Source organism: Labeo rohita, chromosome 20, assembly GCF_022985175.1.
Source record: "Labeo rohita strain BAU-BD-2019 chromosome 20, IGBB_LRoh.1.0, whole genome shotgun sequence".
Taxonomy (NCBI): domain Eukaryota; kingdom Metazoa; phylum Chordata; class Actinopteri; order Cypriniformes; family Cyprinidae; genus Labeo; species Labeo rohita.
In genome coordinates, this window is record NC_066888.1 from 32,002,787 (window position 1) to 32,111,847 (window position 109,061).

The window sequence follows — 109,061 nt, forward strand, 5'->3', positions numbered from 1 at the left end:
TATTGCAGGAACATAGTATTGGGGTTGTTTTTGTTCAGACCAAAGCGAAAAGCGACCCATGTTTTTACCCTGTAAACATGCAGAGCTGTAAATGTGAACTGGTGGATCATTAAGAAACACTAACATGTATTTGTATGTTTTTTTTTAATTAATATAATAATTTATTAATGATAATTGTTTCAATTAATATAAGTAAAGTTTTGACTCTTCTTAAAAATTGATACTTTAAAGAAATGTGAAGTGTATCACTTTATACAACTTTTTGTTTTTGTGAAAAATCTGAACTGTAAATCAGTTTTCACAGTAGTTTAGTCATTTTACAGTTTAATATTTAACCATAGACATTGCCTTACCCTGCTCATATGGTATTAATTTTATTTGTGCAGGTCTTAAAAAAGGTCTTAAAAAGTCTTAAATTTGAGCTTAAAAATCCTAGCAACCCTGAAATAAATAAGTGTTCTGTTTTTCAATAAGCACATATCTTTTCACGCAAAATTAATGATATTGACCTTATGTTGCCTCAAACATAATGCTCCTGATAACTTTCAAATATTTATTACAATATATACTGATAAATGTTAGAATTAAGTGGTATGAGATGACTGGATGCTTTTAACTGAACTGTAGTCAACTGTATATTTTAAATATAGTAAAATACATCATAATGCACAATGTTTCCATCTAACATATATTTTGTTAAATATTTGGAATGGAAATATGGATATTTTATTTGTAAACATAATACTTTTTTTTCCCTTTTTCCAGTTAAATGTTATAAAACTAGCTGGCTAAGCTAGTAGTAGTACTGACTGTGTCGTGTAAACATGGCTGAACCGCTTCGATTGATTCAAACGCGTGACTTAATACAGTCAGTTCAAGCAATTCACTAGCTACAACGTCAAATTCATTTTCGAATTTCGACATGGCTTGTTATTTTAAAAAGCACATATAGTTAAGTGAAACAGAGCTTTTCTAAACTCACAAATGACTCCGTTTCGAAGCGCTCAGGGTTTTGCGATTCATTTTAGTCTGGAACTGGAACTTCGCGTATCCCGAATCATTTGATTCAGATCGGGGCTTCGATGCGGGTTCGTGAATCATTTGATTTTGATCGGGACTTTGGAGCAGGTTCACAAATCATTTGATTCAGATCGGGGCTTCGGTGCGGGTTCGCGAATCATTTGATTTCGATCGGGGCTTCGGTGCGGGTTTGCGAATCATTTGATTCAGATCGGGGCTTTGGTGCGGGTTTGCGAATCATTTGATTCAGATCGGGGCTTCGGTGCGGGTTCGCGAATCATTTGATTCAGATCGAGACTTCGGAGCGGGTTTACAAATCATTTGATTCAGATCGGGGCTTCGGTGCGGATTTGCGAATCATTTGATTCCGATCGGGACTTTGGAGCGGGTTCGCGAATCATTTGATTTGGATCGAGACTTCGGTGCGGGTTCGCGAATCATTTGATTCAGATCGAGACTTCGGAGCGGGTTCACAAATCATTTGATTCAGATCGGGGCTTCGGTGCGGGTTCGCGAATCATTTGATTCAGATCGAGACTTCGGAGCGGGTTCGCGAATCATTTGATTTGGATCGAGGCTTCGGAGCGGGTTCACAAATCATTTGATTCAGATCGGGGCTTCGGTGCGGGTTCGCGAATCATTTGATTCCGATCGGGACTTTGGAGCGGGTTCGCGAATCATTTGATTCGGATCGAGGCTTCGGTGCGGGTCCGCGAATCATTTGATTCAGATCGGGGCCTCGGCGCGGGTTCACAAATCATTTGTGAGGGGATTTGTGAATCATCTTAGATTGGAACCTCGCGTATTTGTGAATCATTTGATTTAGATCGGAACTTCGGAGTGCGGATTGTGAATCATTTGATTCAGATTGGACAGTATAAATACTAGAAAACATCAAACCATTAAGACAGTACAGTTATAAAAACAAAACAAAGAAAAAATAAAGTATACACATAGTCAAATCCCTTAAGAAAATTAAACATGGTTTTACTATAGTGTACATTTTTTGTAATACAATTTTTTTTTTTTTACTACAAATATCATAGTTTCCAAAGTCGGACATCGCTTGTTATGATTCAATAAAATTGAATAAATCTATATATAATTTAAATATAATTTAAATAATATAATTAAATTGCTAAATTGACCCTAGCAATAATTTTGATCAAACAATTACATGTCTGTTGTCTGCATGTCATGCCAAAATCAAACCTACACCCTTGTTTTTAATGTATGCAATTAATATATATATATATATATTCAGATTGGATAGGCTATATATTCAAAAGCATAGCTATTAAGATTTACAGCTGTTGCTATTTACATTGATTCATGTGTGCTGATTTCTTTATTTTGAGACTGATGCTTTAAAGGAATCATTTAACATTTTAAAAACTCATGTGGGGAGCAACATTATGATGTGAATCGTACTGAAGTTTCTTTCTTTCAACCTACATTTACATTAGCACGTTACAGTACTTTATTATTGCCCTACAATCTAAATGTCTGTTGTATTAATTTTGTCCAAGAATGGACAGGAAAGAGTTAAACTGCAGGATGTGGAATCAGTTTCACTCAGCGGGAGTGACTGTCAGGATTCTCGTCTCTATTTGATTCAAATGAACGAATCAATTAAAAGAACAACTCAAATCGTTACGAAATATGCGTTGTGTTTTTGTGCCTTAAGATTGCCTTGATAATGTTCAAACAAGAGTATTATTTAAACAGGATACCGCGTTTTAAATCACACGCGAACTCCATCGGGATTCATTCGGGAGTCGTGATTCCCGAGTCAGCAAAAGAGTCGTTCAGACATTCAGCATCTGCTCGCTGCGATCGTGCTGTTCTGCCGCTTGAGATCTCCGCTGCTCCAGGTGTGTTTTTAAGTGAAATCATTTATTGATCAAATACACAGAGATGATTTTAAATCTTCCTTTGTGGCCCGTTTTGCTGTATTGTTTGTCGATGTTTACGGTTTTCTTTATGCTGTGCGAATCATTTCATGAGTGCAACTGTAATGTATATACTGTAGCTTTGTAATGCAATGTAACAAAAGTATGTATATTTAAGCTGTGTTTTTGATTACTCAATTATTTGTGTCCTAAACTGTTTGCACGACTTTTAAAGAGTCAGATCTGTGTTTGCATGACTAATACACATATATAATGTCTATATGAGTGTTTGTGTGCTGTTAGAGGAGGATGATGACTGTCTGCTTCATGTCTGGGCTTGACATCAGCTCGACCCCCAAACCCGCAGCAGTTTTATGGAGCTCTTTGTCTGAACTCTGTTGTTCCCTTTGAAGTGTGTTTTATGGGCTCCTAAGACTCTGCTGTGCTTCATTTGTTCAGATGTTTGATGGTTCTGGTGTCTCAGATTGTGAATGAATGATGTTCTTCTGCAGGATGTCAGTCAGGCGGTGTCTGTCGGTGTTTCTCATGTTGTTTGTGGCTCTCAGCGCTGAACAAGAGGAGAATGAAGTTCTGAAATACAGCGACACACAGCACACCACAGACCAGGTCAGATTTAGGGTGGATTTCACCTCTTTTATATGCATTACACTGTTTATTTTTACAACATTCACCTAAAAAAATAATGCATTATTGACCTTTTATACACAATTTTTATTGATTTCATGACAATTAACCATATATATATATCTGTAGTTCTCTATTATTACAGTAGTTAAAAGGTCCTGACACAAAGATCTTGTTTTTATATTCAAATTAGAATTAATTAAATTCAGAACTATAAATACGACTGTTATGCATACTTAAAATATAATTATTTTTAATATTTTATTATTTCAGTTTTTTTAAATATTTTATTTATTAACAATTAAAATATTTATTAATAATTTATTTTCCATAACAGTAATGACAATTTGGGAATACATTTCATGGTTTTGTTATTTTAGTATGATTGAGGTAGTATTATAGTTTTAATTAATATTGTGAATGTTTATTTTTATATTTTGATTTTAATTTTAGGTCAATTTTTAATAATTCTGTTGTCTGTTTTTGACATTTTTGTTAGTTTTTATGTCTATGTAGATTTTATTATTATTTTTATTATTAATTATAATTATTAATTTTTAGTATTTTTAATGTTTTAGTTATTTTAGTAAACCAAATGAAAATGCAAAATGTGGCCTTGGCGGATAGCTGAATTAAAATGTTTTTTAATATGTATTTTATTTTAGTTTAATTATTGTTTATTTCAAGTAACAAAAATTGTTTTATGCTTTTAGTTTTTCTTTAATTAATGTCCTTGAATGTGTCTTTGCATTTAGATTGAAGTTACATTCTCTACTGGCAACTTGAGCGATACGACATACAAACCTCCATTACCAGGTCAAACACACACACACACACACACTTATGAGAAGGTCTTCTCACTTTATTAGTAAGGATATTTGACCCTGACAAGAACAGACAAATCTGTAAATAAAGTCTGTAATTAAAGTTTGAGATCTTAAAAGTAAGAATATTCATTAGTAAATAATAAACTGTTATATTAAATGTACTTTTGCCATCTTTCAGATGTTGACGAGTGTCATCAGGGCGACCCGGGACCTTGCGGTTACCATGCCAACTGCACAAACACACCTGGATCTTACCTGTGCAGCTGTTTCCGTGGTTACCTTATGAGTGCGGAAGGATGTACAGGTGTGCAAAAAAAACTCAACAAAAGTACATGTAAACATGTTAGCTGGCTTTAAATTTCTCAGCTTGATTCTTCAAATAAAAGTGAAAATGAACTATGAACAGCAGATATGGTACAAATATTAGTAATATTTATTTATTAATAATATTAGTAATAATTTTAGTAAAAAAATTTGCTAAAATATGCTCACCCTCAGGTCATCCAAGATGTAGATGAGTTTGTTTGTTCATCAGATTTGGAGAAATGTAGCTTTCCATCACTTGCTCACCAATGGATCCTCTACAGTGAATGGGTGCCGTCAGAATGAGAGTCCAAACAGCTGATAAATCCACACCAGTCCAGACCATCAGTTAACATCTTGAGAGGACAAAAGCTGTGTGTTTGTAAGAAACAAATCCAATATTAAGATGTTTTTTTTAACTAAAATAGGAGTCCATAATCCATATTAACCCTTCCTCCACTAAAAAAGTGGTCTGGTCTGAATCAGGAGAGAAATCTTCACAGATCAAGCACCAAGCCAAAACAGCTCTAAACAAATATGTGGCTGGATTTTGATGTTAAAAACAACAGGAGATGGAATTATTATGGATTCAATGTATTTTAGTTAAAAACATCTTAATGATGGATTTGTTTCAGCTTTTGTCTTCTCAAGATGTTAACTGACAGACTGGAGTGGTGTGGATTACTTGTGGATTATTGTTTTTATCAGCTGTTTGGACTCTCATTCTGACGGCACCCATTCGCTGCAGAGGATCCATTGGTGAGCAAGTGATGCAATGACTCATTTCTCCAAATTTGATGAACAAACAATCTCATCTGTAGTTTTCAGCTAGGTTTATGAGTTGTAAACACTGTGGATGTGCTAATTGTCTTGTGTTGTTGTTATTGTGTGTTGTAGATGTAGATGAGTGTGCGTTAGCTGCAGTGACGGGTCTGCAGGCGTGTGGAAGTGGAGCCGTGTGTACAAACACACCTGGATCTTTCACCTGCTCGTGTCCGCCGGGATTCGTGCTGGCGCTCGATTTACACAACTGTGTCGGTGCGTTCAGCATGTGTATGTTTCTTTGTGTGTGTTACATTTAGGGATGGCCAAATTAATTAAAGGAGAAGTCCACTTCCAAAACAAAGATACTCAAAAAACATAATTTCTTTACAACTGAAGAAAGAGGGACATGAACATCTTGGATGACAAGGGGGTGAGTACATTATATGTGCATCTTTGTTTTGGAAGTGGACTTCTCCTTTAATTAGCCGTCCAGCCAGGATTATTTTACTATAATTTTTTTAGTAATTTTTTGAATTAGTTTTATATTTTCTGTATTATTATTCATCAGTGCACGTTTAGATTTTTTAATTTTTATTTTATTAATAATTAATTTTTTTATTTTCTGTTTTCATTTTAGTTGATTTTTCTCTTATTTTAATGTATCTTTAATATATATTTATTTATTTAAGGTTTTGTTTTCATTGTTTTATTATATTTTATATTTTTGTTTTGATTTTAAAGTTGGCATGAAATGAAAATTCACACAATTGTCACAATCTTCATCATTATTTTTCATCTGTGCATATGTTTCAATTGTTTAAATAAACAGCTTTTATAATGTTTAATCTAAATATAGAAAATGCAAAAGAAATAATCTGTTACTATTTCTTTACATTAAAGTGTTCATTGTCTTTTTTATTAGGTTTTTAAGTTCTTCAGGAGACACTGCAGGCAAAAACACATTTTTCATGCACCTGTCAAGTTTGAGATTTTGAGCTTTTTGGTTTTTCATAAAGTGTTTTTTTTTTCAGATTTCATAAAGTGTTTTTTCTTTCAGTGGAAAGAAAACATCTAGAAGACACTGTTAAGTGTTTCTTTTATAGCACTTTATCTGTTTGTGTCAATAGATTTCAATTACACTGCATGTTTTTAAAGGCCGTTTTTCCTCCTACACTGAGCCATAAATCTCCACTTCAGCAGCACTTACACACACCAAACTTACATTTTTATTCCTGTCTATATCCTGAAGGTTTTTACAGAGGGATTAGTTCACATATAATTTGCTTGATTTTATACAACATTTTATTCCCCCAAAAAACTGTAAAAATATATTGTTTCCTGCCTGCTCTAACAAAGTGACAACAATGAGATACCCAAAATTCCCTTTGTAAAAACATTTACCTCTAATATGTCCAAAAAATTCAACAAGAAATTAAAGACTTCATCTACTGTTTAGATTTTTTTTTACTAGAAATGTATGGAAATTAGCACATATTTAATTAAATAATTCCCCTAATTTGCATAATTAAACCAAAAAAATTTGGCAAACTTGTAATACAAAAAATATTCGCAATTATCAATGTAACCAATCAACTGGGCTAGTAAGTCGATAACTATTAGTTGTTTTTTTTTTATTTATTTTTTTTTTACCCTATTCACTTGCAGTGTCTCGCCTTATTAAATATCTATGACAGTCTTGGTAACTAGTGTAAAGTGTTTTTTAAATATTTTATTGTATTTTAAATGATGTTTTATTTTATTTCAAGTAACACATTTTTCTTTTACATTTTTAATTGTAGTTAACTATAATAACCATGCATACAACGACCAACTAGTCAATTAGCATGTACAGATATTATTTTGTTGAATATCTGTCAGTTCCTAACGAGTGAGTTGATTATGGAAAAGTTCAGTGGTGGTGTGAATATCAGCTGAATGTTTAAACACTGTTCTGTGTCTCCGCAGACGTGGATGAGTGTAATTTCGAGGAGAGCTGCCGGAGGGAACTGGGTAATGTGTGTGTGAATACAGACGGCAGCTACACGTGTGTGTGTCAGACTGGATTCAGAGAGGACAGAGCTGCTTGTCTCGGTACGAGTCTGTCTGTCTGTGATCTTTGCAATCTGTATATTCAGACGTTATGGTTAAGAGAAATCTTTTACGAATCTTAAAGTTTAAATGCATGTGTTAAGCAGGGTTATTTTAGTTTTTATTAATATATAATTAATTTATAATTAAGTTTTTATCAATAATTTTTCTTTTAATTTTTCAAAAAAAAAAAAATATATATATATATATTTTTTAATTGAGTTAAAATGATTTGTTGTGTCATTTTATTAGATTTTCTAAAAGCCTATATGGTTTTTATTTAAGTTTTTAGTTTTAGTTATTTTAGTGCATCTAGTTAATCTATGAAAATGAGTTTCTTTGGCAGCCTTTGAAAAGAAATAATTAATTTTTAAAATATTTTATTTCAGTTAAAGTTTCAGTTAAATTGTTTTTTTGGTAGTTTTGGTTTCAGTTAACTTTTGTTAGAAATATTTTGAAATGTTTTTGTGTTTTTTTTTTTTTGTTAATTTGTGTGTTTTAAAAAACATTTAAAAACATTTTTAAAAACATTTATTATTTTATGCCTGTGATACATATTAATCACAAGTTTAAAAAATCAATACATTTTTATAAGTGTTATTTATTTATTTTGACAAACACTTTGATGAATGAATTCTTTATAGTACAATACAGTAACTTTATAACTTATATTTCAGTCTATTAGTGAGATTTTTCTTAATTCTCAGAATTTTGTTGACATGTTTTATTTTTTACAGCAAAATTGTATATTAAAAATATTTAAAATTTAAAATATGGAAAGTTTGAATGCCACTTTGAATGCATTTTTGATTAATTGAACATAAAGAAGTTAAAGCCTGTCATATCATAGAGTCAGTTGCATGTTGTTGTTCATGTGCATCTGCTGACTGCATTGTAAAGCTTTGGCTGTTGTTAACCAGCGGCTTGATTATATTCACAGCCTGTCTGTCTGTCTATCTGTCTTTAACCTGTCTGTGTGTTTCTCAGGTGCTCAGTGTCCAGGTTTTCTTATATGTAAAGGTAGTTGCTGAACTCTCCTCCCCTCGCTGAAAGCTCACTTATGTTTCCTCATGACTTGCTACTGCATGCTAAATTTACCTGCATTACTTGATAGATGTAATGTGTGTTGTAAAAACTTTCAGAGTGTGTCATTTAACTAAAGAGAGATATAATGAACAGATGATAATGTTGTTGTCAGACGTGGACGAGTGTGTGGAGGAGCAGCACGTGTGTGCCGGTCGAGGCGAGTGTGAAAACACACTGGGCAGCTACAGGTGTGTGTGTAGGCGTGGTTACCGTGGCAATGGCACACACTGCACAGGTGAGAGAAACACACACACTTCCATCTAATGCAGAGTTTCCAAACTTTTATGAGGGTTTTTGTTTATATAATATATGTGTGTGTATCCAAGCATTTTTTTTATCCTTTGCATGCATGCATTTTTTTTTTATTATTGTTTGTGTGCATGCATTTTCTATCATTTGCATGCATGCATTTTCTATTTTTTGCATGCATGCCTTTTTATCCTTTGCGTGCATGCATTTTCTGTCCTTTGCACGGATGTACTTTCTATCTTTTGCATGCATTTTCTATCCTTTGCATGAATGCACTTTCTATTTTTTGCTTGCATGCATTTTCTGTCATTTGCATGCATGCATTTTTTATTATTATTGTTTGCATGCACACTTTTTGTGTATGTTTATTATATATATGTACAGACACACACATACAGTATACATTTTGAACATATTTACATGTATTTACATGCATATATTTATATTCATATAATTTATATTATATATAAATGTATTATATATATAAATGAAACATATTTTTCTTAAATATATACATGCATGCGTGTGCATTTATATATACATAATTAATATACAGCACACACATAAATTATGTACACAAAATCTTAATTTTGGATGTGATTAATTGATTTATTAAAATTAATATATAAAATGTATGATAATATTATAAAACATCAATCTTGAAATTATTATTTTTATTATTAAATTATAAATTATATAAATAATATCTATCTACAACTAAAATTACAATTTAAAAAATTGTTTCTTGCAATAAAATAAATGTTAACTGAAATGAAACTAAAATAAAAATTAAGAAAATCTTGAAAAGCTACTAAAAATAACAAAAACACAGCAAAATTTTAACAAAAATTAAAATGAAAATGGAAAATAAATCAATAAAAACTAATTCAGACTATTCATAAAAGCTAAAAGCTACACTAACTCTGAATCTATTACTAATGTATTCACAAGACATAAATGAGTGTTTGTCCGGTGATCACGGCTGTGACGTTAACGCTCGCTGTGGGAACATCATTGGCTCGTATTTCTGCCAGTGTCTTCAGGGATACAGCGGAGATGGACACTCCTGCTACGGTCAGTCTGAGATCTGGATCCTTACAGTCTGAATGATGTTGTGATGATGATGATGATTATGATGATGTTCATGTCTGTGGTTTGCTCAGATGTGGATGAATGCGCTCAAGACAATGGAATCTGTGAACACGAATGCATGAACCAGCCAGGGAAGTACAGCTGCGTCTGCAGCACTGGATACACAATCACTGCAGATCTGCACAACTGCACAGGTGTGAGACCTCAGTGTGATTCCCCTCAGCACCGTTTAGTTCAGTCAGACTTGCTTTCAAATCCACTCAGTTGAATTTACTTCAATGCGATTCTTTTTAAATGAATTAATTTTATTTGAGGTTCATTCAGTTTTATTGGTTGCACATGTTTGTGTGTGTTTGTGTAGATGTGGACGAGTGTGTCAGCAGTAATGACACGTGTGAACAGACCTGCACAAACACAGCGGGTTCGTTTCTCTGCTCGTGTCGAGGCGGGTATCAGCTGCACATCGATGGACGCAGCTGTGTGGGTCAGTGTGCTTTCAGCTCAAATTATGGCCAGTTAAAGAGTCTGTTTTCTGTTGTAGTGGATTTTTTTCTCATTCACAGCTCTGTGTGTGTTTTGTAGACATAGATGAGTGTAAACTGCAGAATGGAGGCTGCTCTCATGAGTGCACAAACACACCAGGAGGTCACGAATGTCACTGTCCCTTCCCTCTGCTGCTGGACCACCGCAACACCACCTGCGTCAGTACGTAATGTGTGTGTGTGTGTGTGTAAAAATATTTTTATTGTTTTGCATTAATAATTTTAATAAGTAACTCTTTCATTCTTTTATTTGAAAATCCTGTTTTTTTAATCCATTGCATGCATTTTCCTTTAAATGCAATTCCTTGGATGCATGCATTTTCTATCCTTTGCATGGATGCATTTTCTATCTTTTCCTTGTATGGATTTTCTATCTTTTGCATGCATGCATTTTTTTTAAAATCATTTGCATGCATGCATTTTATATCTTTTACATGCATGCACTTTTTATCTTTTGCTTGCATGCATTTTCTAATTTTTATGCATGCATTTTCTATCTTTTGCACGCATTCATTTTTTACCATTTGCATGGATGCATTTTTTATCTTTTACATGCATGCACTTTCTATCTTTTGCTTGCATGCATTTTATCCTTTGTGTGCATGCATTTTTATATCTTGCATGCATGTATTTTCTATCCTTTGCATGGATGCATTTTCTATCTTTTGCTTACATGGACCTTCTATTCTTTGCATGCATGCATTTTCTATTATTTGCACGCATGCATTTTTTACCATTTGCATGCATGCATTTTCTATCTTTTGCATGCATGCCTGCCATTTTATCCTTTGTGTACATGCTTTTTTATATTTTGCATGTATGCTTTTTCTATCATTTGCGTGCATGCGTTTTTTATCCTTTGCATGCATTTTCTGTCTTTTACATACACGCATTTAATATCTTTTAAATGCATGCACTTTCTGTCTTTTGCTTACATGCATTTTCTATCTTTTTCATGCATGCCTTTTTTATCCTTGTTGTACATGCATTTTCTATCTTTTGCATCCATGCATTTTCTATCCTTGGCATGCATAAGTTTTGTATGCAGGCATTGTCCATTGGTCTAATGCATGCATTTTATATCAGTTTAATGCATACATTTTTCGTGATAACGCATGCATGTGTGTGCACCTCTGTTTTGGTAGATGTGACCTCATGTGCCTTGAGGAACGGTGGATGTGATCATATCTGTTCACTGGGTGCTGAAGGTCGCATCCACTGCACCTGCAGAGCAGGGTGGGAGCTCAGCACAGACCAAAGAACCTGTATCGGTAAAACACAAAAAAAACTATTGACTGGTTCTTATTATCCAATACCACACACAGAGTTTTTTAGAAATGTGATCCACATGAATTGCCCAAATCTGAGAAATATGGTTTTGTGTGATTGTATATCAACTGATTATCAACGAAAGTGTTAATATGAAAAGTAATTAGTATTATTATTAAACATTAAGTAACTTCTTCCTCATTCCCTCTCTGCAGATGTGGACGAATGTGTGAGTTTTAACGGCGGCTGTGAGCAGGTGTGTGTGAATCACGCTGGCGGATTTAATTGCAGCTGTCGCTCGGGCTTTGAGTCGCGTAAAGACGACCCATCAAAATGCCAACGTGAGTCACGGCTGTTCATACACACTGACACAATGACACATAAATGACCAGAACACCTTCCTTCACAACCATACGTTATTTTCCAGCACTGTGTGATCCTGCCTGTCTGAACTCTGGAGTGTGTGTCGCTCCGAACACCTGCGATTGTCCGGCGGGATATCCTGGACCTGGATGCTCGGGTAATATGTTATGTGATTGAGTTTAAAGCAGAATGCGACAGAGTGTGGTTTTTCCACTTTTTATTATTATTATATTGCTAATATCATATAATTATTAGAAAAAAATGCATTTTTTGGAATAGAAATCTGTTGTAACATTTTTTGTCTTTAATGTCACTTTTGATCAATTTAATGCATCCTCGCTGAATAAAAGTATACATTTTTGAATGCTGTTTTTCATTCATGCATGCATGTGTTTTTTGATTGTACTGTGGTGTGTGTCTCAGCCATGTGTTCTCCACCCTGCGCTCATGGAGGATCCTGTATGAGGTGGAACGTCTGTCTGTGTCGTCCGGGCTGGACGGGTGAAGGCTGCCACACAGGTAATGACTGACTGCATCTGACACTCACACAAACACACACAAACACACACATGATTATGATGTGTGTGTTTCAGCCGTGTGTGAGCTGCCATGTGCAAATGGCGGACGTTGTGTCGCTCCAAACACCTGCCAGTGTCCCTCCGACTACAGCGGACCGCAGTGTCTCATCCGTGAGTTTGTGTGTTTGTTGCATTTAAAGCATTCTTTTCTGTAGATGTGTGTGTGTGTACTGAAGGTGTGTGTGTGTGTGTCTGCAGCGCTGTGTTCTCCTCCATGTGTGAATGGAGGGAAGTGTGTGGACATCAACACCTGCAGCTGCTCAGACGGATGGACAGGAGCTCGCTGTCAGATAGGTGAACAAATATACGCGCACACGTATTTACACTGCTATTTAAGTGTTCTTAAATTATGCTAACCTTAATGACTAAATTCAATTTTTTGAAAGAAGCTAATACTTTTATTCATCAAGAATGCTTTGAATTTAACGAAAGTGACTATAAAACATTTATAATGTTATAAAAGATTTCTATTTCAAATATATTCTGTTCTTTTGAACTTTCTATTCATCTGCGAATCCTGAAAAATAAAATGCATCACAGATTCCACAAAAGCATTAATGGTTTTCAACATTGCTAATAATCAGAAATGTTTCTTGAGCAGCAAATCAGCATATTAGAATGATTTCTGAAGGATCATGTGAGACTAAAGACTGGAGTAATGATGCTGAAAATTCAGCTTTGATTACAGGAATAAATTACATTTTAACAGATATTTACATAGAAAACAGCTGTTTTTAATTGTAATAATATTTCACAATTTTTACAGTATTTTTGATCAAATAAATGCAGCCTTGGTGAGCAGAAGAAACTCTTTTCCAAAATATTTAAAATTCTTGTGTGTGTTTTGTGTGTGTTTTCCTCTTCAGAGCCCGTCAGGTGTGTGTCAGCGTGTAGAAACGGTGGTGTGTGTGTGGGACTCAACAGATGCCAGTGTGTGGGTGGATTTACTGGAAGCCTCTGTGAAACAGGCACGTGACATCATTCAGTATTTAAGTCACTTTGACATCATCATCATCATCATCATCCATTATCATGACATCAACAATAAGTCATTTGCAAAATTATTATTCAACATAGCGACAAGCAACATCATTAATTTACATTTATGACATTAATTTATTAATAATTCATTTCTTTATGATATTTCTTTGATTATTCACTCATTAATGCTCATCATCCATTATAATGTCATAACTGATTATGCATCTATGACATTTAAAATTATTCATAATTGTACATGATTATACATGATATTACTCCCGTTATCGTGTCATTAATTATTCCGATATTTATTTGAGCACATTAATTTATTCCTGATATCATTATTTATTAATTCTTTCAAGTTCATCACCCGTTATCATGATATCATCCTCTTTTAACGTCATTGATTATTCACATGTGTCTCTGGAGCACAAAACCAATCATAAGTATCATGGGTATATTTGTAGCAATAGCCAATAATACATTGTATGCATCAAAATGATCGATTTTTCTTTTATGCCAAAAATCATTAGGGTATCAAGTAAAGATCATGTTCCATGAAGATATTTTGTCAATTTCCTACATTGCTAACAACTTCATTTGGACAACTTTAAATGCAATTTTCTCAATATTTAGATTTTTTTTGCTCAGATTCCACATTTTTTTAAATAGTTGTATCTCGGCCAAATATTGTCTTAACAAACCTGTATCAATGGAAAGCTTATTTATTCAGCTTTCAAAAGATGTATATGTCTCCGTTTTGAAAAATTGACCCTTATGATTATTTTTTTGTGGTTTTGTGGTTCAGGGTCACATATATGATGTCAGAAGTTTTTTTTTTTTTTTTTTTTTTTTTTAAGTTCCTTTTATTTTTTTTTTATTTTGTAGTGGAGTTCAGTTGTTTCAGTTCATTGATTCTTCTTCTGTTAATTTCAGTTTGCACTGATTCTTCTGTTTAGTTTATGGTGATTCTTCAGAGTAGTTCAGATTCTATTCAGTTCATTTTCTATTGCTTGCATGCATACATTTTGGCATCCAAGCATTTTCGGTCCTTTGCATGCATGTATTTTTTGTCTTTTGCTTGGATGTATTATTTTATCCTTTGCATGCATGTGTTTTCTATATTTTGCATGCATGCATTTTTATTGTTTGCATGCATGCATTTTCTATAATTTGCATGCATGCATGTTAGAATATGTCCTTTGCATGCAAAATAGCTTTTGTAGATTCCTTTGTTTCAGTTCAGTCTGCACTGATTCTTCTGTTTATTTTATGGTGATTCTTCAGTGCAGTTCAGATTCTGTTCAGTTTAGATTCTATTAAGTTCATTTCCTATTCCTTGCATGCATGCGTTTTCTGTACTTTGCGTGTGTAAATTCTGGGTTATTTGCATCCAAGCATTTTTGGTCCTTTGCATGCATGTATTTTCTATCTTTTGCTTGCATGTGTTTTCTATCTTTTGCATGCATGCATTTTTATTGTTTACATGCATGCATTTTTTATAATTTGCATGCATGCATTTTATGCCCTTTGCATGCAAAATATCTTTTGTAGATTTCCTTTGTTTTGGTTCAGTCTGCAATGATTCTTCTGTTCAGTTTGCAGTGGATCTTTTGCTTCTGTTCAGTTCAGTCTGGAGTGATTCTTCTGTTCAGTTCAGTTTACAGTGATTCTTCTGCTCAACCTGTGTTGTGTTTCTGTTCAGTGATGTGTGTTTGTGTTCATGTAATTGTGTGTGTTTGTATGTAGCTGTCACTACGCCGTGTGTTCCTCCCTGTCAGCATGGCAGCATCTGCGGGCCTCTGAACACCTGTGTGTGTCCGACGGGGACGAGCGGCATACGCTGTGAGAAACTGTAAGAGAACACACACACACACACACACACACACACACACACACTCACACACACACACTCCTCCTGTTGATGAATTAAAGAACACATTCTTGTCCTCCTCTCTTTTAGCACGTGTCCTGTCGTGACTACAGTGGTCAGTATGGCCCGTGCCGTGCGGAAAGGCTTTCGAGAGAGTTACGTGGACCGCTGCGGACCGCTAGGAGTCCAGCTGTGTACTAAATACAGGTCAAAAATACACACAAATCAGCAGAATCTGACAGAGGTTGAGTAATGTTAAATCACGGCAGTGGCAGAAATGAGCTTTTACATTATGTCTGCAAAAGAATTTTTTACACCGTGTGATCAATAATGCTCAAAACTGCAAAAACATGTAAAAAATAATCTTTGATGCAATGTGAGCAAATCTAAATGTAGTTCTGCAAACAACACTTTTCATACATGTTCATGTTTTACTTCGTATTTAGCTTTCGGAAATTATGAAATGAGTGCAAGACTAAACTTTGGGGAAAGTGATCTTTTAAAAATAAAAAAAAATTTGCTCGCCAAAGCTGCATTTATTTGATTTAAAATATAGTAAAAACAGTAAAATTCTGAAATATTATTACAATTTAAAGTAACTGTTGTTTACTTTAGTATATTGTAAAATGCAATTGATTTCTGTGATCAGCATCACTTCAGCATCATCACTTCACATCAGAAATTATTCTAATATGCTGATTTTATGCTCAAGAAACATTTCTGATTATTATTAATGTGGAAAACAGTTGTGCTGCTCAATATTTTTTGTGGGAACCATCATACTTTTTATTTTTCAGGATTCACAGATGAACAGAAAGTTCAAAAGAACAGCATTTATTCAAAACAGAAATGTCTTTACTGTCATCTTTGATGAATTTGATGTGTTTTCTGTGTTTGTAGGATAAATCAGGCACGTGTGTATCTGCAGGCGTACAGAGTGGGCTACAAGATCCAGTGTCCTGACAAAACTAGATGAACAACATCAAGGCTATAGTAAAACTCCCAGACACTTAACAGGGAGTTAAACACACAGATATGTGCATATGATTTTGTATATTGGCTTTTGCACATTGTGCATGTGTATTTTTACTGACTAATAAAGGTATTTTTATGTGACTTATTTACATGATTGTGTGATCCTCTTTGAGCTGCTGTGCAAATGTTTAACTGAGTAAATCCAGGTAACCTGAAACTACCAAAGGAAGATGAAAACGGTGCATCGTGCATCACTTCGGCTTACAGTGCATTGTGTGAAACATGTCTGAGAGTTACAGGGACTGAACTCAAGAACCGCAGTGAGTTAATGCAGTTATATTAAATGAAAGGAGAGACACAGAGCTGTTTACTGACCGGACAGGGACAGAAGACGTCTAGAGACATGTCTGATCTAAAGAAAATAACCGGACGACCTTCAGCCGAGGAAGAGCAGGTAAAATAATACACACTAAATATTTTCATTTAAACTAAAAAGAAAAATGCAGAAAAAAAACAGTAAGTAAGATGCAGTGAAAGTGTTTTGTGAAATACTGTAAAGAAAAGCTTTTTTAAGGAAAATCTGCTTTTTATTTAATACTATTTTAAATAACACTTTGCATATAACTAGCATTTTGGCTGTTTATTTGTACTTCTAAACCACATATTAATGCCTTATTCTGCATAACCATCCTAACCAATCCTAACCTCAATTTAACAACTACCCTGTTAACTATTAATAAACAGCAAATTATTGAGGCAAAGGTCATATTTAATAGTTAGATAGTTGTGAGAAGTTGACCTTAAAATAAAGTGACCCAATTTTAATTGTTTCTAGCATGCATTTTAAGTCAAATATTTTATAATGTTAATTTAATACATTTGTAATTATTCCTGTCCTACATTTACAGTAAAATATTTGAAAATATTTTTTAAATGTTTTTAAATAATATAATTTACAGTAAAATACTAAAAAAGTTATAATTTTTGAATAATAGTTTCCTCATTTAATATTAGTTTTGTGCATATGAGTGTTTATATTTCATACTATATGGATTATAATGTATCAAGGCTGAAATGTGGACAGATATTATTATTTTATACTTCTGATGACTTAAAGGTATAATCAGTATTAACTTTTAGGTGTTCATTCTAAATTTTTCATCCTAGTATTTAATAATAATAATAATAATAATAGTTATTAATTTATTTTATTTATTATTTATAACTTTAGTTAGTAAAATTACATACAAATGAGTGTAAAAAAAATGATTTTTAGAAGTTGTAAATAAAGATTTCTATGTATTTATGTATTCAGCTCAGATCAGTTGTTTATGTAAAAATGCATTTGTTAAGAATTATATTTTGTGGAAACTTCATTAACACCACATCTCTTCTTTCGCAGAGGCTGAATATGAGCGAGTCCTTCAGGAAGATTCTGGATTTGAGTTCTGGAGACTCTCAGAATGCTGGAATCAAGCCAATAACCTTTGTTAGACAGGTCTGACAAGTTGTTAATTGTTGCTTAAATAAGTGATATATTTAAAAAATATGATCACTGACCGAATTGCACATGAGCAAAACCTGACCTGTATTTTGATTTCGTGGAACAGGACGTCCAACTTTATTGACTTTCTTAATGCACGTTGCTGGGTTTATTGTGAATGATTCAACATTGATCATTAATATAATGAACACAGTGTTTCTTCTCATGATCTTTTAGTAATATGTAACATGCTCTGCCTCAAAAACAACTTTTGCTTTTCACATTGATATTTTCCTCGCTGATTATCCTGTAACGTGTCACATTAGAGAAGTGAACGGTGTTTGGTGTTGACTTGTGTCTGTCAGGTTATAGCTGGGTGCACGTATCCCAGAATGCTGCAGGGCGATGCTCTTCCTCCTGACGCTCGTCTCAGAGCTCAGAAACTCCTCAGTCACTTTGATGGAGGAAGTATCGGTGAGATTCTCTGTGCATTTTTTTTTCATAACATATAAAATACATTTTTCCTAGTATATAAAACATATTTGTTTTATTATTTTTTTGTTAATAAATTTAGTGTGTCATTAATTTTTTTTAATTCAATTATTTATTGATTTTAAAAAATAAATTAGTTTTAATGTGCATGGTTTTACTAATACTGTCATGTGACCTGTGAGGCTCATAATCTGATTGGCTATCTTTTTAGGTTCATACACTGAGTCCTGTGGAGTGATGTATGTAAGAAACACTATAGCAAAGTCCATTTCTTTGCGGGACGGAGGCGTCCTATGTAGTCCAGAACAAATCTTCATCACTGCTGACACCCAAAGAGCTTTGATGGTACAAACCAAAATAATTTATAAATATGGGGCCAAGCACTAGGCAAGCAAGCATCAGAGCAACTGAAGCAATGAGTAATTGAAGCCACTTTAAGAGGATTTTAGTCAAAAGGGTGAAAAAAAATAAAAACAACCACTAGTAATGTGATTAGTTAAACGAAAACCATCCTGTGTATCGACACGAAATCCAAAACTTTTTGCCACCATGGTCTGAAGATGATCCGAGTCAAATTTGGTGAACATTGGACCAACAGTCTAGGTGGAGTTAGAAAAAGTAGCTTTTCAACATTAATCAAAATGGCCAATTTTGGCATAATTGGTATCGACGATCTCGGCATGATCCAAGGAATCTATTAACATCAGTCTCATTACAATAGGCTTAACAATAACAAAAGTTATTAGCATTTTTAGAAATTTCATTATAACTTCGCTGCCCTGAAACATCAGGGCATGGTGCCGAAGACACATAACGAGTTTCGTAACGATACATCAAAGTGTTCGTAAAATATAGCATTTTATGGCAAAATCCAAAATAGCCGATGCCCAAATTTGCTGACATGGGATAGTTGGGTATGGTTCGACTTGGCATGCTCCTCCAAATCTAACGAGACCAGTTTTGTGATTTTTGGCCAAACCATTCAGAAGCTATAAGCAAAAATTGCTATTTTTCATATCTCCTGACCACTAGGTGGCACTGCACCGAAACTGTGCAGGTAGCCTCAGGCTATGATTGTTATAACACACACCAATTTTAGTCTCAATACGGCAAACCGTGGCGGAGATATAGCCTCACAACCATTTGTGTGCTTTTCGTAGAATTTGTTTGCGCGTTATTCGAGAACGGTTTGACTAATCAACTTCAATTCTGTAACTTTTTGCAAACATGGTCTGAAGATGATCTGAGCCAATTTTGGTGAAAATCAGACAAACTGTCTAGGACGAGTTTGAAAAAGTGGACTTTTTGAACTATTAAAACCTTACGATTTTTGAATTTTTGAAATTATTCGACTCGCTATGAGCCAAGAAATCAGAGAGTTTGAGTTAGAGACTTCAAATTTGCTGTGGTTAATGTAGAGACTGTCCTCTATCAGTGTGCCAAATTTTACAACTTTCCCGCAAGCGGTTCTATGGGCTGCCATAGACTTCCAGAGCGGAAGAAGAAAAAGAACTCCAGATCTGCTCATCATGCTCAATGATAAAGTTAATCAAGCTCATGTCATTACCACACTAAAGCAGCTTTTGTTCTCAGAGGATGCTGCAAGTCCTGTGTCAATCAGAGGGCGTGTCTGCGGTTATGGTCCCAGACCCCGCCCCTCACACTCTGGCACGCCTCCTGGAGAGGATGGGTGTGGTTCCAGTGACCTATCAGCTGCGAGAACAGAGTGGGTGGAGTGTGGAGAGGGCGGAGCTAAACAGAGCCATCCAGGCGTCGAGGGGGCGGTGCTTTCCTAGGACGATTTACATCAGTAATCCTGGCAACCCTACAGGTATGAGACAATACATACACAGTATATTAATGATGATTTAATATGACTTAATTTCAATTTCATTTTCATTTCATTTTAATTTGAATTATTTAAAATTAATGATTTAATATCACTTAATTTTTTTCTGGAATTAAAAAAAAATAATAAATAAATGCTAAAAAAAAAAAATCCAAAACATAATTTCAACTTTTTATCTCACGATTCTTCCTTTTTTCTTAAAATTGTGTGTTTATATCTCACAATTCTGACTTTTTGTTGCAATTGAGAGATGTAAATCGGAAGAAAAAATCACATGACATCAAAATTATGAAATGTAAAATCAAAATGGTCCATTTCAATCAATCAAGTCTTGAACCAAAACTCTCAAAAACATTTGTGCATAGAATAAAATGTAAAAAAAATAAAATGAATAAATATAAAAATGTGAAATCTTTCTTGTGTTTACATGCAATTAAATGTAAGTTTACAAAATTGTATATATATGTATATATAAATTACTTTCTTTTTTTTATAATTAAAATTGCTATAAAAAACTATATATATATGTCATTAAATGATTAAACAGACAACTTCTTATGTTCATGAGTAAAACAGTCTGGCTATTTTTTATTTATTTTAATTAAATACATTAATTCCTACATTAACTATTTTGCATTAACAACAATGCACTAGTCAACAGTGACTGTTTGGTTGAAAAATTAAAATTAGTTTGAACTTGTAAATTAGAGAAACACATAAATTATGTATCCAATACTATCAAAAGGCTGAAATATATTGAGAGTCATTTTTAATGTATATTGTTTAACCCTAAAAGAGTTACACACAGAGAATAAAGCTTAATTAGCCATCTAAAATTAAATTATTAATTACAGGTGTTAATCCACTGATTAAAGGTTTGATCCAAATGTTAAAATGTCTTCAAATGAATACAGTGTATGATACCTAATGTGAAGTGTATGATACTCCAAGGCAGAATATTATAGTGTCAGCATAGTAATGAAGAGCTATAATGAAACCGGTATAGTTTTTGTAAGTGAAATGATAAATTGTCATATAAATATTTTGGTTTTCCAGGTCACGTTCAGAGCAGAGAGTCCATTCAGGATGTGATTCGCTTTGCTGCCAATGAAGAACTTTTCTTGTTGGTTGATGAGGAAAGTATTTAGGATTTAATCTTCATTATTTGAAATGATTTTTTGGTCATGTTTTTGTTTTGTTAATAATGTTTTTTTCTGTCTCAGGTTTATCAGGACACAGTTTTTGCAGACGGCTCAGAGTTCGTGTCATATAAGCGTGTTCTGGCTGAGATGGGCGAACCGTATTCTGGTAGAGTTCAACTGGCCTCGATGCATTCGCTCTCCAACGGCATCATGGGAGAGTCAGTTTTTCCAAATCAGTCTTTTGTTATATCAGAGCCAATAAAACCAAACTGAAACTGTTTGTGTCTGATGCAGGTGTGGTTTCAGGACGGGTTATATGGAGATGGTGAACGTTGATGAAGCTGTGATGTTATACATTGAGATCCTTCTGACGGGGGATCTGTGCCCTCCTGTGATTGGTCAGATCGCTCTGGATGTCATGGCTGATCCGCCCTGTCCTGGAGAACCTTCCTACAGTTTATACACACGGGTACATGACAAAACTATGCAAGCTTATTTCTGCCATGGGATAAAACACTTTAAAAAAAAGTTATTGTGACTTTGTATCTGACTTTTTTTCTCTCAGTTTAGATTTTTATGACACAATTCAAACCTTTTTATATCTTTTTCAAGAGTGATTTTTTTTCTTGCAAATCTGTTTTTTATCTCTTTTTTCTTGTTAATTTCCGTTTATATCTCACAATTCAGACTTTTTGTTGTAAATGTGAGTTTATATCTCACAAACTAAGAATCGTTTATCGTAAATCTCAGTATATATTTCACAATTTATTAACTTTTTTTGTAAACGTAACTTTATAACAGTTATATATTGTGAGTTTATATCTCACAATTCTGAGTTTTTCATGCAAATCTAGGTTTATATCTTATAATTAAGAGTTTTTTTCTTGTGAATCTCAGTTTATATCTCACAGTTCTGAGCTTATATCTCTTAATTTTTACTTATTTCTCAGAATTCTGTCATAGAAGTCATAGAAAGTTAAATTTTTTTTCATAGCAGAAACAAGCTTCCATAAAAACTCACATTATAAAACATAAAATCGTATTGATTGAGCTCTTTTGGAAGATCCTGCAGAAGCAGTGTTTAATAATATGATTCATTTTTAAGCATTGTTTTGTAATATGATTTTTATGTGATTTTTTATTATTTAATATAGTTTTTATAAGCCAGAGTTTAGAATGGAATACACTCTGTATTCCCACACAACTTCAAAAGCAACGTTATTTTATGTGAACAATATATGTTTTTTTTGGTTTGTTTTTTTAAATGTCTATGTGTGTGTGTGTGTGTGTGTTCAGGAAGTGGCGTCTCGGCTGATGACTCTGAAGTGTAACGTGTCCAGGGCTGTTGAGTTCATTAATGATCTCCCAGGATTCAGCTGTCAGTCAGTTCAGAGTGGAATCTTCATCTATCCACACCTCACTCTTCCTCACACAGCCCTGACGCACTCACAGGTGCAAACACACACACAAACATCTCAAAGGATTCAACTTTATGTCATTCCAAAATTCGTAAGACTTCCTGTCTTTTAAGGAACACAAAAGATCTTAGACAAAATGTGCAAGCTGCTTTTTTACATTTAGTGAAAAATATGTGCAAAAAAGAGAAAAAAAAGAGTATAAAAATAGAATTTAATGTATAGAATATAAGTTTACAAGTTTATTTATTTTCTATTGTCATTTTATTTTTAGATAAAGTAATTTTTGTTTATTTTTAAATACTTCTATATACTTTTTATCCATTTTATTTCATTTTTAATTATTTTAATATATCAACTTAAAAACGTTTTTTGTATTTATATTAAATAAGTCTGTTTTTATATTTTCTTTCAGTTAACATTTATTGTAATAAAATATTTAATGTAATTTTATTTGTGATCATTTTTTTATGTTTTTTGTTTTAGTTAACTATAGTCACCCTTGTCTAATATGCTGCAAAACTATTTTATTTTTAAATGTTTATGTTTCATCTGAACGTCAGACAATGCCTCATTCCTGTAGCTTAAATAGAACAATGGCGCTTACAACACCAAGATCATGGGTTCGACTCCCAGTGAATGCATGAACTGATGAAAAAACATATTTTATGTTTATATTTTGAATGCAATGTGAGTTGACAAATGCATAAATGTAAATCATGACCATTATATTACAATGGGATATATTGTAATTTTTATTCCGAAGGCAAACATTCAGAGACAGTGTTAATGTGTGTATTTGTGTGTGTTTGTTTATGTGTGTGTGTAGTCTGTGGGATTGTTGTACAGCAGGAGGTTGTTGGAGGATCAGGGTGTGTATGTTGGGTTCAGTGAAGATCACACACATTCAGGGAGCTGCTGCCACTTGAGGTACTGTGACCTTTTCAGACATGCATTACACACACAAACACACGCACACTCACAAATACTCAACACCATGTCGCTGTGTGCGTATGTGTGTTTTAGGTTGTGTGTGCTGATGCCATCAGACGAACTGGAGGAAGCTCTCCGTCGCCTTCAAAGTTTTCACTTTCAGTTCCTTAAAGAATACTGTGATACTGGAGAAACATTCAGTGAACCACAACAGAGTGTTAAATAAGTTTAATGAATGCACAAATTCACAAACAGATGAAACTATACTCGTTTTGTTCCTACTTTTAGGTTGCTTGACCAAATTACACAAATCAGCTTCATAATATTAACATTCAATATACTGATATTAACATGAGTATTTGTCATTTATAATCAATAAAGGTGAACTGAGTATGTATCTGAAAGTCTGTTAAATGCTTTTATAGAAATATGTAACTTAATTACAACACAAGTGAATACATTTTTAAAAAAGAACCCCAACAAGCGCCATTGGCTGATACAGCGCTGTTGTTTAGAAATAAATGAGTCGCTTAAAACAAATCAGCGAATTTTTGCAATTTTATCTCTGGAGAAGTTACATATTTAAGCTTTATGCTTATAAAGGGTTCAAGCACGTAGCACTGAAACCCTATTGTAATTGTTGGAATGGTCACTGATCAGCGATCTCAGTGTAAAACTGATTGTACAGACCAAACCGTAAGTCAGAACCAAACCAGAAAGATTCTCTGGAGAGTGAATATCAATAATTATCAAAAAAAAGTTTTTTGACTCAAACTCGCAAAAGGGGCGCCAAAATGTTTGAAAGGAGAAGGGCCACTTTTAGTAAAATGCCTGTAACTCCTGAAGGCAACGAGATATCTCCGTCAAACTCAGAACATTTATGTAAGAGCTCAATTTGAGGTCACAGGAAAAGCAATTGTGGAGCTTGACCACTTGGTGGCGTTATAAGAGGGAAAGAAACATAAAAATGGCTATAACTATGCAACCATTCGTCCTGTCAGCATGAAAATTGGTGTGCAGAGTCTTGGTCCAAAGTGCCACAAGTGTGTATAAGGACATTTGCGTATCTCAAAAAACATGGACAGTATTGGCTGATGAATTTTGAGCACCTGTTAGATGGAAGCTGATCGGAACAAAACTTGGTGGGCCTGTTCGACTCACGGCCCCAAAGGTCTGAGAGAAATTTGAAAGAAATCGGCCACTGGGGGGGGGCCATATCGCATTCTTCAAGGGCGTAAACGATTGTATGTCGTGCTGTCAATCAAATCATTTGTTAAATGATTGAAAAGATGTCAAAACCTACTTTTGCAAGCTAGTCCTAGATTTTTTTGCTCAATCTGGAAAAAACACTGCAGTACAATTCTCTGGACTCTGTAGGTCAATAATTATCAAAAATAATAATAATAATAATAAATTAAATTTACCCTTTGCAAGGCTATAACGGGGTCGTGTAGAAACGGAGCCTGTCCAAATTTACCCAACATCTTAGCACATTTGACAGATGATTCCAAACAAGCATGCAAAATTTTAAGGAGATCGGACCAGAGCTGCTGATATAACGGTGCATTCACACGGGCTGTCAGCGTCAATGCTTCTCATTTACTTTGAATGGGTGACATCATGCGTTGCCGAACTGAATTGTGGATACACTGCGTTGAAAAACTTTTTCAAAAAATGTCAACTTTTTGAGCACCAGCGCAGGTGTCAATCAGTCAGATTTATGCAAATACCCTAGCGCAGATGCTAGCTATTCATGTTCATGCAACACTAGACAAGTAATGTGATTGGCTGACAATTGCTTCAACACCAAGCTTCCGTGTGAATGCAAAAAGGACTCAAAAACACTATTTCTATGGCAAATGACCTGGATTTGCCAAAAATGCTTTTTTAATCGATTTAGGTGGGTACAGCCTTGCTAAATAATATGTAATGTCTTTTTCTTATATGCTTAAAGGAGAAGTTCACTTCCAGAACAAAAATTTACAGATAATTTACTCACCCCCTTGTCATCCAAAATGTTCATGTCTTTCTTTCTTCAGTCGATTAGAAGTTTCTTGAGGAAAAAAAATCAAGAATGTTCTCCATATAGTGGACCTCAGTGGTGCTCCAAAGTTTGAACTTCCAAAATGCAGTTCAAATGGCTCTAAACGGTCCCAGCCAAGGAAGAAGTGATTAGTCTAGTGATTAGTCATTTTCAAAACAAATTAACATTTCTTTAAACGTTTAATTTTGCCCTTTATTATGATAGGACAGATTATACAGGATAGGAAGCAAAGTGGGAGAGAGAGGAGGGGGTGGGATCGGGAAAGTTCCTCCAGCCGGGATTCGAACTCGGGACGACTCTAGCGCTGGCGAATCAGCGCCGACAACAAACTGACAATTTATATAAATGCTCATCTCTTGTCGTCTCTGCGATACGCATGCGTAGTCTGTGGGTCAATACAGTTAGGGTATGTCGAAAAACTCCCGTCTCGTTTTCTTCATCGATGTCAAAATCATCCTACGTCGTTGTTTTACCTTTTTTTGATCTTCTTTGCATGTTCACTTTGTAAACACTGGGTCGGTATTTCTGCAGCAATGTAGGACGATTTTGAAGTTGGGGAAGAAACGAGATGGGAGTTTTCTGACATACCCTAACTGTATTGACCGTGTTGACCGTAAAAAAACAGAGTTCACGGAGATTTAGACAAGACCAGCGTTTCAAATTAAAAAGTATATCAAATTTTAAAAAATGACAGATTGTTTTGCTACATAAGACCCTTCTTCCTCAGCTGGGATCGTTTAGAGGCATTTGAAGCTGCATTTAAACTGCATTTTATAAGTTCAAACGTGATGGCACCATTTAAGTCCATTATATGGAGATAATTCCAAAATGTTGTTCCTCAAGAAATATTATTTCTTATCAGCTGAAGAAAGAAAGACATGAACATCTTAAATGACAAGGGGTGAGTAAATTATCTGTAAATTTTTGTTCTGGAAGTGTTCTTCTCATTGAAATGCCTTAACGCTTGAACCCCAGTAATTTTTTTAATCATATAATCATCTTAATTACCAAGGTACTTAATATTTTTTCGAATTATTTTATACAATTTGTTAAAAGCACACTGAAATAAAATTAATAGCCATGCAAACTAGGAATAGTGTAAAAATGTAAACACGCAAAGGGTATTTTTGCACTTTCTTTTTTATTTACATTTTCATTTTGCTTTTTTGCATTTTATTTCAGCATGCGTTTAAGTTTGCTGATTTTATGTTTGCACATTTCTATATTCCAGTTCGCAATGGTAAACCGTGTGAATTTGAGTCAGCTTCTATTGTATGGTTCTGGTTGAGTATGAGAGTATGAGTAGACAGGTGAAGAGCTCCGGATCATCAATGATCAGCGCCGATGATGTCACAGCTGCACGGAGATCGGTGCCGTTTTTCCCGGTGTTTACTACATCTACATGCGTGTGTCGTGAGATGCGGCGTGTGTAACGCGTGAGGGACGCGCGCGCGGAACGTTCGCTCTCCGCCGCATCGGTGCAGATTCTCCGTGCCGAACACGTCATCCCGGTTAGTAACGGTAGTAGGATTCCACGCGCTCTGGATGTTTCCGTTCATCCGTGTGCTGCATCAGGGCGGGATGCGACTGACGGTCTGCGCGCTGCTGTTTCGCGTGTGTCGTGTCGGTTGATCGGTTAACGGAGTGAGGAGGAGTCTCCATCCCTCCCCCTTCCGCGACTCTGCCGTGACTGTCCCTCGCCGTTAACCGGGGCTGCACCGGGGGTCCCGCGGCTCTGATGGCGGCGGCGGCGCCCGAGCAGGAGGATGTGGACCGGCGGCCCATCAGAAGAGCCCGATCCAAGAGCGACACACCGTACCTGACCGAAACCAGGCTGTCCTACACACTACAAACAGGTGAGTGTGTGGGTTCACTGCTGTAATGTGGTTTTACCATGCTACTGTCATATATACCGTGGTGCTGAATGATTATTGGACGGTAGCAGCATGGCACTCCAAGTAAAGTGCACCGTGATTTTTTCACTGGCACCAAATGTCTAAACACACGTGCTTAGTGTCCAAAATATTAATACTAAGTGATTAACGTGACCGAATATCACAGTACTTAAACAGTACCATGGTATATATGCAGTACTAAATGACCATATGGCATTATGCACATATAAGCTATTTAAAAAATATGATACATCTGTAAAAAAATGGTGCATTATATACCATATTATTTAAGAGTATTTACTCCAAAGTACTTAAGAGAATTCCAATATTACCATGGTACATGTCTAAAAAACATGGTTTTGCCATATCCATATGGTACTAATTACATACTACTCTAAAGTACTTTGAAGAATACCATCTTACAGTGTCCAAATCAATCACAGTACTTAAGGAAAACCATGGTATATGTAGTTTAATAGTCTCCAAGCTACTTCAGAAATACCATGGTGAATTGACATATACCATATTATTTACTCCAAGCTTCTTCAAAGACTTCCAGTATTACCATGGTAAATGTCCAAAAACACGGCAATACCATTGTACTGGATAATTACTGTGGTTTACTATATATGCATGTGCTATTATATATACATAGTACTCCAAGCTACTTAAAAATACCATGGTAAATGGACATATACCATGCTATTTACAGTATTTATTTCAAGGTACTTTAAAGAATCCCAATATTACCATGGTACATATCTGAAAGACATGGTATTACCATGGTACTAGATGATTTTCATATCCAAAGTACTTTGAAGAATATCATGGTAAAGTGTGCTAAAAAGAAGTACCATGGTATATGTGTGTTTTAATGTGGTAACATTAAATTATATTTACATAAAACACCATGCTACTTCAAAAATACCAGGGTGTAGTGACATATACCATGTTATTTACTGTATTTACTTCAAACTACTTTGAAGAATCTTGAGTATTCCATGGTAAATGTCCAATAACATGGTATTTTATGGTAATTTATGATTACCATATTCATATGGTACTATTTATATGGTGTTCCAAAATACTAAAAGAATACCATGGTAATGTGCCAAAAAAATCACTTTACTTAAAGAATACCATGTTGTATGTACTTTAATATGGTACCAAATACACACATGACTTTATATTTACATCCAAGCTATTTTTAAAATACCATGGTGAATTGACATATACCATATTATTTACAGTATTTACTCCGATCTACTTTAAAGAATTCCAATATTACCATGGTAAATGCCCAAAAACATGATATCTATGAAGTTCTACAGAGAATACTGTGATGTTACCATGGTATAATGATTAAAACATATAGAAAATATTTCAGTACTCAAAGAATACTATAGTAAATGCACTTTGTAAAGTACCAAACATGGTATTACCATGACACTGGGTGATTACCAAACCCATATACTACAGTATTTACATGGTACTTCAAAGTACTGTAAAAATGACCATGGTTTTATAAGTGCTAAAGCAGCTCCAGAGGTGTATTGTGAAGATGCAGATGTTTGTTTGTGAAGGGAAAGCACACACACACTGGTGAAATGCAGTGAGTCATGCGGTTCAATGCGTTCATCTTAAGGAGGTTGAGGATCTCAGGACGTGACCTCACTAGTTCATCTGCTGGATCTTTATATTAGCGGCATTATGTTTCAGATCTTCAGTTCTGTCGCATTCATCTCAGTCCAAGCCTGTTTTACTGTATTAATACACTAAAGGAGATGTTTAGGCAGAATGCATGAGCGTTATATTCTCTGCAGTGAACGTAGTTGGTGATTTATACTGTATTTGAGCTTTATAACTCGCCTGTAGGACTCATGCATTATATAGTGTCAGGAACTGAGCAGAATTCGACTGCTGAACATCTCATCCATCACAGATCTCAAATTCAGTTGCTATTTAAAGAAAAAGTTACCAGGTTAATCCAAGATGCAGATGAGTTTGTTTCTTTATCAGATTTAGAGAAATGTAGCATATTGCTTCTTCTGGTGAAAAAGATGTGTGGTCTGAATCAGGAGAGAAATAGACACAGTTTCAGTCATTTTAGTACTTTAACTGTTAGTAAGTGCGTGTTTTTCTACTGTGTTATTATGACTGATATGATACACTTACTCCGGTGTGGGTGTGATGAGATCATAGTGAAGCAGTGATGGATGGCACTGTGACCTACAGGCTGGTTTTCCTGTCACAATGAATCTTTCCAGCACTGGAAGTGTAAAGTGTGTGTGTGTGTGTGTTTTATAGCCGCTGGAAGCTGTTTCATCTTATTAGTGTTTTCAGGGCAGATCAGTGCTGATGCTCCTTAAACATTCAGACCTTCTGACCGTTCGATTAAACTTCAAACCATTTTATAGATCATTTGTTGTAGATGTGCTGTTTATGTTTACATTTTACAAACTTTAAGTTAACCTTTAAATCCCATGATCGTGTTCAGTCGCTCAATGTTTTTAGTAAAGTAGTATTATATTTTTTTATATTAAAAATTAAATTTAAGTTTAATTTTTTTTGTGTCTCTTTTTAATGTACATTCGTATTTAGCTTTAATTCATTTTTATTTCAGTTTTAGTTTTAGTGATTTTAGGAGTTCAGTTTCAACTTGTTTTATTTTAACTTTTTTAATTTTCTTAAATGTACGTTTTTCATTTAATATTATATTATATTTTATTTCAGCTTGACTTCAATTTAACTATATATATATATATATATATATATATTAGTCACCCAATATTGTTTAGTAAAGTATTATTTCCTATATTTATTTTGAATTTTATTTTGAATTTTCATTTTTTTTACATTATTTACAGTTTAATTTTAGTTTTAATTTCATTATTTAATTTTATTTAAATTATTTTTTTTTGTTTTTCTATAACTAATTGACCAGTGCTGTTATTGTCAACTAAAACTATCAAAAATGTTTTGTTTTTTTTGTAAAACTGAAATAAAATAAAATATTAGATGAAAAATATGCATTTAAGAAACTTAAAACTACAACTGAAATAAACAAATTAAAAGTAGAAATGTATTTTTAAAAGCACACAAGTTTTTTAAGGTTTAAGGTTTTCATCTAACATTTTAATTTTTTCAACTTTGTCAATAAAAAATGTTTTTAGTTGCAGTTAAAATAACAGCCCTGCTGAAGTGTTACTAGTATATTTTGCTGTGTTGTTCTTGTGGTTGAATGATCTGATGGATCAATATGCTGTGAGACTATTTCCCTGAGACCAGACACAACACACACTCATCTGATACTCACACACACACGCACACACACCGCCTGCAGCCTCGTCCCCACATCCATGTGTGTGTGTGTGAGTGTGTATCATTGTGTGTTCAGCTCAGAATGAGCCAATCACTGAACCATGTGTTAGAATGTCAGATGTATTACTGCTGTATGTGTGTGTGCGATACAGAGATACAGTTGCATAACATCATGGATTAAACTATTTGTCTATGCGTCAAGCTGACTTCTGTAGCTGAAGGATGAATTACAAAACACTGGTTCTGCTGCATGACTGTTCAGATCATCCTGAATCTGAATAGTGAACCATCATTCGCTTTGTGCTTTAGTCAAATTGGTGTTCATTTGTAGTCACTTAGTAAATGAAGCTTGAAGTAAATGTGTAAATACCCATCCAGGCTGCATTTTAGCCCAAAAAAGATCATATATGGTTTTGCATAATAGAAATTGTCTATTTTTAGCATATACCCACCAGATGTGTCCAGATGTTGTGCTTTTTTTGCAATACTTATTAGTGATTCTGTAATGAAATACGGTTTTATTTTACACTGAGTAACATTATTTATTTATTTAATCCTATTTTAATTTTTTGGTATTTTTTTTATTATAATTCTTCAATTGGAAAAATCACATTACATATAGTACAATACAATTTTACATTCATCATTGCTTTTCCCTGATTTTTTCCATACATTCATGACATTCACCTGATTTACACACACGTTAAAAGCATGCATTGTTAGTTTGTGCAATGTAAACACTGATGCAGGAGAAAGTAATTAAATTCACATACTTAAAATGAGCACAATTAGTCATGTGAGGGTTAAATTTCTCACAAACACAGAATTAGTGCCAGAGATTGCCATCTGCTGGAGATTTTAGGACAGAAAGCATGAGAAAGAATATTCATTCCAGCATATGAGTCACGGTTCAGTTTATCCAGGATAATATTTCATCTGCACATGTTCCTCAGAGACGCGGCTGTTCTGGGGCCAGTTTAGTGAAGCAACCGCAAAATCTAAAGATCTTAAAACAGAAGTGATCAAACAACTGCACTGATTTTAAATTAAAGTGAGCATGTGTCGTTTTGTGCATTTAACTATAAATATTTCTCTTTATTAGGAGCTTTTAAGGCATTTTGTTTATTTTATTAGGCTTAAATCAAGTACCAGAATATTCCCATACAGCAACAATATATTTTAAATTAATGCTATATATGTTTTAAACAGTGAAGCTGAATGAAATACATTTTTGAAATTGGAAATATATTTAGTTTCAACTTTAAAATATCAAAATCTACTTCAAAATCAATATATATATATATATTTGAACATTGTAAGATTTTTCACATTGCATTGTGTTTACCCATATTAAACAAATTTAGTTTTTTTTTTTTTCAAATCTATTTTCTTGGATTAAAATATACATATTTTAATGCATTTAAAACATAATTTAATTTTTAAAATATATTTAAAAAAATATAAATATATTTAAAAATATATTGCCAAAAATATATTTGTATATATATATATATATATATATATATATATATATATAGTTTTATGAAGAGTTCATCTGCAAAAACAAATAATTCAGTTTTTTATATTTTTTAAAAAATAATGTTTTTGTATGTGATCATGTTTAAACAAATTTAGTTTTTTTTTTTTTTTTCAAATCTATTTTCTTGGATTACAATATACATATTTTAATGCATTTAAAACATAATTAAATTTTTAAAATATATTTAAAAAAATATAAATATATTTAAAAATATAATGCCAAAAATATATTTGCTAAATATATAAAATAAAAATATATATATATATATATATATATATATATATAGTTTTATGAAAAGTTTATCTGCAAAAACAAATAATTCTGTTTTTTATATATTTTTTAAAAATAATGTTTTTTTATGTTATCATGTTTAATGCTGTAGTTTTTTAGTTATTTTTACTTAATCAAAGTAATCCAGCTGCATTTTGATTGAGATATTGCAATTGAATTGGAATGCACAATAAAAAAACATTATTTCTGAAAACTGTTAAAATCTTTTTATATATTGTTTTTTATAATTTTTATAATTTAATATATATTATTGATATTATTGTATATGAATCAGATCTGTGGCGAATAGATAGTTAAATAATCTGTCAAAAGATAACATAACCTGTCTATTAATCTCTACATGCTATTTATGGTAGGAATTTATAAAGATGTGCACTGATATATGTTAAATACACAATTTTTCTGTGGCCTACAGATATTAGACCAGCATTTCCCAATAGGTCTGGACACATGCGGTCATAGGGAAAATGGTTACCGTTATTATTTTTATTTTAGTACAGGTTTCAGTAACCGCAGCCTCTAGCGGTGCGACACCATTCGAAATACGGTGACGTAGGCGGGGTTTCTCGGTAGATCCGGTCTGGATCTGGACTGTGTGGCCAGCGAAAATAATACGATGGTGAAAGCTTAGTGCAAACGCTGCTTGTTAAACAAAAAACTGTTATAGAAAAAATAAAACGTAAATAAATATCTTAGAAATAAGAATACAAATATAATAAAATAAAACCGTGGATATTAAAGCCTGTTTAAACTGGTGAACGTCACACTACGTCATTAATATTTATAAGCGTAGCCTCAGCGTAAAACAGCGCCTTCCAATCTTGCGTCATTAATATTTATGAGCCAAGCCTTCAGCGCTGTAGCGCAGCTTCCAATCGGTTGAGCCTGCGGGCCGAACGTCACGATGCGTTATTAATATTCATAAGACAAGCTCTCACAGAAGTAGGATCGGGAATTTGCTCCCGTTAACGGTCGATTCCGGTCCGCGTATTTTTACGTGGACTTCACGGCATTGCGTCACGTTGATGAATTTGAAGAGATGCTACCGAGAGGCGCATCCGTCCGCTTATGATAAACAAATCTGCGCCAGTCACTTCAATTTGCGCGACCGTTGCTGAAGAAGTACCGTTGACGGGGGGTTTGAAGACGCGATATATTAAAGAAAACACCGATCAGCGAGTGTGTGTGTGTATGTAAATGTACACACAGTTATACTCAGGTGGGCCAAACGTTTTGCGCGTGGCGTCGGTGGTCTCGCGCACAGCACGGTGATATAAACCCGGTTCGCGCGGCTCGGGATGAACGGTGAGGCTCATGAACGCGCTCTTCCGTTCGATATCCGCACCATCCCGGGGTGTGACAGATAGACACGGGTCCGCCGTCGCCGCTGCGCCCATGGCGGGTCCCGCATTCCCGGGAGCGCACGGAACCTGGATCACATCTCGGTTACGGGAGGACGCGTCATCCTCTTCATCGTTATCATCGTCGTCGTCCGCAGAGAAACCGCGCAAACGGAGAGCCTTTAACCTGGTCAAACTGCGGCAGCCCACCGCCCCCGGTAACAACAACACGCCGTTTGTGATCTCCGGTCATATCAAGCACATCTGCAGTAACTGCAGCCGCGGGAATGACATCCGGGACGGTGAGTGATAGCGATGATGATGCTGCTGCTGCCGCGGCGCAGAACGGGCCCGGTGCTCGGGAATAAAATAGGCATTTTTATCTTCTTGTCTGTCTTGGCCTATTTAATTCTTAAACAGGAAACACTTGACATTACAGTGCCCATGATACTGGTTAAAAATATAAATATATTGTTTACTTTCCAAAATATAACGTATTATAACCATGTACAGTGAAAATTATAATTATATATGGATTATAATGAATTTAACATCTAATAAGTTTACTGTAAAATACTGTACAGGTTTTGGAAATATAAAGTAAATTGTTTACGTTCCAAAATATAACATGTTTATATAAAATATGTAAATATAACGTCCAAATAAAATGGATTATGCAATATATTGTTTTTTTTATTTATTTATTTATTTTTTTTTTTGAACTGGCAATATTTCCAGAAATAGCCTTACATTTTATAGCTAATCATGAACATGTATGTTTATAATTAATATTTAGCTTAATCTGTGTCAGATTCACTGTAAAAAAAAAAAAAAAAAAAAATGTTGAAAAATATTGTAAAAATACAGTGAAAAATTATAATATATTTAACATCTAAGTTTACTGTAAAATACTGTACGGGTTTTGGAAATATAAAGTATATTGTTTACGTTCCAAAATATAACATGTTTACATAAAATATGTAAATATAACATCCAAATAAAATGGATTATGCAATATATTGTTTTTTTATTTATTTTTTGAACTGACAACACTTCCAGAAATAGCCTTAAATTTTATAGCTAATCATGAACATGTATGTTTATAATTAATATTTAGCTTTACATTTTTTATTTATTGCACTAATCTGTTAACAAGCCATTGTAGATACTATAACCTTACCTTGGTGTCAGATTCACTGTAAAAAAAAAATGTTGAAAAATATTGTAAAAATACAGTGAAAAGTTATAATATATATCTAACATCTGAGTTTACTGTAAAATACTGTATGGGTTTTGGAAATATAAAGTATGTTGTTTACTTTATATTTACCAAAATATTAAATATATTAAAATTTGATAGCTAATCATGAACATTTATGTTTCTAATTAATATTTAGATTTTATTTTTTCTTTTGCATTTTTTGTTGTTGCATTAATTGTTAACAAGCCAATTAGATACTGTAACCTTACCTTGGTGTCATATTCACTGTAAAAAATGTTGAAAAATAATGTAAAAATGTTAAATATCTGTTAAATACCTCGCCTTATACAGTGAAATGTATTGATGTAATCAATTCTGTATGGGTTTTGAAAGTAAATACATGTGTAATACATGTACTTTTAAAATAAAATATTGTTATGTATTTGTAGGTAGAAAATATGAGTGACAGATTAATTTGCAGTGAACAACAGAATGTAATGCATCATATTAAAGAAATATAAATAACTTTATATATAAAAATTATGTAAAAAAAATAATTTAAATAAAAAATAAATATATACATAATTATATTTACAAACATAATTATATATAAGTATATTAAATATTTTATATTTGTAATTAACAAATATTAATTATACACACCAACAAATGAATTTAATTATTAGTTAAGTACAGTTTTTTGTGTTTAATTTATGTTTATTGCATTATTTATTTGCTGTGATTTATAGAATTTTTGCTCACTAGTATTGTTGATTTCTTATGTCATGAAACCTAATGTCAAGTGTGATCTAATATGATGTTGGCATTGAACTTTTGGTAAATCCGCATTTTGCATTCTGCATCCCGGTTGTTAGTTTTACCCGATGACCTATATTCATCGGTCAGATGTAGAACTAAAGTGAACGTTCAGCCTCCTTCAGCAGAAAAGCCCTTATGGAAAAGCAAGCTTCATTCTTTCCTTTACCTGCTGACCTGTTTTAATGCACCAGCCTATTTTTACACCACGGCCACTGACATTCGGGTGGCAAATGGATCCAGAAAGCTTCCAGTTTTCCCAGAGGAGGTTTCCAGTGATGTCAGAGCAGCTGTTGTGCTGTTTAGACCAGACAGATACAGTTAGAGTTATTATATAGTCATTAAATTTAGCTTTGTGTTCAATCTTATGCGTTGATTTAAAGGAATAGTTTACTCAAAAATGAATATTTCCTGAAAATGTACTCACCCTCAGGTCATTTAAGATGTAGAGGTGTTTGTTTCTTCATCAGATTTGAAGAAATGTAGCATTCCTTCACTTGCTCACCAGTGGATCCTCTGCAGTGAATGGGTGCCGTCGGAATGAGAGTCCAAACAGCTCATAAAAACATCACAATTATCCACAAGTAATCCACACCACCCCAGAGGTGGTGAATTTTATCAGCTATTTAGACTCTCATTCTGACGGCACCCATTCACTGCAGAGGGTCCCTTGGTGAGCAAGTGATTGAATGTTACATTTCTTCGAATCTGATGAAGAAACAAACTCCTCTACATCTTGAATTATACATGTATTTACTCCCAGAGGAGGTTTCCGGTGATGTCAGAGCAGCTGTTGTGCTTTTTAGACCAGACAGATACAGTTAGGGTTATTATATAGTCATTAAATTTAGCTTTGTGTTCAATCTTATGCGTTGATTTAAAGGAATAGTTCGCTCAAAAATTTGCTGAAAACTGTACTCACCCTCAGGTCATTCAAGATGTAGAGGTGTTTGTTTCTTCATCAGATTCGAAGAAATGTAGCATTCAATCACTTGCAGTGAATGGGTGCCGTCAGAATGAGAGTCTAAACAGCTGATAAAAACATCACAATTATCCAAAAGTAATCCACACCACCACAGTGGTGATGTTTTTGTCAGCTGTTTAGACTTTCATTCTGACGGCACCTATTCACTGCAGAGAATCCATTGGCGAGCAAGTGATGGAATGCTACGTTTCTCCAAATCTAATGAAGAAACAAACTGATCTCATCATGAGGGTGAGCACATTTTCAGCAAACTTTCCTTTTTGGGTAACATTACCTTTCATTTTCTTATTAGTAAAAAAATCAATAAACATAGAAGTGAGTGTCCAGAATATAGTTCCTGCTGACTCAGATGTAATGCATCACTTGGACTTGCTTTTTCCACACTTTATAGTCAGTAAGGGAGCATATTAGTCACTCTGTGAAATGAATAGTGGATTATTAGAGAGCAGATGTGAGCAAAAAGCTCTGCTGATGTGAAGTGCGTCTGAAGATTATTCTCCTGGGGTGAGAAGACGGGATTAGAAATGTACACTTTATACATGTGACAGTCATCTTCCCCCATCTGAGTTATTAATTTAAGAGAATGAATGTTAAAAGACATCATGCACCATTTTATGTGAGTTACCAAATGGAAAATGTAATTAAAAAGGTCTGAAAACTCGTGATCTGAGACAAAAAAGGACTGTTTTAGTAATTTCTCCTGAAGATTATTGAATTAGTTGCATTAGTTTTTCCAATTACTTGATCCTAAAGGTATGCGGTCTCTGCTGTGACATTTCTAATGCTTAGTTTCTTCACTTTCAAAACCATTGAAATTCTTTTGGCTCATTTCCTCAATTAATGACTGTTTGGTTTCATTTAAGACCTTGACTTTATAAAGCACCTCTTATTGCAGCTGATGGAAATTTGTACATTTTTGGTTGGATTTACTAGTTTGTGAAAGGAATGATTCAGCCAGAAGTGAAAGTTGTCATCATTTACTCGTCCTCATGTTGTTTCCCTTTCAGTCAACACAAAATGTTTTGATGAACGTTTGAGGTCTGTTTTCATGCAACGGAAATGGATAATGAGTTTTACTTTTAAAAGGCACTCCTATAAACCCTATAAAGCCATATTTCCAAGGTCTCTACATAATCAGCATGATCAAAACTGTGTGGTTGCACACAGTCCAATCCTTCTGTCATCTGAGTTTTTTTAGTGTAATTGTACAAACGTCCTTCAGCTGGTGCTTCATGTCTTTTTGCTGTCAAATCTTCCCAAGCCTCCAAATCATCTCACTTCTTTTGAGAAACGTTTATGTGTTCATCTCTCAATTATCATTGGATTGCATTGCATTTTATGTTTGGATCATTTCAGTGCCATCTTACTAAGACATTATTGGAGATAAAACGTTTCTAAAAATGAGATTTTTTTGGCTCATTTTTTCATTCATATGCAAGGCTTTACAGGGTTGTGTGTTTTCGTGTGTTCAGCAGAGGGTGCCGAGCGTCTGGCGGCGATGCGCTCCGATTCGCTGGTTCCCGGGACGCACACGCCGCCGATCCGCAGACGCAGCAAACTGGCCAGTCTGGGACGACTCTTCAAACCGTGGAAATGGAGAAAGAAAAAGAGCGACAAGTTCAAGCAGACGTCTGCAGGTATGTCACATGCATAACAAGCCGCCTGCGGATGCACGGCTGAGTGTTTTGATTTCTAAGCCGTTTCATTGATGATCCGCAGTGCTGGAGAGGAAGATGTCGACCCGTCAGAGCAGAGAAGAGCTCATCAAGAGAGGCGTGCTCAAGGAAGTGTATGAGAAAGGTAGGACATAAGGTTTTGGTCTTTGTCCGTTCAAGCAGACAGGAACTGAATGTGCTTTATTGAAAATTCTGTCTTTCTTTCTTCTTTTTTGTATTTTAAACTAAAAATAGTATGAAACAAAATATACAGATGCAATAAATGTGCTGCAACATAGCAAAGGACAAGAAACAGTAATTACAAAATGTCTGAAAAGGAGCGGGATGTTTGCAAAAGCATATTTTCTCACCCCTTATACAATTCTAAATATCTGTATCACCATATATTACATATTCCTTACAAGATAGCAAATATATAGTATTTTAAACGCCAATCAAGTTGACATTTTACCCCGAACACCCTATAATCACACATCCCAATGCAATTAGCATTATAACCCACATTCACCATCATCTGTTTATCCACATATCTGTTTAATAAGGTGTTTTTAAACTGTTTAATATTTGTTCAATGTTTTAACATGAGATGCCCTTATATTAAACTTTTTACAATTTAATTCTTCTCTCAAGTTATATGAACCCTGCCTTTCCATATTTTTTGTAAATTTCCCTGAAGCAGATTTTTTCTTGCTTTGAACGCTTCCAAATTAATGAGCTTCAGTGTATGTGACTTTAAGAATAATGAATGTGTCTGTTCCAAATATCCAATTTGGTGATTATTGATGATTCTGATTGCTCTCTTTTGTAATATGCATATTGGTTATAAGTTAGTTTTGTAGGTGTTTCCCCAGATTTCCACACAGTAACTCAAATACAGTATTATAAGTAAATTATACAAAATATGCATTGATAGATTATTCACAATATGTCTTGATATAGTCAGTATTGCTGTGGTCTTTGCAAATTTTGCTTTGATTTGTTTTGATAATTGGATGTATTTGCGGATGTATTTTGTGGTCTAAACACACCAAGAAACTTATATTGCCAATTTTCAATTTTACTTCAATTTTATGTTTTCTAAATAACATAATCTTTGTTTTGCTCATATGTAATGACAATTTGTTTACATCAGACCACTGTTTTTTTTAAATTTATTAATTTCTGTTGTGATAACCTCCAAATGCATGTCATTGATATAGATTGTAAACAATTTTGGACCCAAGACCGATCCCTGTGGTACACCACAGGTTATGTTCATGTATGTAGATTTATGTTCACCAATTTACAAATTGTTGCCAATTTCTTAAATGACTCCTAACCCAGTCCAGTCCAACCCCTCTCATACACTACCAGTCAAAAGTTTTTAAACTGTAAGATTTTTAATGTTTTTTTTTTTAAAGAAGTCTCTTCTGCTCACCAAGCCTGCATTTATTTGATCCAAAGTACAGCAAAAGCAGTAATATTGTGAAATATTTTTACTATTTAAAATAACTGCTTTCCATTTGAATATATTTTTAAATGTAATTTATTTCTGTGATCAAAGCTGAATTTTCGGCATCATTACTCCAGTCCTCAGTGACACATGATCCTTCAGAAATCATTTTAAAATGCTGATTTGCTTCTTAAGAAACATTTATTATTATTATTATTATTATTATCAATATTTAAAAGGATGAGAACATTTTTTTAGGATTCTTCGATGAATAGAAAGATCCAAAGATCAGCATTTATCTGAAATAAAAAGCTTTTGTAACATTATACACTATGCTATTCCAAAGCTTGGAGTCAGTATAATTTTTTATTTTTTTGGGAAAGAAATTATAGAAATTAATACTTTAATATTTAGCAAGGATGCTTTATATTGATCAAAAGTGATGATAAAGAAATTTATAATGTTACAAAAGATTTCTATTTTAGATAAATGCTGTTCTTCTGAACTTTCTATTTATCAAAGAAACCTGAAAAAATTCTACTCAGCTGTTTTCGACATAATAATAATAAATGTTAAAATATATTAAAATAGAAAACAGCCATTTTAAAAAGTAAAAATATTTCAAAATTGTACTGTTTTTTTTTCTGTATTTTGGATCAAATAAAAGCAGGCTTGGTGAGCAGAAGCGACTTCTTTAAAAAAAAAACATAAAAATCTTACTTAGTGTACCATACCTCTTTAGTTTATGTAATAAAATGTCATGTTTTACAGTGTCAAATGCTAAATGAAGTAAGTGAGTATGAAACATCTTGATCTGTGTGTCAGTAGACGAGGTCAGTGTTGACACTGGCCACGTGTGTGTGAGTGACCTGGATAGACAGACGGTCATCAGTCCAGTATCAGAGTCTGCAGACACCAGCGTCACAGCGACAGGTGTGTTACAGTCCACATTTCAGATTCTACACAGTTTAACTTGGTTTAGTCTTTCATGATCATTTTCAACCCCTCTATGTAAGGTTTTTTCTGTTACTGTACCTTTAAGACATTTCATACTGATGTTTATTGGTATCAAGTTATTGAATGCAAATGAGCAATAGATTTTGATATGCAAATGAGATGGTCATATGTTAATGACAGTCGTTTATGCTGTTTTGTTTTAATAAATATTCTAGATGCACTTGGAGGGATGTGAGATTTATTTATTACAAAAGAGCAGGAAATATTAATTTATATTGTGTTATATATTGTTCTATTGTATATATAAAGGGAAAGGGACAGAAATCAATAATTTATTTAGCAAGGAAGCATTTATTAATTAAAATTGACTGTAAAGACATTTATAATGTGTGATAAGTTTTTTATATCAAATAAATGCTGTTCTTTTGAACATCAAATTCATCAAAGAATCTTGAAAAATAAAATGTATCACCATTTCCACAAAATTATTGGGCAGCACAACTATTTTCAACATTGCTAATTATTAGAAATATTTCTTGAACAGCAAATCAGCAAATTAGAATGAATTGTGAAGAATCATGTGACACTGAAGACAAGTAATGATGCTGAAAATTCAGCTTTGATCTCAGAAATCAATTATATTTTACTATATAATCACATAGAAAACTTATTTTAAATTCTAATAATGTCTCAGAATTTTTACTGTATTTTTCATCAAATAAATGCAGCATATACACACAGTTTTTGTCAAAAGTTTGGAAATATTATGATTTTTAAAGGTTCTGCTCACCAAGGCTGCATTTACTTGATCAAAAATACAGTAAAAACAGTAAAATAGTATTAAAATTTAAAATAACTCTTTTCTATGTGAATATATAGTAAAATATAATTTATTTCTGTGATCAAAGCTGAATTTTCAGCATCATTACTTTCGTCTTCAGTGTCACATGAATCTTCAGAAATCATTCTAATATGCTGACAATGCTCTCTCTCTGCTTTAGTGTCGTTCTCAGAGGTCCAGTCGTCTGGAGAAACAATGGCGTGTCTCTCGGATCTCGTCCCAAAGCCATCTCAAGCCCCGCCCTCTGTGAAGCCCGTGCCGTTGCCTAGCGACAGCGCTGACATCACTCACGTGAGGCCGTCGTCGCTGAAACAGCCTCCTGCCTTACCGCCGAAGCCATACAGCAGAATACCCAACCATCTCACAGGTGACGCGCCGCTGCGCTCTTCATCCGTTTCTTACGAAAACCATTGTGAAAAACTAAACTCTTTTTCGTCTTCTCTTCAGAGACGCTGGCTCGACTGTCGCCGCCTCTCCCTCCAAAGAAAGTGATGATATGTGAGCCGCCCTCGTTTCCCCTCAAATGCCTGCCGTCCCAGGGCTCGCACGCGCACGCACACACGCTCACACACGCGCACCCGCAGCAGTACGCCACGCTGCCGCTGTCACTGCACCCGCCCAGCCGCATCATCGAGGAGCTTAATAAAACTCTCGCACTCACCATGCAGAGACTTGAAAGGTGAGGACACGCACTCTCACGTTTGGAATCTGCAAAATGTTAATTATCATGTTAATAATTGTAGAATTAAGATGTTTACATATAGTCCACAAGAGAAAATAATAGTTGAATTTATAAAAATGACCCTGTTCAAAAGTTTACATACGCTTGATTCTTAATACTGTGTTGTTACCTGAAAGATCCACAGCCACAGTGTTTTTTTGTTTAGTGATAGTTGTTCATGAGTCCCTTGTTTGTCCTGAACAGTTAAACTGCCCGCTGTTCTTCAGGTCTCACAAATTCTTTGGTTTTTCAGCATTTTTGTGTATTTCCAACAATGACTATGATTTTGAGATCTAGTTTTTCACATTGAGGACAACTGAGGGACTCATATGCAACTATTACAGAAGGTTCTAACACTCACTGATGCTCCAGAAGGGAAAACCATGCATTAAGAGACAGGGGGTGAAAACTTTTAAACAGAATGAAAATGTGTAGGGTACAACAGTAAAAGGCGCCTTTGATATTATTTTCATCTAAACCACTAGTTGGCACAAAAACGTGGCGTAGCACTTTCCAAAACATCCGCTTTTTAAGATGCACGAGTGTATTTGTTTGATCCTTGACGCGATCGTGGACTGCAGCGCAAGTTGATTCTGTGCTTACTTGATCTAATATTTTGTTTTTTAAAATGTTGTAGATTTAGGTAACAAATGAGAATCGCTAAAATGCATATATTTTGACACAAAGGTCTTCTATGATTTTCAGTTTTGTTTAAGATAATTAAAGCAACAGTTTTTAAATAACGAAAGAATATGTAAAAGCGCCTCTGCTGTTGGAGCTAAAGGCGCACAGTAATTAACATGATGACTTTTCCATTTGTTGACATGACATGGTTAGATTCAGATGGTTAATATCATATATTGTGTTGGGTGTCCATCTTAGAAATAATCACCATGTTTAGAATGAAACCATCATATTTAAATGCTAATAATCATATCATATAATAAAATATCATTTGTTGTTACTACTGTAAATCTATATTAAATTATTATGTGATCTCCTTCGATGCTTTCAGAATTTTTACATTTTGCAATGATTTTGTTTTTGTATTTTAAAATATGTTTTATATTATCATATTTTAATGACAGTATATTAATTGAACAAAAAATAATTTTATTTATGAAAATAAGCAGAAAATAGTACAGACTTTGCTAAAGTGTGTTGCTGTAAGTATGAACTTAAACATTATAAAAAAACATTATTTTAGTTAAAGTATTTGTATCAATACTGTGTGCCTTTTACCCCGTGTGTGGGGTAAAAGGCCCCCCTTGCCACCTCATACATTTATGAGATTTTTTTAACAAAATAAACAACTTGTATGATTTATTTTCACACAAAATATATTGCTCCATAAATGTTCAATACAAACATATGTATTTTTCTGCAATCATATTCTTCAGGGCACAGTGAAAAGCACTTTTTTTTCTTTAGCCCTGTTGTATCCTACATTTTTCTTATTTTGTCTAAATATCATATTTTTAATTTAGTACTGCCCTTCAGAGGCTACAGAAGATACTTACATGTTTCCCAGAAGACAAAAGTTAAATTTACCCTGATTTTCAGATTCAAAAAGTTTTTATGTGAAGTATCTTCCGTACTAAATAAACAATATCATGCATTTTGTATCATCCCTCTTATTTTGGTCAAATAATTAACATTTTGCAGATTCTGAATTATATATAACTATTATTCACTCTAGCTGTATACTGTTTTTACAAATGAGAACATCCATAAATGGAGGTTTTGTCTGTTTTTTTTTCTCAGTTCTGGATACAAATGTGTCCTTAAAATTAAAAAAATTAGGTAGTTGACAACATTAGGATTGTCAAAAAACAAAAAATATAACTCATGATTAATTATTATTATTATTTTTTTTGAAAGTTGACTTTTCTGAAATTAGTGTTTAAGTAAAATTTTACTTTCAAAATAGCATTAATTTAGTTTCAGTGTGTTTAGATGATTTTTTTTAAATAGGTCTGTATATATATATATTTTTATTCCTTTTTATTTATTAGTTTTTGTTTAGTTTCTGTGTTTTACCACTTAAAATGAAATGAAAATGGGAAATGTTGTCTTTGCAACTGCCTAAAGTAAAACCTTTTTATTATATTTAATTTATTTAACCTAAACATTTTTAATTAAAATAATGCTGAAATGAATCAAAATATAAATATTATTAGAAAACGAAGGCTACATTTAGATAGTTGACAACACTAGTTGAATTTTCTGAAATAGTATTTAAGTAAAATTTTACTTTCAAAATAGCATTAATTTAGTTTCAGTGTGTTTAGATCATTTTTAAAGAGATTTTCATTTTCATATCGATGTTTCAGTATCACTATTTCTAGTTCTGTCACAGTGTTATAGTTTTTGTTAATATTTTGAAGTTGATTTTGTATATTTTTTTGTTAGTAAAGGTTCTAGTAATGTTATTACTGTCATATTTGTTAGTTTTTAAATAGGTCTGTATAGTTGTTATTCCTTTTTATTTATTAGTTTTGTTTAGTTTACCTAATTTTTTTTTTATAATATTTGATTTATTTAACAAACATTTTGATAATTAAAATAAAGCTGAAATAAAATTAAAATGTGAATATTATTAGAAAACTAAGGCAACATTTCTAATTTTCATCTAGTTTAATTTGAAGCACTAAAATTACTAAAAACTAAACTAAAACTGAAATAAAAATGAATAAAACCTAAAGAGTAATTTGAAAACATAATGAAAACAACAAAAGCACATAACAAAATGACTAAAAATGTAACTAAAATGAAAATTAAAATTAAAAACATAAAAATACAAGCTAATTCAAAATACTAATAAGAACTATAATAGTATATAAATAACATTGAGATAACTGTGTGTGTGTGTGTGTGTGTGTGTGTGTGTAGCTCTGTACTGCAGGCGGTGCCATCTGTCCTGATGGAGACGGAAGAGGAGAAGGAGAACAGAGATTCAATGCACCAAACTCCCGCCAACACACACACACTCATCACACACACCTTCAGCACGCATGAGGAAGAGGACGAGGAAGAGGAGGATGACGACGACTCACTGTTTACAAGTACGAGAGCTTTGGTGGGGAAATACAGCATGTGACACGAGTGTGTGTGTTTATGTGAACTCAATCTGTATGTGTGTGTGTGTGCAGGTACACTCGCTTTAAGGATCTTACGAAAAGATTCGCTGGCGATCAAATTGAGCAATCGCCCGTCGAAGAGAGAACTGGAGGATAAAAACATTCTACCCATGATGACCGACCAGGAGCGGCTGGAGTCCAGACAGCAGATCGGCACCAAACTCACCCGGTGAGGAGACACACACATGTTTGTTTTTGTGAATTGTGGGGACTTTCCATAGACTTCTATAGTTTTTATACTGACCAAACAATATTGTCTGTCCCCTAACCCAACCCTAACCCTAAACCTACCCCCTTACAGAAAACATGTTTGCATTGTTACATTTTCAGATAAACATCAGTTACTATTTTTAATCTTTTTTTTACATTGTGAAGACCACAGGCTGGTCCCCACCATGTCCAAAATTTCAGGTTTTACTATTCTGGTGAGGACATTTGGTCCCCACAATGTAGCAAGAACAAGTACACACACACACACACACGTTGTGTTTCCATGTTTTATGGGGACATTCCATAGGTGTAATGGTTTTTATACTGTACAAAACCGTATTTTCTGTCGCCCTACACCTAAACCTAGCCCTCACAGGAGACTGTGCACACTTTTACTTTCTCAAAAAAACTCATTCTGCATGATTTATAAGTCTGTTTCCTCATGGGAACCTAAAAAATATCACCACAAGGTGAAAATTTACTATCTTTGTCGGGACATTCGGTCCCCATGACGTGATAAATACCAGGTATTCACATACAGACTATCACAATTGCACACATGGGTTATTATAGTAAACAAAAACTAAAAGTAAAACTAAAACCATATGGAAAACATTTTCATTGCATGAAATAAAATAAACATTGACTGAAAAAATGTATATGTGACCCTGGACCACAAGAACATTCTTAAGTAGCACGGGTATATTCATAGGAAAAACAGCCAAAAACATCGGTCAAAATGATCTTTTTTTTCTTTTATGCCAAAAAATCATTAGGTTATTAAGTAAAGATCATATTCCATGAAGATATTTTGAACATTTCCTACCGTAAATATATCCAAAATTAATTTTTTAATTAGTAATATGCATTGCTAAGAACTTCGTTTGGACAACTTTAAAGACGATTTTCACAATATTTATGCATTTATGCAATATATGCACCCTCAGATGGCAGATTTTCAAATAGTTGTATTTTGGGCCAAATTTTGTCCTATTCTAACAAACTATACATCAGTGAAAAGCTTATTTATTCAGAAAAATGACCATTATGACTGGTTTTGTGGTCCAGGGTCACATATAGAAAAAAACATTACATTATGAAAAAAAATAATTACAAAATAATTCAAATGAAAACTAAAAAAAAAAAAAAAATGTGCAAAATATTTTTTTTTTACTACTTAAATGAAAAACTTGAATGAAAACAATATTAAATTAAATATTGAAATGCAGATCTCTTTTTTTGCTATAGTTCATAGAAATTTGAACTGGAGAGTCTTTTATATCTGAAAATAGGTTAATCATTTTTTTTAATAGAATTTTTCACAATATTTACATTTTTTGCACCCTCAGAAGCCAGATTTTCAAATAGTTGTATTTTGGGCCAAATTTTGTCCTATTCTAATAAACTATACATCAATGGAAAGCTTATTTATTTAGAAAAATGACCATTATGACTGGTTTTGTGGTCCAGGGTCACATATAGAAAAAACAATACACTGTTTTATTTGAATTAACTTGATGTACTAAAATAATTCAAATGAAAACTAAAAAAAAAAAAAATATATATATATATATATATATATATATATATATTTTTTTTTTTTTTTACCACTTTAACAAAAACCAAAATGTAAACAATATTAAAGTAAATATTGAAATTAATATTTATGCTTTTTTAATCTTTAATCATTTTTTTTATAAATTTATACATATTAGTACATAGAAATAAATTAACAATTAATTAATTAAATATGTTAAAGTAGATTAAGGCTTGATGAGTAAGATTATGGATGTAAATATGTGCTTGCACAGTTATTTGATTCTGAATCTTAATTATATGTTTTAGTGAAATCTGAAATTAAATTATAATTTATTTTATGCAGATCTCTTTTTTGGCTATAATTTATATAAATTTGAACTGGAGAGGCTTTTATATCTGAAAATAGGTTAATCATTTTTTTTTTGGATATGAATGCATTATGCACAGGTATTTTGTTATTGTAATCGATTGTTAAATTCCATAATCAGTGCATTAATGTACATTGGATTATATTGGTTGGAAGAACATAAAAAAGAGGTGTTTCTATATGTAGTCACATTAGTAAATGTTTTAATGTTAATGCAAAATTTCCATGAACTCAAGATTCTTGTTATACTGTGGTTTTGTTAACTGAGTAGAAATTATATGTAAAATTATGGTTTGCATAATTGTGTTAAATTTAATTAATATATTATTAACCTTACTTTAAATTGCGGTTTTATATTGTAATAGCTTAAGATAGTCTTTTATTGTTTTCTAATATTTTTGTAATTTGCCTTTATTCCTTTGATTTCTTAAATATCTTTAAAAGGAAAAATTCATTTAAATATTTATCAAACATCTTCAAAATATTTCCACATTATTGCAGTTTTTACATTTTTAAAAATGTATACTCTTAACTAAGAATATAACTTATAACAGCCGATCAGAACATACCTGATTTTAATATGCAGCTGTGGAGGCAAATTTTGGGCCAATGAGATTTGACTATGGGTGGAGCTACAGTTCTGCAAAATTAAAGGCAAACTGACCAGGAAAATGTCTTAGTATTTCAGTCAGATTGTGATTAAGTTGTGATTAAATCTGTTTATTATCAGGTCAGGGTGTTTATGTGGTTTTTAAACGATCTAAACCAAGTGTTTTGCGTCTGTCTCCAGTCGTCTGAGCCAGAGACCGTCAGCAGAAGAACTGGAGCAGAGAAACATCCTCAAACGTACGTCAACACAAACACCATCTTAAGTATCATGAGGAAAAGCTTCATATTCTGAGTACGTGTGTTTTATTGTCTCTCGTTCAGCGCGTAACGAGCAGGAGGAGCTGGAGGAGAAGCGCGAGCTGAAGAAACGGCTCTCAAGGAAGGTGAGAGCAAGAGATTTTCCCAAATCGGGAGGTTTTTTGGCTTTTCCCGGACTCTGTTCCTATAGCAACAAACTATTCTGGGTCACGGCACACATTAGATCAGAGTTACGCAACATCTTCAGGAGTGTGTTTGTTTCTGTGTGTGTGTTTAGTTGAGTCAGAGACCCACCGTAGAGGAGCTCAGAGAGGCCAAAATTCTCATCCGCTTCAGCGATTACGTGGAAGTGGCGGAAGCTCAGGATTACGACCGGCGCGCGGACAAACCCTGGACCAGACTCACTGCTGCTGATAAGGTTCATCCATCACCTTCATAACCTTGCGCTTTACAAAACAAAAGCTTGATGGTGTCACTTTTGAAAATTAAGGCATAAATATTGTATTTTAAATAGAAGTTTATATTAAAGGAGAAGTCCACTTACAGAACAACAATTTACAAATCATTTACTCACCCCCTTGTCATCCAAGATGTTCATGTCTTTCTGTCTTCAGTCGTTAAGAAATTATGGTTTTTGAGGAAAACATTTCAGGATTTTTCCCCATATAATGGACTTGGGTGCCCCGAAATGTAGTTTAAATGCAGCTTCAAAGGCTCTAAACGATCCCAGCCGAGGAAGAAGGGTCTTATCTAGCGAAACAATCGGTCATTTTTTTTGGAAAATAAATTTTTTAATACTTTTTAAGCACACAGTGTAGCACAGGCTCTGAGATGCGCGTCCACGATGCTATGAATTAGTGATGGGTCGTTCTTGAATGATTCTTTCATTTTGAAAGATTCTTCAATGTGACTCGGGGAGTGATTTGTTCAGTCGCGCATGCGCAACATCCTATTAGGTTCTGTACTGGAATTAGTTCACCTGTTTCGAGTCTTCGGGTTTTTCGAGTGGTTCGTTCATCTTATGGGGCTGTCACATGATGAACGAACGACTCAAACCCGAAAACTTGTCAGATCAGAGGTGAGGTGAGCGAATCATAGACTAAAGACCCAGGTAAACAATGAATGAATCTTTTCTGTTTCTTATAGCATTATAGTTTTGTCTTGTTTGTAGTGTGATCAATGTTTGTGTAAGCAGTAGATGTGTTAGGGAAGTAACACGTAACATTTTAATTATATTTTGCTAAAATGAATGAAATAACTCAAAAGATTCATTCGTTTTGCTGAATGAGACTCAAAGGTCCGAGTCTGTAAAATGATCCGAACTTCCCATCACTACTACGAATCACGTCTAAGTTCATCATCTGTGTACTGAGTATGGTGAAAAACTTCATCTTATTTTCTCCTACAACTTGAGAGGACATCGTTGTACCTTTTTGTTGTAAACAGCGTTTGACTTACTTGTACTTTCTTAGTCTTTGCGCGTTTGCTTTGTAAACACTGGGTCTGTAGTTCCGCCTACGTTCTGTGTGACCTTTCGACGTGATTCAGTAGTACATAGCGTCATGGACGCACATCCCAGAGCCTGTGCTACACAAGCTTTTGTGCTAAAAAAGTATAAACAATTTTATTTTCCGAAAACAATTACCGATTGTTTCACTAGATAAGACCCTTCCTCCTCGGCTGGGATCGTTTAGAGCCTTTGAAGCTGCATTTAAACTACATTTTGGAAGTTCAAAATCGGGGCACCAACTAAGTCCATTATATGAAGAAAAATCCTGAAATGTTTTCCTCAAAAAACAATTTATTCACGACTGAAAACAGAAAGACGTGAACATCTTGGATGACATGGGGGTGAGTAAATTATTTGTGAATTGTTGAATAATATCTGTTGCAATTGTTCAAACATTAAGAATGTTGTGTACACATAAAATCGTATTAAAATTTAAAATTAAGTGATTATATACATTACTATATATATCAGAGGCTGTGCTACACTTTAACATTGTTGGTCATTTTGACAGACAGGGTCGTAAAAATTCTGTCATAATGTATTATTACCTGTCATTTTAATTTTCGTATTTCAATCAGAATGACACATATAATTGCTTTTATTTTTATTCACATTTTCATTTTTAATCATGAACCTACAGGATGACAGTGCAGTGTTTAAAAACAACAAAATACGCTAGGGCTGGGTAAACAAAAAAAAATAGATTTCTCGATTTTAATACATTCTCATTTTAATGAACTAATATCGATCTTTTGGTCTATGCTGTTTTCAGTTGATGAATGAACAGTACATTTACTTTCAGGAGAGATTTTGCTTAAATAAAATGCTTCTAGTTTAAGGATGAAATGTTTTTACTGGAAAACAAGAGCAGGATACTAGTTATGAATATGATGTGTGCAGTGTAAAAGCCTTTGGTCCTGTTTAAACATGGACAGACGGCTCAGATAATCAGTTTCTGAGGTCTGCAGGACTGATTTTAATGGGTTTTGAGTTTTGTGTGATTTGTGTCTCTCACAGGCTGCCATACGCAAAGAACTCAACGAGTTCAAAAGCACAGAGATGGAGGTGCACGAGTCCAGTCGACATCTAACCAGGTGAAAACAAACACAAACACACACATCATATCTGACATGGGTCATCCATTAGAACAACACTTTTGTGTCCTTCATTATGTGTAAATAATGAATTCAATATTATTAGCTGATATATAATAATAATAATAATAATACAGGCATTTTTTGCTTCAGAAGAAATTGAGTTACTTTATTTCATTTTTATGCTTTTTTGCATATAAACTATCAACTGAATATAAAAGCACGAAAACTGCCAATCTGGGACATTTATCCATCATAGAAAACACTCCGCATGACATTTGGTCGCACCACATGGCATTTCAAATTCAGTCAAAATTTACAAGCACAGAATTGGCAACCTAAATGAAACAAGCCAGCTTCCGACAAAAGGTCACTATGAAATTTATAATGAAAATAAATACTTGTAGATGAAAATAAATACTTTTTTTTGCGGTCATACCACTTGATATCCAAATGTGGTAGCTATATACAGGTACCAGCTGTTAAAAAGTTTTTTTTCTCCAGATTTGAACGAATTACAAACCTGTTTGATGCTTCCAGGAGTCATTGGCAAATTGGTATATGATGCAAAGTCGTATCTATGAATGGATTTCAACATAAAAGTCCCAAAATGGTAGTTTCTTGATGGTCGCACCACAGGAATATTTCATTTGTATATTATGATGAAAATATAAAAACAAATGTTTTGCAATTTTATACAGGATTACAGCCAATTCCTATTTCCAGCCAATTTTTTTGCACATTAAATTGTACAAATATACAAAAAATAAGTTACTATTACTACTATTGTTAAATTTTTTTATGTGTTTAACTTTCTAATGAACATCTTGTATTTTCATATATATATCATATATATATAAAAAATCTAAAATTATATTTCTTGTAATAATATTTTTATATTTATTTTATTGATTTTTGTGTATTATTTAGCTTTTAAATTAATACATTATTTAACACAGTATAAAAGTGACACAAATATTTTGCAACATTATAAAAGACTACATTTTTATGTAAATGCTGTTCTTTTGAACTTTCTATCAATCTGTGAATCTTGAAAAATAATATGTATGACAATTAATAATAATCAGAAATGTTTCTTGAGCAGCAAATCAGCATATTAGAATGATTTCTGAAGGATGATGTGACACTGAAGACTGGAGTAATGATGCTGAAAATTCAGCTTTGATCACAGAAATAAATTAGTTTAATATATATTCACATAGACAACACTTATTGTAATTTCTAATTATATTTTAAAATTTTTACTGCATTTTTGCTTGCTTAAATGCAGCCTTGATCATAAATTGCTTTCAAAAACTTTTGATAAAAATCCTTTTAAACAGTAATGTACATTTAGCATAGACATATTCAGTATATATATGTATGTATATATATATATATATATATATATATTATATGATTTAAGTAAAATAATAACACATTTGAATATTTTTAAAAATATGTTGAATACATATTTATACTTCAAATTGTACAGAAATTTGCATTCATATATACTACCAATCAAAAAAAAGATTTTTAATTTTTTTTTTTTTAAAGAAGTTTCTCCTGCTTACCAAGCCTGCATTTATTTGATTAAAATTACAGCAAAAGCACTAAAATCTGAGATATTTTCACTATTTAAATGAACTGTTTTCTATTTAAATAGACTTAAAAATGTAATTTATTCCTGTGATTTCAAAGCTGAATTTTAAGCATCATTACTCCAGTCTCATGATCCTTCAGAAATCATTCTAATATTCTGATTTGAAGGTCAAAAAAAATCTATTATTATTATTATGTTGAAAACAGCGGAGTAGAATTTTTTTCAGGTTTCTTTGATAAATGGAAAGTTCAGAACAACAGCATTTAACTGAAATAAAAATCTTTTGTGACATTATTATAAATGTCTATATCATCACTTTTGATTAATTTAAAGCATCCTTGCTAAATAAAACTATTAATCTCTTAATTAATTAATACCGACTCCAGGCTTTTGTATGGTATAGTGTATAATGTTACAAAAGATTTTTTATTTCAGATAAATGCTGATCTTTGGATCTTTCTATTCTTCAAAGAATATTGAAAATTGATAATGATAATTTAAAAAAATGTTATTTGAACAGCAAGTCAGCATTAGAATGATTTCTGAAGGATCATGTGACACTGAAGACTGGAGTAATGATGCTGAAAATTCAGCTGCACATCACAGAAATAAATTACATTTTAAAATATATTCAAATAGAAAACAGCTATTTTAAATAGTAAAAATATTCACAATATTACTGCTTTTGCTGTATTTCAGATCAAATACTGTAAATGCAGACTTGGTGAGCAGAAGAGACTTTTTTAAAAAACATTAAAAATCTTACTGTTCAAAAACTTTTGACTGGTAGTGCATTATGGGATGTGCATCATGCCTATAGTCCATGCATACGGTGTTGACATTGTGAGCTGGTCTTGTGTTCTCTGCAGGTTTCATCGGCCATAGTGCCGCTACAGTCGGTCAGTGAACTCTCGATCTCTCTCTCTCTGCTTTGGAGCCGTTCATCTTTAATGGACCCTGAACAGACTCTCTGCTGCTCGTTTTGATCAGGAATCACACGCAGGAACGAGCAGCAGATCCCGAGCCGACCCCGCTGGACTCTCGCCGGCGGCGCGTCGACGGCCCGGTGGATACGGAAGAGCTGACGATCTGTCTGTGTGCGGATATTTGTGTATATTTTGACAAAACTGATATATTACGTGCTCTTCGCCATGAAATTTCTCTTTTTTGTTTTTTCCAGGCGATGGTTTTTAATGCAGCAGACGATGTAGTTGATTTTCTACTTGTAACTGAAAAATTCCAGTCCTTTTAGTTTTCAAAAACGGAAAACACAAGGGAAACGACTTTTCTAATGAGCGCAAACCATATTATTACTCGCTAAATATAACTGTCTTTAAAGGAACGGTTTGCCCAAAAATATACATTTGCTGGAAATGTTCATCCAAGATGTAGATGAGTTTGTTTCTTCATCAGATTTTTGCATAACTTGCACGCTGCAGTGAATGGGTGCCGTCAGAATGAGAGTCCAAGCAGCTGATAAAAACATCACCACTGGAGTGGTGTGGATTATTTGTGAATTATTTTGATGTTTTTATCAGCTGTTTGGACTCTCATTCTGACGGCACCCATTCACTGCAGTGTGCAAGTGATGCAATATCTCCAAAAACACATCTACATCTTGGATGGACATTTTCAGCAACTGTTCATTTTTGGCTGAACTACTCTTCTAGTTTCCACATTTCTGCCTTTGATTTTAAACTTTTATTGCATCTGCCAGATGCTTTTATTTGTTGCATTTAAATATTTATTTTTATCAGTTCATTCATTCCTTGGAAATGTTGGCGTTACTATTTGTGCTACATGATTTTTTTAAAAAGTCAAAACCCCCAAAACATCTTTAACCAATAACATAAAAGCAACGTTTGCCACGCCCACACTACTGCCCAATCACAGGAGGCGATCTTGACGGGCTCATGCTGCAGTTGAGTGACGGGACAGAGCAATAACGTGTTGAAGAGTGATTGTTTGTTCACGAGTCCTGTTGAGTGTTTTCAAACCAGGTTTTTGTTCCACCTTTGTCTCGTTATGCGCTCACTGGTGCTCAGCGGTCATGTGATCGAGCGTAGGGCGACCCTTTAAACTCCGCCCACTTTACAGGGCGTCGCGTTGCCAAAATAAAACCAAAACAGGCAAGAGAAACAATAATCAGTGTTACATTCGTTTAATTTTTGTATTTTATTTACAGTGATCATACAGGAATTTTAACATTTACAGTAAGGTCTCATTTGTTAACATTTGTTTTATTTAATGTTAGTTAATAGTAATGCAATATTCATGTTACTTCACAGTGCATTATTTAATGCGAACAAATACAATTTTTAATTTTAAAAATGTATTAGTAAATCTTGAAGTTAACATAATTCCTACAAGAAATTTAATGGTAAATTTTATTAATTTTAATTATTAATTTTATTTTATTTATTTTTTTTAGAAATTTCTTATTTTAATAATAATATTACCTAAATGTTAAATACAACTTTTATTTTAAAAATTTCATAAATGTTAAAATTAACATTAAAACTAATACATGTTGTAGAATTATTAGTTCATGAAGTTAACTATAATAAGGTTAAATTTGGTAACTAGTCAACTACATTAGTTAACATTTTTACAGCATATATTAATTTTATTTTGTAAATTATAAAATTCACTAGTAAAAAGTTGTATATAACATTTAAAATTTTTATTTTAATAACTGTATTAATGTTAACAAATGCAACTTTTAATTTTATAAATTATTAGTTATAGAAATTATAGTATTAGTAAATGTGCATAAGAAATTGTTTAATAATTTATTACTATTGTTATTATTATTAAATTAACTTTTTAAAATTAAATTTTTTTAATAAAATTATTCAAATTTTAACCAACTAAAAAACTTGTTCTTCAGTAAAAAAAAACAAACAAACAATAGGTCATTTAGTAGTAATAATAATAAAAATAATAAAATATAAATTATAAAATAATTTTTTGAAATGCACTTACAAGGTTAGATTTTTTAGATTTTTATGTATGTTTTTTTATATTTTAATAATATTAACTAAATGTAATATTATTAAATAATATAACCTAAATATTAACAAATACAACTTTATTTATTTTATGGTTTACTAATACATTTTTAAAAATTGTATCTGTTAACATTATTTAATACATTGCGAAGTACTTTAATTGTATTTTTATTAACCAACACTGAAAAAGATTATTAAATGTTGTACAAAATCATTGTTAGTTCTTAAATGAACAAATGAGACCTTATTGTAAAGCGTTACCACTGTAACAATGTGTGCTGAGATGTTTTTATGTTAATATATTATTTATAAATATTTTTAACGGACTTTGATACTGAACACATTGGCAGGGCATTAAAGGAAAACTTCACCAAAAAAAAAAAAAATTATATATATATTTCTGACTTTATTTATTCACCCTCTTTTGTTCCAAACCTACATGTTTGTTTTTTTATTTCTGTGGCTCATTAAAGGGATTTTAGAGACTTTTAAGCACTTTTCCAGGTCAAACAAATCATATGAATTCATAAAGGTTTGGAACAACATGAGGGTGTAAAAACAACTGTATTTTTGGCCGATCGGTGACACACACACACAAACACACACAGTCTCATCTCACAGAAGAGCAGACGTCATGTTTTGAATGATTGATGTGTTTTCTGTTTCCAGTCGTTAGCGTTTCTCTCTTCCGCTGCTGCTATTCGCTCAGAGAGCGCAGGAAGAGAGCGGACGGCATGTCATGTACCGTACTGTCACTCCTGAATGATGTATGCAGATTCTCATGTAAAGGAACCTAATAAAAGACCAACCACACACAGCTGATGCATGTCGAGTTCCTCTCGTCCACATCTGAGTGCTTTCAGTCTGTTTCAGTCACATAAAACTCAGAAATTATGATTTATACAGAGTGCATGGGCGTCCCGCAGTATTTGTGCCATAGATCGATGGCTTTACTGACGATGGCGTCCGTGTTCTCCTGCGGCATCTGTACAGAGAGAAGAAGAGAGCAGAAGCTTCAGCAACATTTGTATGTTCATGTAGGTACATAAAAACATTAGTGAAAGGTAATTTTTTTTCTGGGTTTAATATTCTATTGAACATCATTTGTGTTTTGATCATTTGTATTAATAAAATAAATTAATAAAACAATACATTTAATTAATTGTTTCTCAATTAAAAACTAGTTCATATAATAATATGAATAAATAATGTCATGCAATAAATTAATAAAAATAAAATAAAAATAATACATTGTTTGTTACTCAAAAAAAAAAAAAAAATGGTTGTCCCACTACCTTAATTTAAAAAACAGTAGTTCCTGTAATAATAATAATAATATTAATAAATTATGGAATATATTAATATAATAAAAATAATCATTTTTGTCCCCCCCCCAAAAAAACAAACAGTCCACGTAGTAGTAATAATATTATTTGAATTAATAAAATAAAATAAAAAAAACAAAATATATTTGTTGTCCCTTAATGAAAAAAAAAACAGTAGCTCACGTAATAATACTAATAAATAATGTTATGTAATATATTAATATAATAAAATAAAAATAATACATTTTTGTTCCTCAATATAAAAAAACAGCCTATGTAATAGTGTTAATTGAATTAATAAAATAAAATAATAAAACAAATAAAAAATATTTGTTGTCCCTTAATAAAAAAATTAGTAGTTCATGTAATAATAATTAATAACTAATGTTATGTAATATATTAATATAAAATATTTTTGTTCCTCTACAAAAAACACGCAGTCACTGTAATAATAATGTTAATTAAATTAATAAAATAAAACAATAAAACAAATAAAAATGTTTATTGTCCTTTAATTAAAAAAACAGTAGTTCTTGTAATAATAATATTAATAATGTTATGTAATATATTGATATAATTAAATAAAATACAAATAATATTTTTGTTCCTCAAAAAACAAACACAAAGTCCATGTAATAATAATAATAATGTTAACTGAATTAATAAAATAAAATAATAAAACAAATAAAAATCTTTGTTGTCCCTTAATTAAAAAACAGCGATTAATATAACAATAATAATATTAATAAATAATGTTATGTAACATATTAATATAACATAAAATAAAAACAAGATTTTTGGTTCTTCAAAACAAACAAACAAAAAACACACACAGTCCATGTAATAATAATAATAATAATAATGTTAACTGAATTAATAAAATATAAAACAAATAAAAAATATTTGTTGTACCCTAAGTAAAAAAAACTGTAGTTCATGTAATAATACTATTAATAAATAATGTTATGTAATATATTAATATAATAAAAAATGTTCCTCTATAAAAAAAACACTATATGTAATAAAAAAGATCAATTTGTTGTTCCTCAATTAAAAAAAAATACACAGTCTATGTAGTAATAATAATAACAACAATAATAATAATAATAATAATAATAATAAATAATAATAATGTTAATTGAATTAATAAAATAAAATAATAAAACACATAAAAAATATTTGTTGTCCCCTAATTAAAAAAAAAAACAGTAGTTCACATAATAATAATAGTAATAAAATAATGTTATTTTATTTTATATAATGAATGTGACAAAACATAATAAATAATAAAATAAAAATAAAATAATTTTGTGTTTCTCAAAAACAGTAGTTGAAATAATAATAATAACAACAACAACATTATAAAATAATTAATGAAAGTCTATGAAACAAGGGTACTGGAGGATTTAAAAGATTAAAAAAATTATTTTAAAAATAACTTTTTGAAAAGGGACATAATGTAAAGGTTAAGTACATTAATTAACATACTGAACTCAGAACATTTCTTTAAACAAGCCCGTTTTTGCACATTATATGTCAATGGATGAATTATGTTTGCGGCTCACGTTAGACAGGAAGTTGTAAACTCCATCCGGGTCACTCATTCCCATCAGCATGATCTTATAGCTGAGCAGAATCTCCACGGCAACAAACACTAGAATCTTACAGGAGCCACTGATAACCTTATCCCACACCCTGTTGACCAATCACAGCACAGCATAGTCCATCAGTCAACCAATCACACAACAGCACAGTCCCCAATGTATCAAGGTTTCAACTCATGTCAACATTGATAATATTCATAAATATTTGTTGAGCAGCAAATCAGCACATTAGAATGATTTCTGAAGGATCATGTGACACTGAAGACTGGAGTAATGATGCTGAAAATTCAGCTGCGCATCACAGAAATAAATTACATTTTCACAGATATTCACAGGGAAAACAGTTATTTTAAATTGTAAAAATATTTCATAATTTTTCCTGTTTTTACTTTATTTTTGAGAGAAATGAGTGAGTGAACATGACGTGTGAATGGGATGACTGTGGTCTGACCTCTGTAGGCTAGACTCTGGTAAACAGCCAGCAAAGCAGCGTCTGAACCAGAGACAGTACGGCAGTGAATTCAGAGCTCCAGACGTCTTCAGATGAGCCAGTAGAGCAGCATCCTCCTGAGACAGGAAGTGCTCCAAACTCTTTGGCTGAAACACAGAAACAGTGGTTTTAATTAAAAACAAATGGGAGAAACTTTACGTCAGTGAGCTGTTGCACAACACAGAACAAGAACGAAACACAGACTAAACATAGTCTAAACACAGACTATTTTTGTCATACATTAATGGAGTTTGGAAAACTGTGAGGGGGCATAAATAAATTAATAAAAAAAAAAAAATAATAACAACTTATTTTTCATTAAAAAGCCAAAAAAGAGGGGAAAAAAGGATGGTTACTGAACCAAAATGAAAACTGCATAAAATGAATTAAATAATAATTTTAAATAAATAAATAAATAGAATAAAATTGTAATAATAAATTTGTTATTATTTATTATGGTGTTAAAAGGGAAAAAAAATACAATTACTGAACACTTAAACATAAAAAAAATAAAAACAAACACTTAAACCAATATAAATAAATAAAATAATAATTAAAATTAATAATAATAATAATAATAATAAATAAAATAATAATAAAAACACCATTAATACTAATAACTGTTTTTATTTATTATAGCGCTAAATTATTGAACCTTTTAAGCCAATGTTACAAATCATAAAAAAACCCGAATAATAATAATAATAATAATAATAATAATAATAATAATAATAATAATTAATAATAACAACACTTTAATAACACTACATAATTACACTATATAAGTGTTATTTTTTAAACAACAAAAGCACAAATCTGTTCTTAGTGGTTACTGAACATTTAAACCAACATAAAAAAAAATAATAATATGATAATAATAATAACAACAACATAAAAATAATAATAATAAAGTAACAATAATAATAACAACTGAAATTATTACAGTTAAAAAAAATGTTCTGGATGGTTATTAACTCCTAAACCCAAAAAAAGCATAAAAATAATAAAAATATTTTTTATTATTAATAATAATAATAACAACACTACACAATAACACTTTATAGTGTTATTTTTTTACACTATTTACACTATTATTTTTTAAAACATAAAAATAATAATATAGTAATAATAATAATAATAAATAATAATAAAGTAACAATAACAATAACAACTTAGGTAATAATAACTCCTAAACCAAAACTTTAAAAAAAGCATAAAAATTAATAAATAATAATAGTAATAATATTAATAATAATAATAATAACTGTTAATATTTATTACAGTAACAAAAAGAATTTCTGTAAAAAATCTGTTCTATATGTTTATAATAAAAGTAACACAGTGTAAACATGTGTTATCATTAATAAATACATTTTTAAACAATAACTTTTGATAGCTATTGCTTTAACAGGTCAACATGTACCAGGTGAGGGATGGAGTCTCCAAACTTGTGCTTGAACTGGTTGACGAAACATCTAATGAGCCAATAGCAGTCGACCGGGTCATCGACGATCTCCTCCATCGCTCTGGCGATAGCCAGGAAGTTTTCATCCTCTGCATCCTGCAAGATCAAAGACATGAGCAAACACACCTGATCACCCACAAACCCACAATCGCACGGGGAGCTCCTCACCGGAGGCCTGAGTTCGCTCCTGCGGGGAAGCTGTCGGCTCTCCAGCTGGTACACGCGCAGATAGAGCTCCGTCGGCGGGGTGGACGCGTGGACGAATCGCATGGCCGTCAGAGCGCCGCTGACGTCCTCAAACTGCTCGACACGATACCGGGACACCAGAGCGTGAGAATCGCTGTGGGGCGGCAGGATACCTGCAGACGGCGGGACACACAGATTCACCAGACTGATTTACAGACACAGTGTGTTATATTACATATGTGAATGATCATTCATGTTCTCACCCAGCAGGACCTTCCACACGTGTATCCGGTACATGGAGGGCAGAGGAAACCTCTGACTAAACGTGCTCAACTTCTCCACATCTGAAAACATCAGCAACAAACACTGATCGTTCATATCTTCATATGACAGAGTGAGAGAGACACAGCATTTTACAGCTAGACATAAACTGGAAAAAAAAAAAAAAAAAAAACTACTGCATATAAAATTTATATTATTAATTACTGTGCTAAAATGTATGGTTATTGAACATTTAAACCAATATTTAAATACATAAAAATAAAGAAATAAATGCACAATAAATATTATTACTTATTACTGTGTTTAATGTGATTAATAAACACTTAATCCAACATTAAACATAGCTATTATTATATAAATGTATTAATAATGACAACAACAACAACAACAACAATAATAATATAGTGTCAAAAAAAATCCTTCACGGAACATCAACATTAAAAATAAAAAAAACGAATTATTATTTAATGCTGTGTCTAGATGTTATAAATTATTATTATTTACCAAGTTGAAAAAAAAAATATTCTGCATAATTAAATATTAATTTAAATAAATAAATACATGCAATAATAATAATTGTCTATTAAATTATTATTATTATTTATTAAATTATTATATTATTATTGTTAAATTATTCTTATTGTTATTATTATTATAAGACAAAAATAAACAACCCTGTTATTATTATTTATTATACTACAAAAAGAACAACAAATAAAAAGCTGGTTTGAATGGTAATTGAACTTTTTAAACCAACATTAAAAATTCATAAAAATTTAAATCATAGTAATAATTATAATAACAGCTCTTATTATTATAGGTTCGGAAGGAAAAATCTGTTATTATCTGTTATAAATCTGTCATTAAAAATTAAAAATGCATAAAAAATAAATAATAATAATAATAATTATTATTATTATTTACTGTGTTGGAAAAACAAAACAAATCTATTTTGCATGATTAAATATTAATAAATAAATAAATAAATAAATAAATAAATACTATAGAATATTAATTTATTATTATTGTTGTTGTTATTATTAATATTTAAAAAAATAAAACAAAGTTATTATTATTTATTATACTATAAAAAACAAAAAAAATAAAAAGCCATTTTCAATGGTAAACTTCTAAACCAACATTAAAAATTAAAATTAAATTATAATAACAGCAATTATAATTATTATTTACTGTATTGCTAAAAATCTATTCTGCATGATTAAATATCAATAAAAATAAATTAATTAACATTATACAATTTTATATTAATTTAGTATTGTTATTCTTCTTATTATTATTATAAGATTAAAATAAAACAAACCTGTTATTATTATTTATTATACTATTAAAAAAATAAAAAGTTGTTTTGAATGGTAATTGAACTCTTAAACCAATAATAATAATAAATAATAATAACAATGATGAATGAGTATAGGTTCACAAGAAAAAAATCAGTTCTGTCTGGCTACTAAACACTTAAACCAACATTAAAATGTAACATAAAATCATTTAAAAAATATAACACCTGTCATTTTCATTGATAAATAAATACATACATACATACATACATTCATACTTACATAATTAATTAATTAATTAATTGTGGAAAACAAAGCAATAACAACAATGGTGAGTCCACAGAAGGAATATCTGAACACATCTGAATAAACCTCTGTAATGTCTCTTACCCAGTGGATTGTCCTTCAGCAGGATCTCAAGTGATTTCTTCTCCTCCACTCCTCTGAAACCCACTTTTTCATAATATGCAGAGCGGAAGTTTCTCTGAGGATCATCAGCCATGATCACTGATGTGAAGCTGCAACTCAAAAACAATATCAACACATTTACCTGCACTGGTAATGACACTTTACCATATTAACCCCATCTTAAGACTACACTGTGTGCAGAATTATTAGGCATGTTGATATTCTGGTCATATTTTTTTTCCAAACACATTTTACCAATTCCAAACCACATCAGTCTTAATAACTACTGTTAATTTTGTATTTAATCATTTATATGTGATATATAACTTGTCCGTGAAGGCTGGAAGTGAAAAACTCCTTATATTCAGGTGTGCATAATTATTAGGCATGTTTTCTTTTACAGATAAAATGAGCCAAAAAAGATATTTAACCCAGACTGAAAAGTCCAGATTATTATGAGAAGAATGCAATACTAATGCATTACAAGAATTTGCAAAGTTAAGGCTTGACCATTGGACAGCGAAATGCTGGTTGAGTCTGCATGGTCAGAAAAACAGGTGGAGAAGAAAAGATGCATGTTAACTGCAAAAGAATTAGGAATTAAGGTGAAGAATTAGGTGTGACACCATCAGGAACCGTTTAGTCTCCAGCGCCACCGTTTTCCAGAACTGCAACCTACCTGGAGTCTTCAGAAGTGCAATGTGTCAGGTTCTCAGAGACTTCACTTGGTAAAAAATCCTAAAAAATGCCCCTGACTTAATAAGAATAACAAGCTGACGTGTTGTGAAATACATGAAGACTGTTTTTTTTTTTTTTATAGGTTTATAGACAGATAAGTTGAGAGTGACTCTTGAAGGACAAGCATCACATTCTCTTGTACCTCTGATTCAAGAATTTATCTTCCAAAATCTGGCAGTACATTTTTGGAGTTCATGTTTAGACTCCTATCCTGAAAGGTCTGACTTGCAGAGATGGACTAAAATGAACTCCCAAAACTTACTGCCAGATTTTGGAAGATAAATTCTTGAATCAGAGGTACAAGAGGATGTGATGCTTGTCCTTCAAGAGTCACTCTCAACTTATCTGTCTATAAAGCCTGTAAAAGAAAAAAAACTGTCTTCATGTACTTCACAACACGTCAGCTTGTTATTCTTGACACATTGCACTTCTGAAGACTCCAGGTAGGTTGCAGTTCTGGAAAACGGTGGCGCTGGAGACTAAACGGTTCCTGATGGTGTCACAGCTAATTCTTAACATGCATCTTTTCTTCTCCACCTGTTTTTTCTGACCATGCAGACTCAACAAGCATTTCGCCGTCCAATGGTCAAGCCTTAACTTTGCAAATTCTTGTAATGCATTAGTATTGCATTCTTCTCATAATAATCTGGACTTTTCAGTCTGGGTTAAATCTCTTTTTTGGCTCATTTTATCTGTAAAAGAAAACATGCCTAATAATTATGCACACCTGAATATAAGGAGTTTTTCACTTCCAGCCTTCACGGACAGTTATATATCACATATAAATGATTAAATACAAAATTAACAGTAGTTATTAAGACTGATGTGGTTTGGAAAATGTGTTTGGAAAAAAAATATGACCAGAATATCAACATGCCTAATAATTCTGCACACAGTGTACAGTAAATGACACCTCAATGATGTTAGATCACATCATAGTATTTATAAAAACAATAATAGCATCAAATAGTCACCTGCAGCACTGACACAGCCATGGGTGTGAATGATTAATATATTCATATACCACGGTATTTTCATGGCCCAAAACGATATAATACTATAGTATTTCTGTTTCAGCTATAATAAATAATAATAAAGTAGAATCTAACAGACTATTTTCAAAATACAAGTTCAAACAGTAAGTATTACAACTGAAAAAACTCGTTAAGTTTACCTCAGACATACCTGCTATGTTCATTATATTGAAAAGCAGCATTTATTCACCTCAGACGGCAGATCTCAGCGGTTTTCCTCAGCCGACAGCTTCTTCAAACAATTTATCAGTCAAACATCTGACTGAACTTTACATTCAATTCATAAATGCCGAATTATCATCTTTAAATCTTCAATAAAAGCCTGCAAATGTGCACGTCTGGAAATGCAGCTAGCTGCAGCCCTGTGACCCCGGATGTAATTTACGTCCTCGTATTGTTGTACTTTCGCGCGTGCCCAGCAAGTGGCGCGCTCACGGCTCAACTCCAACAAGATTGGACAAACACGCCCTTATATCTTTTTTTTTTTTTTTTTTTTTTTTTTGGCGAAATGCACTTGATTTTATTGTTGGCAGCGTTTTAATGTTACTTTACTGTGGAAACGTTCTTTTAGGCATTATTGAAAACTCTAGAGATAAACAGACACACACTTTTTAAAATTATTTTCTTTTTTTTTTATTATTTTAATGGCCAAATTAAAATATTATTCATAAATGGAATATTCATATATGTACCTTTTCAGGTGGAAAAAAAACGTTTTATAGCGTTTAAAAATGAAGTGAAGCATAATATTGAGTCCATATTGCCTTCAAAATAACAAAATGCAATTATTTTGTATTTGTTGGAATTTAATTGTATTGTGTTGACATTCTGTTCAGTAAAAAAGTACAAATACTTGCTTTCATAACCCCTCGTAATGCATTCAAATCTTAGATAATTAAATTCCTTTGACTTTATAACTCATGATTGTTAAAAACAGCCCGACAGACCTACTTATTTATTTGTAACAGTACAACATCAAAACAACATAAATACTAGTCTGAAATGTTTTCAGCACAAAATTAATTTTACTTGCAGTAACTTTCACTTTCTGACGATAGCAAAAAAAAAAAAAAAAAAAAAAAAGTGAGAAATGAAGGGGAAAAAACACTAATATAACGTTGTAAACCATTTTACAAAAGTATTTTTGACACCTAATGCTACTCCATCCATAGCCAAAAATTACCTATGTATGTATGCATATTTTTATTTATTTATTACATTTTAAAAAAGTGTTAAAAAATAATATTTTGAATGTCTTAATGCACTTGCAATTAAAAAAAAAAAAACTAAATTTACTTCACTATATACACTACCGTTCAAAAGTTTGGGGTCAGTAAGACTTGCAATAGTCTTGAAAGAAGTCTCTTATGCTCATCAAGGCTGCATTTATTTGATTAAAAATATAGAAAAAAAAAATGTTTTTTATTTTAACATACTTTAAAATAGAATTTATTCCTGTGATGAAAAGCTGAATTTTTATCAGCTGTTACTCCAGTCTTAAGTGTCACATGATCCTTCAGAAATCATTCCAATATGCAGATTTATTATTAGAATGATCAATGTTGGATAATATCAACAGTTGTGCTGCTAAACATTTTTTGGAACCTGTGATTTTATTATTTTTTTCAGGATTCTTTCATGAATAACAAGTTTAAAAAGTACAGTGTTTATTCAAAATATGAATATTTTATAACAATGTAAATTATTTATTATTAACTTTTAATAAACTTTTCATTATTAACTTAATACATCCTTGGTGAATAAAAGTATTAATTTCTTAAAAAAAAGAAAAAAAAAAAGAAAAAAAAGAAAAAGAAACAATAAAAATGTACTGACCCCAAACTTTTGAACGGTAGTGTATATATATATATATATATATATTTTTTTTTTTTGTAATATAAGTTCTTATGTATCTCTTCCAGGTCAAAACAGACCTGAATGCGTTATGAGGGAATTAATAAATTGAGATTTTAAAGTCACCTAAATGTTAATGTTTTTTATACTCTTTATTTATTTATTTATTTATTTTCAATAAATATTAGCAACAGCAGCATTCCAAAAATGTTAAGTTGAATAAGACTAGTTATTTATCTGCACTGTTTGTAAACATTCTTCTCCTAAGCTGATTAGCCATGAATCAGGCTGCTAGTAATCATTTATCTTCAATAATAAACATATTTTCATGTATATGATAATACTTGTGAATTAATCTTCATATCTTCAGAATATAAGATCCTTTAACACGCATTTAAGAACAGATCTTTCTTTGGTTGTAACCATTAATAAAACAATTGAATTAAATGTTTTAACGTTAAGTTTTTAAGTTTAATAGTAAATATTGTGAGGTCAGGCCTGGATTAGGTTGTTGTAAGCATGAAATAACTTATGAGCCATAAATTTAATGAGGTCTTTCTTTATTTGAGCATTAAAACCGTAAGAAAAATGTCAGACATTCTGTTAGAAAGTAACTTTCACAAGGTAATTCAGGCTAGTACAAAGGTAAAGTGAAGGCACTGAAACTTTCAGGAAAAAATACAGCAATTCAAGTATTAGTGTAAAAACAGAAACAGGAAAGTGAAATCTTTACCCATCTAGTGTTAAAAACAGCTTTAATATCAGTTTAATAAAATTCAAAAGCAGAATTTTCAAAACCCCCAGAATGTAAGTAAGCAGGCAAAATTAAGTGTATTTTTGTATTAATACATTCAATATAGATTTAAGAAACTTTAAATGCTATTGGTTCTTCTTTAGTTTTACAAACAAGGTGGTAAAAAAAAAATGCTGATTCATTTAGAACACCATCCTCATATTCATTAATAAACGTTACAGATTTTCTCATAACGTTATTCTAAAATACTCTGATGGATAATTGTGTTTTAGAACACTGCACAGTGCAAAATGATCGTTTAGGAAAGTGATCTGGAGCTGAAAGAGGTTTTGCTGTAGCTGAAGCTGCTGTATCTAGAAGACGAAGAGGGGGATAAGGCGTAATCTACGCTGCCCCTACGGGATCCGCTACGAGAGCCCGAGGCCGATCCAGGATTCGAGAGGTTGTAGGGGCTGCTGATTCCACGTGATGAAACTGTGGCGGCTGGAAGCATGCGGATGGCTGTGTTTTCCTCAGTCATGCAACCTTCCAGAGCCTCTTTGTAGGATATCCTCAGCTTGGTCTTGGGGCAGGTGAGGGTCTTGGGGTGGTGGCGCGTATCCTGGAGCCTTTGAGCCGCTCTCATGTCCAGCCATCCGAGCTGCAATGCATCCTCGAGCGAACGTCTGCACCCATGTTCTGGGTCGAAGAGCCCGCCGGTTAAATACTGGAATTCGAGGAAGCGCTGGCCTGCTTCGTACGGCAGCCATTTTTCTTTGACAGCCTCGGCGGCTGACATCTTACGCTTTGTTTTCACCTCTTCGAAACCAATATACGCCTTCTGGGCAGGTTTTATCCTGTTAGCCATGTCGTCATCAAGGATTCCAAGTCGGGTTGCTTCCTGAATAGATATACGGCGACCGTTTTCAGGGTTCACAACCCCTCCGGTGCAAGCTTGAGCCTCCATGAGTCGCTGCGCGGTGATGGAATCGATGATTCCTCGCTTCAGAGCATCACATATGCTGATCTTCTCCAGCTTCTCGGTGTCGAAAATGGCTCCAACTGGATTCTGTTCCTCAATCGTTTCTACTAATGGGGTCAGTTTGATTGACATGCTGGAAACATGTTTGGTGGAGTTTGTTGAGAGTGGATCGTATTCACTGGAGATGCGCTCCGTTTTAATGGTTTCAGTTTTGATTATCTGGCTTTTCGTTGTCATCTGGGATGTGAAAGACGATGAGGCGACAGAAGAGCTGAGGGGTTTGCCTAGGATCTTCGTCTTGTTGGTGATCATATCTGCAAGTTCTGTAAGGGTGAGATTTCCTGAACGATACTTATCAAGGACATTTTGGTCAATCACTCCCTTAACAAGCAGGTCTTTCAAGTCGTATTGAATGCCTGTTTGCTTGTCCATTATAGCCGTACTGGTCGAGCCATCTGGGGCAGTGATGATGGTTTCTTCCCATTCACACTCTTGCTGAGACAATTCCAAAAAGGTTTCGTAGTCTATGAGTTTCTTCTCATAGGCTTCACGCACCGTCATCTCTTTATTACTTTCGGGATCAACAATCAGTACCCGTCTCTTTCTTGTAGAGTTCTTCTGCTGCATCTTTCTCTTATCGTAAAGGGGGAGAAGCACCAGTCCTGTCTTCTTATCTGCAATGCAACGGCTCTTTAGCTGCAAGTAGGTCAAATTGTCCTCTGTGTTCGGGTCAAAGAAACCCTTCGTGTCATCTCCTTCATCTTTCAGAATCTGGTTCATCTCTTCACCAAAGTAGCCCTTTTGGTACGCCACATCAACATCAATTCGATGACTGTGTTTAGGGTCAATGATGCCACCACTTGCAATCTGAGCCTCCAGAAGACGGATGCCATGCCCTTTTTCAATAAGACCACGCTCGATGGCTTCAAAAAGAGAGATCATCTTGTTGGTGCCTGGGTCTTTGTAGCCAGTTACTGCTCTCTCGGCAGCCAGAAGCTTGTCTTTGAACTCCACACCCACCAGTCCTTTCTTACAAGCCTCCTCGACTGTGTAGTACTCGTTGAGGATGGGATCAATCATGAAGCCTGAGGCGGCCTGGGCCTCCAGAAGCTCCAAGGTAGTGCCTGGTCGCAGAAGCCCATCCTTCATGGCCTGGTAGATGGGCAAGGTACAGTCCTTGGTCTCGTCATAAATCCCAGCAATGCAGGTTGACCCTCGGAGATACGCCCGAAGCCTGTGTTCAATATCTTGGCTGGTGATCTTGCCCTCTCTCAGATTATCTACGTCCGAAGTTTGCAGCAATTTTGCATCCACCAGATCTGATACACTAACTTCATGACGCAGTCCCTTTACAGTCATGGGTTTCTCTGGAGCTGGAAGCAGGAGCAAGCTATTGCTGAGGTCAGCCTTGCATCGCTTCTTGAGGGTAACATAGCTGGCATGTAGACCAGTGTCGGGATCAATATAGCAATCAGGTTTGGCATTTAGAGCTTGATAAAGATCCCCATCAACAAGGTCACGGTCCATGGCAGTATCTTTGGAAAGATAGACACTAAGGGTGGGATCGATGATGCCTCCCGCCGCCTCTTGTGCCTGCAGGAGTCGCAGAGCTGTTTCTCGGTTAACTATTCCTTTCTTCATGGCTTGGCTAACTGGCAGGAGTTTCCCAGTTTTGGGATCCCTGAACCCAATGCAGGCAGCCTCTGCAATCAATAGCTGCTTCTTGTCAGCTTCATTCACAAGTCCGTTCAGACAAGCCTCCTCAACAGTCATCCTCACATTGGCTCTGGGATCTATGATGTACCCTGTGGCAGCTTGAGCCTCCAGCAACATGTTTCCACTCTCGTCTGAAATCAGATTTTGGTTTTTGGCCTCGGTAAAGGTCATTTTGCCTTTAGGTCCTCCTGCCAGCCCTGCAATGGCTCCGGTGCCTTTAAGATTGAGCCTGATATCGACAGATACATCTTCGACAGTCCGCTGGCCATTCATCAACTGCTCAAATGTCACCTTGTCAAGCACACCACAGTCATGCAGCTGCTGCGCAGTGACCTTCTTGCGGACACCTTCGAAGACCAGTGAGGAGGAGTCCGTTAGGTCTGTCTGGGTGTATTTGGTGGCACCATCCGGTTTCCGCTGCAGTCTCAGCAGCTCATTCTGCTGTGACTCTCGAAGTGACTGCATCTCTGCCCTCTCTCGTTCCAAGTTCTGCAAGAGCAGCCTGTAGCGTTCCTCAGTCTCCTTCAGTTGCATCCTCAGCCTCTCCATCTCAGCCTGGACCGAGTTAAATTGCCTCTCCATGCCAGAGCGCTCCGAGTTGTGCTGTCGAATTTGCTCCTCATGCGTCGCACATTTGGTCTTCCATTGGGTAAAATCCTTCTTGATCCTCTCATTCTCCTCCTGCATCTGTGATTTGAGTCGCAGTTCCGATTCCAGTGAGAGTTTGATACGGGCTAGCTCGTCCTCAAGCTTTTTCAAGCGCATTATATCCTGTTCCATTGTGCCCATTTTCTTGATGAGGCCATCCCGCTCTTGCTCCAGGCTGCTGCACTGATACTGGGATGTTTGGATCACAGTTGAAGTCTGCAACAAAAGGACCAAAGAGAAGATTATTGTTTTATCGTTTAAAATATATTTGACAGTATTTAAGGTGATAATTCTGTATATGATTTTTCAGGACAGGAGTAGAACCGCAGTCCTGCAAAGTTCAGCTTCAACTCTGGAAAAAAACACCTGCTTATAGCCTTAGTCAGGGGTGCCCAAACTTGGTCCTGGAGGGCCGGTGTCCTGCAGAGTTTAGCTCTAACCCAATTAGATACACCTAAACCAGCTTACTAGGCATGCTAGAAACTTTCAGGCAGGTGAGTTGAGGCAAGCTGGAGCTAAACTCTGCCGGACATTGGGCCTCCAGGACCGAGTTTGGGTACCCCTGGCCTTAGACATCACCTTCAGACATTGATTAGCTTGTTCAGGTGTGTTTAATTAGGATCAGAGCTAAACTCTGCAGGACCGTGGGCGCTGATAGCCTTGTGGGTAGCGCGCTGACATATAGCGCCATTGTGCTCTGGGTGTCCCGAGTTTGAGTCCTGGCTCATGAACCTTTCCCGAACTCACCCCTTCTCTCTCTCCCACTTCGTTTCATGTCACTGCTATACTGTCCTAATAAAAATCAATGCAAAAATGCCAAAAACAAATCTTTAAACTCTGCAGGACTGCAGCTCTCTAGATCCGAACTTGCCTACCGCTGAGATGGGACAATGATTTGTTATTGTATGACAATGATTTATCATTCATTGAGAATTCCAAAACAGAACTGATTGGTTTTCAAACTACATGGCTTAGCTTCTAAGGCAGAAGTAGCCAACCCTGCTCCTGCAGGATTACCCTCCTGCAGACTTTAGTTCCAACCCCACTCCAACGCAGCTGCCTGGTAATCCCAAACACATTGATTATTTGGTTCAGGTGTGTTTGATTAGAGTTGGAGCTGAACTCTGCAGCACAGTAGCCCACCATGTGCAGGGTTTGCTACACCTGTTCTAATGTATCAAAATTACAGAGGTTGCCAAGAACAATAGCTGTTAGGTTGATATGTTTTGAATGTGGTTGATCATGTATGCAGTGGATGCTGTTGCGCAAAACAAGCACGCAGCGTGGAAGCTTGCAAAGGACAAACTACAGAGGCGTGTATTAAGATGCAACTCTGCAGGGTGTGGTGTGGACATAGGTCAAACATGCACATTGAGACATGCAAAAATATGGCAGGTTGGTATAGGCATATATTTTGCATGTCAAGACAATAACAATTTATAGCATGCAGTGTGTGAGAGAGATGCATGCAGCTAACTAAATCTACGCATTGTAACTCCAGAACTCTAGTTATCCTAGTACCTCTCTGGCTTGTTTTTGTACATTTTCTATCTCCACTTGCAGTTTTTCTCTCTCTCGTGAGAGCTGCCGCATAAGCCTGTCATGCTCTGCACTGGCGCGCTGGCTGGACTCAAGCTGTTTCTGCAAAGCTGCGATTTGCTCAGTCAGTTCCCGATCTCCGCGCTTTTTGTTTTGGAGCAGTTCGTCATGTGCTAGACGCACAGAGCGCAGCTCTTCCTCCAGGCGGAGACGATCTTTGGTCAGAGTTTCGTTGAGCCTTTGCAGACGCTCAGTTTCAGCGGTGCCTATGTTTAATGCACAAGTCTTCTCCTCCATGCTACGATGAAGGGCCTCATAGCGCTGGTTGGAGTCTTGGACACGGCCCTGCTCCTGCGTCAGCTGCAGTTTCAGAGTGTTCATCTCGGCTTTCAAGACGGCCAGGCTCTGAGAAGTCACTTTGTGCTCCTTCAATGCACGGTCTAGGGCCTCCTTCAGCTGCTTGCATTCTTCATCTGCATGTTTGGCCTCAAGATTGGTCTCTTCCTGGCTCTTACGGAGTGTGGTGATTGTAGTGGTGTATTCTCGCATGGCCTGGCTGCTCTTTTCAAGTTGTGACTCCGTTCTCCTGCGCTTGCTGGCCTCCTCTTCCGCCACTTGCCGCTGCTTCTCCAACTCACTTTCCAAGTGCTTCAGTTCCTCCTGGAGCTCGTGAATGCGTGTTTGGAGGCGCGCAATAGTCTGTTCAGACCGGCCTTTTTCAAGAGCATGGGCTTCTAGCTCCACCCGGATGAGGCTCAACTCTTGGTGGGAAGAGTGAAGTTGAACCAACTCCGCATTAAAGTTTTCATTCTTAGTTTTGAGGTCGGCCAACTCCTCCTTCAGTCGCCTGGTCTCGGCCTCTAAAGATCTTTTCAGACGCTGCTCCTCTTCAAGACACCGCGTGAGACGGTTGATCTCACTACTCTTTTCTTGCAAAGTCCGAGTGGAGCTCTCCTGCACCTCCCTCATTTTGTTGTCTGCTTCATGCTTCTGGCTAAGCAGCAGCTGTACTTGAGATTCCAGCTCATGCCTCTTTCGGCCTTCCTCTGTACTTACAGCACTAAGTCTCTGGACCTCCTCTTGCAGGTGCTTCCTCTGAGCCTCCTCCTGGGCAAGGGAGACACGAAGCCTTTGCAGCTGCTCCTTCAACTCCCTAGATTCTCCCTGTAATCTTTCAAACTCCAGACTCATGGAAGCAGCATCGCTTTCCTTCTGCTGCGAAAGCTTCTGCATGCTGGTCTGAGTAACGTGGATTTGAGACTCGTAGGTCTGTTTCATCTCTCGTATCTCTATGTTGTGCTCCTGCCTTACCTTTGCCAGCTCCGCCTGCGCCTCCTTGATGCGCCGAGCCTCGTCTTCCAACTCCCTTCGCAGACGCTCCAGCTCTCGGGTCCTTTCAGACACCGTCTTTTCCAGCTCCATCTTAGCCCAGCTGGTCTGCTCCAGTTCCTTGAGTTTCTTGCGCATTGTTTCATCGTGTTCTTCCTGCAAAAACGTGTAGCGCTCTTCCACGACTTTCTTTTTCCTCTCCATATCGTCCAATTGAAGTTTGAGTCGACGTACTTCGTCCATAAGCTCTTGAAGGCGGTTGGTAGAAGAGTCCAGGCTCTCCTGTGTGGCCATGCACTTCAAAGTCTCAGTCCTCTTCACTTCTTCCAGAGACAGCCGGTGTGTCTGCGATTCATTCAGCTCTTGCTGATATTTCAGAAGAGCCTCCTGCAAAGATGCATTGTTGGCAGCGTGATCCTTAATAGCATCTCGCATCTGCTGAAGTTCCTCCTCAAGCAGCTCAATCCTGGTATTCCGGATCTGCAGAAAACATTTTAAAATTCATTATTTTGTGCCAAATAACTATATATTTACCAGGCAAGTCCCTTGAAAATAAAACCTGGCATCATGAAGCCTTACACCAACATTTGGCCAAATTATCTGTTGATTTGTGTCCTAAAACTATTTAAAAGACAGCTCAAAGCTTTATATTACACATTTAACTAATATAATCAGACTAGGGCTGTCAAACGATTAATCGCATACAAAATGAAAGTTTGAGTTTGCCTAATATATGTATGTGTACTCTGTGTAATTTTTAATGCATATATAAATACACACAAATTAATGTATATATTTAAGAGAAATATGTTATTTATCTACAAAATATTTTTAAGTATATATAATTTAAATTATATTAAAAAAATATAATAAATACATATACTTGTAAATATTTCTTAAATATATACATGAATGTGTTTGTATTTATATATATACACATATTAGGCAAACTCAAACTTTTAATCGTTTGACAGCCCTAAATCAGACTACTTTTTGATTACTTTTAGATTACTTGTGACCTAACCTATTTATCATTGATTTAAATAAGAAAATATTGTACATATTTATAAAAATACAAAGAGTATTAAAATATATTCTGTTCAATGTTATTAACAACATTAATTGCATTAAAATGACATCAAAGCTAATAATTAATTAAATAATTAAAATGAAAAATTAAATTAATTTGTTTTAAAATGCAAACAGTTAAAATAAATTTACTAAAAAAAATAATAAATATTTTGTTTGTTTACCTACATGTCATGTGACCATTAACCAATGCCTGAGAACCGTGAACATGCAAATATTTATTAATAATATTATTAATTACCTTAAAATCTTAAGTGGTACTTCACATAAATATATTAGGTAAAAGACGTAATCTAATTATAAGTACTTAATTTTGTGATCTGATTACCAGATTACATGTAATCAGATACTACCCAGTACTGAATACGATTATAAAATAATAATAATAATAAATAAAATAAGTATTTGAGGGGAAATAAAATTATATAGTATAACTATAAAATTACAATACTATTTATGGCCGTCTTAATTTCTTTACTTTACTCTGCCAAAACCGACATGTCTTTATATACCTTCAGTTCTTCCATGTTCTTCTGGGAAGCCATGAGAAGTTTGTAGTAATCGCTTGAGCGGGTGAGCAATTCTAAGTAGTGTGCATTTAGAGAAGAGACCTGGGAGACAAAGATGAGTACAAAAAGAATATTGTTATAATAAAACAACATTGCAATAATAGTGCATTGCATGTGTTGTCCAGGAAAATGAGTTTTTGTAAGTATACCTCTTCTGAAATGGTGGATGATGGTGACTGCAGCACAGTCCTCTTGATGGGGATGTTGAGCAAAGTTTCCAGTCCAGCGCTGTAAGATGCCAACTCAAGCTCATAGTTCTATAGAGAGAAGGTTCACGTGATTAATAAATGCAGTTAGATCTGAAATTAGATTTTAGTAAGCTTTTGTTTCCATTTTCCATTTTTATTTAAATTTGAATTCAGTTTTAATAATTATGTTGTGTGTTTTTGTCATTTTTACTAGCTTTTATATGTCTATATAGTTTTGATAAATATATGAGAAGCAAAAATTACATAAGATAATTGCTTTTATTGTTAACAGCATTTGCAAAAGACTTGTTCTGTTTTTCTTTATTTACCTTTTTTTAAATAATTAAATAATTTAAATAATTAAAATTAAAAATAAAATTAAATAAAAAATAATTATAGCATAATTTAATTAATTTATTTAAAAATATTCTCAGAATTTGTTATCTTGTTTTTGAGAAACATCCTAAAAACAACATAAATGTACTTAAGCAAAATTGCATAATATTTGCTTTAATTTGCTTTTTTATTTCAGTTTCAGTTATTTTAGTTCACCAAGTTTAACAATTATAATGAAAAATGTTGCAAACAGCTGAAAAAAAAGTTTATATATTTATTTTTATTTCAGGTAACGAAAATGTTATTTTTAATGGTTTTAATTTTAGATTCAGTTTCAGTTTTAGTAAACTATAACAACCTTGGTTAACAATAGTTAATAAAAACACAGTTGTTGGGTCAGTTAAATAACATTATTAAAGAGATTAAACAATACTAAGAGATAGAACTTTTGATTTTAATAATGTATTATGCAGAAACTGACATGAACCAAAATTAATAAATGCTTTAGAATTAATTTTCATTGTTAGTTTATGTTAGTTTTATAAGTGTTACATATGCCAAAAGTTGTTTTGGAGACAGAAATGACACAAAGTGTGATCATTTGATGTTTTATTTACTGTGTGTCATCATTGGTTGGGTGTTACAATATAAAATCCTATGAAAGCACATTAAAGGAAACTAAAGGACGAATACCTTGATGGCATTTATGCAGGTTTCGCCATCTTTCTGCACCGTCTCCAACAGTTCTCTCTTCGCCTTTATATCAGAGTTTAATGCCTGCACACATTAAAAAAAAAAGAGTAACAGGTAAACTTCAGTTCAGTGCATTCTTTCAGACGGCTGTTTTAGTGATTTGCTCTACTCAAATACATGTTTTCCACACTCACTTTATGTTGGTTGAGGAGCTGTACGTAAACTGCGATGTTATCCGTCTTGACGGCATGCTGAGAATCGAGCTGTCGTTGGGTTTCGCCGATCCAGCTGTTGAGACGAGAACTAGACTGCAGGTATCGCTGCAGATGTGGCTGGTAAGCGTCCAGATCGTCCAACCTGAGAAAACACCTTCATTAGTCCACTCATTCAGGCCTGTAGCTGGAAAACCAGACGTTATGTTGAAGGAGGGTCTGACCTGTTGTTGATCTGTATCTGGATGCGTTTCCAGCGGTCTGACAGCTGGTTCACATACTCGCCGTACTGCGAGAGGTTGATGATGCACCTGTAACGGCCCTGATCCGTCTGTTCGTTATACTGCTGGAGTTTATTCAAATCAGCCAGCAGTGAATTCAGCAAATCCTGTTTCTGCTCCAAATCACTGCGCATACTCTGGGTTTGGAGAAAAAGCACGGATTAATTTATATAGAGTTAACTGTACTGTACTGATTCTACACAAAGGATTAGTTGTGGTTTTCTTGATGTTTCCGTTTTAACAATAACAATTTTAGAATTTTAAATAATATACTTGAGAGACAAAAATTGCATAAGATATTTGCTTTATTGTGGAGTGAACCGCACTCCGTGTTTTCCATAATTTAAAAAAAGGTTTTTTAAATAATATATATATATATATATATATATATATTATATATATATATACACATACATACATACATATATATATATAAACAAAATAATAACATTGATTTAAATGTACAAAATTATTTTGATTTTAATAATTATTTAATAAATAATTGAAGTTATTTTATTAAAATAAATATTATAAGCCCTTGTGTTCCAGAAACATCTTAAAACAACATAAATGTAATTAAGAAGAAAAACTGCATTAGATATGATTTTTGCACCTAGGTCCCTATCTGAATCAAATGATTCGCGATCGGCGCTCCAAAGTCCCGAACTCAATTCAATGATTCGTGAACCGCACCGAAGTCCCGGTCTGAATCAAATTATTCGCGATTCGCTCTCCGAAGTCCCGAAATAAATCAAATGATTCGCGAACCGCACCGAAGTCCCGATCTGAAACAAATGATTCGCGCTCCGCGCTCCGAAGTCTCGAAATGAATCAAATGATTCGCGAACCGTATCGAAGTCCCAATTTGAATCAAATGATCCGCGGACCGCACCGAAGTCCCGATCTGAATCTAATGATTCGCGATCCGCACTCCAAAGTCCCGAATTGAATTAAATGATTCGCGAACCGCACCGAAGTCCCGATCTGAATCAAATGATTTGCGATCGGCGCTCCAAAGTCACTAAATGCATTAAATGATTCGTGAACCGCACCGAAGTCCCGGTCTGAATCAAATTATTCGCGATTCGCTCTCCGAAGTCTCGAAATGAATCAGATGATCCGCGGACCGCACCGAAGTCCCGATCTGAATCGAATGATTCGCGCTTCGTAATCTCGATCTGAACAATGATTCGCGACCCATTATTTCAGATCTGAATCGAATGATTTAGAATATCAGTTTTTGGGGGTTTTTTTAGGCTTTTAGGTTTTCTTTCTTTTTTCTTAAAACAACATAAATGTACTTGAGAAGCAAAACTGCATTGTAATATAAGAGTTTAATGTTTTCCTGTTTATAGCATTAACCTTACAAAACGTGGTTGATTTAGGCTTAAAACAACATAAAATGTTAGCTGGATAAAAAATAAACCTAATTCAAAATACTGTATATTCTCTAAAAACAAGTCTTAATATCTAAACTGCACAGTTTATTGGCAAATTTTTCTTGTTTTCAGCATGTTTTACTACAAAGCAAGATAGAGATTTTAAGAGTCTTACATTTTAGGCATTAAAAACACATCTTAAAACCCATAAATTCTGAATTTCGATGGACAATATTTCACAGTTTGACCAACTAGTAGTTAACTAAGGGGTAATCAGTCTTATGGATCTTTTGGATTCAACTTAGACTAATCTTAAGTTTTTAAGTAATCAAATTTTGACCAGTCTTAAAGAAAAAAATTAGATGACTAACTTTTAAGACTGTCTAAACCTTTTATGCAACTTTGTTTTATATGAACACCATCAGATGTACATCATATGAATGTTAATAAGAAGTTATTGATCACCTGAAGCACTTTCTGGTATTTCAGCACCTCTTCCGGGTCGAGTGACGCCGTCTCTTTCTCTGTCAGTCGAGCTTCGTAAACCTTCACCACATCTTCAGCTTTCAGCACATCTTTCAGCAGAGAGTTCACCGAATTCAACCTGAAACACAAAGAATGAGGAAGGGTAGTGTATCATTATCATGAAATAAAACCATTAAATCCAGCTTTTATGTTTGTGTTTTATGTGTTTCTTACCTCTGCACATGTACAGTAGTGTAGTTCTCCAGGTTAACTAGTCTCTGGTTAATGATGTCCAGCTGTTCGCGCAGGTATTTGGCTTTATCTGTGTTGGTGGCGTCTTTGAGTTCATTCTGAACGCTGTCTCTCAGGCTCTGAAATTCGGCCTTCAGCGTCTGCACGTCCTTCTGAAAGACCTGCACACAAACGCTCAGCGTTAAACCAGCGGCTCTCGTACATCAGCGCTTCTAAGCTGGTCTGGTGTGTTTGTCACCTGTGTGCTGGCGATGTGCCGTCCGCACTCTTCCGGCCCGTCCTCTCCGATCGGGATGTACAGGAACGTGACGAGGGACGATTCGGCACCGTCCAGCTTGAATCGGAGCGCGTTGAGCTCGTTCAGCAGTCTGACGCTCACGGCCGCCGAGTATTCGGATCCCTCGCCTCGAGCGGCTACGACAAACACAAAACATTCAGGATTTTAAACAACATATCTTCATTATTTTATGACTTGTTTTCTATTACATTTATCTGAACATTCTTCATATTGTAGCGTTAAATGCACTTAAAGGGATAGTTCATCCAAAATTCAAAATTCAGTTGATGGTCCCCATTGACTTCCATAGTTTGTTTATTTCCATACTATGGAAGTCAATGGGTACCAGCAACCATTTAGTTACCAACATTCTTCAAAGCATCTTTTTATTTTTAACAGAAGAAAGAAACTCATCCAGGTTTGAAACTTTTTTATTTTGGGGTGAACTATCGCTTTACGGGGTGTAAACAAATGACTTAAGACTTTCTTGAGGTCTTTTCCAAAACAAAGGAAAAAAAGGAAGAACAAAAATATATATTAAAAATATATATGAATATAATATATAATATAAATATAAAATAATATTTTATTTTATTTTATTCTGGATTTTCCAGAAATATTTAAACATAAATGTACAACAGAATTGCATAAAATTGCACACTATATATTTTTTTAAAGGAAAAAATCTGAGGTTTATTTTTTATTTTCATTTTTTCTTTATACCATAAACCTCACTTAGTTAGTTGGATAAGAAAAAAAAAAACAATTTATATTCTGTAATACAAATCTTAATATTGTATTATTTTTATTTTTCAGAAACACCTATACATCAATGTCTTAGAGAAGCAAAACTTCTTATTAATATTAATATTTTATAATAAAATTATATATAAATTAATACAAAGATATTAATATTTGCTTAAAGGGTATAAATCTGGAGTTTAATTATTGTTATTTTTAATTTTATTTATTTATTTATTTTTTCTTTATACCATAAACCTCACTTAATGTTGCTCGATTTATGCAATTATAACAAAATTATAACAATTTGTCAGTTGGATAAGAAAAAAAAACAACAACTTCAATATACATATATATATTCTGTGAAACAAATCTTAATATCTTATTTGCACAGGTTTGCTTATCAGTAAATTTGTCTTATTTTAAAGGTGTTTAGATATTTTACTGGAAACCAAAATATTAAGAGGTGTAAACAAATTACACTTGGGTTTCCTGAGGTCCTTTCACCAAAAAAAAAAAAAAAAAAGATTTTTTTTTATATATATAAAAAACTAAAAATGTCATATATATATATATACACACTACCATTCAAAAGTGTGGGGTCAGTAAGACTTGTAATAGTCTTTAAAGAAGTCTCTTATGCTCATCAAGGCTGCATTTATTTGATTAAAAATATAGAGAAAAAAAAACAGTAATATTGCAAAATGTTTTTACAATATAAAATAATGTTTTTTATTTTAACATACTTTAAAATAGAATTTATTCCTGTGATGAAAAGCTGAATTTTTATCAGCTGTTACTCCAGTCTTAAGTGTCACATGATCCTTCAGAAATCATTCTAATATGCGGATTTATTATTAGAATGATCAATGTTGGATAATATCAACAGTTGTGCTGCCAAATATTTTTTGGAACCTGTGATTTTTTTTTTCAGAATTCTTTCATGAATAACAAGTTTAGAAAGTACAGTGTTTATTCAAAATATAAATATTTTATAACAATATAAATTATTTATTATTAACTTTTAATAAACTTTTAATTATTAACTTAATACATCCTTGGTGAATAAAAGTATTAATTTCTTAAAAAAAAAAAGAAACAATAAAAATGTACTGACCCCAAACTTTTGAACGGTAGTGTATATATATGAAAATAAGACATTTTTTATACAAATATATATATATATACGTTTTTAGAAAAAAAAAAAGTATTTTCATAACGAATTTTTGTGTTGTTTTCCAGAAACACCTATAAATAAATGTACTTGAGAAGCAAAAGCAAAACTAAAGTATTAATATTTGCTTAAAGGGTATAAATCTGGAGTTTAATTATTTTTTATTTTTAAATGTAATTTTATTTTTAATTTTTTAATTTATGTTTTAACCAACAACAATTTGTCAGAATACAATACTTTAGAAAATTTTAGAAAAAACATTGTATTATTTTTAGCCAGATTTTTTTGTCTTGTTTTCCAGAAACTTCCAGAAAGTTTTTTCTTTATGGCATAAACCTCACTGAATTTTGCTACATTTATGCTTAAAACAACAAAAATGACCTTCTTACTCAGGATTTTTCATCAATATCCAACATTCTAAAATCAAGATACATTTACTAGGTCTATTAGATATTAAGACTTATTTTCTAAAAATTAAGTAAGTTTATGCTTAAAACAAGAAAAAACATTTGCTAGTCTAATAATAAAAATCCACTCAATTCAAAGATTATTTTTCTGACCCAACTGACAGATATTTGTTCTTGTTTTAGACACACAAAAAGAAAATGAGGCAAGAAAATGTATCTTTTTGCTGCGTGAGGAGATGACGTGTTTGTGTTGATGCACACTGACCGTATGTGGGCAGATCCACCACCAGTTTGCTGTAGTGCTGCTGGGCTCCCGTATACTGGGTCTCGATGTGTTTGAAATCTTCGGCCGCAAACAGTTCTGAACCCTGCGAGTGTTTCTTGAACTCCTGGAAGTGCATCTCCAAACTTTGGACGATGCTGCGATACTCCTCTGGATTCATTTTGGAGAGCTGCACGCAAACAAGAGCAAGTGCGAATCAGCAGCAAATCAGCATATTAGAATGATTTCTGAAGATCACGTGACACTGGAGACTGGAGTAATGATGCTGAAAATTCAGCTTTGCATGACTGATATAAATTACATTTTAACAGATACTCACATGGAAAACAGCTATTTTAAATCATAATAATATGTCACATTTTTACAGTATTTTTGATCAAATAAATGCAGCCTTGGTGAGCAGAAGAGATGTTTAATTACCATGTTGATGGTGAGTGAATTGATGCGGTTGATGTCCAGCAGACAGTACTGCCATGAGATCATACTCTTGACGTTGATGTACAGCTGATTCCACACGCCTAGAATGGCCTCATAATACTGAGAGTTTCTGCCATCAAACAAACACAAAATGTCTTAAATTACATTTAAAAATGCACAAATTAGTTTTTATGGTTAAGGTACTATAGTTGTTATACTAACAAGAATATGTGCGAACCAGACATATATGCGTAAGGCTGTGTGTGTCTTACTTGTTGGCCAGGCTGACGGCCAGTGGATTTGGTGGCGGCACTAACAGACAGACCGAAGGCACCTGCATGTCCATCCCTCCAGGTCCCGTCACGTGCCATGTGGTTCGCTCAGAATTATCCTTCAGGATCCCTTCATCACCCTTACGGATCGTCTTCTACAAACACACGACCACAACAGCATTTCAGATTTATGAAACATGAACAGCTGTTGCATGAAGTCTCTTTTGCTCTCCAAGACAGCATTTATTTGATTAAAAATACAGTAAAAATTGTGAAATATTATTATAATTTAAAATAACTGTCTTCTATGTGAATATCTGTTAAAATGTAATTTATTTCTGTGATGCGCAGCTGAATTTTCAGCATCACTACTTCAGTCTTCAGTGTCACATGATCCTTCAGAAATCATCCTACCATTTCTGATTATTAATATTATCAATAAAACAGTTGAGTACATTTAGATCTAAAGATGAGCGTTTATCTAAAATAAAACGCTTTTCTCACTATAATTTTTTCTTTTCCTTTATTTTTTGGAAAGAAATCATAGAAATTAATACTTTTATTTAGCAAGGATGCTTTAAAGTGATCAACATTTATAATGTTACAAAAGATTTCTATTTCAGATAAATGCTGTTCTTCTGAACTGTGTATTCATCAAAAATACCTGAAAAAATTCTACTAATTTGTTTGCAACATAATAATAATATTAAATGTTTTTTGAGCAGCAAATCAGAATGTTAGAATAATTTCTGAAGCATCATGTGACTGGAGTAATGATGCTAAAAATCAGCTTTGGAATCACAGGAATAAATTACATTTTAAAATATATTTAAATAGAAAACTGTTATTTTAAATAGTAAAACTATTTCACAATTTTACTGTTTTTGCTGTACTTTGGATCAAATAAATGCAGGCTTAGTGAGCAAAAGAGACTTCTTAAAAAAGTTATAAAATATAAAAGTATATAAGGTATTAATTTTTATTTAAATTTAAAAACGTTTAATTTTAGAAACTGTAGATACTATTATTACTCTAAAAACTATTTAAATTTAAAATAAATCAAATTTTTTGAACAAAACTTTCCCAAACTTTTGAACTGTATTTGAATTGTATCACAGTTTCCACAAAATATTTAAAAACTATAGATACTATTATAATTTTTTTTTGAGCAGCAAATCAGAATATTAGAATGATTTTCGAAGGATCATGTGACTGGAGTAATGATGCTAAAAAATCAGCTTTGACATCACATAAATAAATTACATTTTAAAATATATTCAAATAGAAAGCAGTTATTTTAAATAGTAAAAATATTTAACAATTGTTTTTGCTTGGTAAGCAAAAGAGATTTAATAAAATAAAATAAAAAACTTTTGACTGGTAGTTTATAAAAGTATTCATTTTTATTTAAATGTAAAATGATTTCTTTTTAAAAACTATAAATACTATTATTAATTTAAAAACAAACAACGTCTGAACAAAATTTTGAATTGTATTTGAATTGTATCACAGTTTCCACAAAAATATTATAATATAATAATAATAATAATAATAATATAATAACATTGTATAATATAATATAATATAATATATAATAATTACGTAACATATTATATTTCTATAAAATCTTAAAAAATGATTAAAAAAATATTCTGATCAAATAAATGCAGGCAACTTCTATACATATATAAAATAATAAATAAATATATACTTCATATATATATATATATACACTTTATATGCATGTAAATGTCACCTCGTCCTGTCTGAAGTCACACAGCGCCTGCACGAGGATATTCTGCCCCGTGATCTTCTCGTCTGGGTTTCTGGGTTTCAGTCTGACGATGCTCTTGGATTTGAGCACCAGTTGTTGGACCATTTCCCTCTGCTCCGTCAGTCGCTCACGCTCTCTCTGTTACACACACACGACAAACACACACTTATAATCCTGCAGCACTGTATCAGCACTAATACATGTTGAAACCTGACTGAAGCGTCACCTCCAGACCCTGCAGCAGCTCCAGTAAGTTGTGTAGAGGTGTGGATTTATCGCAGGAGAAGTTCTTGCGGATGTTGTCGTGCTCTTTCTGCAGTTTGCTATTCATGTCACTCGCCTCCTTGAAGAACTGTGGAGAACAGACCATAACGATGTATAAAAACTCACTCCAAAATGCAAAAAAACATCAGAAGTGCTTGATCTGTTTATTTCAACCTGGCTGTATCGTGCATTTTCCTTCAGGTGGACGTTGATGCATTTGGTGATCTGAAGAAGCCAGCTCCACTGCGTCTGCAGCGTCTCCATGTAGGCCTGAACAACACAATCAGACGGAGTGAGAAACACAACGGCATGGGTAAAAACACAACAGGAGCGTATTAGAAACGAGACGCGCTCACCTGGATCTTATCGGACGCTGGGTGTTTGTTTTTCAGCAGATTGTCCACCTTCGATTTGAGGACGTTCAGTTGAATCTCCTTCTGCTCCAGTTCACTCATGAGTTTCTGAAACACAGTACAGCTGTCAACACCACTGAAAAATCACTTCAGTATCTGCAAAACCTAATGATGTTCATGCCATGACATTTTAGACAGGATGAAGCGCCAGATGTTTAAATCAACAGTCCACTAGAGGGCGCAACAGATAAATACAAACAAAACAGCATCATGCTGTTCACTGAAATTATTATTTAAAACTAAAATGTGTAAAATAAATTTAAAAAATTAAAGATTTAACTTAGGCTCTCAGGTTAGTTCCAGTAATTATTTTCAAACAATTTTTACCATAGTTTTCATTCCCTGTACATGTCGTTTAAATGCTATGCAACTTATATGCACAGTTTTTGCATTTTTAGCTTAAAGTCAACAAATATTTGAAGTTTGACATTTTTAATCATCTGATTTTATTATGCTGAGACCCCTGAGCAGGGTTATTATCTTTCAATTATAAACTGTGAAAAAATAAACTATGAAAAAAACCCTTTTATTACTTGAAATAAAATAAACGTAAACTGAAATAAAATATAATAAGAACCTCTGCTTATTTTTTTTAAATTTCAGGATTTTTGCAAATGCAAAATGTCAAATTTTTGTGTTGTTTAACTCATTTATTTAACTAAATAAATTAAAACTAATAAACAAAAATATATAGATATATTTAAAAAATATATATTTTTTATATATAAATGTTAAGGGAACATTCTATTATAATTTAGCAAGCATTATGGGAATGTTACTTTTGAATGTTCTCTGAACATTCTGAAAAAAGTAACATTTAAAAAATGCTAAAAATGCTTAAAAAATGCTAAAAATACTAATAATTCTACAAATAATGTATAAGCACTGTTTCTGTGCTAAATAAAAATTGAGAACATTTAGTTATGAAAATTTAGTTATTTCTGAATGTTTATGTTTTAAAATGGAAAATGTCTCATTTTTGCGTTAACTGATTTATTTATTAAAGATATATAGACAGATATAAAAAACTAACTAAAAAATAAATAAAAAATAGCAAAAACTATTTTAAAAATTAAAAAAAATATTTAAAAATTAAAAATTAAATTACTAAAACTTTAACTAGATTTAAAGTTAAAACAGAAAATATAAAAATTAAAGCTTATTGAATATACGAATGTTTTGTCAGTAATAATCAGTAGTCATTAGCATGTTCTGTCTGAAGAGGGCGCAACAGATAAATACAAAGCAAACAGCATCATGTTGTTCATTGCAGATTTTTTTTTTTTTTTTTTTTTTTTTTTTTTTAACTAAAATGCATAAAATAATAATAATAAAAAAGATTTAACTTAGGCTCTCAGGTTAGTTCCAGCAATTATTTTCACATTATTTTTTGCCATAGTTTTCATTCATTGTTCATGTCCTTTAAATTTACTCAGTATTTCATTATATATATTTATATATATATATATATATATATATATATATATATATATTAATGTTAAGAGAACATTCTATTATAATTTAGTAAGCATTATGGTAATGTTACTTTTGAAGAGGACATTCTAAAAAAATAAGTAACATTTAAGAAACATTAGATGAACATCAAACTAAAAAAACATTCTACAAATAATGTATAAGCACTGCTTCTGTGCTAAATAAAAGTTGAGAACATTTAGCTATGAAAATTTTGTTATTTCTGGATGTTTACATGTTTTAAAATGCAAAATGTCTAATTTTTGTGTTAATTCATTTAATTAAATAAATTAAAACTAATAAATAAAAATATATAGATATATAAAAAACTAACTACAAAAAATAAATAAAAATTAACAAACTATACAAGACATATTACAAAAATTTAATTGCTAAAAATTTAATTATATTTAAAGTGAAAACAAAAAATATAACAATAAAATCTAATTCAATATACGTATGTTTTGTCAGTAATAATCAGCAGTCATGAGCATGTAAATATCTCTGATGTTCTGTTTAAAGCATGTGAAGGAGTGTTAGTGTTTGCGCTCTTACTGAGAAGCTCTCCTGTTTCTGAGGGATGTACGTGTCGATGTTTTTGTCACCCCAGTCGAACACCAGCTCCTCTTCTTCGCGGTCGTTCACCCACATGATCTGATTGGAAATCTCCTCGATGATGCAGCGCAGTTCCTGCAGCTGGACGCTCCGCTGGTACGAAGCTTTCTGAAAATCAACGCATTTGTTTTAACAACTCTTTCACGCATTGGGAAATGGTTTTTTTAGATTGTTTACATGTCGTTTGTAGCTTCTACAGATTTACATTTGACTGAAAGTAAACACAACACATGTTTTTAGAAGCATGTTTAAATTTGATCTGAACCGGTCTCACCAGTAGACTGTCCCATTCTTGTTCCAGTTTGTTGAGACAGGATTTGTTTACTTCTGCATTTTGGTCTTTGCCTCGCAACTAGAGTGACAAAAAGGAGAACACTTACAACTAATACTGCCATGATGCATATGTTAATATAAAAAACTTTATCTACAACATATTATGTATACTGTGTGTGTGTGTGTATATATATACACACATGTATGTGTGTAAATAAATAAAAACTACATATATGTGTTACACACATATTTTAATATATTTTTTTTAATAGAATACTTACAATTAATACTGCAAATAAAAAATAAAAAAATTACATAACATTTTATATATACACTGCCACTGAAAAGTTTGGGATCAGTAAGATTTTTAATATATAATTTTTATTTATTTATTTATTTATTTATTTATAGAATACTTACAATTAATACTGCAAATAAAAAAAAAATAATAATAATACATGACATTTTATATATACACTGCAGCTCAAAAGTTTGAGATCAGTAAGATTTTTAATATATATTTTTTTATTTATTTATTTTATTAATAATATACTTACAATTAATACTGCAAATAAAAAAAATTACATTTTACATATACACTTTCATTTAAAAGTTTGGGATCGGTAAGATTTTTAATATTTATTTATTTATTTATTTATTTAATAGAATACTTACAATTAATACTGCAAATAAAAAAAAAATAATAATAATACATGACATTTTATATATACACTGCAGCTCCAAAGTTTGAGATCAGTAAGATTTTTAATATATATTTTTTATTTATTTATTTTATTAATAGAATACTTACAATTAATACTGCAAATAAAAAAAAAAAAAATTACATAACATTTTATATATACACTTCTGCTCAAATGTTTGGGATCAGTAAGATTTTAAATATATATTTTTATTTATTTAATTTATTAATAGAATACTTACAATTAATACTGCAAAAAAAAAAAAAAACATAACATTTTATATACACACTGCCGCTCAAACGTTTGAGATCAGTATGATTTTTTACAGTTTTTAAAGACATTTCTTATGCTCATCAAGGCTGCATTTATTTGATCCAAAACACAGAAAAAGCTGTAATATTGTGAAATATTATTTCAATTTAAAATAACGGTTTTCTATGTGAACATATTTTAAAATATAATTTATTCCTGTGATGCAAAGCTGAATTTTTGAGCATCATTTCAGCATCATTCAGCATGATTTCTGAAGAATCATGTAACACTGAAAACTGAAGTAATGGCTGATAAAAATTCAGCTTTACATCACAGGAATAAATTATATTTTAAAACGCATAATATTTAATTTTTTCTGTATTTTTGATCAAGTAAATGTAGCCTTGATGAGTACATAAGAATTCTTTAAAAACATTAAAAATCTTACTGATCCCAAACTTTTGAGCAGTGTCTATCAATATATACAAAAGTAATGATCCTAAAAGTAACCTATATTTTCTCATTTTCAATATTGTTTTTAATTTTTTCTTTCACTACTAAGGTGAAATGTGACTGTGAATGTGAAATGTGATCACGTAATAAATGTCACTAAAGCTTTAAACTTGAATTTTACATGGTTAAAGGAAAACTAAGTGTATCATAATGCACAGTAGAAAAGATGTATAGTTATTAATCTGCCACTGATGAATGAGACTAATCAGATTAAAATGTAGCCAGTCCAGCACTGATACGGCAGCCAGTAATAGATGTGTGTGTGTGTGTGTGTGTGTGTGTGTGTTAAAGGTCACGTCTGTGTTGTTTCACTGAGACAGTTTGTGTGTGTGTGTGTGTGTATCTCACCAGTTCTGCTCGCGCTCGATCCACCTCTCCACTTCTCTGGATGGAGCTGTGAAACGAGCTGTGATTGGCTATCTGCTGCTCGATGGCTGTCAGATCATCTCCCCATGACGACGTCTCTATCAGCCTCTGCACACACACACACACACACACGCATAGATAAAAATGTGACACATTTCACACTTCACATCTGGATTAGCTGTACATTTACATTCAGTTGAAACTGGAAGAAGAAATGCATGGTCAGGATATTTAGAATCCAGCTACAACTGACAACTATCCTGCAGTTTGTTTTGTTGCTTTATAACTAAATCACTCCTATATATAATAATAGTAATTATATAATAATAAGCCGTCTGCACTGGAAGTTTGTAGGTTTTTGGTTATATGTCTATGGGGCAAAATCGTTGCATAACTCCAAATAAATAGATTATGATGCACCAATAAATGTAAAGCACACTTTACAATCAGCACGGTTTCGTCAATCAGCATTGAGGAAATATGTGGGCCATAAAAATTGGTATAGTAAAAGATGTTTAAAACAGTATTTGATTATGCTGTGTAGCCAAGGCACAATATTATACTTTACGTGCAAACAGCATTTTCCAGTTTTTCAGGCAAGCTGTTTAATACTTAAATTGCTAGAGGTCGCTGTATACCTAAAAATTTACCATGTACATGTCTACTGTTTTGATATAATACAGTGACGTTTTTTGTCACTGTCTTCACAAAGTTATGTCTAGGGTCTTAAAATTATGTTATGTTGTAAAATAGCCGTGAACCTAAAACAACAGGACAATAACATAGTTGATGTATAAAATAATTATTTTATGACCCTAGACATAACTTTGTGAAGACAGTGACATAATACAGTGACGTTTTTTTTTTTTTAGCTATATTAAAACAGTAGACATGTACATGGTAAATTTTACCCGCTGGCGTTTTTAGGTATACAACGACCTCGGTTTAAGTGTTAAACAGCTTAATAATAGTCAGAAATGTTTCTTGAGAAGCAAATCAGCATATAAGAATGATTTCTGAAGGATCATGTGACACTAAAACTGAAAAATTGATGCTGAAAGTTCAACAATAAATTACATTTTAACATATATTCACATAGAAAACCGTTATTTTAAACTGTAATAATATTTCAGAATTTTTACTGTATTTTTCATCAAATAAATTCAATTTTTCAGGATTCACAGATGAATAATAAGTTCAAAAGAACAGCATTTATTTGAAATGGAAATCTTTTGTGAACAGCTTGCCTGAAAAAACTGGAAAACGCTTTTGGCTGTTGGCACGTAAAATATAATACTGTGCCTTGGCTTACTACACAGCATAATCAAACACCACTGAAACATCTTTTACTGTACCAGTTTTTATGGCCCTTATATTTCCTATCTGAGCCGATGTTAATGAATTAAGTTATTTCAGGACGAAACCACCCTCATTGTAAAGCGAAACGTGATTGATTATAGCGAGAACGTCCTATGATTGGTCGGCGAACTGATGCTGTTATCTGATTGGCCTGAGTAGACGGTGGGAGGGGTCCACGCAGTCGTGGTCGTGGCTCATTAGCTTCTTGAAGCTATAAATGTTTAAAAATCCACAAATGCACATGACGCTATTCACAAATGAATATATTTGTGAATATGTTTTTTTATTTGCAAATATCATTTTTTTTTTTTGTGAATTTAATTCTTGTTTGTGAAATTCTAAGATTTATTTGTGGATCTCATTCTATTTATTTATCAATACGTTTAATTTTTGTTAATGTCTTTACATTTATGTGTGGATCATAATCTATTTATTTGGAGTTATGCAACGATTCTACCCCTATAGAAATGAATGTCCAACTAAACCCTTCAGAAAAAAAACAACAAAAACATTCCATGAATGTTGTGTACATTCCACATTATGTGTACATTTAGTTAATGAAAACAAATAACTCAATTTTCATGAAAAATTTTCAAATAATCTCAATCAAACTGCATTTGGGTTATTTTGAAGTAAAAATAACTTTTAAAAATACAGCTAACTAACAAAATAAAACACAAAAAAGTGATAACACAATAAAAAACATGATTTTTGAAATTGTAAAAAAACTGAGTTATCTGTTTTTGCGAATAAACAAATTTCTAAATGTATAAAACATCCATTTTTTTTTTACTTTTTTTTTTTGGTTATACAAATGTTATGAGAACATTCTATTACAATTTGGCAAACATTATGGCAACGTTACTTTTGAATGTTCTCTGAACGTTCTAAAACAAGAAATAACATTTAAAAAAACATTCGATTAACATACTACTACGAATAAGGTACATGCACTGTTTTTGTGCTAAATAAAAGTTGAGAACGTTTAGTTGTAAATGTTTAAACATTTAAAAAATGTTTTTAGTAACAAACATTAAGGGAACATTTTATCATTTTGGTTACATTTGGGAAAAAAAACATTGCATGAACAATGGAATGCTTCTGTGCCAACATTTTGTGCAACACTTTAAAAAAATATATATTTCTGAAATTTCTCAATGTTCAAAATATCCATTTTTTTACTTATTGTTATGTGAAAGTGAACACTCCTTTTTTATAATTTAGCTTTATGAGCTCAGCTTTATGAGATTAACTTTATGAGAATGTTACTTTTGAGTGTTCTCTGAAAACATAACTTCAAAAAAAAATTAGACAAACCGTTTCAGACAAAGTATTCCATGACCAATCCATTTTGAGAGCATTATTAAAGATCAAATGGCTCTGAATTAAAATTACCTGAGCATTTGTTGCTCATAACTTTGAGGGAACTTTTTTAGAACATTCTTCGCTGGGAAAACACATTGTCTATTTCTTTTCTCCGGCCCACTCCAAAACACTGCTCTTCAGCGAGCGTCTGTGATTCATTAACTCTGACCTCCTGACAGGAAGGAGTGTCGTACGGGCCGTGTTATTGACCCCTGCGGGAGCCTGAAGAATTCTGGGGTTTTTGAACTCATGGGAGATAGAAAAACCATAACGTTGGCTCAGCAGTTTGAGCGGGCAAACACACAGGCATGCTGGGTCTGATTAGAGTGACCGGAGTTACTCAGTACAGGATTGTGTTGTTTGGCAGGACACCACCCTCTAATCTCCAGGATTCATTTCATCTGTTCAGAGTTTTTCTTTCATTTTCTCTCGCTCTCTCTGTCCTGGCAAACTCTTGACTCAGTGTCTTTATCTCGGCATGACTGAACAGAGCAGCGCTTATCTTTAAGTTGATGTCTATTTCTGCCACGCTAAGCTTCGCCCACAGTGAAAGCTCATTGGTTGAAAACTTTGCTTCACATTAATCGCTATCCTTCTAATGAAATTAATACTTTCATGCAGCAGGACTGCATTCAATTGTTTAAAAGTGACATTAAAGATGTATATAATATTGCAAAAGATTTGTCTAAAAAACTTTATACTTATGAATCCTGAAAAATAAAATGTATCACAGTTTTCATAAAATATTGTGCAGTACGAGTGTTTTCAACACTGATAATAGTCAGAAATGTTTCTTGAGAAGCAAATCAGCATATAAGAATGATTTATGAAGGATCATGTGACACTAAAACTGAAAAATTGATGCTGAAAGTTCAACAATAAATTACATTTTAACATATATTCACATAGAAAACCGTTATTTTAAACTGTAGTAATATTTCAGAATTTTTACTGTATTTTTCATCAAATAAATTCAATTTTTCAGGATTCACAGATGAATAATAAGTTCAAAAGAACAGCATTTATTTGAAATAGAAATCTTTTGTGACATTATAAATGTGTTTACTGTCACTTTTGATCCATTTAATGCATCCTCGATAAATGTTTAAATGAATTATTAATTTTTAAAATTACATTTTACCATTAGTAATAATCAGAAATGTTTTTTGAGCAGCAAATCAGTATATTATAATGATTTCTGAAGGGTCATGTGACACTGAAGACTGGAGTAATGATGCTGAAAATTCAGCTTTGATCACAGAAATAAATTACATTTTAACAGATATTCACACAGATAACAGCTGTTTAAATTATAAAAATATTTCACAATTTTTACTGTATTTTTAAACAAATAAGTGCAGCCTTGGTGAGCAAATGAGACTTTTAAAAACTTTTAAGAAAATCTTCCTGACTCCAAACATTTGAACAATAGTGTATATTTAGATTTTCTATTTTTTTTTTATTTATTTTTTTACATATTTTTTATTTATATATTTTAAAACATTTGCATCCACAGCCAGTGGATGTGGCCACAAATGCTATATCTCAACATATCTCAGTGTTCTGATGTTGTTGAGATCAGCTAACCCATAAAAACTACATTAAAGTCATTGCAATGTTTAAAAAGGTGCTTCATTATAATTGCCTGCAAAAATCACCAGCGCTGTTTGACATGGAAAACTTGCACGGATAAAACACAGTGTAAGATCATATATATGGCACTTTCATAAGGTCTTAAACAGAAATGACTGTGTTGTGAAGGCTGTTTACCCTCTGCTGTAGGATCCAGCCCATGGCCTCGGTGAAGTAGCGGTTGGGCTCTTCACGGCTCATGCTCCTCCGCATCGACCTGGTACTATACTTCTGCTGCAGCTGAGGACCGTTCAGAGCCATGTTGAGATCTCTCATCTGCTCAGAAAATATACTAATACTGTTCACAGACACAGAGAGAGAGAGAATACAAGATTACAATGGAAGTGTGCATAGGCGAGATACTAAAGGACAGAATTATGAACTGCACATACACTACTGTTTGCAAGTTTGGGGTCTCTTCTGCTCACCCAGGCTGTATTTATTTGATCAAAAATACAGTAAAAATTGTGAAATATTATTGTGATTTAAAATAAATGTTTTCTCTTGTAATAAGTTAATACATGTAATTTATTCCTGTGATCAAATCTGAATTTTCAGCATCATTACTCCAGTCTTCAGTTTCACATGATCCTTCAGAAATCATTCTAATATGCTGATTTTAATTTCTAATAATATATCAGAATTTTTAACATATTTTTGATTAAATAAATGCAGCCTTGGTGAGCAGAAGAGACGTCTTACAAAAACAATACAAAAAATGTAATGATTTTAAACTTTTGTCCAGTAGTGTTTATGTGTGTGTAGAATCACGGCAGGTAACGCTTGCATGTGTCTCACCTCCTCACCACATGCTCAGACGGCAAGTTCTGCTGGTTCAGTTCAATAGCAAAGCCTCTGAGCTGGTCAGTGATATCAGCAGCAGACGCCAGAAAGCTGTTAGCTTCCATAAAAGCGTTGGCATCTCCGCCCTGCAGCACACACACACATACCGACACACACACACGCCAGGAACAAAAGAAAACCAGCCGTCAGAAAAACCCAGGATCAACGAATGCAAACACTCAGCCGTGTCAGAACAACTCATTGTGTGACTTTAGACACTTTGGACTGAAAAACAAACACTCCGTGTTCAGTCCTCAAACATCAGTTGGGATTAGTGATCATTAACATTAATGTCTAGTAGGCTTTTCAGCTTATTCTGGAATTGAACAGCACACTGACATAAAAAGATCGTCTGAATGACGTGTTTGAAATCTGAAATCAATGCTACTTCAATAACAAACCTGTTGCATTTAAAAAAACTGATGCAAATAATAGTACTGCAGCCTTAGTACAGACAACACTGATGAAATCAGCAGAAAATGCACAGGAATATACATGGATATCTAGTTTAACTGTAAAAAATAAGATTATTGCGTACAAAATGCATCAGATGGTGTTTGAACAGTGGTTATTGTCCTTCATAAAATTACAAATCATTATGACTTTCTTTTTTTGGTAAAACACAAAATAAGATATTTTGAAAAATGTTCACGCTGCTCTTTTACATACAATCACAACTAATTTTTTTTCCTCAGTATTTTTGTCTTGTTTTCCAGAAAAACCATCTACATTTTGAGAAACAAAATGACTTAAAATATAAAGTCTTAATTTCTGTACAGTGTATTAAATTGAAGTGAGTTAAAGCTTTAATCAAGCAAAAATATCCTAAATATATCCTAAAAATATCCACCAGTCAATAGTTTTTCAACAGGTCACCAAGCCTGCATTTATTTGATACAAAGTACAGCAAAATTAAAAAAAAAAAAAAAAAAAAAAAAAAAAAAAACAGTACAATTTTGAAATATTTTTACTATTTAAAATAACTGCGTTCAATCCGAATATATTTTAAAATGTAATTTATTTGTGATTTCAAAGCTGAATTTTTATCATCATTACTCCAGTCACATGATCCTTCAGAAATCATTCTAATATTCTGATTTGCTGCTCAAAAACATTATTATTATTATTATTATTATTATTATTATTATTATTATGTTGAAAACAGCTGAGTAGAATTTTTTCAGGTTCCTTTGAAGAATAGAACAGCATTTACCTGAAATAGAAATCTTTTGTAACATTATAAATGTTTTCATCATCACTTCTGATCAATTTAAAGCATCCTTGCTAAATACAAGTATTAGAATGATTTCTGAAGGATCATGTGACACTGAAGACTGGAGTAATGATGCTGAAAATTCAGCTTTGATCACAGAAATAAATTATATTTTAAAATATATTCAAACAGAAAGCAGTTATTTTAAATAGTAAAAATATTTCACAATATTACCGCTTTTGCTGTACTTCGGATCAAATAAATACAGGCTTGGTGAGCAATAGAGACTTCTTAAAAAAAAATTAAAAATCGTATTGTTCAAAAACGTTTGACTGGTAGTGTAAATAATTATGATCTATAAATAAATAATTCTAATAATTAAATCTAGCAAAAGAAATATAGTGCACAGGGTTATTTATGACTTTTGTTTTTGTTTATGATGCACTTTTTTGTGTTACGAAGAAGAATTAGGTCATACAGTACTTATCTGATGGTGAATAAATAATGGTTATTGTATATAAAATAAATACTTTTTATATTTTATTTCATACATTTACTTTTTTATTTTTATGTATTTATTTTAAATTATAATATAAACTTTTTTTGTGTGTTTTTTTTTGTCCCTGCTGTGACTATAATTTCAAAAAACATGAAATTAAACAAAAAAACTGAGCAATTTAATTTGTGAAAGTACTGACAATAAACTATTTTAATACATGTGTTTCACTTTCATTTTATCAGAAGTCACACAGTCGATTCAAGGACAAAAGAGTTTTATTATCTGAGAAATGTTAATTATGTGTGTGTGTGTGTGTGTGTGTGTGTGTGTGACTCATGGGAAACTCTGGAGCTCATTTACGATCCTGTGAGCTCCTGTCATGTGAGCGTTTGTGTGTTCGTTCATCCTCATACTCACAGACTTAAATATTATCGCTGCCTTGTCCAGGTAATCCTGACACTGGGCCTGGAGAAACGATATCTGCTGCTGCAGAGGCGTCATGGTGGGGCTGATGGGAAAAAAAAAACAATTATATCAAATCCTGCCAGCTTCTTTACTATTTATTTACAAGCATTAGACATGCATAAAAGCTGTTTTCACTGCTGACTCTGCAATATTTCACTGGCGGCTCTCTATAATGTGGCATAAATGTTATCAGAAGCTCATCTGAACATTGACTGATTCATTGTGGATTATGAAGAGCTTGTTCTTCACTGATTTACAGCGCTGCATTCCTCTACCGCCCTGCGAAATCTCTCAGCCGAACCCCGACACAAAGACGCTCCAACCAGCCGGGGCAGATCTCCCGCGCAAAACACAGTGCAATAAATCTTCTCAAAACAGCCGCTGGTTCCAATACTTTCTGACTAACATTTGTCATATTATATTACAGGTTTATCCAGCTGAAATTAATGATTTGCGAACTTATCATTGGCTATTGATTGCTTATCTAATTAATAAACCATATTAAGACAGATTAATGTTGTGTAAATCAATTAAACATATCAGCTCCCACCGGAAAAGTTTCTTTAAAATATAAAACACATAAAATGCATAATTTTAATATGTGAATTATATAATATGCATTTTTAAATATTTTAATATTTTTATACTATTATTTATTTAGCTTTATATTTTCATAGGCATACTTTTTATTTATTTATATAAATTATTTATTTATATAAATTGGATTTGGTTCACTATTTTAAACATGTCAGCTCCCCTTGGCAAATCTTTTTTAAAAAGACAGAATTTATAAAAAGCATAACTGTATGCATGAAATTAAAAAGTCAAAAGGTAAAAAGCTGCTTTAAAAATAAAATGTAACTAAAAATATATATTCACATAGAAAACTGTTATTTTAAATTGCAATAATACTTCACAGTATTGCTGTTTTTGTGTATTTTTGATTAAATAAATGCAGACTAGAAGATGATACTGGAAAAACATATTTCTTTAATGTTTTTAAAAGAAATCTGTTCTATATTTGTAGAAATAAAATATACAAGAGAATATAAAATATAGAAATATTAATATAATATACATTTACCAATGCATTATTTTATAATTTTGTAATATTATTTTTGTATAATGTATTATTTATTTATTTTATATTTTTATATGCATACTTTTTATTTATCTTTTATAATAATTCCTTAAAATACAGAATACAAAAAAAGCCTTATTGTATGCATTAATAAAAAATGCATAAAATGAATACACACACACACAAATACATACATATATATATATATATATATATATATATATATATATATATATATATATATATATATATATATATAATATTTTTTGTTTTTAATAACGTATATACATTTATCAATGCATTATTTTATAATTCTGTAATATTATTTTAATGCATTATTTAATGTATTTTTTTATATTTTTATATTTTTATTACTATTATTTATTTCTTTTTTTTTTATATGCATACTTTTTTATTTATTTATTTATATAAATTTTATTTGGTACACTATTTTAAACATTTCAACTCCCCTTGGAAAATATTTCTTAAAAATACAGAATTTATAAAAAACATCATCGTATGCATTAATAGAAAATGTATAAAATGAAAAAGTCAAAAAGTAAAAAGCTGCTTTAAAAATGAAGTGTAACTAAAAATATATATATTCACATAGAAAACTGTTCTTTTAAATTGTAATAATACTTCACAATATTACTGTTTTTATGTATTTATGATCAAATAAATGCAGCCTAACAGAAGATACTGGAAAAATTATTTCTTTAATGTTTTTAAAGGAAATCTGTCCTATATTTATAGAAATAAAATATATAAGAAAATCTAAAATATATAAATATATATTTTTAAATGCATTTCATGTATATATTTTTATTAATGCATTATTTTATAATTTTGTAATATTATTTTCATGTATTATTTATTTTATTTTTAAATATTTGTATATTTTTTATTACTATTATTTATTTTGCTTTATATTTTTAAATGCATACTTTTTATTTATATATATTTTATTTATATACATTTTATTTGGTGCACTATTTTACAATAATATCGTGACTAGGCATTCCGAGTTCTTCTAAAACAAAGTTGAAACCAAACTGAACATTCTGGTGAAAAGGTTCTACAAGAAAACAAATAAAACGCAGCCATATTTAACTCTCTGCAATGAGCAAATGTGTCTGATTTGAATGCAGAATATGCATATGAAAGCACAACAGAGTCGTTATTCATGTTTATGACCAGTAGCTGCCAAATGACTCATGAACTTGTGCGGAGCGCTTGGATACGGCAGGCAGCGCCTCTTCCCACAGGATCCTGTAATTATTGAGTACGCAGATCTACAGGACGCTTCGCACGTCTGAAAGTGCAATGTAAACTCGTGCAGAAATGAAAACAAAGGAGCTCCACAGTATCAGCAGGGATTGTGTTACGGAACGGCCCCATCCACCTGCCAGCAGAGGCCTACATTTACACAACTACACCTCATACTGACCACAACCCGTCTGACTAAAGACATCCAGCGTTATATACTCCACAGAGAGATATGAGAGCCTTTGATGTGCCCATTATAAACCTTTGAACCTCTGCTGTATTATGTTACAGTTTCACCTTAATTGCACTGAGCACGTCATCCATTTACTTCGTTTTTACTCAAAAACGTATTTGTTTAAAACATACCTTAATGTTCGCAAACAAAAACAAATCAGAGACAAAATTTTTTTTAAATCTTCTTAATTCTGTTAAATACTTCTTTTAACTTGCTTTGAATAATTACATTCATTTTTTTTTTTTTTGACTTAAATATTTCATATTTTGCATTAGGTATATTTCTGTGTTTTTAAGCTTTTATTTTATCTGAATAAAATGTTCTAAACCTTACATAAAATAAAACAAATCATGGAAAAATATTATTATTATTATTATTTTTTGTTAAATAATCTAAATACTTAACATGTTGTATCATTTATTTTTTGTATTTTTAAGCGTTTAATTTTAACGTAAACAAATCATATATAAAAAAAATATTTTACATTAGTGTCCATGTTATTTGCACACTAGTGCTTTTGTATTTTTGCCATTGTTAAATTAATATATTTTTAATTATTTTAAAATATATAAATATTTAATATTTTGCATTAATTTATTTTTCTCATTTTAAATCATCTAAATAGTTAACATGTTGTATCAGATTTATTTTTGTACTTTTAAGCTTTTAATTTTTTCTGTACAAATTTGCTTACTTTTGCAAACAAAAACAAATCATAAAGAAAAATATTTTACATTAGTGTCCATGTTACATTTGCACACTAGTGCTTTTTATTTTTGCCACTGTTAAATTTGTAAAATATATAAATATTTAATATTTTGCATTATATTTATTTTTTTCCTAATTGTGAATAATATAAATACTTAACTTATTTATTTTTGTATTTTTAAGCTTTTAATTTTTCTGTATAAACTATGCAAACAAAAACAAATCAAACAAAAAATATTTTACATTAGTGCTTTTCTATTTTTGCCATTGTTAAATTTATATATTTTTAATTATTTTAAAACATATAAATATTTAATGCTTTGCATTATATTTATTTTTTCTTAATTTTAAATAATCTAAATAAATTAATTTGTCTGTATAAACTTTGCTCAAACTTTTGCAAACAAAAACAAATCATACAAAAAAAATATTTTACGTTAGCGTCCATGTTACATTTGCACACTAGTGCTTTTTTATTTTTGCCATTGTTAAATTTTTAATTATTTTAAAATATATAAATATTTAATATTTTGCATTCTATTTATTCTTGAGTTTTAATTTTTTGTATAAACTTTTCTGAAACGTTTGCAAACAAAAACCATAGAAAAAAATAGGCTACTTCACATTAGTGTCCATAATGTGTTTGCATACTCGTGCATGTTAACGCAAACCTTTAATTTAATTGTAATTATTATGTAGGTGTTCATTTTAAAATGCACGGACAAGCATTATACTACAATGAAACTATAATGAAAGTAACACACACACAAAAAACAAAACAATAAAAAACAATAAAAAAGAAAGTAAAAGTCGCAAGTAACAGGTGTTTACTCACACTTGGCCAGCGCTCATCGAGCCTCTGGAGAAACTCTGGCTGTATCCCTCCACATACTCCTGGGTGAAACCATTATTCCCCCGCTGCACCACCACATCACTGCGCGCATACGGAAACGCGGCGGCCGCGTTCAGCTCGCTCCGCGATCCGGTGCGGCGTCCCATCATGCTGAGACCGCGCTGCGATCCGTACATGCTCATGACTGAGCCCCAGGTGACCGCTTAAAATGGTGGAGTTTAAACGCGAACCTGAGCTCAGATCCGCAGGTCCAGATCAATCCAGCCGACAAGATCCTCCGCGAAGCCCGAGCGCGACTGAGCGAAACTTTGCTCGGAAGAGCCGCAGTTTAGGATCCGAAGTCACACCCACTGGCCGACCTCTGAACACTCCCACCCCCACATGCCTGGAGGCGTTCCTCATGGAGAACTTCACCATCACTGTTGGCATAATGACATGCATTAAACTGTTTTAACAGCATACTTGTTGATAATTATCATGCATGCGGATTCATGATGAATTATGAGGAATTCACTAACCGTATACAGAATGCTTGCAATTTTATAAATGCATTCGCAGTTCCTTTTAAGTCAGCTGCAATAAAAAGTGGTAAAACAAACAATGCTATGTAAATTTAAAAAAGCGCAATGCAAATGTTTCACAACATGAACTTTGGCACCATTAAAGTCATTAATGTTTGATGCACTTAATAAATGTCTTAAATACTGAAAACACTTTTGGAAAAATATATTTAAATCATTTTAAAAGCAACACTTTGTAACATTTCAACAACATGCATAAAACTATTTTTAAAAACATAGCTGTTAATTATCATGCATGCAGATTTATGACCTCAGATGAATTCATAAACCATAGCACTTTCATATATGCATTTGCAGGTCCCTTTAAGGTGCAATAAAAAGTGGTAAAATAGACAATGCAATGTAAATTTGAAAAAGCGTAATGCAAACTTTTCACAACATGAACTTTGGCACCATTGAATATTTTAGCAAGTCATTAAAGTCTGATACATTTCTTGAAAACTGAAAACACTTTTGGAAAAAATTATTTGAATTGTTTTAAAAGCAACTGTTTGAAATATTTCAACAATATGCATAAAACTATTTAGCTGTTAATTATCATGCATGCAGATTTATGAATTCATTAACCATATACAGAATGCTTGCACTTTCATAAATGCATTTGCAGGTCATTTTAAGTCAGCTGCAATAAAAAGTGGTAAAATAAACAATGCTATGTAAATTTAAAAAAGCGCAATGCAAACTTTTCACAACATGTGCTTTGGCACCATTGAAGTCATTAATGTTTGATGCACTTAATAAATGTCTTAAATACTGAAAACACTTTTGGAAAAATATATGTAAATAATTTTAAAAGCAACACTTTGTAACATTTCAACAACATGCATAAAACTAATTTTAAAAACATAGCTGTTAATTATCATGCATGCAGATTTATGACTTCGGATGAATTCATAAATCATAGCACTTTCATATATGCATTTTCAGGTCCTTTTATGGTGCAATAAAATGTGGTAAAATAGACAATGCAATGTAAATTTGAAAAAGCGTAATGCAAACTTTTCTCAACACGTATTTTGGCACCACTGAATATTTTAGCAAGTCATTAAAGTCTGATACATTTCTTGAAAACTGAAAACACTTTTGGAAAAATATATTTAAATTGTTTTAAAAGCAACTGTTTGAAATATTTCAACAATATGCATAAAACTATTTAGCTGTTAATTATCATGCATGCATAGATGAATTTATAAATCATAGCACTTTCATGCATTTGCAGGTCCCTTTAAGGTGCAATAAAAAGTGGTAAAATAGACAATGCAATGTAAATTTGAAAAAGTGCAATGCAAACTTTTCACATCATGTACCTTGGCATCATTGAATATCTTAGGAAGTCATTATAGTCTGATGCACTTAATAAGTTTCTTGAATACTGAAAACACTTTTGGAAAAATACATTTAAATAATTTCAAAAGCAACACTTCGCTTTTAAACAACATGCATAAAACTATTTTTAAAAACATAGCTGTTAATTATCATGCATGCAGATTTATGACCTCAGATGAATTTATAAATCATAGCACTTTCATGCATTTGCAGGTCCCTTTAAGGTGCAATAAAAAGTGGTAAAATAGACAATGCAATGTAAATTTGAAAAAGCGCAATGCAAACTTTTCACAACATAAACTTAGGCATCAATGAATATCTTAGGAAGTCATTAAAGTCTGATGCACTTAATAAGTTTCTTGAATACTGAAAACACTGTTGGGAAAAAAATATCTGAATTATTTTAAAAGCAGCACTCTGTAGTATTTTAACAATATGAATGAAACTATTTGAAAAAATGTAGCGGTTAATTATCATGCATGCAAAGATATGACATGCAAATATAAAATTAAACATTGTAAAAAAAAAACACTATTTTTTTCAAAATGGTAGAAAAAGTGCAATGCAAACTTTTCACAACATGTATTTTGGCACCATTTAATATTTTAGCAAGTCATTAAAGTCTCATGACTCATGCACTTAAAAGATTTCATGAAGACTGAAAACACTTTTGGGAAAATATATTTAAATAATTTTAAAAGCAACACTTTGTAACATTTCAACAACACGCATAAAACTATTTTTAAAAACATAGCAGTTAATTATCATGCATGCAGATTTATGACCTCAGATGAATTCATAAACCATATACAAAATGCTTGCACTTTCATCTATGCATTTGCAGGTGCTTGTAAGTTAGCTGCAATAAAAAGTGGTAACATAAACATAAAGGAAACTTTTCAAAATATGTACGTTGGCACGTACAGTCATTAAAGTCTGATGCACTTAATAAATTTCTTGAATACTGAAAACACTGTTGGAAAAAATATTTTAATTATTCTAAAATCAACTGATTCAAATGATTGTACCATTTCAACATAAAACTATTTTTAAAAACTGCTGTTAATTATCATGCATGCAGATTTATGACTTCAGATGAAATCATAAACCGTATACAGAATGCTTGCATAAACTTTCGTAAATGCAATTGCAGGTCCTTTTAAGTTAGTTGCAATAAAAAAGTGGTAAAATAAGCAATGCTATGTAAATTTGAAAAAGTGCAACGTAATCTTTGTTTGTCATGTACTTTGGCACCATTGAAAATTTTAGCAAGTCAATAAAGTCTCATGCACATAAAAAAATTCATGAAGACTGAACACACTTTTGGAAAAGTATATTGAAATTATTTCAAAAGCAACTGTTTGAAACAATATGCATAAAACTATTTTAAAAAACATAGCTGTTAATTATGCATGCAAATATTTGACATGTAAATATAAAATGAAAAGTTTTTTTTTCAAAATGGTAGAAAAAGTGCAATGCAAACTTTTCATAATTGGTTGTAACTTCGGCACCATAAATACGTTATATATTTCGAGCTGAAACCAATGTTTACAAACTGATAGTTTATAATTAGTTATAGATCACTTATCCAGTTTATAAACTAGATAAAGACTACAGTAATCAAGCTCATTAGCTCCTGTTGGACAGATGTATTTGTATTTATTTTAACATTTCAACAATATGCATAAAACTATTTTAAACAACACACTTGTCCATAATTATCGTGCATGCAAATATATGACCTCAGATGAATTTACTGAATGAATTTTTGTAATTTTAGAAATGCATCTGCAACTTTATTATTTATAAAGTATTGAAAAAAGTTTTAAAAGTAAATGAAAAATGGTCAAAGAAGTATAACTAAGCAAACTTTTCACAACTGGTTGAACATCTAATATTATATAGAATATTTAAGCAAGTCATTAAAATTAAAGTCTGATGCAATTAAGAAATCTCTTGAATACTAAAACACTTTTGGTTTTGGTTCCATTACAGGTTATTTAATATTATAGAATACATTTTCCATCTGAAACTGATGGTTTATAAATTGGTCATTAACCCTTGTGCGGTCTTCGGGGTCATTTTGACCCGCAAATGACTTTCGCTTAATTTTTAAAAAATGTTCTCTTTGTCGAAATGACATGAGACTTGGTACAGCTGTCAGCACTATCTAGATCTACAAATAAAAAAAAAATTGGAGTGATATCTTGATTTTATATTAGTGTAAAAAAAAAAGTCACATTCAAGATCTTTGGGGTCTCTAGCGACCCCATGCAACAAAATTTAATTTTCTAACAAAGTAATAGTTTTTTTTTTAAACAAATATTATTTTCTTATTTATTAATGTTTTTACTATATTTGTTCCATTTTTGGAGGATTTATTATATTTTTTAAAATTTATATAAATTAATAAATACATATTTTTTTATTAGGTTTTTATACAAAAACAGCTTTTTGTGTACAATTCACTTTATAAAAGACCCACATTTTGAACTTTCATTCATGGGGATAACATGGATAATTTGACATGGTTTGGTGTAAGATTTTTGCCCATCATTTGGAAAATGCCGCTTTAAAAATAAAAAAATATCATTTTTACCAGTAGATGGCTGCAGAGCTCCACTATTTACAATTTGCTATTTGACCAACTAAAAGATATCTTTTTACAAGTTTTTTCAGTTGGATTGATATCTACATATAATAAAATCACAATTATAACAATAAAAATTACTTTTTGTCAAAGTTTAATTTTTTTTTGTACTAAAAAAAACAGTTTTTATGATTTTATGATTAGAATCAAACCAACAAAATGTTGATTCAAAATACATCCATTCAAAATGTATCAGTTCATCCATTACTTTGACAAAAAGTAATTTTTATTTTTATATTTGTGATTTCATAATATGTAAATAAAATCCAAAAATCAAAAAATCAAAAAAAAAGAAAAAAAAAAGAAAAAAAAAGACGTGGCCTAATGGTTAGGGAATCGGGCCTGCAATTGAATCGTTGCGGGTTTGAGTCCCTGATCCGGCAGGGATTGAAGGTGGGGGCAGTGAATAACCAGTGCTCTCTCCACCCTCAATACCATGACTGAGGTGAGACCCTTGAGCAAGGCCCCCAACTGCTCCCGGGCGCCACAGTGATAGCAGTATGGCTGCCCTCTATTTACTATTTGACCAACAAAAAGATATCTTTTTAAATTTTTTTTCAGTTGGATTGATATCTACATATAATGAAATCACAATTATAACAATAAAAATTTACTTTTTGTCAAAGTTTAATATTTTTTAGACTGAAAAAAAAAAAATCAGTTTTTCAATAGTTACATTATGATTAGAATCAAACCAACAAAATGTCGATTCAAAATTCATCCATTCAAAATTTATCAATTCATCCATTACTTTGACAAAAAGTAATTTTTATTTGTATAATTGTGATTTCATTTGTAGATAAAATCCAAAAATTCAAATCAAAATCAAAATCAAAATCAAAAAAAAAAAAAAAAAAAAAAAAAAAAAAAAAAAAAAAAAGACGTGGCCTAATGGTTGGGGAATCGGGCTTGCAACCGAAACACTGCAGGTTCGAGTCCCTGATCCGGCAGGGATTGAAGGTGGGGGGAGTGAATAACCAGCGCTCTCTCCACCCTCACTACCACGACTGAGGTGAGACCCTTGAGCAAGCCACCGATCCCCCAACTGCTCCCCGGGCGCTGCAGCGATAGCAATATGGCTGCCCACTGCTCCGGGTGTTTGTTCACTACTCACTACTGTGTGTGTGCACTTGGATGGGCTAAATGCAGAACACAAATTCTCAGTATGGGTCACTATACTTGGCCACACGTCACATCCTTTCCTTTCCCACTGAAAAACTTGTAAAAAGATGTCTTTTAGTTAGTCAAATAGCACATAGTAAACAGTGGAGCTCTGCAGCCATCTACTGGTAAAAATGATAATTTTTTATTTTTAAACCGGCATTTTTCAAATGATGAGCAAAAATCTTACACCAAACTATGTCAAATGATCCAGGTTATACCATGAATGAAAGTTAAAAATGTGGGTCTTTCATAAAGTGAATTTTACACAAAAAGCTGTTTTTGTATAAAAACCTATTAAAAAAAAATATTTATTTATTAATTTATATAAATTTAAAAAATCATAATAAATCCTCCAAAACTGACACAAATGTAGTAAAAACATTAATGAACAGAAAAATGAATTTTGTTTTAGAAAAAAACTATTATTTTGTTACAAAATTAAGTTTTGTTGCGTGGGGTCTCTACAGACCCCAAACACCTTAAGTGTACAACCCACAATGAAAACCGCACAATTATAAGTCACTTCCTAATAGCAACTGCTTAACTGTATATAAATATAAATAATCATTCAAATATGACCTAAGTGAAAAAATGTATTTTATTTTCAGAGTTTTTTTTTTTGTAATTAAATTCAAAATAGTCAAAAAATGTTTTGCAAATATTTAAGCATGCCATTAAAGCTGTTTCCAATTCTTTTTTGACTAAAATTTATCATGTTATTATATTACAGGATTGATAATTCAATCTGAAACTGATGGTTTACAAACTGATCATTAGTTATAGATCACATATCAAATTTAAATGTAATTTCCATCGTAACATAAATGTTTTTTTGGTGATGTTATGGAGATGCTGGACATCCATTGTTAGACAAATATAATATTCTAGTGTGCTTTAAGTGAGTTTTTATATCGCTAAAAAGCATCCAAAGTTGAAGAAACACCCAATTTGACAAAGCATTTCTTTTGCTACACTAATAATGTCGCTTGGGTCTTGGGAATGACGGACAATGGAGTGACAGAGAGCCAGGCGAGTTCAACCAGAGTATCAGGTGAAACGTAACATGATCAGTTTAGGCTTTTGGGAACAAAACACAAACACACAGAGTCTCTCTCGCTCTCGCTCCTTCCCAGTATAATAGAGAGCGTTTCTTATCAAGAGTTTCTCTCTGACTCACTTCCTGCAGAAAAAAGCACAACTGCATCCTGAGTTTCCTCCCATCACACATCCATACGTGCTGACCTCAACACAATGAACTTAATTCAAGAGGATTTCCCTCAGAGAGACAATAATAAACCATTAGATACATCTGCACAAGGCTTCAGTGCATTGCCGAGATGCCACTTCCTGTCTGCGATCCGTCACGGTGTTTGTGCCGAGCCTCAACACAATTATAAAATTAATGACTTCGTTATTAAGTTGCACGGCAAACATTTAGTACTTACAGGCTTAGTGATTCAAACAAAGCTCTTATCTAGTATGAGCAAGCAATAGTAATCAGCAATTCGCAAACAGCACTAATCACTGTTTCGTCTTGTCTATATTACTCATCATTTGTTTTCCAGTAAGTGACCGTGGTTATTTTCCATGCTGCTCATTTGTTTGGTGTGAACCATTGTAAGGGTGTGGCACTGGTGAAGCTGTAGAACAAGCTAGATGGTGTTTATTTGCACATTACATCAGTCATTGTCCTTTAGCACCAATCCACATTGGTTATGTTAGATTTGAACATGTGTAGACATGAAACCGTATGCATTTTATGCATTGTGATCATAGGCTCAGGCTGGTTAGCGTTTTGGCATTGGTTAGTATTTTTGTCTTATTTCAAGGAAAAGTCCACTTCCAAAACAAAGATTCACATATAATGTACTCACCCCCTTGTCATCCAAGATGTTCATGTCTTTCTTTCTTCAGTTGTAAAAAAATGTTTCTCCATATAATGGACTGATATGGTGCCCCGATTCTGAACTTCCAAAATGCAGTTTAAATGCGGCTTCAAACAATTCCAAATGTGGTTGTAAACGATCCCAGCTGAGAAAGAAGGGTCTTATCTAGTGAAACGATTGGTTATTTTCATTAAAAAAATACTATTTAAATACTTTTTACTCTCAAACGCTCATCTTGTCTTACTCTCTTTGAACTCTTTGCATTCTGACTCAAGACAGTTAGTGTATGTCGAAAAACTCGTATTTTGTCCCTCAACTTCAAAAATCATTTCAAAATCATCCTACATTGCTACAGA

General features: G+C 32.7%; 5 protein-coding genes across 14 annotated transcripts; 3 read left to right on the top strand and 2 right to left on the bottom strand.

The window, feature by feature from the left end:
• The first annotated feature begins 2,811 nt into the window (after positions 1-2,811).
• On the top strand, positions 2,812-16,677 carry si:ch211-221n20.8 (fibrillin-3). The gene is made up of 21 exons (XM_051138545.1): positions 2,812-2,894; positions 3,425-3,539; positions 4,313-4,373; positions 4,563-4,688; positions 5,585-5,725; positions 7,418-7,543; positions 8,739-8,861; positions 9,827-9,949; positions 10,039-10,161; positions 10,329-10,451; positions 10,550-10,672; positions 11,655-11,780; positions 11,994-12,119; positions 12,206-12,298; positions 12,565-12,660; positions 12,735-12,830; positions 12,918-13,013; positions 13,586-13,687; positions 15,450-15,555; positions 15,664-15,780; positions 16,474-16,677. Exons 2-21 carry the CDS (start codon positions 3,426-3,428, stop codon positions 16,547-16,549), a joined length of 2,217 nt encoding a protein of 738 aa, XP_050994502.1. The 5' UTR covers positions 2,812-2,894; position 3,425; the 3' UTR covers positions 16,550-16,677.
• A 101-nt stretch (positions 16,678-16,778) lies between these two features.
• On the top strand, positions 16,779-24,259 carry LOC127182877 (alanine aminotransferase 2-like). Its single transcript, XM_051138560.1, has 11 exons — positions 16,779-17,002; positions 17,951-18,046; positions 18,397-18,505; positions 18,735-18,868; positions 20,117-20,354; positions 21,429-21,506; positions 21,594-21,732; positions 21,809-21,983; positions 22,811-22,966; positions 23,759-23,859; positions 23,956-24,259. Exons 1-11 carry the CDS (start codon positions 16,892-16,894, stop codon positions 24,086-24,088), a joined length of 1,470 nt encoding a protein of 489 aa, XP_050994517.1. The 5' UTR covers positions 16,779-16,891; the 3' UTR covers positions 24,089-24,259.
• A 2,826-nt stretch (positions 24,260-27,085) lies between these two features.
• phactr1 (phosphatase and actin regulator 1) lies at positions 27,086-56,650 on the top strand. 6 transcript variants are annotated; one of them, XM_051138549.1, is made up of 14 exons: positions 33,872-34,595; positions 38,768-38,932; positions 39,015-39,095; positions 41,229-41,336; positions 42,362-42,568; positions 42,649-42,880; positions 45,815-45,987; positions 46,075-46,231; positions 48,969-49,024; positions 49,109-49,170; positions 49,323-49,463; positions 51,573-51,649; positions 54,122-54,151; positions 54,243-56,650. In XM_051138549.1, exons 1-13 carry the CDS (start codon positions 34,268-34,270, stop codon positions 54,135-54,137), a joined length of 1,803 nt encoding a protein of 600 aa, XP_050994506.1. In that variant the 5' UTR covers positions 33,872-34,267; the 3' UTR covers positions 54,138-54,151; positions 54,243-56,650. The 6 variants fall into 6 exon arrangements, with proteins under 6 accessions (XP_050994509.1, XP_050994510.1, XP_050994506.1 ...); XM_051138552.1 differs by lacking the exon at positions 33,872-34,595 and adding an exon at positions 27,086-27,762 and having other exon boundaries at positions 54,122-56,650; XM_051138553.1 differs by lacking the exon at positions 33,872-34,595 and adding an exon at positions 27,086-27,762 and having other exon boundaries at positions 38,771-38,932; positions 54,122-56,650.
• A 291-nt stretch (positions 56,651-56,941) lies between these two features.
• Positions 56,942-65,488, bottom strand: tbc1d7 (TBC1 domain family, member 7). Of its 4 annotated transcripts, none has more exons than XM_051138564.1 (8): positions 65,284-65,488; positions 63,304-63,437; positions 61,597-61,677; positions 61,316-61,506; positions 61,106-61,243; positions 59,644-59,789; positions 59,154-59,283; positions 56,942-57,248 (listed from the first exon to the last, which is right to left on the bottom strand). In XM_051138564.1, the coding sequence occupies exons 2-8, from the start codon at positions 63,413-63,415 to the stop codon at positions 57,162-57,164; spliced, it is 885 nt and encodes a 294-aa protein (XP_050994521.1). In that variant the 5' UTR covers positions 63,416-63,437; positions 65,284-65,488; the 3' UTR covers positions 56,942-57,161. The 4 variants fall into 4 exon arrangements, with proteins under 4 accessions (XP_050994521.1, XP_050994520.1, XP_050994522.1 ...); XM_051138563.1 differs by having other exon boundaries at positions 63,304-63,431; positions 65,245-65,488; XM_051138565.1 differs by having other exon boundaries at positions 65,245-65,488.
• Positions 65,489-67,496: 2,008 nt separating this feature from the next.
• wu:fi04e12 (Desmoplakin-B) lies at positions 67,497-101,415 on the bottom strand. 2 transcript variants are annotated; one of them, XM_051138542.1, is made up of 24 exons: positions 101,078-101,415; positions 96,902-96,992; positions 94,728-94,858; positions 94,068-94,227; positions 89,556-89,681; positions 87,743-87,820; positions 87,409-87,576; positions 85,324-85,428; positions 85,142-85,237; positions 84,930-85,055; positions 84,686-84,841; positions 82,930-83,084; positions 82,661-82,787; positions 82,223-82,409; positions 79,597-79,772; positions 79,341-79,519; positions 79,107-79,245; positions 77,206-77,399; positions 76,964-77,126; positions 76,770-76,853; positions 75,702-75,809; positions 75,496-75,594; positions 72,548-74,374; positions 67,497-71,242 (listed from the first exon to the last, which is right to left on the bottom strand). In XM_051138542.1, exons 1-24 carry the CDS (start codon positions 101,275-101,277, stop codon positions 68,000-68,002), a joined length of 8,118 nt encoding a protein of 2,705 aa, XP_050994499.1. In that variant the 5' UTR covers positions 101,278-101,415; the 3' UTR covers positions 67,497-67,999. The 2 variants fall into 2 exon arrangements, with proteins under 2 accessions (XP_050994499.1, XP_050994500.1); XM_051138543.1 differs by having other exon boundaries at positions 73,877-74,374; positions 101,078-101,414.
• Positions 101,416-109,061: the final 7,646 nt, after the last annotated feature.

Excerpts from the sequence above, each read along its gene's own strand:
- LOC127182877 (XM_051138560.1), top strand. The coding sequence starts at position 16,892 with ATGAAAGGAGAGACACAGAGCTGTTTACTGACCGGACAGGGACAGAAG. Across the intron at positions 17,003-17,950 it reads CTTCAGCCGAGGAAGAGCAG|AGGCTGAATATGAGCGAGTC; the intron begins GTAAAATAATAC and ends CTTCTTTCGCAG. Across the intron at positions 21,733-21,808 it reads TCCAACGGCATCATGGGAGA|GTGTGGTTTCAGGACGGGTT; the intron begins GTCAGTTTTTCC and ends TGTCTGATGCAG.
- tbc1d7 (XM_051138564.1), bottom strand. The coding sequence starts at position 63,415 with ATGGCTGATGATCCTCAGAGAAACTTCCGCTCTGCATATTATGAAAAA. Across the intron at positions 61,678-63,303 it reads GCTGAAGGACAATCCACTGG|ATGTGGAGAAGTTGAGCACG; the intron begins GTAAGAGACATT and ends TGATGTTTTCAG. Across the intron at positions 59,790-61,105 it reads GAGACTCCATCCCTCACCTG|CCAAAGAGTTTGGAGCACTT; the intron begins GTACATGTTGAC and ends TCTGTGTTTCAG.
- phactr1 (XM_051138549.1), top strand. The coding sequence starts at position 34,268 with ATGAACGCGCTCTTCCGTTCGATATCCGCACCATCCCGGGGTGTGACA. Across the intron at positions 42,569-42,648 it reads AATACCCAACCATCTCACAG|AGACGCTGGCTCGACTGTCG; the intron begins GTGACGCGCCGC and ends TCTTCTCTTCAG. Across the intron at positions 49,025-49,108 it reads GCAGAGAAACATCCTCAAAC|CGCGTAACGAGCAGGAGGAG; the intron begins GTACGTCAACAC and ends TCTCTCGTTCAG.
- wu:fi04e12 (XM_051138542.1), bottom strand. The coding sequence starts at position 101,277 with ATGAGCATGTACGGATCGCAGCGCGGTCTCAGCATGATGGGACGCCGC. Across the intron at positions 96,993-101,077 it reads TCGATGAGCGCTGGCCAAGT|CCCCACCATGACGCCTCTGC; the intron begins GTGAGTAAACAC and ends TTTTCCCATCAG. Across the intron at positions 83,085-84,685 it reads GTGACTTCAGACAGGACGAG|AAGACGATCCGTAAGGGTGA; the intron begins GTGACATTTACA and ends GTGTGTTTGTAG.
- si:ch211-221n20.8 (XM_051138545.1), top strand. The coding sequence starts at position 3,426 with ATGTCAGTCAGGCGGTGTCTGTCGGTGTTTCTCATGTTGTTTGTGGCT. Across the intron at positions 10,162-10,328 it reads AGATCTGCACAACTGCACAG|ATGTGGACGAGTGTGTCAGC; the intron begins GTGTGAGACCTC and ends GTGTTTGTGTAG. Across the intron at positions 15,781-16,473 it reads CAGCTGTGTACTAAATACAG|GATAAATCAGGCACGTGTGT; the intron begins GTCAAAAATACA and ends CTGTGTTTGTAG.